The sequence below is a fragment of the Hippopotamus amphibius genome, chromosome 4 (assembly GCF_030028045.1).
Source record: "Hippopotamus amphibius kiboko isolate mHipAmp2 chromosome 4, mHipAmp2.hap2, whole genome shotgun sequence".
Taxonomy (NCBI): Eukaryota; Metazoa; Chordata; class Mammalia; order Artiodactyla; family Hippopotamidae; genus Hippopotamus; species Hippopotamus amphibius.
In genome coordinates, this window is record NC_080189.1 from 177,173,679 (window position 1) to 177,314,144 (window position 140,466).

At 49.3% G+C, this 140,466-nt stretch overlaps 6 protein-coding genes across 21 annotated transcripts in view; 5 read left to right on the forward strand and 1 right to left on the reverse strand.

The window, feature by feature from the left end:
- The first annotated feature begins 12,573 nt into the window (after positions 1-12,573).
- On the forward strand, positions 12,574-25,631 carry CCDC197 (coiled-coil domain containing 197). The gene is given in 7 exon segments (XM_057732640.1): positions 12,574-12,680; positions 13,974-14,060; positions 14,728-14,783; positions 15,512-15,726; positions 17,303-17,413; positions 18,500-18,616; positions 25,428-25,631. Coding segments are annotated over 7 exon segments (897 nt in total).
- A 17,089-nt stretch (positions 25,632-42,720) lies between these two features.
- OTUB2 (OTU deubiquitinase, ubiquitin aldehyde binding 2) lies at positions 42,721-67,265 on the forward strand. The gene is made up of 6 exons (XM_057731219.1): positions 42,721-42,900; positions 55,710-55,805; positions 57,163-57,281; positions 60,807-60,891; positions 61,468-61,662; positions 62,609-67,265. Exons 1-6 carry the CDS (start codon positions 42,898-42,900, stop codon positions 62,813-62,815), a joined length of 705 nt encoding a protein of 234 aa, XP_057587202.1. The 5' UTR covers positions 42,721-42,897; the 3' UTR covers positions 62,816-67,265.
- A 36-nt stretch (positions 67,266-67,301) lies between these two features.
- DDX24 (DEAD-box helicase 24) lies at positions 67,302-88,378 on the reverse strand. Its single transcript, XM_057731218.1, has 9 exons — positions 88,282-88,378; positions 85,972-86,688; positions 77,542-78,087; positions 76,342-76,495; positions 75,549-76,064; positions 73,760-73,835; positions 71,080-71,268; positions 69,559-69,688; positions 67,302-67,856 (listed from the first exon to the last, which is right to left on the reverse strand). The coding sequence occupies exons 2-9, from the start codon at positions 86,681-86,683 to the stop codon at positions 67,558-67,560; spliced, it is 2,622 nt and encodes an 873-aa protein (XP_057587201.1). The 5' UTR covers positions 86,684-86,688; positions 88,282-88,378; the 3' UTR covers positions 67,302-67,557.
- Positions 88,379-93,915: 5,537 nt separating this feature from the next.
- On the forward strand, positions 93,916-102,318 carry LOC130850811 (interferon alpha-inducible protein 27-like protein 2). Of its 3 annotated transcripts, none has more exons than XM_057730175.1 (6): positions 93,916-94,084; positions 94,550-94,675; positions 95,049-95,201; positions 100,217-100,327; positions 101,366-101,527; positions 102,068-102,318. In XM_057730175.1, exons 2-6 carry the CDS (start codon positions 94,603-94,605, stop codon positions 102,295-102,297), a joined length of 729 nt encoding a protein of 242 aa, XP_057586158.1. In that variant the 5' UTR covers positions 93,916-94,084; positions 94,550-94,602; the 3' UTR covers positions 102,298-102,318. The 3 variants fall into 3 exon arrangements, with proteins under 3 accessions (XP_057586158.1, XP_057586160.1, XP_057586161.1); XM_057730177.1 differs by having other exon boundaries at positions 100,298-100,327; XM_057730178.1 differs by having other exon boundaries at positions 100,298-100,327; positions 101,423-101,527.
- A 7,876-nt stretch (positions 102,319-110,194) lies between these two features.
- LOC130852668 (interferon alpha-inducible protein 27-like protein 2) lies at positions 110,195-125,194 on the forward strand. 8 transcript variants are annotated; one of them, XM_057733872.1, is made up of 7 exons: positions 110,210-110,265; positions 111,129-111,278; positions 117,426-117,551; positions 117,925-118,077; positions 123,093-123,203; positions 124,242-124,403; positions 124,944-125,194. In XM_057733872.1, the coding sequence occupies exons 3-7, from the start codon at positions 117,479-117,481 to the stop codon at positions 125,171-125,173; spliced, it is 729 nt and encodes a 242-aa protein (XP_057589855.1). In that variant the 5' UTR covers positions 110,210-110,265; positions 111,129-111,278; positions 117,426-117,478; the 3' UTR covers positions 125,174-125,194. The 8 variants fall into 8 exon arrangements, with proteins under 8 accessions (XP_057589856.1, XP_057589855.1, XP_057589860.1 ...); XM_057733877.1 differs by having other exon boundaries at positions 124,299-124,403; XM_057733874.1 differs by having other exon boundaries at positions 117,430-117,551.
- A 7,863-nt stretch (positions 125,195-133,057) lies between these two features.
- Positions 133,058-140,466, forward strand: part of LOC130852206 (interferon alpha-inducible protein 27-like protein 2) — a 15,068-nt gene continuing 7,659 nt past the window's right edge. For 4 of the 7 annotated variants that reach the window (XM_057733018.1, XM_057733022.1, XM_057733023.1 and 1 more), the window contains exons 1-2: positions 133,058-133,141; positions 140,357-140,466. The exon at positions 140,357-140,466 is cut by the window's right edge and continues 16 nt beyond it. In XM_057733018.1, coding sequence (XP_057589001.1) covers positions 140,410-140,466 — 57 coding nt within the window. In that variant the 5' untranslated portion in view covers positions 133,058-133,141; positions 140,357-140,409. Of the gene's footprint in view, positions 133,142-134,004; positions 134,155-140,356 lie in introns of all 7 variants that reach the window. The other 3 variants (XM_057733019.1, XM_057733021.1, XM_057733020.1) reach the window with 3 other exon arrangements.

Below are 140,466 nucleotides of genomic sequence, written 5' to 3' on the forward strand. Positions count from 1 at the left end.
TTCAGACAGACAGACAGACAGACACACATACACGTGTGCTAATGAAGCTTAGATCACACGCATACTACACACACATAGCTTACATTCTTTCAGTGAAGAAAAGAGGTGAATTTAATTCACCATTTGGCATGGCAGTTGGCAAATGAACTAGTCTTATAAATATATTAGTAACTGTCGATGTCTCTTGTTTCCTAAAAATATAGATCTTCCTCTCTTTCTTGGTGCACTTGTGTGTGTGCATGTGTGGGGTGAGAGGCACCTGGCACCTTGGGAAGAACTCAGGCCTGGCCACCAGAGTGCTTGCCTTGGCCTTTCTGGAAAGTTCTGTGTGACCCTATAAAACTCTTCCCCCACCCCACCCCCCGGAGCCCTGAGAGAAGAAGCAAGGCACTGCCCTGTGAGCTTTTAAGAACACAGGCCCCTCCAGACTCTGAGCGCCTCTGAAGCCAGAATGAGCAGTTATAAGTTGCTGTATCCACATCTCTTAGCTCTCTGAGAATAAAAATTCTGTTAGTCAGTTGGAATTCAAATCCAGCCTGTGTAAATATTTTCAAAACCAGAAATAAAAAATGGGACAACAATGATTGTGGACAAGTCTCTGAACCCTGGGATTCAACCTCCCATTACACAGAATTTCAAAATAACTAGCTGTTGGGCAGGATTCAGTTAACGTGTGTGTTTGCACAGGACACTCTCTCCCACACGCATGCACACACGGGCTTGTCCACGCCCAGTGACCCTGACCCTCCAGGAGGCCCTGGGGACCCTTGGGGTGAGCAGACACTGGAGTGCGGGAAGCGAGAGCTTGAAAAGCACGGGCACTTGTGGCCGGTCTCACACCGTCCTGAGGGGCGGATATGGCCGTCTCCATTTCACAGATAAGGAGATGGAGGCTTTAAGGTACATTTCCAAGCTCACCCAGTTAATACAGGCACCAGATTTAAAATTCTCTGTCTGTCTCTGTTCTTTCCCTTCTTCCCTTCCTTCCCAGTTTTCCTGGGGACACTGAGGCCAGCCAGCATCCCCTCCAAACTGCACTGTCATCGCTCCTGGCCTGGCCGCTGAGGAGCGTGTGACCTGGGTGTACACCGGTGCCGCCAGCAGCCAGGCCGTGCTGGGGGGAGGGACGCCTGCCAGCCCCTGGCTTCCTCTTCTTGTTGATGCACGGCCTGTGGGTGGCCACAGCTGGCCCCCAGGCTTGTCCTTCCCTCAGGGCTTCTGGGTCTCTATTTAGCAGCGATGCCTGTCCCAATGGGATCGGGCATCTGTTGTGCCACATGCCCCGGGGGGGATTAGGGCTGCTGGGGCCTGAAGATACTCTCCAGGCAGCCGTGCCCAGGGGCCTGGTTGCTGACCCACACAGTCTGGTGCCTGTCAGGGTGAGAGCTGCTGCGTCCCCAGGCGGCACGTGGCTCCTGAGAGAATCAAAACAGGCTGCTTCTGACCGCGTGCTGCTCGGGCATCTCGGTGGGATTTCCGTGGCCTGTGCGGTCAGCCCCCCACGCCTTCTGCAGCCTCGTCCTCTCAGCGCCCCACCTCGCTCCTCGGCTCTGCGTGGATGCATTGGGCCCCCTTGGATCGGCAATGCCCCTTCCCTCCACCCTTTGGGCAGGTTCTGCGGAGCGGCTGGTGTGGGGTGGTTAGCGTCGGTGCAGCTTGGGTGGTCTGCTGAGTGTCTTGACCGCCCCCTGCCCCCCAACACCCGGCAGCTGCTGGGAGGCTTACTTGGGGCTCCCGGGGGCCCCAGGTTCTCACCTGTAAGTCAGAGGTCACAACTAGCACCTTCCTCACCGGGCTGGTGTAAGGCTTAAATGAGAAGCTCTAGGGCAGTGGCTGCCTGGAGGCTCAATAACTGTAACTGTTACTATTTTTGTCCTCAAGGCACAAACTAAATGCCATGAGCCTTACTAAGAGCCAGAAGCAGTGTCAGCTGCTGGGATGTAGAGATGTATATCCCAGCCCTGGGGAGGCACAGCCTGGGGGCGAGGGAGCAGGGCCCAGGAAGAGGAGTAGGGGGAGGGAAATTCGAGGGGTGGGAGTCAGGGAGGAAGAGTGGGGGAGGGGAGGGGGGAGGGGTTAGCATGGGGGTTGGGAGACCTTCCAACAAGGGAGGAACTGGCCGCCCTGAGTCTCAGCAGGTGAAGGTTGTCTAGGTGCAGAGGTGGGTGCCGGGTAGGCAGAGGGCACAGTGTGAGCCAAGGACCGTGGCCTTGAAGCCCGTGGCCAGCTGGGCAACCACAGGAGACGGGCCTGGCCGGAGTGCAGGGTGTGAGGAAGGGCAGATGTGAGGCTGGAGGAGTCGGTAGGCGCTGGACCAGGAGCGCTCTGCAGGCTATGCTGTGGGGGAGATGATGGAGAGGTGGTTTGGTTTCCTTTGGGGCCACCAAAGATGGAGCTTTATTCCTCTCCCGCATCAGTCCAAGGTCAACATTCCAGGTGGGTGGGTGGCTTGCTTCTCCGTCAGCAACCCAGGTTCCCACGTTGCACAGACGTCACTTAAAGCCTGGCATCGTCTGTATGTTTGAGGCAGGGTTGCCACAGGTTCCAGAATTCTGGAAGCTGGGAAGACCAAGATCCAGGTGCTGGCAGCCCCCGTGTCTGGTGAGGGCCAGCTTCCTGACTTGTAGGTAAATGGCTGTCTTCTCGTTGTATCCTCTCCTGGCAAAGAACAGCCTGGGGAGTGTTCTTTCATTTCTACAGCCTAGAGAAAGGGGGAGGGAGGAGCGAGGGTGGAGGGATGGAGGGAGTGAGGGAGGAGGAGAGAGACAGAGTGGGAGGGAGGGGTCTTTGTTGGGGAATACTTGGATCAAAGTTTGGAGTGGATGTGACTCCCACCTCACTCTGGGCCTTCAGAGGAGGGGGAGAAGCTCTGCACAGCAGAGAGGGGATTGTGGACCCAGGAAGGAGGCAGTGAGGGAGGGCATTGTGGAGGACCAGCCCTGCACACAGGGGCGGTGGGGGGGGGGGAGGGGTGGCGCCCTCCCACCTGCCTACATTTCGCAGGAAAGTCACTCAGGCTCCTGAATGGTGCTGTAGAAAGTAAGCCTATTGGGGGGGCGGGCACAGATCCAGTCGGAGTGGATATAGCCAGCCTGGAGCAGGGGCCTTGCGGGGGCAGGAGAATAGAGGCCCTGGAACTGGGAAGTCTTGGGACAGGTTTTGGACATAAAGGGCCAGAGACCCTAATGAGCTTGGAGCCAGTTGGAGCCATGCTCTGAGGGGTGAAAGGCCCCTGTGGACATCTGGCCACATCCACTTGGCCTGCACTCAGTGCCTCTTCCTGGAGGACTGGGGGCCTGTGTATAGCATCTGTGACTGTGCCCCATCCCCGCCCAGCCTGCTGGGAACATCCTCTGTAAGTCTCGTCAAGGAGACAGAGCCCAAGGGGGATTAAGAAGCCCTGGTTTCCTTTTCCACACTGTGCTCTGTGCCCCGTTCCTGTCAGATCCCTGCTCTGCCCTTCAGTGCCCGGCAAGTTGAACAGGACATCACCAAGGTCCCTGCCCTCTGGCTTTTGACAGGGTACAGCCAATGGGAGGCCAGGTGGGCGGGACAAGAGAGAGGTCGGGATGTTTATTTCTCCAGCTCCTGCTCTGCTTTGAGCCCAGGTTCCCAGGGACTCCATCCACGGCTCTGGCTCTTCGGACGGCTTCTCACCAGGCTCCACGTCATCATTTCTTCCCTGGGATGGTAACAGCTTCCCGCTGCTCTGGACTCTGGGTGCCTCAGTTTGTCTTGGTACCCTTGGCCCTGCCCACCCCTCGGTCCCTTCATCCACTTCATCAGCGTCTCTTCATTTAACCTTTTGGACGTGCCTGCTGTGTCTTGTAGATAAAATGTAAGCTATCCAGTTAAACTGGACTTTCAGACACATAATAAATACTCCTTCAGTCTAAGTATGTCCCAAATATTTCATGGGATATACTTACACTAAACAATTCCTTGCTGTTTATCTGAAATTCAGATTTAACTGGATGTCTTGTATTTTCCTTTCTAAATCTAGCCATCCCACTTGCAGGGCCCCTGACTGATATGCTAACACGTCCCTCGGGTCATGGGGCATTTCTAGCCACCCTGACTAGAGGAATAGATGGGTTTGAAGCCCTTACCCTCGGCCCTGCAGAGACAGAGCTACAGGTTGCTTCTTTCTCCTGTTGGGGCAGTGGGAGGCTTCCCTGGGGGCAGGAACATAGTCTAAAGATGAGGAGACTGGCTCAGACATCTCCCCAGTTGCAAGGCATCAGCCCCTAAAATGCCCCCAGGGCCATAGGCAGAAACAATTTCGGTCTCTGTTCCCATGAGCAGGTCCTGGTCAAATTCTCAGCCTCACTTTGAGCTCACAGCAGGACCCCGAGGGGGTTGGCATCCGGGACAAGGACATTTGGGGAGAGAGGGCAGGGTGTCAGATGGATTTGGAGTCTCTCAGACTTGCTCCTCTGCCACCAGCTGGAGAAAGCGCTCTGCCTTTCCAGGGCTCCTGTGATTAGATCAGACCCACCTGGCGATCTCCCGCACTCAGTCCACTGGTGCGGAACCTTGATCACACCTGCACAGGTGATGTAATCACAAGTGTGATGGCTCATATTCACGGACCCAGGGACCGTGGAAGCATGGGGCCAGGTTAGAACTTGACCCACCTCCTCCACCCTCCTCCTAGACTTTCAGGACTCCACCCTCTCCTGGCTCTCCTTCCTCACTGCTGCCCCTGTTTGGTTTCCTTCGCCCTGCTCACCCACCACCGCCAGCATTTTTAGGACATCAGGACGCCCAGATCACCTAGGGGGCCAGCAGAAGCCACCCCAGCTGGGGACTCAGCCCCCACTCAAGGCAGCTCGTGGCCTACCATCTGGGGGCCTCGCCTCCAAGCTCAGTGGGTGGAATGACCCCCCCAGGTCAGGTAATCCCCCGGGAGAGTTTGGGAAATGCTGAGACTCCCTCTGGCCCACTGTGAGGGGGCAGCTCTGACAGCTGGGCGTGCAGTGGGTGGGTGACCCAGACAGAACTGGCTCCTTTTCCAGCTTGGCCGCAGAGCATCCAGGGAGGGCCTGGCCTTAACCAGAAATGGCTGTGGCACAAATGCTGGATCTGGGAGCAGACCAGCTCCAGGCAGAGTAATAGTAATAACAGCGGCTTTTTTGGTGTGTTGAGGGCACTTACTATGTGCCAGGCGCTAAGTGTGTGTGTATAGCAGCTAATTTAATCCCCACAACTACGTACGAGGTAGGTACTATGTTAACCCCATTTCACAGAGGAAGAAACTGAGGCTCAGTGAGGTCAGGCAACTTGCCAAGATCAGACAGCTCATGACTAGAGGGGAGTTGCGGAGGGACATCACATCTGCCTTCAGTGTTGAAATGTGATATCAATCTGTGCTCCAACATTTGCAACATGGTTATAATAGCACAAGACTTTCTGCAGGGAAGCAGTTGAACTAGGACTTAATGAGCCATGAGGAGACATACTTGGACTCATTGTAAGGAAAGACAGATATTCTGGCAGTCAGAGTGGCCCAGCGGTGGACACGGCTACCTTGGGAGGGAATGAGGTCCCTGCTGCTGGATATATGCAAGTGAAGAGGCTGTTTCCATTTTTGAGGCCCTGAGACACTGTACTAAAGACCCTACACATGTTGTCTTTAGGTTCTCACAGCTCCATCACATAGGCACTGCTGTCCCCAATCTACAGACAAGGAAACTGAGGCCCAGAGAGATTAAGTGACTCAGTGATGGTTATGCAGATGGTTGGTGGGGGAGCCATGACTCAAACCCAAAGCTGTGTATCTCCAAAGCTGTTCTTGTACCCATACACCTACTGAGCACCAGCTGTGGGTCTGGTACTATTCTTCTAGACACTAAGACTCCAGCAGGGACAATTTAGTCCCAGTCCTTGCCCTGATGGAGATCAAATTCCAGCAGGGAGAGAGACAGCCCAGAGTAATGAGACCAAAATAGACCTCAACGACAATGAGGTGAGAGCAAAGGTAAACTGGCATCGAGGGGGTTTGAGATGGTCAGGGGAGGCCACTCTGAGTGGTGCATCTGAGCTAAGATCAGAAAGGAAAGAAGAAAAAAGCATTATGAAAAGCTGGGAGAACAGTGCTCTGAGCAGGGAGAACCACAGGTGCAAAGGCCCTGGGGTGGGGCAGAGGAAGGCCAATGTGGGAAGAATGGCCAAGGTGGGGGCCAGATCATTTGGGGGCCTGGTCATCCAGGGTTTAAACTTCATTTGTAATTTTTGGAGGGTTTTTAAGCTTATGGGTTGTCGCCAACTCATGCCTGCTTATGAGAACCACCTGTTACCATCATCAGGCTTTTTGCAGGTTGTTAAACTATTAGTAGCTTGAAATCAGCCACGGTGGCAGTATTTACACCATGGAAACTGGCACGTGCCACAAATCATGGCTTTGCCCCCTGGGCAGCAGGTGGTTAAACATTTATCTGCATCACATGGGCTTTAGACAGGGAAGTGGGGAGAGTGGGTCTGCACTCGAAGGTGCACTCTCTGACTGCAGAGGGGGGACTGGCCTGCAGGGGACAGAGAAGCAGGATGCCCAGCACGGAAGGCCATTGCATTGGTCCATATGGAGAGATGGGCGTTTGGACCAGGGTGGGCCAGTGGCTGGATTTGAGTGATTTTGAAGGCAGATTCAGTGGGCCTTGCTGAGACAAACCCATTACTGAAGTTCAGAGCCAGGAGGTGACCTGCCCAGTGTCACACAGCTGGGGGATGGAGGACGTATGATTGAGCCCAGGCCTGCTGGACCCCTAAACCCCTTCTGTTCCCTGTACCTCAGTGTTTGCCCGAGCTGCCATGAGGATTCTTCCTGGGGAAGGCTATGGTCTAGGAGGAAGAGGAAATGATTAACGATGGCCCTGGCTGCCCCTCAGCCCTATCTCCCTGGGGTCAGAGCAGCCCCTTCCCATACCTCCTCTTGGGAGGGCAGTTCCTCTGAGCTGCTGTGGGGGGGTGGGGCGTGGAGGGAGTCAAGACGTCACCATCATAGACGTTGGAAGGCCCAGCCTGCACTGGTGGCCCCAGGGCCATGGTCAGTGCCTCTGTCCTCCCTCCCAGGGGGGCCCAGCCTTGGGAGGGATGCCCCAGAGATGGCCTCGGAGGGTCCCAGGACCTGCTTGGGTGAGTCCCAGCTCTGGGACCTGGCACCTTCCCTGGGGCAGGGCCAGGACAAGGGTTGGAGCCAGAGTGGGGACCACACACACACACACATACACACAGAGGCTGTTTTTACAAAAATGAGATGATGTGACATGTTCTACATATGGATTCTTTCAGTTAATCCTAGGTTGTTATCTCTACTTTGCATTTCAGGAAACTGAGGCTCAGAGAGGTTATATACTTTCCCTAAGGTCATACAGCTGCTAGAACTGCCTGGCTCCACAGCCTCACTCCCTGCATCCTGGGCATCGCCTATGGGTGCAGAAGGCCAGCCTTGTCCCTGTTGGGGGGCATTTGGGGCTGCAGAGCAGGTGGGGCTGGAATTCTGGACAGAGGCCTGATCCGGCCTTCCCTTCTATTGGACTGTGAGACTTAAGCCCTGGGGTCAAATTCTGGCCCTTCTGAGTCCTTGTTAAGGCTTTTTAAAAAGGGGTTCTATTGCCATTTAATTGTGGCTCTGCCCTTGAGGCAGACTCCCAGCTGTCGGTAACAGACAGCTTGGCCTTGGATTTCTCTCTCCCAAAGCCCAGGGGATAGAGGCCGCACTGGGAGGTCTGAGACCTGGGCCGCTCACCAGCTGTGGAATCTAGACAGTTCCTGCCTCTCTTGGCTGGGTCTCCTCTCTTCCAAAGTTCCTTTCAGCCCCAAGGTAAGCCCCTGAGTCCTCCCCTGGTCACTGTAGCCTGTCCTGCCCAAGAGGCGAGGGGGAGGAAGAGGACGAACCAGAGCAGAGAGGAGGGCTCTGGGGCAGCTTAATTGGTTTGAAAGGGGGTAGGAGTTTAAGAACAGGTTCTAGAATCCCTAGACCTGGGTGCAAATCCCAGAGCAGGATTTGCAAGGCCCACACTCAAGATTCCCATTTAGTTTTACGTTCTGCCATCACTGTCTTGAAATTCTTAATTTTCTGAGTAAGGAGTCCAGCAATTTCCTGTTATACTGGGTCCCACAAATTGCACTTCCAGCCCTTTTACCAGTTATGAGCCGTGTGTCCTTGGCAAATGATTTCACCTCATTGATCCTGAGTTTTCTTTTCTTATTTTATTTTATTTTATTTTATTTTTTTGGCTGAGTTGGGTCTTTGTTGCTGTGCACAGGCTTTCTCTAGTTGTGGCGAGCGGGGGCTACTCTTCATTGCAGTGTGCAGGCTTCTCATTACAGTGGCTTCTTTTCTAAAGCCATGGGCTCTTGGCGCATGGGCTTCAGTAGCTGAGGCATGTGGGCTCAATAGTTGTGGCTCGCAGGCTCTAGAGCACAGGCTCAGCAGTTGTGGTGCACGGGCTTAGTTGCTCCGCGGCATGTGGGATCTTCCTGGAGCAAGGCTCGAACCCATGTCCCCTGCGTTGGCAGATGGATTCTTAAACCACTGAGCCACCAGGGAAGCCCCGATCCTGAGTTTTCTTATCTGCAAAGTGGAGCAATGCTTACACCCCCTGGGAGGATTGTGCTGAGAATTGAAAGAGAGACTCCAGGCAGAGAGCCAGGCAGCAGTAAGTCCATAACAGGTGTGAAGCCCTGATAACTACGGCTGTCTTTCTGTAGGGCCTGACAGGGATAAGTATCTCCAGAGCCGCAGTCTGGCTCCCAGCCTTGTCCACGGGTGGGACATTTCAGGCCAAAAATAAAATCCTCACTGGGAAGCGAATGGTCCCACCATCCCCACATCGCCCCCTGCCTGTGGCTATATTGGATCAAGCAGTTTAGGGCCCTAGGCCACTGGGAGATAAAGAACTGGGGGGTTTGAGCCTGGGAAGAGCTGAGGGTCTGGTGAGGCTGCTCCAGCACCTGGTTTCAGCCAGGAGGGGGTCAGTCATGTGCTCTTCATAAATGAAGGCCTGATGCCCAGAGGCGCTGATGGAGTCTTCGCAAGGCCCTCCTCCCTCCCTCCATGTCTTGGCTTGTAGGACCCCCACGTCCCAGCAACTCAACCTCCCAGATGTGTCTAGAGTCTTGACTTCCTGGATTCATAGCTCAGCAATTTCCCAATGGTGAGACCTTGGGCCAGTTACTTAACCTCTCTGGGCCTCAGTGTCCCTATCTGCGAAATAACAGGTTTGACGTGGTGGACGTGTTGTATTAAATTAACCCCCACATGGAAAGTGCTTACAACGTCCGCTGCTGCAACGGCTGGCCCGCCTGCCTCCCCTTCACCCTGAGCCCGACAGCAGGCTCCGAAGTGCCCGTCTGACCATGGCTCTCCTTCAGCTGCTCGTTGCCCTCAGGATGAAAACCAAACTCCTTGTTCTGGCTTCTCTGAGCCTCCGTGCCGTGAGCCCCTGCTCAGGGTCCATTTCCCCTTCTAGAGTCAACAGCCTCAGGATTTGCTCTGGGAGACCTCCAGCCCCCAAGGCAGAGCCTGGGATGTGACTGTCTGTCCAGCCAGGGGCGGGCACGTGACCCAGGCTCAGCCAGTTGGGCACCTTCTCTAAGGACTTCTATTTTTAAGGATGGAGAAGCTTATGGAAAGGGGTTGGAAGGGTTCAAGGGGGGGGTTATTCCCCTGAGTTCCTGCTACCTGGATCTCCAAGGCTGCCTTGGGCCCAAGTCCTCTCTGAACCTGGGTTTCAGCCTTTTTTCTGATTCAGTGCTATCCCTCACCACCCTCCACTGATGCCCTCCTTGTCCAGGGCAGCCCTGTCAGTTTCTGTTGCAGGCATCCAGAGATCCTGGTGTGTACACGCTGCCTCCCGCTGGCAGCTTCTCCAGACACATCCCCAAACCACTCCCACTCCGACCTTCACCTTCTACGTTGAAGGATCTGCCTGCAGTGCGCACAGTCCATGCAGGCTACTTTGTGCCTCTGAACCTTTGTCCCCACCGTTCCTTCTGCCAGGAATGCCCTCTCCACCTTACGTCTCCTCGCTCATTTTTCTTTTTTTTTTTAAATTGAAGTATAGTTGATTTACAGTGTTGTGTTAGTTCCAGGTATACATCAAAGTGATTCCGTTATCCATATATATATTTTTTCAGATTGTCTTCCATTATAGGTCATTAGAAGAATTGGGCATAGTTCCCTGTGCTGTACAGTAGGTCCTTGTTGTTTATTTTACAACAGATATAGTAATGTATATCTGTTAATCCCAAACTCCAAATTTATCCCTGCTCCCCCTTTCCCCTTTGGTAATCATAAGTTTGTTTTCTATGTCTGAGAGTCTGCTTCTGTTTTGTAAATAAGTTCATTTGTATCTTTTTTAAGATTCCACATATAAGTGCTATATGACATTTGTCTTTCTCTGACTTACTTCACTTAGATGATCATCTCTAAGCCTATTCTCACTCATCCTTATCCTCAAGAACCATCTCAGACACTGTCAATCTAGGGGGACTTCCTCCAATCCTCCTCTACACCCTACATCCACCCCCAGGCTGGCCCTGACCCTCTGAGCGGCCCTAGACCATGGGCTTCTCTCCCTCGGCACCAGCACTCCCTCGTCTGAACCCAAGGCCAGGTCCAGGCCCACCCACCTTCATTTCTTGGTGGGTTACAACAAATGTGTTCTGGGCTCCAGAGCCATGGAAGAGCAGAGAGACAGCTCCCTTGGGACCTGCTCAGGGACTTCTCAGCCAGCTGGGACCAAATCCATTGCCCGCTGACAAGGGGTCATGAGGGGAACTGCTGAGCAGTGAGAGCTGGGACTTGTCCCAGAATAACAGAGCCTAATTCCTCGGGGTTGGCCACTGCCCCAGCCCCAGCCCTTGAGCCAGAACCTGTCCGGGCCTTAGTCATAGCCCAGCCCCTGCCCCAGCTCCAGCCGCAGCAGGGACCCGACCTCACCCCCCTGCCCTTGGCCCCAACCCTGTCTCCGCCCCTGCGTAGGCCCCTCCCCACCCCCAGCATTCTTCCCAGCCAGACCTTCTCAGGCTGCCCTCTGCAGAGGCCCTGGCTCTGGTTGAAGGGGCCTCCAATGGGGCAGGCCTGGCCAGATAATTGGGCAGAGAATGGAGCAGGTGTGTAAGAGGTGGGCGCCGTGCCCAGCTCCCCCCGGTGGCACAAGCCCTGCAGGTCCGATACCAGGTAACAGAGCTGAGCCTTAGGCAGGGGCAGGTTTAGGTCCTGAAGGTTCCTTCTGTTCCCCACGTGCCCTGCACTGGGCCAGGCTTAGTCCTGAGCCATGGATGGGGCCGAGCCCTTCATGGTTGCTGACGGCCCCAGCTGGGGAAGTGCCCGAGCTATAGCTACCCAAAATCAGGTAAAAGGAAGAAGAGGGGGGAGTCCCAAGACAAGCCGGTAGGGATTTGGGAAGCTCGCAAGGTGGGGGTATCAGGAAAGACCCCCAACTTGCCTACGGATGACCAGCCTTGAAAGAAAGGCAAAAATAGCCCAAGTCTCACCAGAGGTCACCAACGCCTCTCTACCCCTTCCCCTTGGGAACTGAAGCAGCGAGAGGTTGGGAGGAGCACAGGACCTCAGGCAATCAGGCCCTGCACTCCACCCACAGGTGGATCCTGCAATGGACACATCATGAGGACAGAAGCCAGCACTGTGATGTCACAGCTTGGCTGCGGCTTTGTGCTCCTGGGGCTGTCGAGTGAGTCACCTGGGCCCCTTCCTCCTTCCCACGCTCACGTATACATATCCGATGCTCAGGGCTGGAAAGGTTGACCATGTAGCCCCTCCCCTTCTCTTCTGGCTCCTCGTATAGGCTGGGGCTGGCCCAGCAGGTGGCCAATGAGCGGCATGCTTAGGGAGACTGTCTTCTTGGGGCCATAACTAGCAACCAGACTTAGGGGAGCCGCCCGGGAAACTTTTTGCAAGGCTGTGTTGAAACTACCTGTTAACTAGGCCACCTTCCTAGCCTGACCATGACCTCATTCAACGTGTCTATCCTGGTCCCCACTCTCGCTCTGTAGAAGCTCAGAGTACATGATGTCAGTTAAGTGCATAAATGGCTGGAGGGACGGGTGGGTAGAGGTAGATGAGGAAGGTGCCTCCTCCCTATGTGGGCCACACTCTGACCCGTCCCCAGCTCTGACCCTCGGACTCTTTCCTGAGTGCTCTTGGAAGTCAGCACCTATTGGAAGTCCTAGGCATCTTCGCACCCTGGGACTTGGTGGTGATGGAGCGGTCCAGCTATGGGGTGACACAGGCCATGATGCCACTGCAGAATGGCATATTTGCTCCCTCCAGAGCTGGGGGCACAGCTCAAAGACCCCAGACTTTGAATTTAATGAAACCCTGAGTCCAAATTCAGCCCTGTTGTACATCCTCAAGTGGCTCGCATGGGCCCCCTCTGAAGCTTTGTTTCGTTTTCTATGAAGTGGCAATGTCTCCCAGCTTCTGAGGACTGTCGGGAGGATCAGAAGCGAAAGCTGCTGCCTGACTGTCGCTGTGGCCATCCGTCTTCTTCCTGCCTGGCCCACGTGGCCCTCATCCTCCAGCAGATCCTGAGGTGGAGAGGGGCAATGCCGGCGGCCCTGGACACAGGCCAGGAGGCTGGCCCGAGCAACACCGGCGACAAGGACAGGGACCTGCAGGTGCTGCTCCAGGAACTCTGCCAACTCCAGGCAAAGTACGAGTTGTCCCGAGCCCCAGCCCAAGGGCCACCTGCGGTGGGCTAAGCAGCTGGAACTGAGCAAAAATGCCTGAGGAGGCCAGGCCAGCAAATGGACGGGGGGGGCGGTGATGTGCAGGAGTGAGGCGGGAGGGGCAGCTGATTTGTGAGCGGTGAGGGGGTGGGGGGGGGCTTGGCTCCCGCCCTTTGACCTCAGACCTTGGGCCAGTCCCAGGCCTTGCACAAGCTTAGTCTCCCACCACGAAGGCAGGGCTGTGGATGGCCGTCCCTACGCACCTGTCAGCTCGGCCCCTCCACAATCAACCTGCGAGGTTGCCGCCGTGGCTCCAAGCAGACGCCCTGGGTCCTCGCCCCCAGGCGGCCCTTCAATTTCAGGCTGCCCACGAAAGTCTGAACTAGATGCCAAAGGATGTACGGATATCTGTGAGTGATTTTATGGAGAAAAGATCCAACCGGTCCATCAGATTCTCATAGGGCTTCCCAACCCCCCCCAAAAGGTTTAGCACCGTGGCTCACAGGGCCCCATGTGGTATTTACTGGGGGAAGACAATTTTTTCCTGCATTTTTTGGGACTGTACGGATGAGAAAATGGGGCTTGAGATGCAGAGTGGCTTGCCCTGGGGCACTCAGTGGTCACTCAGAGATACCCACCAGAGCCCTGTCCCACTCTGCCCTCTGCCCTTGACCGCTGACCTTGAATGGGCCCAGGGCGGGCAACCTATTGGAGACTCATCTTGTTTGGTGATGCCTCCCCAACAGTCAAGCACGGCTGGGCAGCAGCACGTGGCCGTCTCCCCTCTGGGGGCTGCTGGGGCCCCGACCTCAGACAGTGCTTACGTTGCGCTGGGCACTCCAGACCCAGTTCCCACCAGCCTGTGAGGGAGGGTCTGGTTACCCCTGTTACGGATGGGCCAGCCAGACACAGAGAGGCGAAGCCCCTGGTGGGATCACTGACTAATGGGGGCTCAGGCCATCTGCCACCAGCTCGGCCTGCAGGAGGGGCTCCATAGACCCCACGCCAGGAAATCCTGGGCTCATTCTCCCTTGGGGCCCCTTCCTCATGGCCTGACCACAGGCATCTATTTGACCTGTTTGTGGCTCAGTTTATTCAGCAATAAAATGGGGGTGCAGAGACTCAAGTCTTTGGCCCACTGATGGGGTCAGTGTCCTGCCCAGCCCAGATCCTCGCAGATCCACAGAGGGTGGCCCTTGCCAGGGGTCACAACCCGGAAGTCTCCAAGCTGCGTTCTCCTGTCTGGCTCTCTTGCCAGCCCTGAAATGTCTCTACAGGCGGAAGAAGCTGAAGAGAGAGGTCGAGAAGCACAAGGTTTTTGAAGACTATCTGATCAAGGTCCTTGAAAAAATCCCCAAGGATATGTACGTAGCTTCCTCATTAGGCCTGTCCTCTCTGCAGCCACCTCCCAGCCTGGGGACCTGGGCACGTGTGACCTCACTGAGCCTCGAGCTCACTTGCAGAATGGAGATCTGCAGGCCGGTGCCACAGGGGTCGAGCCAGCCTGGGCACCAGCTGTGTGACCTGCGGCAAGTTCTCAGCGTCTCTGCACAATGGGAACAGCAGCAGTTCAGTGGATAGGGTCTTCGTTTATGAGCACGTAGCGTGGTGCCTGGCGTTTAGCCAGTACCCTGTGAATGTCACCTATTATTGTTGTCTCGTTTGTCTTTGATTTTGCTATTAGGGACTAAAATTACTCAGGGTTTTTGTGTTTTGTTTTACCATGATTTGCACCAGAATCCACTGTTATCAGTGCTGGAAACTTGACAGGAAAGAGAAGGGGAGACAGACACACAGATTTTTATTATCATTCATTGTTATTATCTTTACATCATCAATAATAAAAATAACTATTACTGTTTATGACGTATTTACTCTGCGCTAAGCTCTTTCGTAAATCTTTTTTACCCCTCCTTAGGAGCTTCTGAGAACTGTGTTACCCAGGCTCAGAGAGGTTAAGGGACTTGCCCAAGGTCGTCCAGCCAGGAAGCGGTGGGGCTGGATCTCAGCCTCTGCTCTATCTGATTTTAGAGTCACTGTGCTAAGTGCTCTGGAGCTGCAAGAGCCCCAGGGAGTCTGCCCTGGAGGTCAGGGAAGGCTTCTTGGAGGAGGGGGCCACTCATGGGGCTCAAATGCGTTCAGCAAAGGGGAACAGCATTGCAGGCAGAGGGAAGAGCACACATGTGGGCCGGAGCCACAGCCCTGCGCCGTGGGTTTGGGGCTGGTGAGTTCCAGGGAGCTGGAGCACTAGGACCTGGCAGGGCTTGTTGGGAGGTGCGATTAGAAGGTTGAGCAGCACCAAAGAGCCTTGAGCACCAAGCCAAGGAGGGGAGCAGGGCTCCAGGGCAAGCACAGGGCTTGACGCCAACCCGGCATCCAGTGCTGCTTCTAGAAGCCTCCTAGTCTGGGGCCTTCCTAATTCAGCAACTCAACCCTGTTCAGCACATCCAGGATGAGCCACCAAGCTGGGGACCAGGTCACTCAGGACAGCAACAACTGTCCTCTCCCTGCAGGCTCCCCCAATCAGCAGTTTCTCTTGGGATTGTGCAGGGGCAAGCCAGGGGCAGGGTGGGGGTGGGAGAGGTCTCCTACCTCACTGGGCGGCCTTGATGCAGAATCCTTATTCTCAGCCTGAGGTGGCCTTTCAAATGCTGATTCTTCTCTTGGAGAGATGGGAGGTCAGTGATGGGGCCCTCTCAACCCTGGGGCTCCAGTGGACAGCAGAAGTCCCACCTACCTCGTTAGCATCACTGCAGGGGGCAGGTGAGGGCCGGCATTCTGTGCTCACCCGGCCTGCCTGGCACTGTCTCCATAGGCTGCAACCGAGAGGAGGAGCCGGAGGAGGCCCCGGTGGAGGCCATGGTGGAGGCCCCAGTGGAGGCCATGGTGGAGGCCATGGTGGAGCACTACGGGAAGCTCTTTGCAGTCAGCCAGGATATCCAGAAGCATCTGGAGGCCTTCTTCAAGATGAGCCAGGCCGTCCACCAGAGACTGGGGTCTCTAGAGGAAGGCCATAGGGCTCTCACCCCGGTAACAGCCGCCTGAAGCCTGGCCCACCCCCCTTGGCCCAGAGAACTGGGATGTAGGCACCCCCTTCCCTCTACACCCTCAGAGAAGGCCTGGAGCAGGGCTGGGCTGCTCAGGGGGTCTGCGTGGGGCTGTCACTCCAGAGCCTGGTTCTGTACCCCTTTCCCTCCCCTTCTGCTGGGTTCCTCCAGAGAAAGACTTCGCTTATACTTAAAATGTGTTCTTCAATGATAGAAAAGTCGGGAGTTCTAGATTCAGACAGACTGGGGTTCAAATTCCAGCTCAGCCTTTGACTAGTGGCTGGACCCTGGGCAGGTTTAGATCCTCTCGGAGCCTCAGTTTCTTCATCTGTGGAGTGGGGGCAATTCAACCTAGCTGGTAGGCTGTTGTGAGACACCAAACACAAACTGTCTCAGAGTAAGTGCCCCAAGAGGTCATCTCTCTCATGTTTGGTTAATCTTCTAATAAATTGAACTTTCACCCCAGGATGGGTATTCCATGCAGAATAAACTGCCCTGGCAAAGGCATGGCATGATGAATTTTTGTGCTACAGCTGTGGCCTGGGGACACGGAGAGGACAGAGGACAGGGACATGGAGAGGAAAGGGACAGGGAAAGGGAGGCTGATGGGTGGGTTGATCCTTGCGAAGGACCGCGGTGTGGCGTTTGCAGCCAGTCTCTGCCCCCTAGTGGTAGCACTGAAAACCTACACCATTTTGTACCTTTTTTTCCTTTGCGGCTGGGCACTGTGAGAAGCACTTAACAAGCTTTATCTCATTTAAATCTCACCCCAGCACCCAGAGGTAGAGCTGAGAGAGAGTGAGGTGAGCGTGCAAGTGCAAGGTTGGAGCCCAACTTAAATGAAAATTTTAATATTTTGTTCATCATGGATTTTTTTTTTTGCGTTAATTTTGACTTTTTAAAAACACTGCATTTGGGAATTCCCTGGCACTCCATTGGTTAGGACTCCATGCTTCCACTGCAGGGGGCACAGGTTCAATCCCCAGTCAGGGAACTAAGATCCCGCAAGCTGTGCGGTGTGGCCAAAAACAAAAACATTGCATTAAAATATTATTTATATTAATTTTGAGTTAAATGTTGCACCCGAGTCCCAGTCATGCTATTTTTCCCATTTTCAAAGTAGGGAAACAAGGACTCAGAGAAATGAGGACACATGTATATCCTGTGTACTCCAAACACACCTCCACGGGCCTGGCAGGGGGAGTGCACCCAGCACTTCCTGGGCCCCGCAGGCCTCGGACGCAGAGGTCGTTATAGCCTGGCCCCCTGGTGTCCTCCCAGCAGCCTCTGCGGCCAAAAGGGCCCAGACAGGTGGTTCTGCTTACGGTGAGGAAAACAGGGCTCCCGGAGCTGAGTTGGGATTCACCCCCAGCTGGCCTAGACACACCATTTCCTACATCTCCTGGTGCCTTAAATGGCCCCGATCACCCAGAACTTTCCCCTCCTCTACCCCGGTCATTGCTCAGACACTCCTGGGCAGTGAGCTCCTCGGGACCAGGCCCAGGGCAGATGCCCTGAGGGTTTGCTGCACCGAAGTGACCCAGCCACCCTCACTGCAGAGCCTCAAGATCCGGCTGTGCCAGCTGCAGAAGAAGTGCCACCGCAAGCAGGAGCTGTGGTGGCAGCTGGAACACGGTGTCACCTACCAGAAAGACACGGACAGCTGTGATGTGAGTCCAGTCCGCTGGCTGGGGGGTGGGGGTGGGGCAGGGGCTGGGGGCTGCTGTCTCCTCAATAATCATTAGCCTCCAACACACACACACACACACACACACACACACACACACACACCACTTACCCACTTACCTCTCCTTGGTGGCTGTTAGCTTTCAAAGGGCTTCTCTAAGATGAGGTAGATAAGTTGCAGAAAGGAGAACTGTGACCAGATAGTTAAGGACCAGCTCTACCAAGAACCATCTGGGATGTCCCTGTACAGTGCCAGGGCCTGGCATGTGCACTCCTAAATATCAGTTGTTTCTTACTCATACCTATGTGATGAGTGATGCCCAGAAAGTACAAGTCAGGGCTGGAGTCAGGGGCCAGGATTTCCGGGTTTGATATCTTGAGCTGCTCCTTCCTGTCCTGGAGAATGGGAACTAGTTATTCTCTGGACCCCCAGGTCCTCCCTGTACCAGAGCCGGTGCCCTTCTGGCCTCGGGGGCCGCCAGGAGGACACAGGGAACGAGGCTGGGGCACAGGGCTGTCCCAGGTACACTCCACCTGGGCAAGGTGTAGTCAGCAAATGTGGGACCATCTCAGGCCCTGTGGGATTCTAGTTTGGAGGACATGAGGGTTGGGGTCTGTGGGCTGCTGACTTCCAACCAAGGAGCTTTGAGGGGGAGCTGGATTGGCCGCAGTTCATGGAGTCGGTTCTGCGTCTTTCTCTTTAAGGTGGAAAGAGAGGTTGCTGATCACAGCCCTGAAGGCCTGACGTCCATGACTCTGGAGCTGCCGAGAGTGAGGAGCCCTGGGTTCCCCCACATCCCCTCCTGGCCCCTCCCCTGGGTTTGGACCACAGATGTCCCCAGCTGGGAGGACACTCTGGGAAGTTGGTCCAATGTCCCACTTTGCAGGAGAGGATGCTCTGGCCCCGAGGTGGGGAGGGACTCATCCAAGCCCCTTTGGGTGTGGAGCAGAGACCAGACCAGGAGGAGAAGGTGGCTCCTGACTCCGGGACGCTTCTCTGGCCTGAGTGAGCCGCGGACAGGACGCGGGGGGTTCTGGGAGGGGGCCCGAGCCTGCTCCCCCTCCTGCAGAGCCAACTGCTCAACTACGTGCGAATGGCCATCGATGACATGGCCCAGCAGTGCTGCTCCTCTGCCCGCGGCATGCCCAAGGGCATGGGCCTCTTCTCCAAGCTCGACCTGATCCAGGTGAAGACTCACGCGGCCCAGGCTGGCCTCCGACCTGATCCTATCCTGGGCCTCGGCTCATGGGGCATCGGTGGTGAGCTGCCCTGTCGGCCCCTCCCTCTATGGCTGCATGGCTCCTGCATGGGTGCGGTAGGGTCTCAGGGTCTCTTTTTAGGCTCTCAACAAACTTATAATGAACACGCATTGGTGCAGGGTCAGAGGGTTGTAAAGGAACTCCTGCCCTGCCTGGTCTTAATGTGTAGCCCTACCCCAGCACATCACACACACACACACACTCACAGGGTACACACTCATACAGACACTCATAAGGACTCTCCGTACACCCTGCAATACACACGAAACATACACTGACACACCTGCAAACAAACACACCAAGATGCACACCAAGCGGTATTATTCATAATAGCCCCCAAATGAAAACAACCCAAATGTCCATCAGTTGATGAATGGGCAAACAAAATGTGGTCTATCCATACAGCAGAATATTATTCAGTCATAAACAGAAATGATTTATGGTACCATGCGGATGAAACTTGAAGACGTTATGCAAAGAGTTAACACCGCGATGAACATTCCTGTCCAGGTTCTTGTGTGGACATATCGTTTCATATCTTTTCAATTATCTTGGGTATATACTTAGGAGTGGAATTTCTCTCTCTTTTTTTTTAAGCTCTTTATTGGAGTATAATTGCTTTACACTGTTGTGCCAGTTTCTGCTGTACAACAAAGTGAATCAGCTGTATTTATACATATATCTGCATATCCCCTCCCTCCTGCAACTCCTTTCACCCTCCCTATCCCAGCCCTCTAAGTCATCACCAATCAAGTTGATCTCCCTGTGTTATGCAGCAGCTTCCCACTAGCTCTCATATTTGACATTTGGTAGTATATATATGTCAATGCTACTCTCTCACTTTGTCCCAGCTCCCCCTTCGCCCTGTCCATGCCACCACCACCCCCATCCCGTGTCCTCGAATCCGTTCTCTACATCTGCATCTTCATTCTTGCCCTGTCACTAGGTTCATCAGTACCATTTTTTTAGATTCTATGTATATGCATTAGCATACAGTATTTTTCTCTTTCTGGCTTACTTCACTCTGTATGAAAGACTCTAGGTGCATCCATCTCACTACAAATAACTTAATTTCATTACTTTTTATGGCTGAGGAATATTCCATTGTATATATGTGCCACATCTTCTTCATCCATTCATCTGTTGATGGGTATTTAGGTTGCTTCCATGTCCTGGCTATTGTAAATAGTGCTGCAATGAACATTGTGGTACATGTATCTTTTTGGATTATGGTTTTCTCAGAGTATATGCCCAGTAGTGGGATTGCTGGGTCATATGGTAGTTCTATTTTTAGTTTTTTAAAGAACCTCCATACTATTTTCCATAGTGGCTGTACCAATTTACATTCATACTAACAGTGCAGCAGGGCTTCCTTTTCTCTGCACCCTCTCCAGCATTTATTGTTTCTATATTTTTTGATGATGGCCATTCTGACTGGTGTGAGGTGATACCTCATTGTGGCTTTGACTTGCATTTCTCTAATGATTAGTGAAGTTGAGCATCTTTTCATGTGTTTGTTAGCCATCTGAGATGGCTTATTTGGAGAAATGTCTATTTAGGTCTTCCTCCCATTTCTGAGTTGTTTGCTTTTTTGATATTGAGCTGCATGAGCTGCCTGTATATTTTGGAGATTAATCCTTTGTCAGTTGCTTCATTGGCAAATATTTTCTCCCATTCTGAGGGTTTTCTTGTCTTATTTATGGTTTCTTTTGCTGTGCAAAAGCTTTTATGTTTCATTGGTCCCATTTGTTTATTTTTGTTTTTATTTCCATTATTCTAGGAGGTGGGTCAAAAAGGATCTTGCTCTGATGTATGTCATAGAGTGTTCTGCCTATGTTTTCTTCTAGGAGTTTTATAGTGTCTGGCCTTACATTTAGCTCTTTAATTCATTCTGAGTTTATTGTTGTGTATGGTGTTAGGAAGTGTTCTCATTTCATTCTTTTACGTGTAGCTGTCCAGTTGTCCCAGCACCACTTATTGAAGAGGCTGTCTTTTCGCCATTGTATATTCTTGCCTCCTTTGTCAAAGGTAAAGTGCCCATATCTGTGTGGGTTTATCTCTGGGCTCTCTATTCTGTTCCATTGATCTATATTTCTGGTTTTGTGCCGGTACCATCCTATCTTGATCACTGTAGCCCTGTAGCATAGTTTGAAGTCAGGGAGCCTGATTCTTCCAGCTCTGTCTTTCCTTCTCAAGATTGCTTTGGCTACTTGGGGTCTTTTGCGTTTACATACAAATTGTAAGATTTCTTGTTCTAGTTCTGTGAAAAATGCCATTGGTAATTTGATAGGGATTGTGTTGAATCTGTTAATTGCTTTGGGTAGGACAGTCATTTTCACAATGTTGATTCTTCCAATCCAAGAACCTGGTATGTCTCTCCATCTCTTTGTATCGTCTTTGATTTCTTTCATCAGTGTCTTATAGTTTTCTGCATACAAGTCTTTTGCCTCCTTAGGCAGGTTTATTCCTAGGTATTTTATTCTTTTTGTTGCAATGGTAAATGGGAGAGTTTCCTTAATTTCTCTTTCTGCTCTTTCGTTGTTCGTGTATAGGAATGCAAGAAATTTCTGTGCATTAATTTTGTATCCTGCTAGTTTGCTAAATTCATCGATTAGTGCTAGCTGTTTTCTGGCATATAATTAGGGTTTTCTATGTATGATATCATGTTATCTGCACAGAGTGACAATTTTACTTCTTCATTTCCAATTTGGATTCCTTTTATTTCATTTCCTTCTCTGACTGCTGTGACTAACACTTCCAAAACTATGTTGAATAATAGTGGTGAGAGAGTCTTGTTCCTGTTCTTAGAGGGAATGCTTTCAGTTTTTCACCATTTAGAATGATGTTGGCTGTTGGTTTGTCATATATGGCTTTTATTATGTTGAGATAATTTCCTTCTATGCCCACCCTCTGGAGAGTTTTTTTTTTTATCATGGGTGTTGAATTTTGTCAAAAGCTTTTTCTGCATCTCTTGAGATTATCATATGGTTTTTATCCTTCAGTACGTTAACATGGTGTATCACATTGATTGGTTTGCATATATTGAAGAATCCTTGCATTCCAGAGATGAACCCCACTTGATCATGGTGTGTGATCTTTTCAATGTGCTGTTGGATTCTGTTTGCTAGTATTTTGTTGAGGATTTTTGCATCTATATTCATCAGTGAGATTGGCCTGTAATGTTCTTTTTGTGTGACATCTTTGCCTGGTTTTGGTATCAGGGTGATGGCAGCCTTGTAGAATGAGTTTGGGAGTATTCCTCCTTCTGCTATATTTTGGAAGAGTTTGAGAAGGATAGGTGTTAGCTCTTCTCGAAATGTTTGATAGAATTCGCCTGTGCCAAGAGGCATATGAAAAGCTGCTCAACATCACTAATTATTAGAGAAATGCAAATCAAAACGACAATGAGTTATCACCTCACACCGGTTAGAATGGACATCATCAGAAAATCTACAAACAGTAAATGCTGGAGAGGGTGTGGAGAAAAAGGAACGCTCTTGCATTGCTGGTGGGAATGTAAATTGATACAGCCACTATGGAGAACAGTACGGAGGTTCCTTGCAAAACTAAAAATAGAACTACCATATGACCCAGCAATCCCACTACTGGGCATATACTCTGAGAAAACCATAATCCAAAAAGATACATGTACCACAATATTCATTGCAGCACTATTTACAATAGCCAGGACATGGAAGCAACCTAAATGCCTATCAACAGATGAATGGATAAAGAAGATGTGGTACATACATACAAAGGAATATTACTCAGCTGTAAAAAGCAATGAAACTGGGACATTTTTAGAGACATGGATGGACCTAGAGACTGTCATACAGAGTGAAGTGAGTCAGAAAGAGAAAAACAAATATTGTATATTAACACATATATGTGGACTACAGAAAAATGGTACAAATCAACCAGTTTGCAAGGCAGAAATAGAGACACAGATGTAGAGAACAAACACATGGACACCAAGTGGGGAAAGCAAGGAGGGTTAGGGGGGGAATGAATTGGGAGATTGGGATACGAAACTGTACACTCTAAATATATGCAGTTTATTGTAAAAAATAAAGAAATAAAAAGTTAAAAAAAAAAAAAAAAAGAATTCACCTGTGAAGCCACCTGGCCCTGGGCTTTTGTTTGTTGGGAGATTTTTAATCAGTCTCAATTTCAGTGCTTGTGTTTGGTCTTTGCATATTTTCTATTTCTTCCTGGTTCAGTCTTGGAAGATTGTACTTTTCTAAGAATTTATCCATTTCTTCCAGGTTATCCAGTTTATTGGCATATAGTTGCTTGTAGTAGTCTCTCATGATCTTTGTATTTCTGTGGTGTCAGTTGTTACTTCTCCTTTTTCATTTAATTCTGTTGATTTGCGTCTTCTCTCTTTTTTTCCTAAGTCTGGCTAATGGTTTATCAATTTTGTTTATCTTCTCAAAGTACCAGCTTTTACTTTTATTGATCTTTGCTATTGTTTCCTTCATTTCTTTTTCATTTATTTCTGATCTGATCTTTATGATTTCTTTCCTTCTGCTAACTTTGGAGTTTTTTGTTCTTTCTCTAATTGTTTTAGGTGTAAGGTTAGGTTGTTTATTCGAGATTTTTCTTGTTTCTTGATGTAGCATTGTATTGCTATAAACTTCCCTCTTAAAACTGCTTTTTCTGTGTCCCATAGGTTTTGGGTTGTCGTGTTTTCATTGTCATTTGTTTCTAGGTATTTTTTTATTTCCTCTTTAATTTCTTCAGTGATTTCTTGGTTGTTTAATAGTATATTGTTTAGCCTAGGAGTGGAATTTCTGAGTCATGTGGTAACTCATGAGCTAACTCAGTGAGGAAATGCCAAACTGTTCTCCAAAGTGGATGCGTAATTTTACAATCCTATGACTAAAGTATGAGGGTTCCAGTTTCTCCATATCCTTGTTGACACTTGGTGGTCTGTCTTTTATAATTTACCCATCCTGGTGGGTGTGAAGTGGTATCTCATTGTGGTTTTGATTTGCATTTCCCTGATGATTAATAATGTTGAGCATACTTTCATGTGTTTATTGGCCATTTGTGTATCTTCTTTGGATAAATGTCTATCCAGATCCTTTGCCCACTTTTTAACTGAATTGTTTGTCTTTTTATTGTTGAGTTATAAATATTCTTTGTATATTTTGGATACAAGTTCCTTATCAAATATATGATTTGAAAATATTTTCTCTCATCCTGTGGGTTGTCTTTTCACTTTGATGGTGTCCTTTAAAGCACAAAGATTTCAATTTTGATGAAAGCCAATTCATATATTTTTATTTTAGTTACTTGTGCTTTAGGCATCATATCTAAGAAACTATTGCCTAATTCAGGGTTATGAAAATTTATACCTAAGTTTTCTTGTAAGAAATTTATAGTTTTAGCTCCAGTATTTAGGTTTAAGATGCATTTTTAGTTAGTTTTTGTCTATGGTATGAGATAGGGGTCCAATGCCATTATTTTGCATAGGAATATTCAGTTGTCTGGATACCATTTGCCGAAAAAACTACTCACTCCTCATTGAATTGTATCCTCATCCTGGTCAAAAATCAATTGGCTGTAAATGTGAAGGTTTATTTCTGGACTCTCAATCCTATTCCATTGGTCCTCACATCTGTCCTTAGCCAATACTGCACTATTTGGATCACTGCAGCTTTGTAGAAAGTTTTGTAATTGGGAAGTGAGTCCTCCAGCCTTGTTCTTCCTTTTTGAGGTTGTTTGACTCTTGGAGCAGCATGTCTTGCATTGTGCATGGAAGTTCGAAGTCTGGGTAGGTTTCAGGCCCAGCATGACCCAAGGCTCGGTGGCACCACAAGGATCTGTTCTTTCCAGCTTCTCCTGTCTGTCAGCTTCAGCATTGGTTTCATCCTAAGTCATAACTTGCTTTCCTTGTTCAAGGCAGGTTCAGTGGAGTTGTTTGAACTCAGGATTCTTAGCACCTCTGGGACACCAGGCACAAGTATCGCGTCCACTGCTGTCCAGCAGCGATGGTCCACAGTGAGCGAGGCTGCGTCCTAGTTGAGAAGAACTCAGGAGAATTTCACAGGCAGTACTGGGGCCACTGCACTCCAGGGCACAGCTCCAGGGCACAGCTCCTGGGCACCATTCACACGGAAGGCCACATAATTGGCATCCCCTGGGTGTAGCTCCTTTGTGTTGTGATGGGAATGAACATTTGAGTAAGGGCACATTTGCCCTTCCAGTCACAGTGTATTAATTTCTTCTTCCCAAGAAAAAGGAAGAAATTACCCAGTGATATTAGGGGGCCCCAAAGATCTCCCTCAGCAATCACTCAGTCAAGATTTAGAGTCACCCACGTGCGCTAGGCATGGTGCTAGGGAAAGAGTTAGAGGTGGAGGGAGAAAAAGGTCACCTGGCCCTTAAGAAATGAGTGCCTCTCACAGAGGGAGGCTGGGGGAAGTCAGGGGGGCTTCTTGGAGGAAGCAGTGAGCAGAGGCAGGCAACCACATTCAGGAAGCCACTCAAGGACCTGGACTTGGAGCCATCCGGCTCTGCCACTGCTGGATTGTGTTGCTTCAGGCAAGTCAGTTAACCTCTCTGAGCCCCAGTTTGCTCATTTGCCAATTGGCATTGATACCACATCTTTGGCAGGGCCCTTGTGAAGGCTAAAGGAGATGCAGGTCAACCTTGACGGTGCTTTGGTCCCTGGGAAGTGGTGTCCAGGGGCCAGAGCACAGTGAGGTGAGAGAGATTTCTTTTTCCTCCCAGGAATTTATGTTGGACAAAATGGAGACTGTGCAATTCATCTCACGGCTCACGGGACCCAGAGTGTGCTGAACAGCAGACAACCCCAAGGACAGGGGTCTCAGGAGGTACCCCAGACCCTTCAGGAAACAGTCAAAGAGTCAAGATTCCATCCCCAGGACCCCCTTTCCCAGCAGGCTGACTTCAGAGTGCTCTAGCCTGCACTGACCCAGCCCAGGGCCTCCAGCCCTGCCAGCATCATGACCATCTCCTTACCTGCTTGGCCTCCTGTTTTTACCACCAGCCCTCCCAAGGGTGGGAGCCAGCCCTGGGGTGGGGGGTAGGGGGCGGGGAGTGAGAGGACAGGCAGGACCCTGGGGCCTGGTGGGGTTGAGGGGCTGCTCTTCCCCACATGAGGGGATTGGCAGGCATCCAGGTGAGGCCTGCTGGGGACTGTGGGTGAGAGAGAGGGAGGTTCCTGAGTCGGAGGCAGCAGCCAGGTGGGATGTCCCAGGTGGGAGACCTGTACTGGAAGCAGGGGATGCATTTCTCACTGTCCTGGGTGGACCCATCTGAGACCAAGGAGCTTTGGATAAATGCCTGACTATTGGGAATGTCGGAGTCACAGGAACCCTTACAAAGAGCCACCCAGAGCCATAGGATGCATGGGGGCTGGCCTGGCCCACAGCAGACTGAGGGTACTCGGTTGGTAGGAGGACATCTCGTCACTGGCTCCCAGAAGCTGGATACAGTTTGGTGCCTTCTGCCCAGCCGAGGTTCCCAGAGCTGCCTGGAATAAGTGCTACTCTCAGGGAGACCAGCAAGGCAAAGCCCCTTCTCTCTAGGCTAGTTTTCCTACCTGTGAAATTGGGTGCGAGGATGTCTAAGGGAGTCCCTGCTCCAGCCTGGCATTCTTAGGTCAAGGTTGGAAAGGCCTCTGCGTGCACAGCACTGGCCTGGCTTATTGAGCCATAGGGGTAGAATCATCCTAGCAACCACTGCAGCCCTGAAAAAGATTCACTTCTGGGGGTCTGCTAATGTTAACTGATTCAGATAAATGTTGAAAGTTCAGAGCAACTGATTTGCAGCAGCTGGTGGTGCATCAGCAAATTACCTTTCAAAGGGGATTTTCAGAAAAGACGCTGCCATTCCTTCAACAAGTAGCACGGGGCTGCTGTTTTCCAGGTGCTCTTGGGAGAGGGGACAGGAGGCTTGGAGCCGGGTGGGGTGGGAGGCTGAGTAGACCTGGCCACTGAATTAATTAGGGAAGCTAAATATAAGAAAGAAGGTTATGTCAGGTCAGGTCTTAAGAGCAGTTTAAACTAAAAGGAGGTGGGGTGCTGCAGAGAGAGCATCATTTCGAGTTTCTGACTCTCAGGCCTTTGGAGCCAAGAGAGCATCCCAGGTAGGCTTGAGTCAGATTTCAGAAGGGAGCGGTTGGGGGAGGACTGAAGAAAGTGAAGGAAACACAGGGTAGGGCTTCCAGTTTGTCTGGAGCACAAAGAACCCAACGGGCAGCCTGAGACGGTGGGCTGGGGGAGCCGCCGTGGGGCTCCAAAGGCCAGGCTACAAGGTTTGGGCTCCAGTCTGGAGGCCATACATGGGGGTGTCTCAGTCCATTCTCACTGCTATAAAATACCATACACCAGGTAGCTTAAACAGCAGGTGTTTATTTCTCATAGTTCTGGAGGCTGGAAGTTGAAGATGAAGGCACCGCAGGTTTGGTGTCTGGTGAGAACCCACTTCCTGGTTCAGGTTGTAGAAGGCATGATGGAGCCCCCTGGGGCTCCTTTCACAAGGACACTAATCCCATTCATGAGGGCTCCACCCTCATGGCCTAATCACCTCCCAAAGGCCCCACCTCCTAACACCATCACCCTGGGGTTAGGATTTCAACATAGGCATTTAGGGGGCAGGAACATTCAGTCCATTGCAGGAAGCCTCTCACATCCGTACCTCTCTGGGTCTTTCTCCCCACAACATCCACTTTCCAAAGAGATCTGAAGTATCTCATTAATCTCCCTGTAACATGTGCACATGTTAGGCCAATGATTCGTAGATCTGAACATTCCTCAGGAAGGCTTGTTACGATAGTGTGTGAGTCCACCCCCAGAGCTTCTGATCCAGCAGGCCTGGGGTGGCCAGGCCTTAGGATCTGCCTTTCTGACAAATTCCCAGGTGATGCTGCTGCTGCTGCTGGTCCCAGGACCACACTTTGAGAACTGCTGCTTTGGTGTAACGGCAAATCCCATATGCCTAAGCTGAGCTCTGCTCCACCTGGGACATCAAACTCCCCCCACCCCCGGAGTGCTGTCCCCATATGCACAATGGGGCAAGCACGATGGGGGCCTAGCATTCTGGGAGGGCCATCCCCACCCTGTCTGACCTCCTGGGAGGTGCTGGACATAACACTCCATTAGGGACCCAGGGCACAGTCCTCTGGCTTTGCCCACTGGGGCACTGTGAAGAACTGCTGTCCTTCTGTCCCCTGCCACCTGCCTGCTGTGCATGTGTGTGTGTGTTTGTAGGTCTAGTTCAGATGTCTGGCACACTTCTTGGGGAGGAGGGCCATCAGAACAGATGCCTGGTGTGGCAGTGACCTGGCCATTAGTCTAAGTTTGCAGTGGGCATCCGAGTCTTTTAGGCACTGCCAGCCTCCCCTGGGCAGAGCTTGGGTCATGAAATTGCAGAGCTTGGGTCATGAAATTGACAGTTGGGCGTGGTGCTTAGGGGACCTGCTCTCTCAGGCTGCTGGCATGTGTTAGAACACCGGGGTTTATCCTTGCTGGGCATTTTTGTCAAACAGAAAGCTCTCTCAGTCTTAACCCTGCACCTTTAGAGCACTTTTCTCCTGGGTTCCACATTAGCTAGAGGAAGGCCTTCGAGGGCATTTGGAGAAAAAAGCAGTGGTTCAGGTACCTTATGAAATGTCATTTTATCTGACTGCCCATCTAGACCCTAAGACCCCAAGACACCAGGAGGCCCAGGGCTTGGGTGTTTTCTGAGACCGAGAGCTCATTACCTGACATCGAATTCCAGCTTTAATTTTCTTTAAACGTGGGAACATTCTTTCTACAGACCATCCAGGAAGAGTGGGACTATTAGCTAATGGCTGGTGCTGAGAAAACCGGCTATTTGGCAGGAAGATCAAATTATGTCCTTTTTCCACACCATATACTGTAGTATATTCCAGTTCCTTTGAGTGGTGGTTTTCCAACTTTAATGTTCATTAAAACCACCTGTGACACTTGCTAAACAGGGCTTATTCTCAGAAATTCTGATTCTGGCACGAGGTACCCCAAATTCGGATTTTTAACAAGCATCCCAGATGGTTCCAATCCGGGCTGGTCTCTAATCACAGGGCAAGAAACATTGTATCTCAATGTCAAAAAGAGAAAATCTGCTCCACATTTAGCTGATCTTTAGTCAGGAAGAACTCTGGAAGCATGAAAGCAACAGAAGTGACACCTGAGGACTTCCCAGGTGGCGCAGTGGCTAAGAATCCGCCTGCCAGTGCAGGGGACATGGGTTTGATCCCTGCCCCAGGAAGATACCACATGCCGCGGAGCAACGAAGCCCATGTGCCGCAACTATTGAGCCTGCGTTCTAGAACCCGTGAGCCACAACTATTGAGCCTATGTGCCGCAACTACTGAAGCCCATGCGCTTGGAGCCCGTGCTCTGCAACAAGAGAGGCCACTGCAATGAGAAGCCCGCGCACCACAATGAAGAGTAGCCCCCGCTCTCCGCAACTAGAGAAAGCCCATGTGCAGCAACGAAGACCCAACACAGCCAGTAAAATCAATCAATCAATCAATCCATCAATCAATAAAAGAAGTGACACCTGAAAATAATTTGACCACATAAAAATGAAAAATGCATCTACCTCAGAACACAGAAAAATATCGAAAGTCAATAAACTTGGGGGAAATGGTGAGAAATTTGAAAAAGGATCAATGTTTTTGATATTTAAAGAACTCTTACAAAGTAAAAAAAATAACATCAGTTATTCATTTCAGCAAATCATGAAATAAATAAAAATGGCCTACAAACATGAAAGGTATTTCACTTCACTAAAAGTAAAATTACACCTTATAACTTCTGCCCATCAAAAAAAAATTTAGTTAATACACTAATGCATGTGAGATAGGCTCTCCAGCACTGCAATACTGTTTGCATAAACTCTCTGGAAAGCAATTCGAAAAGAGGTCTTAACAGGCTTACAAAATGTTTAGGTTTTTGGCTCAGCAATTCTAGGTCAAGAGATTTAAGTTAGTAAAACCAGAGCTATTTGGTTCAAAATGACAGAAAGCCCAACTCAACTTGGCTTAAGACAAAAAAGAGAATGTATTGGCTTATAAAAGGAGAAGACTGGGGATTCTAGAGCTTCAGGAACAGTTTGATCAGGAGCTCAATGGCAACAGGATCCAGTCTGTCTGTGGGCTCTGTTTTCCTACAGTTGGGGTTCATTCTCAGGCTCAGCATAAACAAGGCAGCTGCCAACAGCTGCCAACAACCTCGGCCCTGCATCCTTTAAAGCTGAGGTCAGAGGAAAAGAGAGAATGTCTTTCCCCGGTAAACCCTGGCAACTCCCAGGATTTACTCTGATTGGATCATCTTGGGTCAGGTGTCGCTCTTTAAACAAATCCCTGTTTGGCCAGGCAAGGCCTAGGCTCCCTGTCCATCCTGAATGAATTTCTATAATTAGGGGAGATTCCATGCTCTGATTTCCAGGCCTGAGTCAAATTTTTGTTTAGAGCTTTAGTGATGTGGGGTATCTTCCATGGCTGGAGACCAACCATATGAACTGAAAGAAGGGGACAGATGGTTCCCCATAGAGAACTCAGGCAATTTTTATCACAGGGAGGTGAGGCCTGGCTCTGGGCAAGCCCGGGCCAGAAATGCCCGTTACAATATAGAAACAGAGTCCGTACCAAGATGTCCACCACATTGGTACTTATAGTAGCCAAGCTGTTTACAACCTCAGTATCTCAGAGGAAGAGTTCAATCAATGATGCAAGACTTTATGATTTTATAATTCTGTAGCCATCAAATTCCATGTTTTCAAAAATACTTAATGTAAGGAAAATTATCTGTAGGGTGTAAAGTTAAGTGAAAAAATAGCAAGCATTTTTTAAAAAGTTGAATATAAACTCAATTAGTACAAATTATGTATGTAAATGAAGGAAAGAGACTAAAGTAGTGCTTCTAAGTGCGAGGACCCTGTGCCTGGGGAGGAGTGGGAAGTATTAGACCCACCAGGTGCAGTAGGTTGAGTAAGTGGTCCCTAGTCTCCACCCCATTGTGGTGGCATCTACATCCACGCTCTTGCCAGAGGCTCAGTATGCATCTCTACCGCTTGACTTTCGGTTGGCCGTGTGACTTGCTTGGGCCAATGAGATGTTAGTGGATTGTGACACAAGCAGAGGCTTAAAATTTATTGTGCAGTGGGGCTTGTGTGCCTCTGGGAGCCTCCTGGTTGCAGGAGGATGAGAGCCACGTGGAGCCGACCTAGACCAACCTGCAGCTTGAATCCACCGATACCATTCAATCCTGTGAACCCACAGACCTGAGTGTGAAATAAATGCTTATGATTGTAAGCCAGTGAAGCTGGAGGTTGTTACACAGTATTACAGCAATAGCTGTCAGGTAAACCCGCACACTTCTTCAAATTCCATGCTCTCGCAACCCAAGGATCATCAGGGTGTGGCGAGCCAACCTACCTGCTGGGCAGGAATTGGGTCCCTGAGGAACGCTGAGCTGTTGAAAAGCGATTAGGAACTCTGTTCTGCCATGTCAGTCCATCCTCTGGATTGGGGGATTCTAATTTTAAATTTTCTTCTTTATACTTTTGTATATTTTCCAAAGTTTCTGCAATAAACACGGTTAACTTTTTTTATATATATAAATTTATTTATTTATTTTATTGACTGTGTTGGGTCTTCGTTGCTGCACATGGGCTTTCTCTAGTTGCGGTGAGCGGGGGCTACTCTTCATTGTGGTGCATGGGCTTCTCATTGCAGTGGCCTCTCTTGTTGTGGAACATGGACTCTAGGCACGTGGGCTTCAGTAGTTGTGGCACATGGGCTCAGTAGTTGTGGCTCATGGGTTCTAGAGCACAGGCTCAGTAGTTGTGGAGCACGGGCTTAGTTGCTCCATGGCATGTGGTATCTTCCTGGGGCAGGGATCGAACCCATGTCCCCTGCATTGGCAGGTGGATTCTTACCCACTAAGCCACCTAGGAAGTCCACAGTTAACTTTTATAACCAGAGCGGGGAAGAAAACTTTATTCAAAAATTAGAAGAATTAATTGGAAACCAATTCTTCTTGGCATCTCACTGATCCTAACCTTTGGCATCTCCAAGAACAAAGCTAATTGTCAAGTCCTTCACCCACAGGACTTTCTTCAAGTCTCTGAAGACAGGGTTCTTGGCCCCTGTACATCGTCTTTTTCCCATGTTCAGCAATTCTGGTTTTTTTTTTTTTTCTTCTTTTTTAAAAAATTTATTTTATTTTTTTATTTATTGGCTCCATTGGGTCTTTGTCACTGCACACAGGCTTTCTCTAGTTGCGGAGAACAGAGGCTACTCTTCGTTGCCATGTGTGAGCTTCTTATTGCAGTGGCTTCTCTTCTTGTGGAGCACAGGTTCTACACATATGGGCTTTAGTAGTTGAGGCAAGTGGGCTCAGCAGTTGTGGCTCACAGGCTCTAGAGCACAGGCTCAGTAGTTGTGGTGCACGGGCTTAGTTGCTCCGGGGTATGTGGGATCTTCCCGGACCAGGGCTCGAACTCGTGTCCCCTGCATTGGCAGGCGGATTCGTAAACACTGTGCCACCAGGGAAGCCCCAGCAATTCTGGTTTCTTGAATGTGGCTCCGCTCTCTAATGGATCCCACTGGTTTCTAGCCTTAAAATGTGGTGTCCCAGTCTGAGTGCCATTCTCCAGGTAAGGAAAGTGGCCAGACAGGGATAACAGGAAACACCTGGAAGAGGCTTCCTTGCCATGGCCCCAGCTGAAAAGGCTTTGGGCATTCCTGCCTTCCCTCCCAGTGCATCACCCAGGGGCATCAGGCTCTGCCCAGCCCTCTTCTTGGACCAGGAACAGCTGGGCTATTTTGAGGCTTGTGCCCAAGACTGTAAGTGCCGGACAGTCCACGAGAACATTTCAAACATCTTCAAACCCGAGTTCACCTGGCATCAGTATGTTCCTGCTTCTTACCAGGCATCTTCAGAAGATGCTGCTCCGTTTCCCTCTCATTTGATGCCAAAACTCACTCTCCCTGGCTGCCAGCTGCCTGGATGCCCAGCCATGGGTCCGCAAGCTGCTCTCCGGCACATTGCAAGGGGAGATGTGAGGCCCAGAGCTGCGTCTCCCTCACCCCTAAATCTCTGTGCCTAGTTGGGACCTGGCACAGAGCAGGTGTTCAGTATTGGACAAACGGGGATGTGTGAGTAAATCAAGAGAGCTATGCTCCTGATGGCTCTCCCCATGGTGAGAACGTCCTTATGTGGTACCAGGATGCTGCTTATGGGCCACTGTACCTCACCGGGTCCTACCCACAACCCCTGAGCTAGAAGGCAGCAGTTTCCCAGTTCCATTCTACAGGAGGGCAGCTGCAGCTCAGTGCGGTGATGTGGCTTGTCCAAGGTCGCGCAGCCGGTCAGTGGCTGAGCTGGGACATTAACTCAAGTCCATTGGGCTCCAAATGGAACAATGTAACTGGAAACAGTTTGGTAGCAAAAAAAACTTAAGAACAAGCACTGACATGCATTGGGCGCTTACTGTGTGCCACACACTTTGCTAAGCTTGTCATTGCTCATGCAGCCTTCACACCCACCCTGTGAGAATGACTATCCCATTTTGAAGAAGAGGAAATGGCTCAGAGAGGTTGAAGGCTTGCCCAAGGTCACACAGCCCAGGGGGCAGGCCCCACACCTGTCTCCTTTCAGAGTTGATGTTATGGGATGAAGGGTGTGAATCATGAACTAGAGACAGGAGTCAATGGCTTGAGTTCAAATCCAGGTGGAATCAAGTTACCAGGTGGAATCAAGGGAGAGTGTGATACTATAGATCCCTGCTGCTCAAAGTGTGGTCCGGGAACCCGTGTCATGGGCATCACCCTTGAGTTTGTGAGAAAGGAAGAACCTGCACTTTAACAAGACCCTCTGGGGATCCATGTGCATGGTAAAGCACTGGTCTAATTTGCTCTGAGGCAATCCTGGAATTCATTACCCTCAGGTGAAGGTGTGATGCCTGAGGACCAGCTCTCATCATCAGGGTTCTGCTGGGGTCTGGGAGGGGCGACTATGACCTGGGAGGAGCGGTGTCTCTAGCCAACCAATCAGCCATTCAGGCTCCCACTGAAAGCTGCTTCGAGGGAGGTTCCTTCTGCCCTGACTTTCTTTCCCTCCCCCTCCTTTCCCCATCTACTTCTAGCCTCACGTCCTCCATGAAGTCTCTCCAGCTGCCCCTGCCCCAGGCAGAGCGAGTAGAGCCCACCTCTGGCTGCCAGCCCCTTGCACAAGGCTCTCAAGAGCATTTACCTCCTTATAGGTATCACTTAATTGTTTACATTTTATCTCCCTCACTGGAAGGAGAAGTTCTCAAGAAGAAAATCTATTGTCTTAGCCACATATTCCAGCACCCAGTGTGGAGCCTAACACAGAATAGGCCCGGTAAATATGTGTTGAATGAATATACCCTTATATACTCTGAGTAAATGAAGAAGGAAGGAAGGAAGGAAGGAAGGAAGGAAGGAAGGAAGGAAGGAAAGGCTTAAGCAAAGGAGTGAATCTCTAAGTGAAAAAATTTTAAGGACCATGTAGGAGCCCAAAGTGAGGGATATTTTGGGGGACAGAAAAATCTTGGCTACCATTTGGCCCTCAAGGTCATTCATGTGCCATGCATTGGTGCCAATGGATACCCGGGGCCATGCTACCTTCTAGGATGCGCTGTCTCCCCAGCAGTCACCCAGGGTGAGCCTTGCTAAACCAGGCAAGTGTTTATGAGTTCTCCAAGGGAATTATTATGGGAAGAGCTCCACAACATCATAAATCATAGGAATGCTGTAGCCAGTCACCCTGGGCTATTCCAAGGAATGAGGAAGGAGGGCCTCAGGACAGCCAGTACCCCCACTTGAGCCAGTAACAGACAGTGTCCACCTCTTTGGAACGAGCAGAGACTTGCTCTGGGGTGAGTGAAGCCACAGAGGCCCATGGGGCCCTTTCAGTCCTCACTGGTCTTTAACATGTGGAGTTAGGATGAATGAGATGGGAAGGGAATAGAAAAACATGATGGGCCCGTGTGTGTGTGTATTTTGGTCTGTTATTAGCTTATTCACAATGGCTAGACAGATTATCACCAGCTCTGGAGGATGGATCTGGGAAGTTCTGACTAAAAATAAGATCACGTGATATCTATAAGAATGGCTAATTGGGAGGTTGGGAACTTTCAAATTTTGTTTTTTTCTTTCATACTGAATAGTGTAGCATACCAGTTTAAAAGATCTCAAAAAGTTGATCTAAGACTTTTATACAGTTTGGATTTTACTATCCAGTCTTGCATAGGATATGGTGGGGGGGAGTGGGAATACCTACAGTTGTTTATTCCTGCAGTGATTGACTTCATTTTTCTATTTCCTGTGATCTCATATAAGAAATTATTCTAGGCAAAATGCAGCCACTTATAAGATAAACGAATTTTAATTCTCCTTTAGCAAGTAGCAAAAGGTAAGAATTATGAGAATTGGAAAGCCAGTCTGAGAAGAACAACTGCTTGAAGTCTGGGCATGGCAGGGTCTTTCGAGGGCAACTGAAACTGATACTTGGGCTCAGAGAGGTGTAGTAACTCACTCAATGTCACACAGCAATCAGGTGGCAGAGCCCAAGTCTGGCTGACCTCATAGTTAGAGCACTTTTCCTAATCAAAGCCTAGAACTTCCCCCCAAATATCTCTAGTGGCAGAGAAGAATTTACTCAGCCTCTCAGGGCCTGGTACTCAGATCCGAGGGAAACCAAATATTTTTGCACTTGTGCATTTTCATCTGAAAATGTTGTGAGTCAATTTGCTTGCTATTTCATAATACTTTGTTTTTATACAAAAAGTCATGTTTTTTCCCCTGTAAAACTCTTTGAGGAAAACAAATGATCCAGGAATCGGCTCCGTGTTTATGCTGCATTTCAAGCTCTACCTGGTGGAGCTGGGGCCCCCCGGGACCGGGGCCGAGGAGCCAGCACTTACCCCACACAACCTCCATCATCTGTAAACACTGGCTCCAGTTTCAAGAAGATTTTACCAAACCCTCCAAGGCGAGGCTTTTCTGAGCTTTGCTCTCCAGAGGGCTAGAGAGATTCTAGGGATCACAGAGCCCTGAACTTCTCCATTTTTCATGTTCTGGGAGGTGGTAGTTGGGCGATTCACTCAGGCTCTGAGCTCTGCTCAGTCTAATGGAGGCTGCGCTATCGTGGCATCATCCCAGACCTTCTCTCTCCTGCCGCCCTGCCCACGTGCAGCCAGCACAGGTCCTGTCCATGTCACCTTCTGCCCTGGGGTACTGTCCACTTCCCCTACTTCTGTGCCTCACCCTAGCCCTCTCATCTCTGGCCTCAGGTCTTCTGCTTCCACCCCTGCCCTCTCGAAACCCGTTTTCCTCATAGCAGCCACAGCGATCTCTCAAGAAAGCACATCGGATTGTGTCCAGCCTCCCTTCTGCCCCTTCCAAGGCTCCCTATTGCCCTTAAGACAAACCCCTTCCTGAGGCCTTAAGGCCTGCATGACCTGGTCCTGACCCCCTTTCCAGGCTGACCTGAACCACTCTCCCATCCTTGCCTTGCACCAGCCTGATGGGCCTCGCCCAGCACCTAGAGTTCACCAGCTCCTCTCCCAGGATCATCACCTATGCCGTTCCCTCTCTCTAGTGCTCTGTCCCTTGGTCTTTGCTTGTGCCTACTCATTCGTTCAGTGCAGTTTCCTGGAGCACCTACCACGTGTCAGGCACTGTACCACGTACTCGGTGTGCTGTGGTGACCTGGTCCCCACCCTCTCGGAGCTTACCCAAGGCAGAGACGCATGACTGGTTGTGAATTGTGATAAATACTAGGACAGGAAACCACAAAGTGATAAGAAAGAGACGAATAGGCTGGGGACAGGGAAGAGAAGGACAAATGAACCCTCCTCCAACTCAGTTTTCAGACCTCAGTCAAAATTCACCTCCTCTAGACTTCCTAGGTGGTGCAGTGGTTAAGAATCTGCCTGCCAATGCAGGGGACACGGGTTCAATCCCTGCTCCAGGAAGATCCCCTATGCCACAGAGCAACCAAGCCTGTGTGCCACAACAATTGAGCCTGCGCTCTAGAGCCCATGAGCCACAACTATTGAGCCTTTGTCCATAGCTACTGAAGTCCGTGCACCTAGAGCCCATGCTCCGCAACACGAGAAGCCACTGCACTGAGGAGCCCACATACTGCAATGCAGAGGAGCCCTCACTCGCCACAACTAGCAAAAGCCCATCTGCAGCAACAAAGACCCAACGCAGCCAATAAATAAAGAAATAAATGTATTTAAAAAAAATTCACTTCCTCTGAGAAGCCTTCCCTCTCCCAGACCAGGTCAGGGCCCCAGTTACTGCTCCCACAACACCCTGTTCTCTTCCTTCCCAGCACTTGCATAATTTGCAATTAGACATGGATTTATGTGACTAAAGCAGCAGTGAGGAATGGTGCCACAGAACATCCACTCTGCCTCCAGTGGGGGCTTGAGGAAGTGACCCCCACCGCTGGGTTCACCCACACAATTACTCAGAGATGTGAGCATCATTAACCCCACTTCCTAGAGGAGCAGACTGAGGCTGAGAGCAAGAGAGGCTGTAATTAGTCATCTAATGCTGTGTAACAGATCACCCCAAAACTTAGCTTAAAACAATGAACGTTTACTACCTCGTTATTCTTGAGGGTCAGGAATCTGGGCATGGCTTAGCTGGGTCCTCTGGCTCAGCATCTCTCCACAAGGCTTCAGTGAAGCTGTCAGCCAGGACTGTGGTTCCAGCTGAAGGCTCAACCGGAGGAGAATCGGTTTCCAAGCTCACTTATGTGGCTATTGGCAGATGAAGTTCCCATAGTCTGTTGGACTGAGGCCTTCCATTTTTCATTGGCTGTTGGCTGAAGGCCTCCCTCAGCTCCTTGCCCTGTGGACCTCCCCACAGGGCAGTGTACAACATGGCAAGTAAGAGAGAGGAGAGAGTGAGCTGGACAGAAGCCACTGTCTTTGGGTAACCTAGTCTCAGAAATGACACTCCATCACTCTTGTACTCTGTTTGTCACAAGCAAGTCACTAGGTCCAGCCCATGCTCCAGGGGAGGGAATTACACAAGGGCATGAACCCAGGAGCTGGGGTTGTTGGGAGCCATTAGAGGCTGCCCATCACAGAGGTCACGTACCTGCCCCAGATCTTGTAGCTCGGACATGTTCCAGCCTCCTTCAGGAGCCAGGCTCTCTGCCCCGCCCCAGGGAGGTGAGGATGGGACGGGGACAAGGAGCTCTTGCCAAGCCCAGGACCCCCCAGTGGCCTCAACTTTCTGTCAACCATACCCGATACCTTCTTCTCCCATGGAAGCTGGGAATGTTCCCTGCCCGGCTCAGGAGGCTGTGTGGGGTACAAGCATTTGCTTCCAAACTGCAAAGATATTAGTCTTCAAAACCAAGGCCTGGAAGGAAACCACAAATGGGCAGTTGGCTGGAAAACTGGCCTATTAGCCTCCTAGGGTTGTGGGTTACGTTTAAACTGAAAAGTGAGCTGTGATGTGGTATAACTGAGCCTTGTAAAGTTATCTTTCAGCTTTTCTTGCCGCTCATTTGAAAAGCCGGAGCAGCCTGGCGGGTGCAAGAAGTACCACATTCCTTTTGCTTTTTCCCCCCTAAAATTAACTCTCACCGTGTCTCCTGGGCTGGTGGAAAATTAAATTTCAGTCATCCGAGGGGCTCCCTCCTGTCCTCCCCTCACCCTATAGGGGTTGTGTGGTCTGGGAGACAGATTCAGTGCAGAACCGGAGGTCACCACCCCACTGGAGCGAGGGCTGAATGAGGCCAGCGACTTCTGTCGGTTTTGTGCACACAAGTGCACTGTCGGTGCCCAGCACACAGTAGATACACAATAAATCTTTGTTGAATGTTGAGTGAAAGGTCTTTGGTTCTGTGGCCACTGTCTTTGCTCAAACATACATGGCACCTTGAAGGGAGGGACAAAAGGGGTCTTGGCCAGCCAGGCCAGGGTCTGGCATTCCCCTGGGGAACACAGGCCTTTCCTCTCAGGGAGGAGTGCTAGGTTTCCTTTTGTTCTGGGACACCTGCTTCCACCTCTTCCCCAATTCCAGAAAGTTCTCCCTATTTGGTCAGGCCCAACTCTTCATTTCCTAATCTGCCAAGTTCCATTGTTTTTTCTGGAAAGGCGTTCTCTTAAAAATAAAAGCCTTGGGACTTCCCTGGTGGAGCAGTGGTTAAGAATCTGCCTGCCAATGCATGGGACACAGGTTAGATCTCTGGTCTGGGAAGATCCCACATGCCCCGGAGTAGCTAAGCCCATGCACCACAACTACTAAACATGTGTTCTAGAATCCATGTGCCGCAACTACTGAGCCTGCACTCTAGAGCCTGAGAGCCACAACTATTGAGCCTGTGTGCTGCAACTACTGAAGCCTGCACGCCTAGAGCCCGTGCTATGCAACAAGAGAAGCCGCCGCAGTGAGGAGCCCACACACCGAAACAAAGGGTATCCCCTGCTCACCACAACTAGAGAAATCCCGCATGCAGCAACGGAGACCCAATGCCACCAATAAATAAGTAAATAAATTAATTTTTTTACAAAGTACTGAAACAAATAATTAAAAATAAAAATAAAAACCAATAAAACCCTCTTTCTCAATGTTGCCCCTGGGAGTGGGAGCCAGGGTAGCCCACTGACTCCAGGGCTGGCCCACAGCTCTGCTCCCAGGGGATGAGGGAGGGGGAGGGGGAATCTTTCTCATCTTCTCCAGTAGTGAAACAACACACACATTTGTATCTCAACAAATTTTCCAGCTCAAAGTTGCGGGCTGTGATGCAAGGGGTGGGGGCAGGGGGGCAGCCAGGAGGATGGTGTTGGCATCCTGCAAGGAGGTGAACCGCTTCACAACCTGGGGTTCCCGGCCCGCCTGCACAGCACCCTGCCTGCAGCTCGCAGAGCAGAGAAGGTCAAGTGTGTGAAACAGCACAAACTAAAGAGCAGTAGAAAGTGGGTCTGCACTAAAACAGCTCCTGCCAACAAGGGTACGGCTGCCTGAGATCCCTCCATCATAGTCTCCCGACACTGATTTGGGAGAGGGCAGACCACACCCCCTTTCCGGCAAAGACACAGACCTCCTTGGGGCTCTGTCCTGCTACCTGCAAATCCCTCAGATCCCTGCCTGTCCCTTCTAGGCTTAGCTACACAAGGATGAACAAGATTCAGGCCCCAATAAGTATCAGGCAAAGCCCACATATATTGGGCACTTCCTGAATACCAAGTACAGTGTCAAGTGCTTTTCGTGCTCATTTCATTTAGGCCTCCCAACTGCCCTTTGAGATGGGTGTGAATACCCTCACTTTACAGATGAGGAAACAGAGAGGTATGCCTTTCTCAAGGTGCAATGCCATGGCAATCACGACACAAATATGTACCTGCTGTCACTGCTCACACTTGTAATTACCATGTTCTACCGCCCCCTCCAAATCACAGGTGTAAAGGATCAGCACCACAGAAAGACAGAGACGATGCAATGGAAATTCAGAGGAATTCATGACCAGCCTGGCAATCTGGGACGGCTTCATGGAGGAGGAGCCAGAATTTGAAGGATGGGGTGGCTGTGACAAGTGGAGCCTGTAAAAAGGACATTCCAGGAGAAGCGGAGGTTTAGAGGTGGGAAAAATGTGAAAGGTTCTGGGTGCTTAAGCTCATGTATTGGGGAAGTGGGGAAGTGAGAGTGAAAGGGGATGACAAAGCTGGGCACATCGTAGAGAGTAAAGTGGGGTCCGCCTGGGAGAGCTCTCTGGGTCTGGCCAGACTGAGAAAGGCCAGGCCATGAGTCATAGGGGCCACCAAGCCCAGCTCCAAAGTTTGGGGGTGTCCAGCACCAGATGCCCAGGTCTTTTCCTGGAGGAAAAGACACCCCTCTTCAAACCTATGAAGCCACGACAGTCATCCCCTGACCCCCCCACCCAGACACCTGGACACCAGGCAGAAGTGGAGCAGGAAGAAGAGAGCAGATTCATTCCAGAAAGGACACGTTTACACCCAGACAGGGGGCGGCCCCGAAAAAGACTGTTCACATTTCAGCCCATCTCAGCTTGAAAACCGGCTGAACTCTGTGGAAGCTTTTCTTCTCTTCTAACCAGACTTTAGGGAGCTCAGGAAGATGTCTGATTAGTTACAGACTAAAGAGATGACATTTTCCCTGCTCATTGGAGCCCCCAGTTGAGGAAAGTTTCCGTTACACATATACTGAGATTCTGGGTAAGACTGTGCTGTGTTTTTGGTTTTGTTTAAAAGCTTCACCATTAAAAATATATTTTTAAATCTTTTTTTAATGGCCTACATTGTCCAACCCTTTCACTGAGTGAGGAATCAGTGGTCTAGAGCGGGCCTGGACATCACCTGAGGCCACACAGCAGTGAGCGGCAGAGTCTACAGCCAGCCTGGGGCCCAGGGTTACCTGTGAACTCCAGCCCAGTGCTCCTTCCACATCCCAGTGCCAGCTTGGTTCATTGCCGCTGTGGCCTGGGGAGAGAAGAAGATGGGCTGAGGGCTCAGAGCCCAGCATGAGGGCTCCTAGAAGCCCTCCTTCTAGAAGCCCCGAACTCCTCTGATGTGGGCTTGACCAGCGTTAAGACTGAAACCAGGCTGCAGGCAACGCCCTCATAGGCCCTTCCCTGTTCTCTGCAGCAAAGACTCCTCACCCACACCCCAAGGGTCCATACCTGGCCCAGTCATTCCACCACCGAGTGAAGCCTACCCAACATGGTCTGGACGGAGCACTGGATGAGGAGTCAGGAGTCTGGGATCCATCTCAGCTGAGCCTCTTCCTAGCTGAGCAGCACTGCGCTGTGCCTGTCACCCTTCTGGCTTCCTTGGCTGTGAAAAAATAGAGCAGAAACTCTCCAAGTGCAAAACGAGGCACCAGAGTACACAGCCCCTGCAAGCACGTGCATTGCCCCTCAGCAGAGCTAATTCAAACCCAGCTCCGGAGTCAGGCTGCCTGGGACTGAATCCCACCGTGTGCTGGGTGAATTTGCGCAAGTAGCTTAAATTCCCTGTGCCTCAGTTTCCTTATCTGTAAAACAAGGAGAGTAGGACCTACCGCCATAAACTAGTTGTGAGAAAATTAAGACAATATAGGTTGAGAGTTTAGGACGATGCTGGATACATAGTAAGTACTCAGTAAAAATCAGCTTTTATTATTATTGCTCTTTGAGCCTTGATTGACCCCAAACTCCCCAACTAGTAAATGACATGCACTTGGAAGATGCAAATATTTGTCTACTCAAGAGCTTAGCCTGGTGTCTGGGGCAGGGGAATAAGAGTGGGGTGGGGAATTACTTAATACATGCTCCAGGAAGTATTACTACTTATAAAAGGGGCCCATACAGTTCACTGGAGCCCCCTTCCCCCACCCAAAGCACCGTCTTCCAGCGGTCAAGGGCTGGTGAATGAATTTCTGAATGATACATATTCCTCTGTTTGATGTTTAGCAGTAATGAGCTTGTGCGCAGGGTGCGTCGCCAAGCCTGGTTCACCGTCTGTGCGTCCTATGCAGCCATACAATTCCAGAGTCACAGATTCAACTATCCTGGAAATTCATTCATTCAACAAACATTAATTGGGTGCCTGGCAACCTACTGATTCATGAGTTGGAAGGGTATAAAATATTGTTTAGAAGCTACACGTGCAGGCAAGTAACAATGTTATTGGACACTTGTTCTCTAAGCGCCTGTCCTCTGATCTTGAGCAAACTGTACTTATATGACCTTGTTTATGAATTAATGAGGGCTAGCTAATCTTTCAGAAGACTTCAATTTGCGGTTTTGGTCAAAAGCCCTTCAGCCTTAACAACCTGTCTTTCTGGGTTGGGCTAATCCCTTTGCTAGTTAAAAGGTTTCTGTGTCTTTAAAAGGAGGCGGTACCCTGTCAAATGGGCCCTCAAGCATAGGCTGAAGGCGCATGAAGTCCCACCCACTTTCTGTGACGTCCTGTAGTCCCGCTTCTGATTGCTCGTTTCAGACGTCAATCGCAGGGCGTGTGTCTTGCTGGGACACAGTGGAGGGCTAACCTGGTTTGCGGAGCGGTCGGGTGTATTCTCCGCTCGCCCCCACGCCCTCGAGGCCCCCGCCGCCTAACCCAACGGCGGAGCCAGCCAGTGGCTCCCGCGGCGCCCTCCCGCACCGGATCGCTCCTCGCTGGGGCGGGACCTGGCCCGACGGCTCCGGTCACTATGGTCAGTGGTCTTAGGGGGGAAGCCGGGAAAGAGGGGTGGGAAGGGGGGCGCGGTAGGCGGGGTCGCCGCCGGGGCTCATGTGCACTCGCGGGACAGGGGGTCGGGCGCGAGGCTCAGCCCCCAGCGTCAGACCCGCCGCGTTCAGAACCCCCGGGAATACTAGGAGCCCTGTCCTTCCTTGGAAGGCCCCCGTGGACGGCCGGCGACGGGACCCAGCCTGGCTCCCAGGGCCCCGCCCCCGGCGCGTTCGTCCTGGGTGTTCCTGACTGTCGCCCCGACGGCGGGGACAGGGAGGCTCCAGGGCAAAGGGTCGCCCCCTTTTTGTTAAGTAGCCCCCGCCAGTCGGCAGCTCACGGCCCCACCCACCCGAGGGCTCAGCCATGAGGGACCTCCGCACTCCCAAGCCCCACGAGTGCACCTGGGGGGGTGCAGCGGTGCCCGGACACCCTCTCCGTCCTGCACGCCAACAGAAGGTCTTTGCAGTTAGGAGCCAGGGGGAGAGGCCGTCTCAAGTTGTGAGGACCCAGCCAAGCAAAGACTAGAGGAACCCCTGATTCAGAAAGCAGAAAGGGCCCCAGAGATCCTCTGAGCCAGGCCAAACCCGGGGCTTGGCAGCTGGGGACACTGAGGCCCAGAAAGAGAGGGGGCTTTGGACTTGGACCTGAACCCAAGCCTCTGGACTCCCAGTCCAGTGCTTTTTGTATTACTACATCAGTCCATCTTGGGGGTGACGGGAGGCAGGGGGACAGGCAATCTGCAGAGGACTGGTGTGATGAACGCCTAAAACTCTTCAACTGTGAGCTCCCCCTGCTCCAGGGAGCCTATAGAGTGTAAGGACTGGTGGCCTGGCTTGTGGTCACACAGCCCTGAGTTCAAATCTCACCTCCACCCCTTGGAAAGCCAAGAGGCTGGTTGGTCACTTCCCATCCCCAGCACTATTTTGTGCATCTGTATAATGGGCTGCTGTGAGGACCACGTGAGGTGATGTGCATGGAGCTCTTGGTTCAGATAAATGGGCATGGCTTTCCCTGTGACAACAGAGCCCTGGAAATGGGCATGCATGGGTGCCTGGTTCTTCGTGCTCGGCCTCTGCCCTCCCATGTCTGGGCAGGGAAACGGGTCACCACTGCGGGCTGCTGCTGCCTTGGGGCACAGGTCAAAGCCTGGTCATGGCCTGACACGTTCCGAGTGTGGCGTGGGCAGCCAGGTCATCTGACCCCGCCTGTCCTGGACAAACCAGCCTGCTGCAGGGTGTGGCTGAGGGCTTGTGGGGCATCTGGAAGCACCAGCTTCCTGCTTCCACCCAGTGCCTAAGGGTTTACCTGACTCTGCTGCTCCTGGAAGGGGACCCAGGTGTTTCTGCATCACCCACAAGGGAGTGGCAGGAGCTGGGGTAATAATGGGGTTAGCATAGTGGAGCCGAGGCTGGCATGCCTTCCAGCCACCACTAGGTAGCTGAGAGCCTGGTAAGGGTGGTGGGGGCTGGGACCCGAACTTCTGGCCTTCGTGCTGCACAGTGAGGCGTCTGACTCCATCCTCATGTCTGCCCTGGACTCACAAGATCACAAGTTAGAGGGCAGATGGAGTCACAGCACCAGCCCACCCCCTGTGAGGGGCAGCATGGGTGCCTTGGAGAGGGATGAAGTGGTAAACTCACGAAATAGGATGTCTGCTTGGGAATCACGGGAGGGTGGTAGGGGCAGAGGCAGTGCAGGGTGTGTTCTCTTCTGTTCACTCAGCATTTATCGAGCATTTAATGTTTGCCAGGTACCATGCTGGGCCCTTTGGTGGTTTTTTGAGTATGTGGTGTGGATGGTGGTGTGTGTGTGGTGGGCAGAGGAGAATGTCTTTGGAAAATATAGTGTTTTCTTTCTGTATCCATTTCAAAGTCACTGGGCTAAGCTTGAGGAAGGGTCCCAGGTAGAAGACACAGAACCTCTTGGGAAGGCGGGGGCCAGGGTGAGGACAAGGCCTGGGGCTGCCACTGGCAGAGGTTATAGGTAGTGAGGGGTTTCGTGTTCACTCAAAGGGCATTTAACATTCAGTGAAGAATGAGGGTCAGATGTGAATAGCAAAACCACAAAGCCCTTCTGTGCTTTGTTCTTTGGTTTGTCAAACAAGCCCCCAGGAAGTACCTTAGTCCAGCCCCAGGCTGGGCATTGATGAGAAAGACAAAGGACCTGCCCTCTCTCAGGAGCTCGCTGCCTGTTGGACAAGACAAAGCTGGACACAGCAATTCCTGAGCTACCTGGTCATGACCTAAGAGGCCTGACCAAGGGCTTGGGGAGCACAGCAGGAAGCCGTATACTCTGGGGGAGCAGGGAGTGTCAAGGAAGGCTTCACATAGGGGTCTTTTGAATGAGGTTTTGAAGGATGTATAAGAGTTTTCAGGAAGGATTTGGGGAAGAGCGTATGCCAGTCAGTGTGGGACCATGTGCTTACCGGCCTGGAAACATGGTTAAGAGTAGGATATTCTGGGAAAGGTGAGTGGTCTGTATGGATGCAGGGAGCTCAGGGGAGGGAGGAGAGATGAGTCTAGAAAAGCAAGTGGGATCAGAATGTGCTGGAAAGGGCTTTGCATGCTGCACCATGGGGGCTGGGTTTTATTCTGCAAATGTGGCTGGGGAGGAAGGACCATAACATATTTTTGACAAATAAGAGATGGTTGATCTGGATGATCTCTCTGGCAATGGAGTGAACAGAGGGTTGCAAGTGGCCAGGCTAGAGTCGGAGACCAGCTCACCCAACTGTTCACTCATCTGCTCGTTACGTGTGTTGGGGGCATTATGGTGTGGCAGGCACAGGGGAATCTGGTCATGACAGGCAGGCAAAGTCCCTGCCCTCATGGAGTTGACATTCTCATGGAGGGAGACAGACAATGCAAATAAACGAGCGAACCTACATGAGAACGCTTGGGAGACATAAAACAAGTCCCAGGCAGTGGGGGCAGGGAGGGGCAACTTTAGACAGGGTGGTCGGGGAAGGAGGTTGCATCACCTGAGTCATGTGAAGAAGCAGAGTCATTCCACACACAGGAACAGCATGTGCAAAGGCCATGAGGTAGGAATGGGTGTGTCTTGGAGGAGCACAAGGAGGGTCACTGTGGCTGTAGTTCAGGAGAATGAGGGGAGCAAGGCCAGATGGTGTAGGACCTGGGCAGTTGTCATCCAAAGGTTCAGTCTTTTCCCAAGTGAAGGAAGCCACTGGAGGGAACTGGGCAGGGGCGTGCCCTTATCTGGTTTGCATGGTAGGAGCCTGTGCTGCTGCTGTGGAGGACAGTGGGGATGAGGGGGTGGGAGTGGGAGCCAGGAGGTCAGTTGGGCAGACGCCGGTGCAGCCTCCTTGGGGGCAGATGTTGGCGGATCCAGCCGGACACAGGAGCAGAGCCGATGGGGGAAGAGAGGAGTGAAAAAGGTGTCTGGGTCTTTGGCGTGTGCTCTGTCTGGATGGAGGGGCTTTTGAGGATCTGGTGACACCTGGAGGGGATGCAGGGGTGGAAAGAGAAAGCAGTTAGTGGCAAAGTACGTGGATCTTGGTCAGCCATCCCGGTGGCATTTGAGGCGGGAGCTCTCGGCAGAAGTCAGGGCGGGAGATGAAGATCTGACGGTCCGTTAGGAGGATGCTATGAGTCCAGACGTCAAATGAGACAGGGCCAGCATCTGAATTCTTTGTCTCTGCAAGGCCAGCCAATAACTGTGACCCAAGGCAGGGAGGGGCTCAGATGCAGTGTCTTCTCTATTTCCTTAACCAAACAGCAGAGCTGGGGAATGTGGGTGGTAGGCTGAGTAATAGCGCCCTGAAAACACCCACATCCTAACCCCAGGACCCATGAATAGGGTACCTCACATGGCGGCAGGGGCTTTGCAGGTGTAATGAATTAAGGGTCCTGAAATGGGGCGCGTACCCTGGGTTACCCAGGTGGGCCCAATGATGTGATCACAAGGGTTCTTATAAGGAAGAGGCAGGAGGCACAGAGTGAGGAGGAGACAGTGAAAGGAAGGGATCAGGAAGAAACTCAGGCAGCTTCTAGAAACTGAGAAAGGTAAGGAAGTGGGTTCTCCCCGCGAGCCTCCAGAAATGTAAGATAATAAATCTTGTTGTTTCAAATCGCTGAGTTTGTACTGATTGGTTACAACAGCAATAGGAAGCCAATTTAGGGCACTAGGGCTCCCCTGAATCTTTGGCCTCCAAACGTTTTTGATCATTCATCAATAAGAATGTTTGATTATTCCAAATGTTGCTGTATTATACACAATAACCCTAAAGCAGACATTTAAAAAGCCATTTCCTAGGCTTCCATCGTGGCGCAGTGGTTAAGAATCTGCCTGCCAATGCAGGAGACACGGGTTCAAGCCCTGGTCTGGGAAGATCCCACATGCCGTGGAGCAACTAAGCCCATGTGCCACAGCTACTGAGCCTCTAGAGCCCATGAGCCACAACTATTAAGCCCACGTGCCACAAGTATTGAAGCCTTTGTGCTTGGAGCCCATGCTTTGCAGCAAGAGAAGCCACTGCAATGAGAAGCCTGTGCACCTACAGTGAAGAGTAGCCCCCACTCACTGCAAGGGAAAGCCTGTGCGTAGTAATGAAGACTCAATGCAGCCAATAAATAAATAAATTAATTAATTATTTAAAAAGGCATTTCCTTCCAGCCCCTGCAAACAGCCCCATGTGGAGACCCCAGTCCCAGGCAGGCAAGGCCAGGTTTGGAGCCACAGGGAGCCTCTAGAAGTGACAGGGACCTTCTGAGGGGCGTGATTGGCTGCGTTCTGGGTCCTGCCTGGCTGGTGGTGAGCCTGCAGGCTCTGGCCTCTGCCGTGGAGGAGTTGGTAGCTTGAGGTCAGGCCACGCGGTGAGTTGTGGCTTCTGGGGGGCTGGGCCTGGTTCGCGAGGCTGACTCATGGCCCAGGGCCAGCCCCACCAGCAGAGCAGCAGAGGGAGGTCCGGTAGGCCAACAGCCAGCTATGCCCGTCGGGGCCCAGGGTGCGCCCAGGAGAGGCCCACCAGCACCTCAGAGCCTTGGCTGGGGGTGCACACAGAGGCACCAAAGGGTACGTTATGGAGGGTTTGTAGGCAGAGGTGTGAGCCTGAGGCCAGGCTGTTGAGGAGACATCAGGAAGTGATGACAGGGCACACGAGGGCCAGGTGGGTTCGCTTCGTGGAGAGTGAGAGGGGGCAGAAAGGCACCAAGGCTGCTGAATACCCATGATGTCCTAGGGGACCAGGATCCGAGTTTCTCTCTGGATTGCCTTACTGTGTGACCTCGGGCAAACAGCTTGACCTCTCTGGGCTTCAGTTTCCATTTGTAAATCAGAGCTACTGTGAGGCTTAAATGAGATTATACCTAGCGCCTGGCATACGGTGACCTCCCAATAAAGGTAACTTAACTCATTCAAGAAGTGGTCACTTAGTGCCTGCAGGGGGCCAGCTGCTGTTCCAGTCACTTGGAGTCCTGTGATAAAAGCGCCAAGGGACCCTGTCCTTGTGGAGCTTCGTTCGCCTATTATTTCACCTCTCAGAGAGGCTGGATTCAAACCCTGAACTGTATCTGTTCCAAGAGGGGCCCACAGAGAGCTCACAGGAGGAGCAGGGGTTTGGCTTGGGTCACACATCATATTATGGGTCAGACCTTTAAGGCCTGCGAGACTGAGCTGCCAGAGCTCAGTCCTTTCAGCTTGGCCTCTCCCTGCCCTTACAGCTCCCTGTCACCCCACCATCTCCTGGGGTCCCTGGAGGTGCCCGCACAGCGCTGGGCACATGGGGTTCCCATGGGCAGAGGGCCCAGCAGCTTGTGGGAAGGGAGCTCCCTCATTGCCCTGGCAGTGGGGGCCTCTTTCTGGCTCTGCTTGGGCACTTCCTTACCAGAAGATTCCAGGGCTTCAGATGCCACACCAGTGGGGCGGGATCCATGGATTGGGAAAGAGGTGGAGGGCTGGGGTGAACCTGGCTTTTCGCTGGTCTCAGGCTGGTTGAGGAATTCTTGGGGCTATGTGGACCGGGGCTAGATACGTAGAGAGGCTTTGGAGAGAAAACAGTGAAACATGGGGGAATCCAGCTTTCTCTACATTTGGAGATGGGGGGTGTATGGATGAGGGATGGGGTCAGGTACAGGGTCAGCAGCACCACTGTAGGTGGTTATGTGCCAGCTCTGTAGTCTCCGAGGCTGTAGGAGGAACGAGGACCCCCACAAGGACTCAGACCTGGTCTGAACACCAAGCCCACGTTCTAGTGCATCAGGCTAGTTCCCAGGGTTACTGGGGAGGAGCCAGTGATTAGAGAAACAGCCTCCTCTCACTTTGAAATATATTCCTCGATTCAACAGCTCAAAGCTGTTTCCAAGCAGAGGTGCTGTTTGCCCGACTTAATTAATTAGCATCTATTTGCAAACCGCCAGTTAAAGGCTAAAATCCTTTTAGGTGGCCTGATTAGGTCTGGCAGGACATTATCAGGAGAAGCCTGTCCTTTTCCTATAACATCGTGGACATTTTCAGCCATGATTTAAAAGACCACCAATTACAGTCAGCCAAGGTCAAACCCAGAGGATCGTACCTGATTTATGGTCCAGTGAACTGAGGCTGTTCTTCCAGGGGTGTGACCAGAGCCGTGCTGATGGGGAGGGGGGCGGGGACCACCCAGGCTGGCTTGGGTCCCTCTGGACATGCCAGGCAGGAACTCAAGGTGCCAAAGTAGAAACTCACTCATCCCTGCCAGGGGCCCCAGTAAACACACCTGGGACCACGAGGGGGCGCTGGAGCTAGCACGAGGCTCCATCACAGGGCAGGACAACCAACCTGGGAGGCGTTTGTCACCAGGGGTGAATCTTAAAAAGAATCGAGTGAAGGAAAAAAAGCCACACTGTCTATAGAATAATTTGTATGCACGTTGAAAACATATGCATGCCTAAGACAACTCTGTCCTTTAAAAAGGACGTACATTCCACTTACATGAGGTCCCTAGGGATAGGCACATTCATAGAGACAAAAAGTAGAATGGTGGTTGCCAGGGGCTTGGGCGGTGGGGGTGGGGGAGGGAAATGGGGAGTTACTGCTTAATGGGTAGAGTTTCCGTTGTGGATGATGAAAAAGTCATGGAAAGGATGGTGGTGATGGTTGCACAACAATATGAATGTACTTAATGCCACTGAACTGCACACTTGAAAGTGGTTATGGTGCTATATTTTGTGTTATGTATGTTTCACCTCAATTTTAAAAAGACAGCTATGTAGTGAAAGATATACCATAGGGAATACCTATAGAGGGTGGGGGGATGGCAGGATGGGAACAGGGGTCAGGGATGAAGGGGAAAAAGTTGACAAGATACCTTGCAGAGGCCAGTGCTGATGGTGGGTCTGTGGAACCCTGAGTGTGATGAGCTTGGCTCTTAGTGGCCGAGAGCACCCCCCCCCAAAAAAAAAAACTGCTGTTTAATATTTTTCCTTTAAATTAACTGTTTTAGATAGCCTAAGTAAATTTGCTATTTACTTTGCAAAAATGATACTATTATGGCAAGTGGAAATTCTAGGTAGGCTTCCCTGGCGTGAGGCCCATTTCCCCTTCCTGACCCACCTTTCACATTCTCATTTTGACTGGTGATGGCGGGTTTTCTACCATCTTAAATACTTATCGCTACATATTTAAGATTAATTCCTTATACTCCTTTCCACTCTCCCAGCGATATCTTCTCAGAAACTGCCCATCAAATAGAACTGACCTCATGCCTCCCCCCTCACCATTTTGTTGGTTTTTATTTGGTGCAGTCCAAATGCGAGCAGCGTTCAATGCCGCTGCGTTACTTTTTAATCATCCATTTGTTTAAAAAGAACCACGCCATCATTTTAAGTCAGTTCTGGGTAAAAACAAGACTTTTTGTTAGTGAGGTAGGTAAATAACAGGATTTTAGAATGAAATGAGATGGCGGGGTGAGTGAGAGAGAAGGGCCTTGTCGAGTGGGGACACGTGCTGCTTCTGAATAGTACCTGTTTGTCAACCTGCCTTCCCCTCAAGTCAGCAGAGGTGGATGTTTAAATTCTGAAACTCGTGGGGTCCTGTGGATATTTGCTTTATGAGTGTGCCTTCTGGGTGCAAAATTAACTGTACACCAGCCATTGGTATTTATTGTGCCAATAATGGAAGTCTTCCATGATTTAGAATAGGTCAAAACATGTTCACTTTTTATAAATATGCCAGTGAAGTTAATAAGTTAATAAGTTTTGGACTTCCCTGGCAGTCCAGTGGTTAAGACTCCACGCTTCCACTGCAGGGGGCACAGGTTCAGTCCCTGGTCGGGGAGATATTGTGCATGCCAGGAGGTGCGGCCAAAAAATTAAAAAAAAAAAAGTTTTAAGTTAAAAACAATTGCAAATGAAAATGGAATGCTTTTAGACTCCAAGTCAGAGGACTTCTCACCCTGCAAAAGAGAATAGCAAAGTGGAAAGGAGTTAAAAGTACACTGGAAGCTGGCTTTCTCCTTGGTGCGATTAGAAAGTTTGAAGAAAGTTGAAAAGAGATTAATTTTCACTCCCGACGTCGCTGATGTCTTTTAACCCCATGTCCAGACGTCACCTATAAGTGATCTCTCGCTCCACGTGTGGTGAGCAGCAGTCAGACTAGGGGGCGCTGCCGTGGGCACGGAGGTCCTGAGCTGGGCTGTCTGCCTGGATTGGGGGTGGGGAGCTGCAGGGGCCCCACCTGATGGTGAGAAGGCCCCAGAATGCCCTGCACGCAGTGTTCCTTTGAGGCCTAGCAGCCTTGGTCCCTCGAGAGCGCCTGGACTCTGAGCTCTGTCTGCCTAGTAGTTTGACTTGGCAGAATTTCCACAGGCTTCAGAGTCAGACAGATCTGTAGCAAATCTCTTCCTGGCACAAGGGACCCGACCTTGTCAACAGAGTGGGTTTAATAATTGTCACTGGGGATTAAATGAGGTAACAGGAATATGTAAGCCTCTGTCCCAGAGCTTGGCCACATAGCTGGTGTACAATAATGGCACCATCTTGGGCTTAGGGTAGCAGCAGATCATCCAACCATCCTCCATATGTTGGCCTGCAACCTCATGGTCACAGGATGGCTGCTGAAATGTAGACATTGCATCTGCATTAAAGTCAGGAAGAAGGAGGAGGAGGAGGACGTGCTGTCTCTGTTCTTTGTATCCAAAACCAAAAGCCTTCCCCAAAGCCCCCAGCACATTTTTTGTGAGTCCAGTTGGGCAGCCCCAGTCACTTGGCTACCCATAGCTGCAGGGGAGGCTAGGAAAATCAGTGAGGAGGAGTTTAGGGTTGTCATGACTTAGCCCAGGCATTTTCACATTGCCCAGGGTAAAACAAGAATCCTGTCCATAGGGAAGAAACAGGTAGTGGCTGATGGGAAAGCAGCCCACAGCATCTGCTCAAAATGGTTATCTGATTCCTCCTGATGGTTCTTCCTGCCCTGCCAGCCTGCCACTGTGGTGTCAGAGCAGAAGTGAGGAAGGAGCCTGAGTCTGACAATTTTGCAGAGAAGGGTGATTACAGGATAGAAGCTTCCAGAAACAAAACCTAGAATCCCTTCGCCCACCCACAAGCATTTGCACACTCTCTTTCCTTCTCTTCTTTGGGACAGCATTTATTTTCTCACTATTTAGCTTTCCTCTGGGAAGATGCCCAGACCCTCCCCCGCATCTCAGGAGGGCATGTTTGGGGCCACCAGAAAGGGAGAAAAGGGAACAAAATGTGAGTTCAAGGGAGGGCCCAAGCCTGATTCAGATGGGGTGGGGCCACCAGGGAGGCTTCACGGGGGAGATGGCTTTTATTCATTCCTGCAAGAAACATCTCATCCCCTACTCTGGTCCAGGCCCTGTGAGGGGCCCTGGGGAATCAAGTGAATGGAAGGTCTCAGGTGGTTTGACAGCTGCCCGCTGGCAAGGGCGGCCCGCGTGGCTTTGGAGACTTTGATGGGTGGGAGCTTCCAGGCCCCCCAGAAATGCCCCTTCCCAGCCGCAGAGCCTCTTCTGCTGAGGACAGGAGTCAGAGCCAGAGAAGCTCATTGTCAGACAAGTTTAGAGTCTGTCCAGTGTGGAGACCGGGTAACCCTAGAAGTCACTTACGCCTCGTTGTATGATCCTGTGGCCAGCTCTCTGCTTCCCGTGGTGAGCTCTGGAGAATATCATTATCAAAAGTCCAACACATTTCTCCAGGTGGGAAGGGGCTTGAAACACCCAAGGCACCTCTGTGGGCCCCATGGTATTGGGTTGAGGCCATTGTCTAATCAGTAAGGAGGCTGAGAGGCCGCCTGATGACAGCTGTCAAAAATGATGGCAATATGTTGATGGAAAACTGGATTTCCATTTACAGAAACCCCAATTAACGTCAACCTGTCAGCTGTGCACTGTCACCTAAGAACTGTCTTCCTGGTTTGTCCGCAGGCACCCGGGCCACTTATTATTTTAAACTACAAACTACAAGCGGCTTTAACACCAATTCCTCTGACATTATTTTCCTGCTAAAATCAGAGCCATTCCCAGGGCGGGTTGGAGGCAGGGCCGCATCTCCCACTTCTCTGAGCCCTCATCTGGGCAGGAAGCTTAGGCAGAGAGGAGCCTGCAGGGCATTGGCTGCTAGAACAGACATCTCCTGCCCCTTCCCTGGCCCTGGGGCTTCCTTCTGCCCTTACCCGCTTCCTGCCGGAGGACTTCTTCTCAGCCCTCAAGAGGCCCCGACTTCTCTCTCTGGGTCAGAGTTGACCTCCACTCAGAGCTGGGCTGCGATATGGGTGGTGTCGGGTGGTCTAACCTCTGTGTTCCTCGCTTGTAGCACAGTGCTTGGTGCAGACTGAATGTTCAGGAATTGTTGGATGAATAAGAGAAGGAATGAATGAGTGAGACAGGAAGGTCAGAAGGAGACAAAGGGACATATCCTATTCCAGCACAGAGGCTCACTAGGTTTGAGGTATTATATTCCTTTTTTCTTCCAGCGTTGTTGACGTTCAGCACTGTGTAAGTTTAAGGTGATTTCACTTACAATCATGAAATTATTATGCGTTTACTGAGCACCCATCATCTCACATAGATACAAAATTTTAAAAACGGAAAACTTTTTCCTTGTGTTGAGAACCCAGGATTTGCTCTCCTAACAACTTTCATATATAACTGTTAATTGTGTTTATCGTGTTGTACCTTACATCCCTGGTACTTATTTATCTTATAGCTGGAAGTTTGTACCTTTTGACCACCTTCCTCCGATTCCCCCTCCCTCCACCCCTGCCTCTGGGAACTGCAAATCTGATCTCTTTTCCTATGAGTCTGTTTTTGAAGTGTAATTGACCTACAACACTGTTAGTTCCTGTTACACAACATAGTGACTCAGTAGTTCTGTACACTTCAAAAGGATCACCACAGTAAGTTTAGTTACTGTCGCCAAAGATAGTAGGTAATTACTGACTATATTCCCCACGCTGTACATTTCATACCCGCGTGACTTTAATTTTGTCTTGTACCTCTTAATCTCCCTTACCTATTTCTCTCCTGCCCCCAAGCCCCTCCCCTCCTGGCAACCACCTGTTTGTTCTCTGTATCTGTGACCCTGTTTCTGTTTTGTTATATTTGTTCATTTGTCTTTTTTAGATTCCACATGTAATATCATGTAATATTTGTCTTTCTCTGTTTTCACTTCACTCAGTATGATAATCTCTAGGTCCATCCATGTTGCTGCAAATGGCAGTATTTCATTCTTTTTTCATGGCTGAATAATTTTCCATTGCATATATATATATACCACATCTTCTTTATCCATTCATCTATTGATGGGCAGTTAGGTTGCTTCTGTATCTTGGCTATTGTAAATAATGCTGCGGTGAACATAGAGGTGCATCTATCTTTTCTAATTAGTGCTTTTGTTTTCTTTGGTTAAATACCCAGAGGTGGAATTCCTGGGTCATATGGTAGTTCTGTGTTTAGTTTTTTTGAGGAATCTCCATATTGTTTTCCATAACGGCTACACCAGTTTACATTCTCACCAACAGTGCACGAGGAGGGTTCACTTTTCTCCACATCCTCACCGATACTTCTTTGTTGTCTTTTGGATAATGGCCATTGTGACAGGTGTGAGGGGGATATCCCACTGTGGTTTTGATTCGCATTTCCCTGATGATTAGTGATGCTTAAAATCCTTTCATGCGTCTGTGGGTCATCTGCATGTCTTCTTTGGAAAAGTGTCTACTCAGATCCTCTGCCCATTTTTTTAATTGGGTTGTTTGTATTTTTGATGTTGAGTTGTATATCTTCTTTATATATTTTGGATATTAACCTCATATTCAGATATATTATTTGCAAATATCTTCTCCCATTCAGTAGATGGCCTTTTCCTTTTGTTGAAAGTTTCCTTTGCTGTGCAAAACCTTTTTAGTTTGATGTACTCTCATTTGTTTGTTTCTACTTGTGTTTTCCCTGCCTGAAGAGACATATCCAAAAAAATATTACTAAGACCAGTGTCAAACAGTGTACTGCCTATGTTTTCTTCTAGAGAAGTTTAGTGGTTTCAGGCCTTATGTTTAAATCTTTAAACCATTTTGAATTTATTTCTGTGCATTGAGGTATTATGTTCTATAAAACGAATCAGTTTGGAAATTACAAGTTGATACCCCACGTGGTGGGGCCGACCCTGACTCCCCGCTGGGGACCATGGCGTCTGGCATACTAGTCACACACCCACAGGTGCTTCTGTCGGGAGAAGGTAACATTCACTGTGTCCTGCAACCAGCAGTTCAGAGGCTTTCTATCGGTGAGTGTCCCACAGCTGCTTTTGAGATTGTCACAGCTTCACTCCTCTCTCTGTCTTTCAGAGTGAACCATCTTTCAACCTAATATCAGAAAAATGTGACATTCTTTCAATTCTTCGGGATCATCCTGAAAACAGGATTTACCAGAGGAAAATCCAGGTAAGGCAGAGGGTCAGGAGGAGGGGAGACTAGATGGAATGGGCTGGTGTTGGGAGCAGAGAAAAAGGTGCCACTTTGAAGGTAAGAAGGCTTCTTCACATTTGGACCAGATTCCTGGGCAACTTAAAGAACTCCCAGAATACTGTGTTGTTGGGCATTTGCCTTACTGAGAAATCCTTTAGTTGCAAAAAAAAAAAAAGGCAATATTTTTAAAAAACCAGGCACTTTCCTAAGTGTTTCCTTTGTCCAAGACCTCATTACAACATTCCAAGGTTAGGACTTTTATTAACCACAGTTTACAGCTGAAGGAACTGAAGCACAGAAGTAAAATGGCAGGCACACGGTCCGTCTGCTCTGCGTGGAAGAGCTGGCATTTGGACCAGGCAGCCTGACCTCATAAAAGTCATCTGCATAACCACCCTATGAGGGCGTCTCTGAGGAGGGAAAGGCCACTCCAGTCAGGCTATAAAAAAAGCTGGGGCGGGGGGTGGGGAGGTGGCTGTTGCTGGAAGGATGCAGGGATAGTCACAGAACGAGGAGGAGCCTGGGCGCCCCCGTTGCCCCCTCTCCACCTCTCGGCCACTGCTGGGAGCACTTCCTGGGGCAGGAGCAAGGGCTGGGCAGCACACTGACGCTGTCCCCTGGAGCCCCCTCGGGAGATGAGATGGGGTTTGCAAGGAGCACATCGTTCCCTATGGCCTGCCTCTGGTGGGCCCCGTCAGCTCCACTTGGACTCCCCGACCCCTTGAAACCATGCTCTGCTGTCAGAACCCTGACCGAAGGCAGGCCCAGGAGGCAGCCACCGGGACTCTGGGCCTTTTCAGAGGGAAGCTGATGGCTAGGAGCAGGGCTGGCAGGGGTGGCATGGGGAGGCCACACCTCCTGAGAAACCTTTTGAAGGACTGGCCAGACCGCTTGGTGAAGTCTGAGGAGGCCCTTCCTACCGACTCTGCAGCCTCCCGGCCCACCTCACAGCCATGCCCACCCTCCCTGCCCCCTGCCACACTTCTCCTCTCGGCGCCATTCCTCCAGGAAGCCTTCCTGGACTGCTGAAGTCTAGTGTAGGTGCCACTGCTCCGTGGCACCCCAGGGCTTCCCCTGTCCTCCTGTCACGATCATCTGTCCATCTTCCCCCTAGACTGCAGGCTCTCGAGGGCGGGGCTGTGACCCCCATTCGTGCTCAGTGCCTGACACAGGACGCACTCCTCGTAGTTTTATTTCTGTGGGATGCAAGTTGGGACACCGTGAAGGGCAGCCAGTCTGAGAGGAGGGAGCAGTGTTACGTCGGGGAGGTGGGGCCCTGGCCCTGACCGGGTGCTGCTGTGCGGACGGCACACATTTCCTCTGTCCCCCACAGGAACTCAGCAAACGATTCACCGCGATCCGCAAGACCAAGGGGGATGGGAACTGCTTCTACCGGGCCTTGGGCTACTCCTATCTGGAATCTTTGCTGGGGAAGAGCAGGGAGATCCTCAAGTGAGTGGGGCACGAGGGATGCCGGGTGGGCTTCCTGGCTCCAAGGCAGTGTTTTCTGCTACATCGGCCCTGAGCCTCCCTGAGGGTTCTTCCTCGATGCAGCCTGCTTAACCCAGGGAGTGAGCTGGAGCCTGGCGGTGGTGCTGACGTTGGAAGACGCCCGGCTGCCCAGCTGCCTTCCGTGGTGGAGGTGGGGGCAGCCAATGGGCCGGCTGGGGAGAGACAATGACCTAGCGGGCGCTTTCAGCCCTCTGGGCTGAGTGTGCCTGGGTGAGTTGCATTGGGTGCGTTCTCGAAGACTCACTCCAAGGATAAAACAAAGAAGCATTGCCCTATTGTGCTGCATAATTTCAGCTGACCTTGGATTTGAGTGTATGAGTAACCCAAGGTGTCCACCTGGTCTGCCTGGATCTGGAGTTGGTGCTGTCCAAGGTCCCTTTGTCCCGCAGCTGCTCCCCATAGCGATCCTGTCTTAGACCCTCAGGTTTTGGCTTAGTTCTGGGTTTCTCATACTTCATCATGTGTGCAAACCACCTGGGATCTTCTTCAGATGCAGATTCCAGTTCAGTAGGTCTAGGGCAGGGGATTCCGTGTTTCTCACAAGCTCCCCGGGGAAGCTGCTGCCGCCGCTGGGCCTCAGACCACACTGAGTAGCAAGGAGCTGAGACCTGCTGCTTAACCTTGGAGGTCTCACAGCCCTTAGAGGATTTGATGAAGACCCCGGGCTTCCTCGTCAGACACCCTCCCCCACATACACTGGGGAAGAGTGCAGAGCGGCTGCGGGTCACAGAGCACCTGTGGTTGATCCGTGGACCCTGGAGCCAGGACTCCTTGGCTGAGGCAGGTTTCTACCCTGCCCTCCTTCCCGGGCACCCTTGCTCCTGCAGCCATCACCCAACTGGGTGCCACACGCAGACTGTGTTGTGGGCCCTGGAGATGCAGCAGCAAACGAGAGACAAAACACTCTGCCTGAGGAGCTGGCATCCTAACCGGAAAAGAGGGACGTGGATGCAAACAGTAGTTGATGTGTCAGACAGTGATAAGTATTGTGGGAAAAAATCAGGCAGGAAAGGAGGCCAGGTTGTGCAGGGTAGAGCCTGCAGTTTTAAGTAGGGGTGGGAGAGGTGATGGGGGCAGGTGGGCTAGGGCCTCATGGGCCTTTATGAGGGCCTTGAATGTCAGCCTGAATGAAATGGAGCCACAGAAGGTTTAACATAGCAAAGGGCCTGACCTGCGGGCAGCTGTGTGCAGGAAAAACCTGGTGCACAGCCAGGGAGCAGCAGGGGACATGGGCCAGGAGAGCCCAGAGTAGAGGTGGCCTGAGCAGGTGGAGGTTGACCCCAGGGTCCTGTGGAGGTGGTGCTGACAGTATTCACTCGAGGGTGGGGCGGGGAGTGTGCGCAGAAAGAGGAGTCGGGGATGAGTGCCTGGTGTTTGGCCTGAGTTATCAGGATGGAGAAGCTGCTTATTGCCCACGGAGCCTGGGGAAGATCAGGAGATCCATGTTGCTAAGTCTGAAATGCCTGTGAGCTATCCAAGCAAGGTCCAGTGGGAAGAACCAGGCGGGTGTTACCCCATTTTACAGATGAGTAAACCGAGCCTCGGAAAGGTTAAATGACTTGCCCAAGGTCACGCTAAAGCTGGTTTGGGGCCAAGAGGGCCCGCGCTCCAAGTCCTGATACCGTCTTTCTTCCCCTCCCTCACCTCATCAGGGCAGAAGTCCTGCCCTGGGTGTTTGTCCCCTCACTGGACTGGGTCTGTGTGTCTGTCGTCTCTGTGTCCCCAGGGCTGGCGCAGTGGGGCCAGCAGTTATTGGTGAGGAATGAACGTGGGGATGCGGCAGGGGTTCAGGGGCATGTGGCCGGGGTGGGGAAGGGTGTAAGGGCCGGAGAGCCGGGAGCAGAGCTGTGCATGTCACGGTCTCAGAGACAGTGGCCAGAGAGGCCCTCACAGCATCCCTCGTGGAGGGCTGTTACCATCACCCACACTGCGGGAGCCTATGGCCCAAAGCAGGAAAGCAACTTAGCAGCAGGGCTGCGGCTCCCAGCACAGTGCTCCCTCCCACACCTGCCCCGGCCAAACCGGGCTCAGATACGCCGGCCCAGCCTTTGCAGTTTGCCTTTCGGTGCCTCACCTTCCAGGTTGGGAAATGATTCCACATCACACACACCACCCTCTCCTCACCTCCCCACTCCCACAAGGCACCGGAGCCTCCCAGGTCTTTCTCATTGTACCTTTAGTCCCTCGTGAAAACCCCTCCCGTGTCCTCCTTGGAGTCTGGCCTCCCCTCTCAGGGAACAGGCTGCAGTTATGCCCATGCCAGCTGGCCCCTCGAGCCTCTCCACTTGGTCCTTCTTATAGGGGATGCATCCCTCCTTCCGTGGACCAGTCACTTGGACCGTATCTCGTCTCCACTGTTAAACTCTATGTCCTGGGGCAGCTCCTTGCCATCTCCAAGGGTACCAGGACAGGTCCCAGATGGGGCCGTGCCAGTGGGGGCCTGCAGTGGGAGCACTGACAAAGCAGGGGTCACTGAACCAGGTCTTGAGGGATGGTCAGTGCTGGCAGAAGTTTAATGGCTATTTGGCCAGGAGGCCTGATTTGTGGTGTTCGTTGATTTCTGTAGTATAAATACTCTTGTCACTTTTTTTTTTCAAGCTACTATCATGGGGTCACTGAACAGGGAGTTGGGAAGAGATATGTAATACATGCTGTAGTCCAAATTGTATTTCCACCATCCACACACAATAGGCAGATAGCCTCAAGGCATAGATTAAAATTTGGTTTTTAAATTTATTTAAGTTCACATAACTTGCTTCTTAAATAATGACTGTTTAACACCTGGATGGCAAAATGCCTAAATGTAACAATTAGCTCTTGTGAGTGGGTACAAACCAGCGCTAGTACACCTCCGAGAAGAGCATCCCTGGCCAAGGGGATGGGATGCTAAGGGGTGAAGATGAGAATGGGGAGTGGCTATGGGGTGCAACAGAGGCTGTGGGACGGAACCAGAGATGAGGCTGCGGAGCTTGGCTGGTGCCCTTCCAGGACACCTGTGCTAAGGAGCTGTATCCTGAGGGAGAAGGCTGTGGCAGGTCACTCTAAGGTCCCTGTGGAGAAGGGACCAGGAGTGAGGGAAGGCTGGGCGTGGCCTAGGCCAGAGATGGTGTTGACACACCAGGAACCATGGGGACAGGAAGGAAGGAGGGACAGAGTCAACAGACCTTCAAAGGGTAGAATCAATGTATCTGGGAGTGGGTGGTGATTACCTCAATTTCCTCATCTGTGAAATGGGTGTACTACCCACCTCCTGTGACCATACAGGCAAGGACAGAACAAATCAGTGTGTGGTCCATGTGGAAGTGCTTTGAAAAATAGACAAGTCCTACTAGAAAAAAGGTCCTAGTAGAAGAGTGACATGCACCCTCTCAGGTGTGTGGGCAGTGGTGGGTCTGTGGGATGACAGTTGATGGTCACAGCAGCACCCCCTACATTTCCCTATAAGCACCAGCCTTCCCCCTTCAGGTTCAAAGAGCGTGTACTGCAGACCCCAAATGACCTTCTGGCTGCTGGCTTCGAGGAGCACAAGTTCCAGAACTTCTTTAATGCTGTGAGTTAACCTGGGCACGGCAGCTGAGGGAGCAGGTTCTTCCTCGCTGGCAGAGCAGCCAGGAGCGGGCACTGGCTGGAGTCCCCTCACTGCCCAGGGCTCTGTGGCTGTGCCCCTCTTGCCCCTCCCAGCTGGAGAAGGACTGAAGGTTGCTTCCTGTTTGTGGGGACATGGAGGGAACAGGGAGCCCAGGGCCCTGCCCTCTCTGGGAGAGGCACCTCCTTTGGGGCAGTAGCTCTCAGGTGGGAAATTTCCCCCAGCTTCCTTCAGCCCATTCCCTCTCCACCCCACTCCTCTGACCCCACTAGTGAAGGCGGTGGGGTTGGAGGACTCTCATTTCTGAACGTATAACCACGGCAGTGAGGGGGGAGACTAACCGCTGTTCCTTAGATGTGACTCCAGGCTAAGGGACTCTACAGAATAGCTCTAACCCTGTTTACTCAGCTTTGGCAGGATCTCTGATTGATTTTGGTGCCTCAACTTGAGGATCTAAAGATGGAAGTGCCCCTGGAGGGAGGCCCATGGAGTGAGGGGCGGGGCTGGCCTGTCCCCTGGCTGAGGGCCCGCGGGGTGCAGTTTTACAGCGTGATAGAGCTCGTGGAGAAGGACAGCTCCGTGTCCAGCCTGTTGAAGGTGTTCAATGACCAGAGCTCCTCGGACCGAATCGTGCAGTTCCTGCGCCTGCTCACCTCAGCCTTCATCAGGAACCGTGCAGACTTCTTCCGACATTTCATCGATGAGGAAATGGACATCAAAGACTTCTGCACTCATGTAGGTCCTTGGGGCCCAGGCTTTGGGGACTCAGTCTCCAGCCCTGGGCTCTGCTCTCACCCCTCTCTCCTTAGGAGACCTGAGCACCAACATTCCCTAACCAGGGGACCCGGGTGTCATGTCTACACTGCAATTCAAAGAGCACTAGATTAGCAAGCTGGAACAGATCCTCCGTGAGCTGCCCAAACTGTGTGGCTTTGGGCAAGTCCTTCTCTGGGCCTCCGATTTCTCACCTGAGAAATAAGGGCTTTGGACTGAACTGTTTACAAAATTAGAGTAGCAACCACAGTCACGTTTGCCCAAGACGTGTTCTGTTTATGATGTATGGTATTTACCCGAAAGAGCTGCCGACATTTAAACATTGGGCAATTTTCGTATGACTGTCTGGATTTCTCTGGAAAAATCAGAAGATGCAGCTCCCCAGGCCTTATTCTTGCCCAGCAACAATCAGCTGGAGCTAAGTGGCGGCTGCCCTAGTTATTGGCACTCCCTAGCCAGCTTGCCACCGTCTCTGCCTCGCTCCACTGACTCACTCACTCACCTCGCCCTCTGTAAGCACATAAGCTTGAATCTCTTTATGATAAAGTCCCTTTCTGCTGAAATTCTTTGACTCTGTGCATTAGGAAGTTCAAGCTGAAAAAGTTCTGCCGCCCTTTCTGGCTTCTTCAAAGTAGTGTCCTCTTCTCACCACTAGGGGGTCCAGAATCAAAAAGATCTAAATTCAAGCCTTGCAATTGTGGCGATTTTTGTTACCTCCTCACTGAACCTGTGTTTCCTCCTCTGGAAAATGCAGATGTCAACATCTGCCCCATGGGTGGTTGTGGAGATTATTTCCCAGCACAGAGGTTTTGGCCTAGGACCACGAAAGCCAGGGTTGGACCTCTCACTTGTCCTCTGCTAGGCCTCCATCCTCAACTGAGTTGTTTTTTCATTGTGGCCTTTGCAGGAAGTGGAGCCCATGGCCATGGAGTGTGACCACATCCAGATCACGGCCCTGTCCCAGGCACTGAACATTGCCCTGCAGGTGGAGTATGTGGATGAAATGGACACGGCCCTGAACCACCACGTGTTCCCCGAGGCTGCCATCCCTTCCGTTTACCTGCTCTATAAAACATCCCACTACAACATCCTTTATGCAGCTGATAAACGTTGATTAATTTTAGGCCATGCAGTGGAGCCTGTCACCTAACGGGACTGTATTCTGAATGGAACGTTACGGCTTTGCAATTTTTTAAGCAATTTAGACTATAGTTAGAAAATGTGCAGCCTTTTGGGCAAAGTCACTGAGAATAAGGCCTACTCACTATGGACTGTTGGTAACTTGGTGATATTTTTAATATTTATCTTCATGGAGGATCAAATGTTTTCTAACTCTGGGCTAGGAACCTAGATCCCCTGACTCTACCCCAGTTCCGAGACCTTGCATAGGTCACCTCCTCTCTCTGGGCCCAATTCTTCATCTGGAGGAGGTTCCTTGCCTGTGTTGACATCCTATTGTATAAAAATGGGGTCCTCTGGTTTCTTTTCACCAGGGGTAGTGCCTCTCTGTAGGGGAGGAAAAGCTCCAGATCAGCTGTCTTAAATGACTTACCGGTTCTATAAAAAATCAAGTCCAATCAGCTGCTGGACTGGACTTCAGTACACAGTGAATTGAGGCCAACTTGAATGAGAGGGCTTCAGTGTACTTCCAAACATTCATGATAGAGGGTTTTCTTACCCCTAACTTGGAAAAAGAGACTTTTATGCCAAAGTCTAGAAAGGGGCCTGTAGCCGTCCACATGAAGCTCAAGTTGTTGGGTCCCTCTACCTCCCTCAGGGCCAGGACTGCCTGCCTTCTGGTGGGCAGCCCAGCAGGGTTCTGCCACCAGCCCCACCTGGACAGACACTGAGAAAGACTAGGATCTGGGGCCAAGAAGATGTCTCATCATCCCCAACACATCCTGGAAGTAGAATCTTCTCAGCCAGGTGGAAACATCAAGCAGCACATGCCGCCACAGAGTCCGGCTGAGCAGAGCAGACAAGTTTTTGGAGGCTGTCTTTGGCTTCTTTCCCCTCTTCTGTTTGGCTTACGGCCTGGCTGGAGGTCAGGTGCGAAAGAAGAGCGGTGCGCTGAGGAGACTGGCAGTGGGGGAGCTCGCCCCTGTGGAAACTACGTGGGAGCCAGAGGCCTGGCTCTTGCCCATCTCCTCGCTCACCCACCTGGACACGCCCGTTCATAACCTCCTCGCCTTGCTGCCTCAGGATCTTGGGGAGCCCTGGCTGGGTGCGAGCTCAAGCTCTCTTCCTCTGGGAAGAAATGGAGAATGCAGGGGTGTGGAAGTGCCTTCCTTAATTGAAGGCCTCACAGGTTCCATTCTGCAGGGATTTATTAGAATCTCTTGGTGCTGCAGTGCCAGACTGTGGTGTCTGCCGACAGCCAGTACATGCACCAGGAGGACCGGCTAACAGACTGTTCCCAGTTCTTGTATACAAATGTCAGATTTGTATCAGTCTTCTGCCTTTGTGAAAACTGATGTCAGGGTGCTTATAATCCCAGGCAGGTATCCGGTTCCCATACTGCCCTTGGCTGGAATTTGGACGCAAGGTCTCAATCTAAGTGATTGTCACTTTTTCACAGGAATGTAAACCTGACCCTGATCTCTGAATTGGTTCAGTGGTCCCACTTTGTTCTGGGTAAGAGTGCTGTGACAAGTACACTGTAAGAGTGGGGTAACATGTCACATGATTTATAAATATCATAATCCCTGTTTCTAAACTGAAGGACATTGGGGTGAATCTTAGCTGCTCTGAGCAGTTGTGAGATGGGTCCTGGGCCTCCAATTGGGCTCTCAAGCACAGTATAATCAGCACTGGTTGCCACTTAACTGCATTTGTAGCTTGTGTAGCATTCACAAAAGCAAGGCTTTCTCTTTGGCAGACAGGCTGGAGAAATGCTCTCTGAGTTGTGTCTGCTGTGTTTCCAGGCCTGAGAGCCTGCCAGTGCTCATATGGGACCCTCTTCCTGGCAGAGATCCTATCCGTTTAGAATCAGAATGCCAAAGAGAAGCAGGCTGTTTTCATGACCTTGCCCTCTCCTCTCCCATTTTTCACAAAACTATTGGCCAAATCCAAACCACTGCTCTCTTCCTTTCACATCTGCCCTCAGATCTTGCCTCTGAAGGGAAAGCACTATGGAAGAAAGGAGTGGCAGGATTCAGAGAAACTTTAAGTAACAAAGTTAAAATGCAGTCATCCGTGGCCAGTCATACCAGCAATCACACTTCCTGGGTAATTCTTCACTCACCCCACAAAGCCTTCTCTTTGCAGACCAAAAGCTGGAAGGAAAGTTACTTTCAGAGTTTGTCTTTACAACTGCACATGTGTTACTTTCCTTCCAAAGGGCACTTTATAAATCAATATGAATATTTAGCAACAAAGAGAACTCTCCTTGCTTTTGGTTCCTACCTTAAGCACAAAGTGGCTCTGGAGCCAGACTGCCTGGGTTCAAATCTCAGTTTTGTCACTAACTAGTTATATGACCTTGGCCAAGTCATTTCACCTCCAAGTTCCCATTCGCACATTAGTGAAATGAAGACAATACCAACACATCATAGAATTACTGGTTCGAGTGGAACAAGATTATACGTGAAAACAATTGCAAGACCTGACACATAGTAAGTGCCCTACAAATGGGATGCTTCCCCCACTGACCCTTCCCAGTGGGATGCAGCAGAACACTGCAACATGGGGAAACACGCCACCTTGGCAGTGGCACTGTGGCTTCCCAAGCAGAGGGAAGAAGTCTAAGGACCAAATATATTCCCACACTGAGCAGAAATAGGGGCAGGGGCTGTGGCTCAGTAAGTGGCTCCCCAGGGGCCCCCTTGTCCTGTGGAATGTAGGCCAGGCCATATAGCTTCCTTGAGCAATTGGTAAAAACATTTTCCTAGCATTAAAGTGGTTTCCATAACAACTTTTTTGTCCTGGCTCCTTAACAGTTGGTACCTAGCATGCACCGAAGATCAACACTGCTATCCTATGGGGCTTGTTATGCGTGAGTGGATTAGCGGGGGTAGGAGTGTCCTTATTTAGTGAAAGGTCTAGACATTCAGGAAATTCTGTCCTTGGGCTGGGCTGGAGGTGCCAAAGGAACCACAGGCCTCACCAAAGCTTCACCTCATCAGGTCAGAGAGCAAAACTGCCTGGGAGACTGGACCTATCTTTTAAAACCTACCTCTTTAATGTTACCCCACAGAAAAGAATTTGCTGTTAGAGGGTAAGGACAGGATGTCACAGGACATTAGTGGATCTGTTTGGCCTGTGACAAGTGTCCTCAGGCCTCTCATGGCTCAGGGGCTGCTTATACTTCCACTGTATCATTTGGAAAATGGAGAGCCCCCCTGCCATCCTCTAATGCTGTCACTAAGGAGCTGACTTCACAGACTAGGGCTGTTTCCTTCTGCATCCTCCTCCTCCAGGTCACTGGTGACACTGGGGAGACATTCTTTGGCAACACTGCTGACTTTTAAAACCAAAGCAGTTTTCTGAACTTGCCTTGAGCCTACAAGGAAACACCCAAGGTTCTAATGCCAGCTCTGCCACTTGGCTGCTGTGTGACCCTGAGCAAGTCTTAACCACTCAGCGTGAGCTTTCTCAGCTACACAAAAGGGTACTAAGACTTACGTCCCAGGGCCTTGACAGAAAACTAAATGACAAAGTAGATAAAAGTACCTACCACTCAGTGATACCTGAATCTGAGTTTAGGCCAACTACCCTGTTGCAGTTACCCACAGGGACTGAGGGAATACAGCTGCCAACCGTGAGGCCAAGGGAACACCTGTGTAGAAGCCCTGACTTAGCTGTGCAGAAATCTGTGCCTCTCCCGTGACTGGCTACTCACCCAGGCTGAGCCAGAGAAAGCTGTGGTTGCACCAGGAGGTCATGTGTTCCTTCAGCACATATTTACACCAGACCCTGATCTAAGCGCAAGGGCTGCAAGGGGTAATAAAGCAACTTCTGCTCTCAGGAGGCTCAGCAAGGTACCAGATACCAGTGCGGCAAGTGTTGTAAAGAGGGTGATCCTGGGTACTGTGGGAGCCCACAGCAGGAACACCTCACCTCCCGGGGCTCAGGGGCCAGCAGTGCTCAGGGACAGGAAAAGGCAAACAGGCCAAGGGAAAAGCTTGGACAAAGGCTCAGGGCCAAGAGAATGGGGGCGTGAGACCGCAGGCAGCCACCAGTTCTGTCACACAGAGGAAGGAAGCAGAGAGACGAGGCTAGAGAGACTGGCCAGGGCCAGATCCCACGCGCCTCTCAGCCATACGTGGCATACTGCTCCTGGCTTCCCCACAAGTGGCTCTGTGATGTTACAGAAGCTGTGTTTTCCTGGAACCCGAGAATGGCCATCTCTTCCCTGCCCACCTCCCAGGGAGGCTTAGACAATACAAGAGCTAAGGAGCTGTTGGGATACTGCTTTGGAGAAAAGCAGGAACACACACTGGGGTCCAGGCAGAAATGACTTTACAGTGATCTGTGAAACTCACCGGGCTCCTGCTCCATCCACACTGTGCAGTGAAGTGAGACGCACCCCTTGTGCATCCTGCAGCAAGAGGACTATGCCAGTGTCCCCCATATGCTGGCTAAAAACTCAAGACAATGCGCTGGTTCTGACCATTGTTTTGAATTGAGGAAATCAAGTTAAACATACAAGAAGCCTGTAAACACTGGAATGCAGAAATATATAAGCTGCTACATACAGTTCTTACTCGGAAACAACACAAATCTGCATGAGGTCTCTCCTGCTATGGAGGGTGGTGTGGAAGAGAGGGAGAGTTTTGTAACTGGGGCTGACCGTGAAGTGAAATCAAAGGTGGGACGGTTTTCCACACAACCAGAAGACACAGACACTCGGTGTGGTCACCACAGACTCTGACCTGGGGGCAGTCCGTTTGCACTTGTGCTTGGCTGCGCCTGTTCCTGCTGCTGCTCTTTTCGCTGCTTCTTTTTCTTCTTCTTCTGTTTGGAGAGGCAGCTGAGCGCGGACTCACTGTTTCCTGGGGCAGACACGAGCACAGGCGGCTGGCCAGACTGTGTGGGGTACCTGGTTTTCAGGTCATCTTTAAACAACGGCTGGGAGAGTAAATGGCGCAGCTCCTTCTTCAGGACCTTCACCTGCTTTTGTCTCCGACGCTCTTCTTGCTGGTCAACTTTCCCTCCTTGAAACACAATTCAAAATAGACCATATTTACTGTGACTTGTAGGGGCATTTTGTTTCCCTTGATGGATAACCCTTGTGATGAAAAATGCTTGGGACTCTTGGGGAGGCAGGGCTCAAAAGTTCTCTGCAGAAACTAGTGTTGGCTAAGTGCCAACACAGTTTAGGAGAACCACGCAGGGCCACTCTGCCTATTCCTCAAAAAAACCCTCTAAGACAGGAATTATCTTTATCTTATAGTTGAGGAAACCCAGGTCACCTGCTGAAGGTCACAGAACTAGCTGCCAAATTGAGATTAGTACCCCAGTCTCCTCACCTGAAGAGCAGTTTTCTTGCTATGACCCACCCATTTGTTGCCTAGAATTTGGTGCCTGGACAGCTACAAACCCCTCAGGAGACAGTGAAAGCCACCTAGGCAGTCCAGCTCCCCGGCATCTCCCCACCAGCACTGTGACCGCACCTGCAGAAGCGGACACGGCCAAAGGGCTCAAAGCCAGCCAGTCCTCAGGAAGGGAAGCCAGGACCTCAGCATCACAGCCCTGAATCCTTAGTCTCTGGCCTAGGTTCAGAGCAGGGGCTCAGTCAATGCTTGGTGCTAGAGCTGCTTCCCTGAACAAATCACTTCTGTGAGCCTCTAGTTCCAAAATGTAATAACAATTCCTGCTCTGTTTATATCATGAGACTGGAGAAGATCAAATGAGATGATGACAGAAGTGCTTTGTTAGCTTGGAAGACAGGTGACAATAACTTGAAATGTGTCCAATACTTTGTATTTGCCAGGCATGGTTATAAGCACTTTACACTCATTAACTCAAGCCATCTTCACAATCCCATGAGGTAGGAACTTTATGACCTGCGTATTATTTATTTAATTTTTAAATTTTTACAATAAACTGCATATATTTAGAGTGTACAATTTGGTATCCCAATCTCCCAATTCATTCCCCCCCCAACCCTCCCCACTTTCCCCACTCGGTGTCCATATGTTTGTTCTCTACATCTGTGTCTCTATTTCTGCCTTGCAAACCGGTTGATTTGTACCATTTTTCTATAGTCCACATATGTGTGTAAATATACGATGTTTGTTTTTCTCTTTCTGACTCACTTCACTCTGTATGACAGTCTCTAGGTCCATCCATGTCTCTAAAAATGTCCCAGTTTCATTGCTTTTTACAGCTGAGTAATATTCCATTGTATGTATGTACCACATCTTCTTTATCCATTCATCTATTGATGGACATTTAGGTTGCTTCCATGTCCTGGCTATTGTAAGTAGTGCTGCAGTGAACATTGGGGTGCATGTGTCTTTTTGAATTATGGTGTATGACCTGCGTTTTATAAACGAGGACAGCCTAGGTACAACCGAGAGTGAAGTAACTTGACCTGGTCACATAGCTAGTTAAGGGAACACGCAGGAGTCAAACACATGCAGCCTGGCCACAGAGCCTGCCCTGATGTCACTGTACTCCACTGCCTCTCTACACGAGGGATGGAACCATAGGCTCCAGATGAATGACAACAGAAGAGCACAAAGGCTGAGGGCTTTACGCTCATCTGAGATTAGGGCCTGTCACAAAGAAGGAAAAGGCATCTTGCTGATTTTAATAGGCCCATGGTGGTGCGGAGGTTCCAACAGACAGCAACTGAAAGGAAAAATGAAAGACAAAAGCTGAATGATCCCTTAAGTCGATCTGGCCCCTTACCCTTATACATTTCTTCTTCCAGCTCAATCTCAAGGGCAGCTGCTGCCTGCTCAATCCAAGAGTTGTGCAGACAAGCCTGGAAGTTCCGATACTCAGCTTTTTCAATCTGTCGAGCTAAACGGATTCGCTCCTAGGAGAAAGGAACAGAAAGTAATCATCTGACAGAGGGTTCAGGGCTCTGGGAAGAAAAGTCTCATTTAAGTTGTGTTTTTAAAAAAGCTCGTGAGATCAGTGCTCAGTGAGATGCACCTCAGCTCCCATAAAAATGCATTTGCTTTGGTTCCCGATTTTTTTTTTTTTTTTTTTTGCTTTGGTTCCTGATTGAAGCACAGAAGGCAGTCACTACTCCTGAGCGGGTACACAAGAATCACAAGAGCCCGCTTTCCAGACCAACTTGAACAGCCCCCTTCTTGGCAGCCCACCTCGGTCAGACTCCCAATCTACACGTGTCCAAAGGGAACTGTTTTCCCCAGACAGCACAGCTGGCTTCCATAGCTGAGCTGAGACCTGGAAACACCCCAACAGCCCTGAGTTAGGGCCCAGCTCTCACTCACAGGGACAACACAGAACTGTCATAGAACTGCCCTCCCCCTCTTCCACGTTGTCCTTTGCTAAACACTTTGATTCTCCTTCTCGTTGGGTACTGGGTTCAGACCGCAGTGACAGGATACACAAAAAATGGGAAAGATCCTGTGATGTGGGGGAAAAGAGCCATGGGAAGCCGAGGTGGCTCCTAATCCTCTCTGCAGTCTCCTCCTTCCCTTCGCATCGCCCACCGTATTTCCCCACACAGCTAACGTGCCTTTCGAGCGAGAGGAGCCAGCAGAACTTGAACCATTCCTTGCTTTTTGCTCCCCCAATTCCTGGAATTCCATCCCTTCTTCACCTCTTCACATCTCTACCTGCAGGAGGCTTGGAGGAAACTAAATCTACCAATGTTACCATATACCCACCAGTCCACAGTGCTCCATTTGTACCTGAACTCAGCCTGGTCTCAACCTGCCTCATGAGCCAGTGGATTTCTATGGAAGAGAACCCACCCTATTTTGGTGCCTGACACGCCGCAGCCCATAATAAGCAGCACCCACTCAGTGAATGTTTGAGTTAAAAATAAAACCCTGAAGGTAGGAATTACAGGCATCTGCTTCAGGGATGTGACAAACCTTTAGTTTCTGCTTCAGCGAGACACACTGACCTTACTTCCCTACAACCAACGGATGTCCAGAGAGCCATGCTCACTGCCTTGTCCATTTGGGGTGGGGGGGGCGTGATGGTGGAGGTTTCAGGGGCACAGTGAAGGAAGGGTTCATGAAGAAAACTCCTCACACTTTGGTGGCTCACCCCATCCTCCCTTCTGCCAGGCACGGTGTCCCCCATTTCTTTCCTCACAAATCTCCCTACTTAGCTATTGGCAGAACTAATCAGTTTCCAAGGGAGTTACTGCAAGACTCTCACAGCAAAGTGAGGGAGCAGCACAATCCCTTCCCTCATTAGCACTGGGCTTCTAATTTTTCTTTTTACCTTGACCGCATCCATGTACTTTGTCTGCACAGGGAACAGTGGGATGTCCTCATCTTTCTTAAGGGTTTTGTAAATCTTCTTAAAGTTGATCACGTCCTCAGGCCCAACCAGCATCAGGCTGAGGCCTTCATTGGTGGCACGAGCAGTTCGACCACTTCTGTGAACATAAATTTCCGAGGTGCGAGGGACCTGCCAAAGGAGGAACTGGGAGGTCAACACGTGGCTGTCACCAAACACTGCTCTTCCCCTCAAGGCCAACAACCCAAGACTGGACCCTCCTCCCTCCCAGCCAGGCAGCTAGAAACCTCTCCAGCACTGTGGACAGATCCAGCCCTTCTCCCAGTGTCCCACATCCAAACTGTCCACAGGTTCAGCCTGTTCATTGTGCAGGCTCTGCCCTCCCATGCCCCTTGCCTTGGTTCAGGTCCTCATGACCACTCAACTGGACAATGGCAGTCACTTCTTATTTGGTCTCCAGTCCTCCCACCGCCGTGACTCAACCCAAAGCTGCCAGTGTCATCTTCCTGAGTCAAAGCTCTGACCATAATAAAATAACCCCTCTACCTAAAGAATCTCTAATGGTTCTTCACTAACTCTGCATGGATGACTGACGATGGCAATCATAACCAACATTTATTAAATAATTACAATGTGCCAGGCAATTCTTAACACTCTGCATGTATTACCCCATTTATTCCTCACAACAATACCATGGAACAGATGCTTTCAGGATTATCTATATTATGGACCAGGAAACTGAAATACACAGAGGTTAAGCAATTTCCCCTAAGTTACCCAACTAAATGGCGGAGCCAGGATTCAAAATGAAGCAGTCCAGCTCCAAAGACTGTGCTAACCCCTGGGCTATGCCGTCTCCACTCCAATAAAAACTAGACATATTATCCACAGATAACGTGGCATGGGAGCTGACAATGCCTCCCTCCCCACACCCACGGCACACACCACTCATCAAGGACAGCCTTTGCCACTGAGCCCAGATAACGCTCGTTATCTTTTTCAATGCAGTGCTCTAAGCACCATTATCAGTGGTTCATAATGGTGCCGGCAATGATGCCATTCCTCACTTTCCTCTTCTAACATGCACCCCTTCTTCTCTGTCAACTGCCCACTTCCACATGTTTTTTCCTCCTTCCTTCCCTACCTCTACATGCCCAAATCCTCTCCATCCTAAGTGCCAAGCATCTTTTAGAAAGTACTTTCCAACCTCCTAAACCAGAAGTTACCTCTCTCTCCGATTTTATTTTGCAAACTTCTAATATCTTCTGCCTTGAAGTATAGCTGTGGTCATCTCACCTCCTCTAGTGGATCTGATACTTCTCAGGGGCTGGAACTGTATTTTGTCCACCTGGCTATTGCCCACAGACTGACCGAGACTCTTTCCCAAAAAGAGGGAGAATAAAGATTTGCTAAAATGAATTAGCATCCTCGAAGATTGTTAAAAACATGAAGGATTTTAGGCGAGAAACAATCATGCCAGAATAGCTACCATTTATTATTTACACTATGCTAGGTGATCCATCAGCATTAACTCATTTAAGTCTGTGATAACCCTATGGGGTAGGTGGCATCATTACTCCCAATTTACAGACAATGACACTGAAACCAGAGATACTAAGTAACAAGCTGAAAGCTAACCCTCTAAGAAACCACCAACAAGTAGTCAAATGCCAACAAGTATTCAAACGCTTGAAGTGTGGTTCTGGAGCCCATACTCCTAACCACCACTCTATGCTAATCTTTACTAAGTACGTGCGCTAATATTAATGTCAGTATCAACAGCAGCTAACATTTAGGAAGTGTCACCTGGCTTTCTAAACTCCTCACACATAATAACTTATTTCACCTTAATAAGAACTTAAGAAGTTGATACTAGAGACTTCCCTGGTGGTCCAGTGGTTAACAATCCGCCTTCCAATTCAGGGGACGTGGGTTTGATCCCTGGTCGGGGAACTAAGACTCCACATGCTGCAGGGCAACTAAGCCCACGCGCCACAATTAGAGAGCCCGTGTACCACAACTAGAGAGCCCTGCCTGCCACAACTACTGAACCCACACGCTCTGGAGCCCACATACCACAACTAGAAAGAAGCCCGTGCACCACAACTAGAGAGAAGCCCGTGCCACAACCAGAGAGAAGCCTGCGCAACTAAGACCCTATGCAGGCATAAATAAATAAATAAATATTAAAAAAAAAGAAGTCAATACTATAATAACTGCCATTTAACAAATGAAAAAACTGAGGCACAAAGAGACTAACTCGCTCAAGGTTACACGGCTGGGAGTTAAGCCCAGGCAGGACTTAACTACCACACTCTATTTATTTCTCTACAGCAGGGTAATCACGCTAAACTTATGATGCCCATTTCATGGAAGAAACTAAGACTCTAACCTGCCAATATTAAGTTGCCTGCCCAAGTCAAAAAGAAAGGGGCTATCTGACATCAGACAATGTCAAGAGGTTTTGGAGAATAAATCTCACCACAGTGTTGCAAAAGTGGCAGCAGCCAGTTTGTCACTAGATGCCAGTGGTATTCTCTGTTGCGTGAGGCCTTGGGACCAACAACTCCTCCTCCCTCTCCTTCCTCCCTCCCTCAAACTTTGCTTTAAAAATTCCCCACTCAATGGTGGGAGATGCCTACAAATTCCCTGATGTCCCTACCTGGTAATGGATGACATGCTGGACTTTAGGAATATCCAGGCCCCGAGCTGCCACATCTGTTGCCAGGAGAACACAACTGTGGTGGAGAGAGAAAGCTCATTAATAATAACTAATGGCTATCATTAAGCAAATTCTTACCAATTGATTACTCTAAACACTATGATCCTTAAAAACACTCTATGAGACAATACTATTATGTATCTCCCGTTGACAGATGAAGAAACTGAGGCTCAGAGAGATTAACTTCCCAAGGTACATATATGGCTCTTCAGTTGTGAAGCCAGGATCCAAACCCAGGTTTCACGGGGCACAATCAACAAGCCACACTCCGCAATAATGAAGACTACCTCAAGTGAATTAAATGGGGCCATGTTCTAGGTCTGTGACCTTATCTCCTATCACCCTCCCAGCTAATTCCCTCCAGTCACACAGACGTCCTTGCTCTTCCTCAAACGTGCCAAACCTGCTCTTGCCTCCAAGCCTTTGCACTTAGTGCACCTTAGGCCATAAAAGATCTTCCTCAGATACTCACATTTCCTTACTTTCTTCCACTCTCTGCTCAAATCTCACCTTATGAGAAAAGCCTCCCAAACCATATACCCACAGTCTACACAATTCTCTATACAACCTTACTTCTTAGCACTTAGCACCACTTGACACACTATATACTTACTTTTCAATTACCTCTCTCCCCTGGGATGTAAACTCTATGAGAGCAGGGACTTTGCGTTACTCACTATTCTATTACCAGCCCCTAGAACAGTGCTGGGTTTCACAGCAAGTACTCTATGATAAGTATCGCATGATGTTTCTTAATGTATGTGTAGTTTGAAGAGAGTCAATAAAACTTTACTTATAAAAACAGGCAACGAGCCACATATGGACCATGGGCTATAGTTTGCCAACTCCTGATGCAATAAACCACTAACTCTACCCACTAACATTCAAAGGGAGGTAAACCACTTGTTCTCCAAACTAATCTGTAACCTCACAAAACAATGTGGGCACAAGCCAATTTAGAGTTTGACTTTCCAAGCCCTCATTTTGACCATCTTCACCCTACTGCCTGCCTGACCATCAGTCTGGCCCAAAAGCAAATGGACAAGATAGCATGAGCTCCAGAGTCTGCTAGACTTGGCTGAGGCCCAGCTCTACCACTTCCAAGCTGAGAAACCTTGGGCAAGCTTATGTGCTTTTCTAAACCTTACTTATTTTATCTATAAAATAAGAATAATGACAAGTGGTAAGTATGAAAGCTAACATTTAGCAAGTACATACCATGTGCCAAGCATCCTTCCAAACACTTCATATGCGTAAATTCACTTACTCCTCCTAACAGCTCTGAGATCGCTTCTATTATTATACTAATTATGAGAAAACTGAAACACAAAGAAGTACTTTGACCAGCTAGAAGTGACACAGCCAGGATCTGATCTCAGGCAGTCTGCTTCCTGTCTGTGCTCTTAACCATGACTCTATTCTTCCTCTTCTCCAGGATGTTAGAAGTGAATGAATGTAGTAATGTATCTAAAACGCAAGCACAATACTTAATCCATTGTTAAGTGTTCAATAATAACAGGTATTATTGTCACCATTACTCATTATTAAAGAAGCTTCTGCTGGGCGTTACCAGCAACCAAACGCACTAGGTGAGAGTGAGCCCACCACACGCTGCACAAAAAAAAAAAAAGGCGACCTTCCACCAATAAGGCTGCCATGAGAGAAGGTAGCTTCCCACCATCCTGGCAACCCTGACCCAATGGCCAGTCTGTGCACAGGCCTGACTTACTCCTCCAGATGGGCAAACTGCTCCAGGTTTCTGAGCCTCTGCTTCTGGTGCATGCAGGCATGTAGGGTCAGTGGCATGATATCCAGGACTTTGAGGAGCCCAGAAAGGCGTTTAATGCAGGAGATACTGTTGGCAAACACTAAGGTGCGGCCTGGATACTGCATCAGGAAGTAGTACAGATAGAAGTCTTTCTCATCAGTCTCACAATGGATCTTGGTCTCTGTCAGTGTCTCTACCGTGGCCTCCTTTCTTGTAAGGTCAATAACCTTGGGCTTGCCCCTCATGCCAATCTTCTGCATGAGGAGGTCAAGTTTGGCAGTTTTGTCGATTTTCTTAGCATGCTTCTTGTGAAGGATTCGAGCAGGAGCTTGATGTACCAGGGTCAGTGTGGCAGAAAAAACAAGTGTCTGTCTCTTTGGGTTGTACTGGGAATCATTGAGCATCTCTAGCAGCTGTGAGAGCTCGGCATAGTGCCCTTTCTCAACCATCCGGTCAGCCTCATCGACCACCAAGCACCTATAGATCCAGACAGACCCATATCACCTGGTTAGTAGTAGGTAAGGAGTCATCCACAGCATATTCTACTACCCCCACCCCCCAACACAAACATCACCACCACCAGGGCCCTCAACTAATCTCCCTCACACATGCCTGGTTTTCTAAAGGCCAAAGTCTGGCTAGTACCACACGATGGGACTCTGTAACAGGAAGAAGACACTGCACACTATACCATGTCACCTCAGGTCCACTTCAGAACAGGGGGTGGGGGAAAAGGGGAGGTACTGTCTCTCACCTGAGCTGCCGAAGGTTGCTCAAATGGGGGTGCTTTTCTTTAACTAGCTCCCACAGCCGGCCTGGAGTGGCGATCACAATCTCAGGCTGGCGGTTCAGCATCCTCTGCTGCTTCTGCGTGGACATTCCACCAACCAAAATAGCAGTTTTAATGCCTATGGTACACGAAACATAAAGGACACTGTTATTCAGTCTGATTGCTTATTTCTTCCACCGCTGACACAGGTGCCCCCAGATTAGTAAAGGCTGCCAGTCACCAGCACAGCTCCCCTCTCCAGGGGACAGCTAAGAGCTGGCCTGGCCTGTTGATGCCATTGCTAGAGGGATTACCAGGTCTTCTATGTTCTAGGCCCTGACTATTGCCCCAACCTCCGTTTTTTCTACTCTTTCCCCTCCAACTACAACAGCAGGGCTGGATTTGAACCCATGGTGACATCCAAAGCTCTGGAAAAACTGAGCAGTGGTGCACCACAATGCTGGGAAAGATGTAGCTTGCAGCTGTGACATACCTCCCCTAGGAATTCCTGCCCATTCCCCTCAATTAAAATTAATCTGAATCTCCTCTAATGCCTAGTGTTCTCCTCTCTAGTGGAGGACTTCTCAAGGTAACCAGTGTGGAAGGAACACAAAATATCACGCAGGCACAGTGCTTAGTAAGGTGCCTTGTAATACACAGTAAGAGCTTGGTAAGTGACTGTTCCCTTTAATAGAAAAGTGAAACCCCCACTGTGCAGCCTTTCCCAAAGAATCCTGAGAAAATTAAGTTCTAATGCCCTATGGCAGCAGTCAGCAAACTTTTTCAACAGTAAACATTTTTGGCCCTGTGGGCTGAACGGTCTCTCTCACAACGACTACCTCTACTCCACTCTGCGCTGCTGGTGCAAAAGTGGCCAGACACATGTAAGTAAATGGGTGCGGCAGCACTTTATTTACAAAAAACAAAACTACAAACAGTGGTTTGCCAAACCCTGCCCCAAGTATCCACTATATCCAATAAGTTAACTAATTTCCCACATAGCATTAACTATGTGTTATGCTTGGGAGAATAAAGAATGTGCCACTCAATTTTCTATCGGGCTTAATTTTCTGACAGATGAGAAAGGTTCCCTCTAGAGGGCAAGAGCCACAGCTCGTTCATCTCTGCCACCCCAGCTACTGGGATCCTTTCAAGAAACATTTATTAAATGGAGTTAAACCTCACTTGTAAACTTGGCCACGGCATCAACGTGTTGTTTGACTTGAACGGCTAGCTCTCGAGTGGGAGTCAGGACCAGTCCAAGCAGAGGACGCTTCGGATGTGCCATTTTACCGCCCAATTCTTGTTTTAACTTTCCAGTCTGCTCTTCATCAAGCTTTTCCTCCTTGTTTTCATCCTGTTTGGGGATGGGCTTCTCCCTCCTGATCAGGGAAGAAGGTCCTTCACCGGCATCATCATCATCACCACAGGAAGGCAGCACCTGGTCTGAGCCAGTAGCTCCAGCCTTGGCTCCTGCCTGGCTGGGTGGTGCCCTAGGCTTTGCTCCAGCCTCACTGGTGAGTGCTTCACCCTCAACTCCAATATCATCAGGCAAAGCTCCAGACTCAGTTCCAGCCCTGCCTGGTGATCCTGTCTCAGCTCCAGCCTCATCACTGGTCTCCCCAGGTGGTGCTCCTGTGTTACTCAGAGCTGGGGTAGGCTTCTTCTTCACCTGCCACTGCAGCACTGCATGAATCATTGGAATGGCAAAGGCAAGAGTTTTCCCACTTCCTTAGAAGCAGAACAAAAAACAAACAAACAAAAACAATGTAAATCAACAGATGTCCATACTTTTTTGCCTTAAGTTCTATTCTTTACACGGAATAAGGGACCCTGAAATAGACAAGTGCCACCCTGACCAATCCAAAGCTCCTTCCACCCTACACAGGTACCCCTACAGCACTTCCAACTAGAGGGCACTTGTAATTAGGAGTCTGAGGGAAAGTCTGACGGACGGGCATTGAGGGCTGAGGTCACCGATAAACTACAGACAAATGTCCAAACAATTAAATCCTAAAAAGATGGGCAAGTTGTGTGTGTGTGTTTTGTTGCTGTTGTGAAGGAATACCAAGTTGAAGGGTAAGGAATGGAAATCTGTATAATACTTTCCCGAAACCTTTCTTTGGTGGAGAAGGAGAGAGTAAAAGAAAATTTTGCCAGTTTTTGAGAAAACTTTAAAACTTTTGTCTAGGGACTTCCCTGGTGGCACAGTGGTTAAGAATCCGCCTGCCAAAGCAGGGGACATGGGTTTGATCCCTGGTCCAGGAAGATTCCACATGCAGTGGAGCAGCTAAGCCCGTGTGCCACAACTACTGAGCCTGAGCTCTAGAGTCCATGAGCCACAACTATCGAGCCTGTGTGCCACAACTACTAAAGCTCATGCACCTAGAGCCCCTGCTCCACGATAAGAGAAGCCACCGCAATGAGAAGCCCGTGCACTGCAATGAAGAGTAGCCCCCACTCGCTGCAACTAGAGAAAGCCCATGCACAGCAATGAACACCCAACACAGCCAATAAATAAATTAAAAAAAAAATTTTTGTTTATGTTTCAACATTTTCAAACTAGCCTTTGTATATGGAGCCCAAATATTCCATCTGTGTGGACAAAAGCAAACAAACAAACAAACACTTCAAGTTGAGAGTTTAAAGTGGTTCCAAAATTATAATGCCCCAAGAAGCAAATAAGCCATCTCTTTATGAAGAAACTTTTATCATAGGCCTCAAAGAACTCAGATAATTTACAGAGGAAAATGAGCAGCTCTCAGGAACACAGTGCTATAAGCAAGACCTATATAACAAAAAAAGAGCACAAAAACAAACTCATGAAACTTCAGATAAGAAAAACAGCACTTTTCATCAGAAACAACAAATGCTACACAAAACAGTGCAATGACACCTTTATCTGAAGACCTAGAAAAAAATCTGAGAGTCTAAAACTCTACTCTTAGCAAAAAACTCTTTCAAAACGAATGCAAAATAAAGACTTTCAAAGGCATACAAAAGTTGAAAGAATTTATCATCAGCAGACCTGGTATACAAAAAACATTAAAGGAAGTCTTTCATGTAGAAGAAAAGATGATACTGGCTGAAAATCTGGATCAGTATGAAGGTACGAAGAGCACCAGAAATGGTAACATGGATAAATATAAAATATGTCTTTCTCTTATTAAAACTTTAAAAAATAATTGACTATTTAAAGCAAAAATAATAAAAATGTGTTTAGGGATTTCTAACATACAAAGTATAAATCAAAAAGCACAAAGCAAAGAAGAAATAGAAATACACTCTTATAAAGTTCTTGTACTACATATTAAGTAGTACTTTATCACTTGAAGGTAGACTATGATATACTAAAGATATCATCTGTGAACCCAAAAGCAACCTCTAAAAGGACATAAAACAGAGTTACAGCTAATAAGACAATAAATAAAATGATATCACAAATATTCAATCCAAAAGAAGGTAGAAGAAGAACAAAGGAATAAAGAATAGCTGGGAGAAATAGAAAACAAATAGCAAAATAACAGATTAAAGGCCAAGCATCATCCATAATCACAATAAATGTAAATGACCTCAACACAACTAAAAGACATAGGTTGTTGGATTAAATGGCAAGACCCAGTTACATGCTGCCAATAAGAAACCTACTTTGAACATAAAGATATAAATAGGAGAAAAGTATAAGTATGGAAAAAGACACACCATGCTAACATTAATCCAAACAAAGCTGGAAAAGCTATATTAACACCAGATAAAGGAAATTTTAGAACACAGACTACTTTAGGGTAAAAGAGGGCCATTTCACATAGAAAAAAAGTAAATTCACTTAAAGAATATGACAGCCCTAAACATTTATGCATCTAATAACAGGGTGTGAAATTACACAAAAGAAAAACTAACTGAACTGCAAGTAGAAAACTATCACTCAAAAAAATAAAAATACTTCTAATATATTAAAGCAATTAAGTTCACAATTAAAAACTACCCTACAAAGAAAAGCACAAGCAAAGATGAATTCTACCAAATATTTAAGGAAGAAAAATGCCAATTCTATACACATTCTTTCAGAAAACTGAAGAGAATACTTCAAGTCACTCTGAGGCCTGCATTACTCTGATTCCAAAACCAGTCAAAGACATTACCAGAAAAGAAAACTACAAACCAATATCCCATTAACAGAAATTCAAAACTCATCAACAAAATTTTAGCAAATCAAATCAACAATGTATAAATGAATAATAAACAGACTAAGTTCAGTTTATCAACATTATCAACAAACTGAAAATGAAAAACACATATATCCCAATAGATGCAGAAAAGGCGTTTAAAAAAAATACAGCAACCATTTCTGACATAAATCTTCCCGCAAACTAGAAACAGAAGAGAATCTTGTCAACCTGATGGAGAACAAATAGGAAAAACCTACTGCTAACATGATACTTAATGATGAAACACTGGTTATTTTTCCCCAAAGATCAGGAACAAAGCAATGATGCCCACTATACCATTTCAATTCAAATTGTGCTGGAGTTTTAGCCAGTGCAATAAGACAAAAATAAACAAAAGGTATCCAGACTGTATGATATAATCATCTTTGTAGAAAATCCTATGTAATTTTCAGGAAATCAGTTGATGGTACCAAGTTGCAGGATACAAGATCAATGTAGAAATACGTATATTTCTATTTATTAGCAACAATCAGAAATAGGAAATCTTAAACTACCATTTACAAGAGCATCAAAAATATGAAATACTTAAGGATAAATCTAATAGATGTGCCATACACTGAAAACTACAAAACGCTGCTACGAAAAACTGAAGACCTAAAAAAAGTGGAGCAATATACCACATTCATGGACTGGAAGATTCTCTATTGTCCAGATGTCATGTCTTCAGTTGGCTCTATAACCAATGCAATCCCAATCCAAATACCAGCCGGCATTTTTGTAGAAACTGAAAAACTGACTTTAAAATTCACATTGAAATGCAAAGGGCCTAGAATAGCCAAAATAACTTTTTAAAAGAACAAAGTTGGAAGACTTATATTACCTGATTTTAAGACTTATTCTAAAGCTACTGTATCCAACATAGTGAGGTATTGGGAAAACAGTCAAGACAGACAAACAGATCAATGGAAAAGAAAAGACCCCAGAAATAGACCCATAACCTAGATGGTCACTGATTTTCAAAAAAAAATACAAAGGAAATTCAGTGGAGAAAGAGTAGTTTTTCAACAAAAGGTGATGGAATAATTAGATAGCCATATGCAAAACAAAACAAAACCTTTGATCTATATTTCTCACCATAAACGTTAACACAGGAAGCATCAGACTGAAACATAGAACCTAAAACTAATAACACTTCTAGAGGAAAACAGAGGAGAAAATCTCTGTGATCTTGTGTTAGGCAAAGGATTCTTAGGTAAGCACATCTGTAGGTAAGCACATCTGTAAAAGAAAAAGTGATCATTTAAACTTCGTTAAAATAACTTCTGATCTTCAAAAGACACTGTAAAGAGGATGAAAAAACAAGCCACAGACTGGGAGAAAAAAAAAACACATCACATATCTGATAAAGGAGGTGAATGTATGAGGGTGAGTCAAAAATTATCCCCACTCTGGTTATATTAAAACTTCTGTTGGCTGCATTGTCTTATCAGCGCTTTCCGTTCAAGGCTACTGTCTCCCCAGTCACACTGCTGTGCAGGTGTGAACATGTTACATCAGTTCATTTGTAACTGCAGTGCAAACAAAAATGGATGCCCCACTTGTGATATGCACAGAAGAAGAGCAGCAAGCAGTGATTCGTTTTTTGTGGTCTGAGGGTGTACCTGGTGCCGCTATTTATCGAAGACTTTGTGCACAGTATGGAGAAAGTGTTTTGTTGCGAAGAAGTGTATGTAAATGGATAGAGAAGTTCAAGGAAGGTGGCACAAGTGTTAGCCATCAAGGAGCCGGATGCCCATGCACATCCACAGCTGATGACAAATTGAGCGTACACGTGAAATGATTCCATCGAATTGATGAGTGACAGTGGATTATGTGGCAAATCATTTGCCAATCAGCCATGGCTCAAAGCATCAACAATCAACAGTGCTCATTACAGTGAGATGCTTACAGAAGAGCTGAAGCCTAAACTTCAGATTAAACACAGAGGACTGCTATCCAAGGGCGTTGTGATCTTGCATGACAATGTACGTCTGCACACTTCTGCCCACACTGTCAACACTCTGCAAAAACTTTGTTTTGAGGTGTTAAAGCATCCTCCCTGTTGTCCTGATCTTGCTCCATTGGACTTTCACCTGTTTTGTCCCCTGAAAGCAGTCCTACAAGGATGAAGATTCACTTCTGATAAAGAGGTGAAGACAGCAGTGCATTCATGGCTTAGCCTAAATTTTTTAATGAGGGAATATGAAAGCTTGTTGACGGATGGACAAAGTGTATTGAAAAGCAAGGAGATTATGTCAAAAAATGATGCACTTGTCTTTTCTAAAACTTCAGATAAATTTCACAGCCAGAGTCTGGATAATTTTTGACTCACCCTCGTAGAACACATTATGAACTCAATAATAGGAAAACTACAACTCAATTAAAACATGGGCAAAAGAACTAAACAGACACCACCAAAGAAGATAATATGGATGACAATTAGGCACTTGAAAAGATGCTGCTCGACTAGTCACTAGGGAAATACCAATTAAAGCCACAAGGAAATAACACTAAAATTTTTCAAGTCCAAATCAAATTAAAAACTGACCATACCAAGTATTGGCAAGGACACGGACCAATCTGAACTCTCATAACCTGCTGATTATGTAAAATGATACAATCACTTTGGAAAACTCCTAAAAAGTTGCATTTACCATAAGACCCAGCTATTCCACACCTAGATATTCACCCAACAGAAATCAAAGCATATATCCATACAAAGACTGATATGCCAATATTTATGACAGTTTTACTTGCAAATGCCAAAAACTAGAAAAGAACAGAACTATACATCAACAGCTAAACAAACCGCACTATATATCCATACAGTGGAATACCACTCCTCAATAAAAAGAAATGAACCACTGGTATATGCAATAACATGGCTGAATCTCAAAGTATGCTGAGTTAAAGAGCAGACACTCTCTGTCCCCAAACTACATATTGTATGGTTCCATTTTAAAATACTGCGTTCTGGAAAATGCAAACTAATCTATAGTGATAGAAAGACTATCAGAGCTTACCTGGATATGAACAAGGGAGGGGAGCGGGGCAAGGAAGGAGGGATTATTAAGGGGCCCAAACATCTTTTGGGGGTGATGGATATACTCATTATCTGTATTGGCAGCAGTCTGTCCACAGCCCCAAAAGTCTGAGACTTGGACCTGTGGATTCACAGCATTCCACAGAAATAGCCTGCTAGGAGATGTGGTATAAATCCAAATGTCAGTATCGAGCCACAGTGGCTCACACCTTGCCTCTGTCTTCCAGAAACTGACTTCCAGGCCTCTCTGCACATACCAATGTAGTGTAGCAGAATGCTTTGACAGCACATAGACCTAGTCTAGAATCCAAGCACTACAACTTTCAGTAGGGCAGTTTTAGGGACACTATCCTCAGTGAGGCTGAATTTCCTCTTCAGTAAGATGGGAATAATAATGGAACCTACCTCAGGGTGGTTGTGAGAACTGAGTTCATCAATGTAATGCATTTAACACAGTGTGTGTTGTATTTTAAACGTTAAATAAGTGTTCTAAGTTATTACTATTACTTCCATTCCCCCTTCCTGGGGTGTCCTCCCTCTTCCATCTTTATGACTCTTACACCGGACCTCACCTCAAGCTTCCTGACCACTCTTCCAGAAATCCAAGGCACAAAGTGTCTAGATGATCTAGTTCTGAAATGGAGCAGGACTCTATGGTCCTTCCCCTGTGTCCTCTGCCTGCCTTTTGTCTGTGGAAAAACTTCAGCCAAAGAATAAGTTTAATCAGAGAAGTGAGAAAATGAAGAAGCAAAGCAAAGCTGTCCAACAGACTAAATAATAATAGTTTAGTCAATAAGCATAGTTAAGGACCTTTAGTTCCTTCTCAAGGGCTATAGATAATATTCAGAGCCTTATCCTGTGAGCTGTCTTATAGATGTTAAAACCCCCACCAGGTGGAAAAAGTTAACTACATAATGGCCAGACTGCAGTCATGACATAAGCTGCCATTCCAAGAACTGGCCTCAAAATGGAAACAAACCAACCCTGGAACTGAAGACTAACTGTGCTTAAAACAATGAGGATGACGCCGGTCAGACCACCACATATGACCAATTTCAAGATGGCTGTCAGAGCTGACTGTGCTGTTTCTGCATGTAGCCCCCCTCCTCCATTTATAAAAGCTCTCGCCTACTGGTTGGGGAGAAGGGGTCAGCCTTTGGACAGGAGCACCCCCCCGCCCCCACTGCCCCTCTGGTTGCCGGCATCCAAAATAAAGCAAACTTCCCTTTCCGCCAGCCTGGCCTCTTTATTGGCTTCTGAGCAGCCAGACCCCACTTTCGGTTACAGTTCTATGCCATACAAGATAGTAGCCACTAGCCACAAAGACCTATCAAGCACTTAAAATGTGATTACTCTACACTGAGATGGGTGATAAGTTCAAAATACACATCAGATTGTGAAAATAATATAAAAATAGGAATGTAAAATACCTCATTAATAATATTACATTAACTGCATACTGAAATATGTTATCTAATTGGTTAAATACATTGTTAAAATTAATTTTCACTTTTTAGAAATGTTTTTTAATATGGCTCCTAGGAAATTTTAAATTACATATGTGGCTCACAATGCATATATATTTCTATTGGTTATTGCTGGTCAAGGCAGGCTCATAGTCCCAGGCTTGTACTGCTCCTTCCTTCCATCAGTAGTTTAGTCTCCCCATGGTGAGTCAACCTGTCACTGCTTCACAGTCTTAGATGGCTCAGGCAGTGAGGGATCTTTACACAACGCCTAGTCCCAACAGTCACTTCTTGTCCAAATCTGCCTACAAAATCTGCCCAATGGTTATCACACACTCAAATCCTTCCAATGCCAATAAACCCACCAACTCCCAACACAGCGCTTCTTATCTTTGGACAACTCTTGAGAATGAGACGCTTCTTCCTTATACTAACGAAGATCTACCTCTCCAGAGGGCTGATCTTAGCCCTACTTTACCCCTCAGAGCCATTCAAAAAAACCTCAATAACTGAGAAAAAACAAAAAAAACTACCATTTACAGATGACTTACAATGTATTGTGTAAATTTTAGTTTACTATTGTTTTCTGTTACTAGTCTACTACTGTGTAAGTGTATAAATTTAGTAGGCATTTATAACACAGCAAAAGAAGCACTGCAGTTATCTATCTCCATTTTATAAGGTCTACAGCGCTCAGAGAAATAAGGTGATCTGCCTAGTGCACCAATCAGGAAGTGGCCTATTTAACCCAGAGCTAGCTGACTTCTAAGAACCTTCATTCAAGAGTGCTTTTGTGGTCATGTTCCCAACATTCCCATTTCCCAGCCATCTAGCCTGTTAGCTGCCACAAGCTCAATCCAGAAACAATCTTGGCCTGGCCAGATAAGAATGCCCTTACCTGTCTCAGCAGCCCCAAGAATGTCCAGTCTGTCACGAATGGCAGGTGCCAAGGTCAGAGCTTGGATTGGTGTGGGGGCAGAGAAGCCTAGAAAGCTGAGTGCTCGGAGAACCGGCCTGGGTACAAACAGATCCTTCCAAGCTGATACATCTGCCTTGTGATCATGCATTTCAGGCATCCAAGTCTTCGCTTTTTTGGGCACCTTTGCAGTAGTACCCTGGGAAGGCTCTGATTTTTTTTTCCCTTTCTTTTTCTTCTTTTTTGCAACAGCGTGGGCTGGGCTTTCTGATGCCACCTCCCCTACCTCTGGATCTGAACAAACTGTGCCACCTCCCTGGGGCTCTGACTCAGTATCTTTGACCTCAAGCACTTTCTGGGCACTGGTTCCTTCAGTGTCCACATCTTTACTCTTCTTCAACTTCATCCTTTTCTTTGAGGAGCTAGACTCTCCTTCCTCTCCTTCTGAAACAGCTTGTGCCTTTCTCTTCTTGGGCTCCTCCTTTGAGAAGAGACCGGAGGAACTCTTGACAGAGGAGACCAATTGATAATCTGTCAGTTCCTCGAAGCACACCAAGTCATCCATCTGTCCATCTGCAAACATATTTGGGTCAATCTTCACTTCCTTCCATTTTCCCACAACTTTGATTCCCTTCCTCTGAAATTTGCCATAGTTTGGTGGCTTTGACATTGACTTTTTCTCTTTCAACTTCATGGTTGCTGAAAAGGAGAGAAATGTTCCATTAGATTGGCAACTGAGAAGCACAAGGTTCAGAGACAACAAATATTTTCTAAGCAGCCTATAGAGTATCAGGCCCTGCAAAGAAGTGAGAACACAAAGATGTCTGTAACGCTGATACAGCCAGCTAGAGAAGACCTAAGAAGGAAAGAAATGTACCCACAGAGCAGGCAGCTTGGCCTGCAACAGAGGGGACACAGGAGGTGTAGCAAAGACACATGAGCTAGATCTGGTTTGGATTCCAGATCCAATACTTAACTGCTTGTGTGCCCTTGGCAGATCCTGCTTAATCTTCTCTGAACCTCAGTGTTCTCATATTTTAAAAAAGGGGGGAGGGGTTTACTAGCTAAGTCACAAAATGTTCTATGCAATAAATAAAATTATGTAAAGCATGGAGGGTGAAGCCTGCCACACCCAAGCCATTCTGAAGGTAGAATAAGAATGGGGGGGGCGGGGGAAGCTGGGTCGAAGCGAGAGAGTAGCATTGACATATTTACACTACCAAAAGCAAAACAGATGGCTAGTGGGAAGCTGCTGCGTAACAGGGAGATCAACTGGATGAATGGTGATGACCTAGAGGGGTGCGACAGGGTGGGAGGGAGCCTCAAGAGGGAGGGGATATGGGGATATATGTATAAATACAGCTGATACATGTATAAATACAGCTGATACACTTTGCTGTACAGCGGAAACTGGCAAAACATTGTAAAGCAATTATACTCCAATAAAGGTCTGAAGAAAAATAAAGATATATTTTAAAAATTAAGAAAAAAAAAAGTGCACAGAGCTTTCTTCCCTCCCAAGCCTTGCCCCAAGAAGGCAAATGCCTGTGCCACCACTCTGGCCTTTGCCAAATGGCTTAAAACCCAACCAGCTTTTTCATTACATGTTAAGCGACTTAACAGCAAGTGATTTACGCACCAGTCGTTTGACTGGCACTCGATCCACGTTCTCCCTTCTCAGAAAGGCCGAAGAACACAATAGGTCCAGAGGAAAGGACAAAGGGAAACCTTGGTACCAATCTGGAGCCGCCACTGGCCAGCTCTGGGTCTGGGGTGGACGTGTGAGTCACCGTGAGCCTCAGTTCCTCGTCTGGAAAATGGGGACGAGGAGGGTCTGTGTCTCCTTGGACCGTCACGCGAGGACAAAAAAAGGTGACGCACGTCCCAGCCGCTGAGCATGGCGCCCCGCGGGCAAAGCACGCCGGCGCGCAACGAGGGGGACCCTCCGCATCGGCCACGCGGCGGTCACACACAAACCGGATCAACCGGGGCGAGGACGCGGAGTGCCACCCGCAGAGCAAGCGGGGGGCCCTCCTCCTGCGCCCGGCGCTAGCGCCTCGCCTCGGGCACGAAGCGGCTCAGGCAGCGGAAAGGCCGAGGCAGCCGAGCCCTGACGCCCCCTTCTCCGGGGGCCCCCGGCGCAGCGTCGGCCAGGCAGCTTCACGAGGCCGGCGGCCGCCCCCTCTGGTCCCGAGAACCCAATGGCCTGACAGAGGCCCACGCTGGAAGCCCTCCCCCAGCTCCTCTCGGCAGCAGGCCCCGCTCCGGGCCCGCTCCGGCCCCGCGACTCACCTCGTGGAGACGCCGCCTTGGCTCCTTCAGACGCCGACCAACCACCTCAAAAACCGACGCGCCAAGCCCTCCGCGGCAGCGTCCGCCGCAGTTCCGGGGGCGGGGCTTGCGCTCACGCACGCGTGCGCGCTGAGGAGGAAGTCCCGCCCCCATGCTAGTCCCCGAACCTCATTCGCTGCGGTGCAGCGGGCTTCCGCATAGAGGTCGGCCGAGAGCGCGGGTGGCTGGAGTGCGAGGCTGCGTCAGTATACGATCCTCTCGGGCTTAGGGAGCGGGAGCAGCAGGTGGAGTCCTTCGTGCTTCCTCCAGAGGGGCTCTGTGCTGGGTCGTGCTTCGGCACGCATGTGTTCTTGTATTCTTGTGTGGGCTTTAGCGCAGTGGCTGTTTACGTGTCAGCTGTGTGCTTGGAGCCTCGCAAACGTTTCCGCATTTAATTTGCAACTCAACCAGCCTGTGTTGGAGGTGCTGTTTTCCTCAGGTTTTCATGGCTCACCTGGTGCTGGCTCATGGTTGGGGAAGGTCGGCCTGCCTCCAGCCGTCAAGCTACACTGGGTCCTTTGTTATATGCTGAGAAACCGGCTTCGCAGTAGTTCATTTCTTTCTTTCTTTTTTTTTTTTTTTTTGACGTGGGGATCACCAGACGATCTGGGACGCCTTTGCCATGCTCTGTCTTATGTCTGGTGAACTCGGGAAGTCCTGGAAGACAACGGGGGCATTCACCAAGCTTACGTCAAGTGAGCCTCTCTGTTGCCAGATTTTACAGAGTGAAGCAAGACACCTACTTTTTTTGTGCCAGTACAGGCTCAGCAGATTCGTATCCAAAGGCTGAGCCCCAAACACAGCAGGGCAGTTTCTTTTATCCGTTTCCTTTGGCTGCTATACATGAGGCGTTCTTTGTCTCCCAAATAAAGTGACAAGGAAGGTAGCATGTGATTTGATTGGATACTCTTCTTTTTTCATGGCCTCTGGGCCCTGTTTAGAGTTACAAGGACTACATAGTAACAGAGGTAGGCAGGAGACACGCCAGAGGAGTTGCAGAGTAAGCAGGCACATATAGATACCAACTGGGCCCAGCTACATTTCTCTCCGGTTGAGTTATGGCCTCTGGGTCCTAAAGCTCCTAATGTTCCCACCACGTCTCCACCACCACTGAGCCACCATGGGACACGGCTTAACTCATTTCTTGGGGGGAACTTGTCAGTGTGTCCCCAAGAGTCTGGGTGGCATAGTCGGTGCCCAAGTGGTGGCTGAGGATGTGATGTCAAGGGACTGGAGGTGTCGCTGATGGTAGAGTGAGGAGAAAGGGCTGCGTGTCCCTTGGTAGGACAAAGGTTCTTACCTCCTCTGGGCCGGTTACACACCTTGGAGGGGTGCAGGGTTGTTTTAACAGAACCTTGTCTTGACAGAACCTTGACAAACCTTGTCTGTTTGTTGGGAAAAGGGACCTCACCAGAGAGAGGTTAGAAGTAGGGTCGGGGAGGTGGGACTTGGGGGCTGTCTTTGAGAAGTCCAAAAGGTACATGCTGGAGATTCTCCGTGGAGGCCTCCAAAAAACTGACGAAAGCATCTGTATTAGTCAGGGTTGTCCATATAGAGAGAGAGATTTATTTTAAGGAGTTGACACACAGTGATTGTGGACATTGGGCAAATCCAAAATCTGAGGTAGTTCAGCAGTCTGGAGACTCAGGGAAGAGTCCAAAAGCAGTCAGCTGGCAGAATCCCTTCTTGCTCAGGAGAAGTCATGTTTTGTTCTATTAAGACCTTCAACTGGGACTTCCTAGGTGGCACAGTGGTTAAGAATCTGCCTGCCAATGCAGGGGACACAGGTTCGAGCCCTGCTCTGGGAAGATTCCACATACCATGGAGCAACTAAGCCCGTGCGCCACAACTATTGAGCCTGTGCTCTAGAGCCCATGAGCCACAACTATTGAGCCTATGTGCTGCAACTGTTGAAGCCCACGCACCTAGGGCCCATGCTGCACAACAAGAGAAGCCACTACAGTGAGGAGCCCGTGCACCACAATGAAGAGTAGCCCCTACTCGCAGCAACTAGAGAAAGCCCATGTGCAGCAACGAAGACCCAATGCAGCCAATAAATAAATAAAATAAATAAATAAATTTAAAAAAAGAGAGAGAGAGACCTTCAACTGTTTAGATGGGGCCCACCCACACTGCAGAGGGGAATCTACTTTGCTCGAAATCCACAGATTTCTATGCTGCTCTCATCTAAAAACACCTTCACAAAAACCTCTAGAATAATGTTTAGCAAAATACCTAGGCACAATGGTCCAGCTAAATTGATGCATAAAATTAACCATTAAGAATCTCCCCTAGTGCTCCAGTGGTTAAGACACCATGCTTCTACTGAATGGGGCACGGGTTCAATCCCCGGTTGGGGAACTAAGATCCCACGTGCCATGCCATGAAGCCAAAAGTTAAAAAACCCAAAACAAACCAAAAACCATCAAAACACACCAGAAGAGAAAAAGGCAGCTTTCGTTTGGGTGTCTTCTATGACGGAGAGAGACAGCTCTATTGGACAGCCAAGATAGATCTGCAAGCAGTACCACCTAAATTAAAATAGCTTTTTGCACTTTCATCTCTCATGGCTCCATTCAGTTGACCCTGAAGGTGCCAAAAGCAGCCATTTGGGGAGGAAGTAGAGAAAAGAGAGAGGAGGAGCAGATTATGTCTCCCTTCTCCTTCTGAAACCTCTGGATTTGGGAGCCTGAATCAGGTCTAAGCTGGGGAAATGGGAGAAGTTACAAATTGCACATGAGATGGAAATTTTGACATCAGATTCGATGTTTTTATTTATGCACTATTTTTCATAATAAAACTGTTTTTTTCCCTGATTGTTATGAATATGATGTTAAAATAGCATTCTGTCTTAGTTGGTTTTAGACTGAGAAGAAAACAATATATGTCCAGTTTCTTCAGTCTGCAAAGTAGGTTGCTTGGAGAGCCTTAGGTCTGGCAAGGAAATTGTCTCAAAAACAGTTTTGTGACCCAATACCTGTTCAAAATGTGAAAGCATTGAGGTTGAAGTGGCTTGAAATTGGAAAGAATTTCCTTGCAGAGTGTTTGAAATTTGTAACCAAGGTTGAATAAAGTATAATTCAGGCTCAGAATTTATTTCAATGAATATCTCCTTCAGGATTCCCAGAGCTTTCACTGTTGTTGAATAGCATTTCCAGCTCTGCATTAGATTAAGAGATTTACTTTTCTTGTCTTTATCTCTCCTCCTAGATTGCAAGCTCCTCAGGAAATCCCCTCAGATTCATCTTAGCATCCCCCCCAAAATGCCTAATCAGTGCCCGGCTGATGTAGTGGGTCATAGATATTTGTTGAAAGTATGAATGAATGAATGAATGAATGAATGAGTAAGCAGTTGACCTTAGCTGAAGAATAGGCTCCCCACCATAGAACTATACACACACTTTCCACCAATATCAATTTCCTGGCTTTTAACTTATACTGTCATTACATAATATGCAATCAATGGAGTTGACATGGTGAAGGGTCTCCAGGACCTGTGTGGACAAACTTTGCAATTTCCTGTAAATCGAAGTTTAACAGTTAAAGAAAAAAACTACACCATCCACATTGTATTCTTATCACAAAATATTGAAACTGCATCTAATTACAATTAATAAAATAATTCTAATAGTAAAAAATTAATTGAATAGTAAGACAATTAATTTGCTATGCTTTCCTTTTTTTTTTGGGCCACATCCCCTGGCTTGTGGGAGTTTAGTTCCCTGGCCAGGGATCAAACCCGGGCCCTTGGCAGCAAGAGCAGAGTCATAGCCACAGGACCACCAGGGAATTCCCTGCTATTCTTTCTCCCTTCTCTCTCTTTCTTTCTTCCCCTCTTTTTCTTCCTTCCTTTCTCTTCCTTCCTTCCTTCCTTCCTTCCTTCCTTTCTTTCTTTCTTTCTTTCTTTCTTTCTTTCTTTCTTTCTTTCTTTCTTTCTTTCTTTTTCTTTTTCTTTCTTTCTTTCTTTCTTTCTTTTTCTTTTTCTTTCTTTCTTTCTTTCTTTCTTTCTTTCTTTCTTTCTTTCTCTCTTTCTTTTTCTTTCTTTCTTTCTCTTTCTCTTCCTTCCTTCCTTCCTTCCTTCCTTCCTTCCTTCCTTCCTTCTTTCCTTTCTCTCTCTGTCTCTCTTTCCTTCCTTCCTCCCTCCCTCCCTTCCTTCCTTCCTTCATTGGGTTTTCGTTGCTGTGAGTGGGCTTCTCAGTGGAGTGGCTTCTCTTGCTGCGGAGCACAGGCTCTAGAGGGTGCTTGGGCTTCAGTAGTTGTGGCTAGCAGGCTTAATTGCTCCATAGCATGTGGGGTCTTCCCAGCCCAGGGATCGAACCCACATCTCCTGCATTGACAGGCAGATTCTTAACCACTAAGCCACCAGGGAAATCCCCCCTCCTATTGTTTTTTTTTTTTAATAAATTTATTTATTTATTTATTTATTTTATTGGCTGTGTTGGGTCTTCGTTGCTGCACACGGGCTTTCTCTAGTTGTGGCGAGCGGGGGCTACTCTTCATTGTGGTGCGCAGGCTTCTCATTGCCGTGGCTTCTCTTGTTGTAGAGCACGGGCTCTAGGCACGTGGGCTTCAGTAGTTGCAGCACATGGGCTCAATAGTTGTGGCTCATGGGCTCTAGAGCACAGGCTCAATAGTTGTGGCACACGGGCTTAGTTGCTCCGCAGCATGTGGTATCTTCCTGGGGCAGGGATCGAACCCATGTCCCCTGCATTGGCAGGCAGATTCTTACCCACTGCGCCACCTAGGAAGTCCCCTCCTGTTGTTTCTTAATGCTAAATAAGTTTGGCATTTTTTTATCAGATGATGTGAAATAATAAGATAGATAGATAGATAGATAGATAGATGGATGATAGATAGATCGATGGGTCAGTCTTTACCCCAGTTCCTAACATAGAACTAAAACCTTTGTAGTTTCCTAAGTGATAGGTGCAGCTTACACAGAGCTCCTAAATTCCTTCGAGTTCCTGGGTGACGGGACATTCTTTGTTCTAATGGAGTGATTCTCGGTGGGCTGCTGGATGGGGGCTGGTCACCAGAAAGACCAAGCCATGATGAGCCCCATCCTCCAATCCTGCAGGGCTAGGAGGGGGACAAAGATGAAGGGAACATTGGATCCTACCTACATGATGGAGCCTCCAGAAATGTCCCTCAAATATGGAGTTCTGAGAACTCCCCATTTGGGAAGCAGGAGCACATGCACACTCTGGGAGGGTGGTGCACCCCAGATGCACCCACGGGGACTGCGATTCCTGTGCTCAGGACCTCATCGTCGGTACTTTTCCATCAGGCTGTTCATTTGTATCCCTTAGGATCCTTTGTAATAAATCAGTAATAGTAAAGTGCTTTCCTGAGTTCTGTGAGCCTTTTGGCTAATTATCAAGCCCAAGGGAGAGGTCATGTTACTAAACACAAGTCTGTGTGCCTGACAAACAGTGAGGGCAAACAATACCAAGACGTCGGAGTTTGGAGCAGAGAAAGGTTTATGGCAGGGCCCTGCAAGCAGACTGCCGGCTGGCTAATGCCTTAAAAACCTGGAACTCTGGAAGCTTTCAGCAAAGCCCTTTTGTAGGAAAGGTTAGTGAGGCCATGGTTAGTGGTTGCAAGCTTCTTGGTGTCAGATCCTTTGTTCTTGAGGTCCTCCTTGGACTTCTGTGGTTAGACGTCATCCAGGGTGGGACTATTTAGCCGGCTGGAGTCCTCAGCAGCCTCACAACGTGCAGGACTTCTGACACTGCTCTTCCCACCAAAGCAAGGACCTCCCAGGGTAGGCAGGGGCCTGGGAGGTGGGGGAGGGAAGGGAGCAATGGTACTCCACTCACTGTATCCCTCGCTGCCTCCATCCAGGGCTGCTGTCTCTGAGCAGAGGTGAGTGTGCTGGGAAGGGGCATGAGCCCACCTTTACCAGACACTTTGGGAGCCTCTGGCCTTGTATCAACCCAGGTCACTCCGAAGCCCCAAGACTGAGGCTGGGTGGGCAGTGGGCAGGGGCAGAGATGGAGTATTAGAGGTGGACAGGACTCTGGAGCTCAGGGAGCCAAGCAAAGTCACTATTCCCTTTCAAAGCTGTGGTCTTTGCAGATTTGCTGTGTGGGCTGGAAGTGGGCTCACAGGCTGCTGTAGGACAGAGGGCAAGTCTGGGGCAACAGAGAGGTTCCCCTATGGCCTGCTCCCCTCCACTTCCAACATAAATCAGACAGGGCACTTCTGATTTTCACACTTTGTTTCTCAGAAAGATAGTGGTGTCCTTGGCTCTGCAACTAGTGGTCCCACACTGCTTCTAAGATGTCAGCTAAAGCCATAGAGAGTGGGGAAGGACCTGCCACTGACCTCTTCCTGCCAGAATCTCCGTCAGATGGTGAGTGCCCAGGGAATTGCCAGAGGGGGAGGTGGCCCAGCAGTGGGGTGCCTGGACCAGGGCAGAGGGGGTCTGGGTTCTGGCCTGGTGCACTGTGCCCCTTCAAGTCTCTTCCCTCCTGGGCCTCAGCCTCCTGCTCTGTGAAGTCAGGAACCCGCCAGCTCTGCGTTGGTGCTGGGTCTCCCTCCCTCTGTCTTCTCCTTGGGTTCACCTCCAAGCGTCCTTGTCACCTGTCCATGCAGCTGCCACTGAGGTCCCCTCCTGACATCAGAGTTCTTGGGAGCTTCAGGAAGTGGTGGAGGGTGCTGTGTGGGACCTCTGGTCCCACAGCCGCCCACCCCTCTGTGTGTTCCCCCTTTGCTTTTTGTTCCAGAGGAGGATGAACCTTCCCTGCCATCCGACCAGGCCTCTGATGGTTCTACTCCTGGGAAACCACCACAGGGACCACAACAGGGGCCAGATGGATCTGGCCTTGACCACAGAGACCCACCCACGTCCGGAGACAGCAATTTCTCCCATTATGCAGGTAACTGATCCCTGAGCACCAGTCCCCGGGGCCTCACCCCACCCCCACCGCTCAGCTCAACCTTCTAGGTTGTCAGTATTAGGCCCACGCTCCTGATAGAATCTGTGTGACACTCACATTGTCAGAAAAATGGCACCGTGTACATAGGAGATGAAATAAATGATGCTCTAGAGTCAGAGGGACTACACTTCAGGACTTAGCTCTGCCGCTGATTTGCTGAGTGCCCCAGAGCCAGTCACTTGCCCTCTCTGGGCCTTGATTGGTTTGTTTAAGCACAGGGGTAGGAGGAGGTCACTCTTCGGGGTCTCCCAGAGCCAGGTCACATCCTATCGGGTGAGACAGGTGCTGCTTAGGCTGCTGGTCAGCCAGCGGCACAGATGCAGGCACGGCTCTTTGCCAGTTAAAGTCCACTGCCCGTGCCCGACCTTTGGACCCAATGGCGCCCAAGGCAGGTAAGTTTCATTTCTCCATTTGTGCTCCTCCCTTGATGCCCCAGGGCCTGGTCACTCATGTCAACCCAGGACACACCCTCACAGAGCAGGGTCACCTCTAAGGTGGGGTGAGCCCAGGGCCAGGGCAGCAAAAGGCACATGCTTTTTTTTTTTAAAGTCATGGCAGAATACACATAGCATTAAATTTACCGATATATCCATTTGTCAGTGTACAGTTCTGTAGTGTTAATGTTACCAAGTCCAATCTCCCTCTGCTCACTGCACAACAGGCCAGTGAGTCGGAGAGGAGGTGCTGAGACAAGGAATACAACTTTATTTGGAAAGCCAGCCGTCCGAGAAGATGTCAGACTAGTGTCTCCAAAAAACCATCTTATCAGGTTCTGGACGTCAATTTCTTTTATAGAATGGGAGAGGGAGAGGTGATAAGGAAGTAGAGTAACAAGGCAGAATAGAGGGGGAGAGGTGATGCAGAAGTAAAGTACAAGGGCCTTCAGTCTTGCAAAACATCTCCTGCAATGACCAGCCTCCATTAGAGGATGTGTTAGTTTCTTCTTTCTTGCAGCTATTCACAGGGGGCAGGGTCGGATTTTCTCTGTGTGAGCTGAACAGCATACACTTTAGTTTAACATTCAGGCAGAGGGGCAGGGTTCCCTGAGGCAGGCATTATCTATGATTACAATAACAAAAGCAACAGAAAGCAATCTTTAAAGTCACAGAAACAGATGGAACATGGAGTCCCCCGATTTAGCGCTTCCCTGTTTTATTAAGGATATCTGCATTATCGTGTAACCAAGCTTCAGAACTCTTTTCATCTCCCCAGACTGAAACTCTACACATTCAACATAAACTGTCCACGTGCTCCTGCCCCAGCTCCTGACAACCACAGTTCTTTCTGTCTCTATGAATTTGACTAACCTAAGGACCTCATGTGAATGGAATCAGAGAGTATTTGTCTTTTTCTGATTGGCTTATTTTACTTAGCACGAGGTTCCCAAGGTTCACCGGATGCCAGAACTTCCTCGGTGAGGCTGAATGCTTTGCTGTTGGGTGTACGTACCACACGGTGACGATGCATTCATCCACTGAGGGGCACTTGGGTGCTTCCAGCTCTTGGCAAGTGTGATGAATGCTGCTCTGAAGATGCGGGTGCAAATATCTCTTCCAGACCCAGTTTTCAATTCCTTTGGACTGGAATGGGACTGCTAGGTCATATGGTTTTCTATTTGTAATTCTCGCAGGCACTGCCATACCGTTTTCCATAGCTGCTGCACCACTTTACATTCCTACCAACAGTGCACACAAGTGTTCCAGTTTCTCACATCCTAGCCAACGCTTGTTATTTTGTTTGTTTTTTTAATAGTAGCCATCCTAATGGGTGTGAAGTGATATCTCCTTGTGGTTTTGATTTGCATTTCCCTAATCATTACTGATGTTGAGCATCTTTTCGTATGCTTGTTGGCCATTTGTATATCTCTAGGGAAATGTCTATTTGAATTCTTTGCCCATTTTTCAATCATGTTCTTTGGGTTTTCTGTCGTTGTAGGAAGTTATACATCCTGAATATTAATCCCTTACCAGATATTTGATGTGCAAGTATCTTCTTCCATTCTGTAGGTTGCCTTTCCACTCTGTAGATTGTGTCCTGTCTTAGTCAGTTAGGGCTGCTATGAAAAAACATGCCATAAACTGGGTGGCTTTTTAAAGAACAGAAATTTATTTCTCACGATTCTGGAGGCTGGGAAGTCTGAGATCAAGGTGCCACCCGACTCTGTGTGTGGTGAGAGCCCACTTCCTAGACAGCCCTCTTTACACTGTAACCTCCCCTGGTGGAAGGAACACAGAAACTCTCTGGGGTCTCATTTATAAGGAAATTAATCTCACTCATGAGGGCTCTGCCCTCAAGACCTAATCACCTCCCAGAGGCCCACCTCCTAATACCATCACACTGGATATTAGGTTTCCATATATGAGTTTGTGGGACACTACATTCAGACCATAGCATGACCTTTGAGGCACAGAGGTGCACTCTTGATTCATACTTCTTTCTCTGAAACACTCCTTCAGGGCCTCCTTGTTCCCAAGCCTGTACCTGGTATGGGGGAGGTGGCAGTGAATGAGCCTTGAGCTTTAACCTTCAAGAGCTCAAAATCCAGCAGAGATAATGGAGAACCATACAGCCTTGTGGGAAGTTCTGTGGCAGAGGAGCATAGCAGAGTCACACTTGAGTCCACAGGTGGAGGTGACTGACGAAAATTGGGACCATGTGGTCAGGGCAGTTCCTGGAAGATGTGTCACATAGCAGAGTCCTGAAAAATGCCTGTATTTGGCATGCAAGAGATTAGACCTCAGGGGGCAGAGGATGGCTTCTCTTCATTCCCCAGGATAGAAACAGAAGCCTGATCATGGAGGGCTCCCTCATCCTCATTAAAGAGGTAGAGTCTCACCTGCGGGCCACAGGGCACAAGGAGGGATTTCAACACCTTCGCTGTGCCCTGTACCCGGCAGCCAACAGATATGTCTCATTCTGTGTGTGGTCCCCTTCCCTGATCCTGCACAACGAGGGGTGATGGTGACTGGGGTGACAGTGGTGGAGCCAGAGACAGAGTGGAGTGATGCAGCCACAAGCCAGGGATTGTCGGCAACAGCTAGGCAATGATGCTAGAAAGAGGCAAGGGAGGACCCTCCACTAGAGCCTTCAGGGAGCGCCTGGCCCTGCCCACACCTTGCTTTTCAACTTGTGATCTCAGAAATGTGAGGGAACATGAGAGCATAAACAGTTTGTGGTAATTGGTTACAGCAGCCTCAGGAAACTCATACGGGCAGACCTCATTTTATTGCACTTTGCAGATATTGCCTTTTTTACAGCGTGGGCAGAAGTTGGTTCACATTGTCTTTCTTAACATCAGGCTGTTGCACACTGAGTAGACTCAATATGGTATAAACATAACTTTTATATGCACTGGAAACCAAAGCGTTCATGTGATATTGGCTTTCTTGTGGTGGTCTGGAACTGAACCCTTGGGATCTCTGAGGCGTGCCTGGACAGAGATTGAAAATCCCATTGAGGTAGAGGAACGGTTGAAGGCTGTATTAGAGTCAGAATGTGTATAAGGAGGAGGTGGGAGTCTCTAGGGGGATGCTGGATGTTGATATAGGGAGGGGGCGGTTCTTGTTAGTGACGAGGTCTAGGGCAGCGCTGTTCCAGCAGAGCTTTCTGCGTTGATGAGCACACTCACCACGTGATCCAGTATGGTAGCCACCAGCCACACGTGCCTATTGAGTCCTTGAGATGCAGGCTCTACGTGTGAAGAACTGAGTTTTAAATTTTTTAAAAATATTTTTTAAAACAGTTTTTAAAACTAAATTTATTTATTTGTTTGTTTATTTATTGGCTGTTGGGTCTTCGTTGCTGTGTGCAGGCTTTCTCTAGCTGGGGCAAGTTGGGGCTACTCTTCATTGCGGTGCTCAGGCTTCTCTTTGCAGTTGGCTTCTCTTGTTGCAGAGCACAGGCTGTAGAGCGCAGGCTCAGTAGTTGTGGCGCACGGGCTTAGTTGCTCTGAGGCACGTGGGATCTTTCCAGACCAGGGATTGAACCTGTGTCCCCTGCATTGGCAGGCAGATTCTTAACCACTGCGCCACCAGGGAAGCTCTGCATTTTTAATTTTATTTCATTTTAAAAGAGAATTAAATAGCACACATGGCTAGCGGTTCCCACAGTGGGCAGCACGGGCCTGGGTGTGACCTTGGATGTGTGTGGCATAGAGGTCAAGGTCTGTGGAAGTGAGAACTGCAGGACCAGTTTGTTGGAAATATCACCTGTGCTGAAATGGAAACCCTCAAGACAGGCCAGGGGTCCTGATGGAGAGAGAGGTGATGCCCAGGCATGAGCTACATCCTTCCAGAGTGACTGGAGGCCTAAGGCTGATTTGCATCTTCTCTCCCTTGCCTGGGACCAAGGCTCCTCTTCATGGGGAGCTGGCTGAACTCACTGCCGATCCTCCTGAAATCACTGGAACTCCTGGTCCCAGCTGTCCATCATCAGAGTCCCTGCCCCTGTCCCATGTCCCTGCCAGGCCCCAAGAGCTCTCAGCAATTCAACATGGTCCAGGCATGCTCCGTCCAGCGGTGCCCGGGGCTCTGGCCACAAGGCAGGACACACAGAAGAAGCAGGGTGACTTCTGATGGGGGAATTAGGGGTGCTTCCTGCAGTACGTGACAAGTAGGCTGAGCCCTGGAGAATGGGGTGCTTTCAATCCAACTGTAGCCTGATATGGGGATAGTGTGTCTGGAAGAGGGAAAGACGAGAACAGTCAAACTTATTCCACTGCAAATAAAAATAGCATGCTTTTCTTGATTTTTTGATTTTTGAGAGAATGACACCAAATGTATTCACTTCAAATAACAGCATGAAACCTTCTCAAGGCAGGTGCCCGTCCCATCTGGGGCATCACAGAGCCCTGGACCCTTGTCCATCCACCTCTGCATTCTCAGAAAATCAGACTTCTCTGGAAAAGTAGGAAGAGGCCAGGCAGGAGCTCCTGTCTCCTCTGATTCCATCTCCAGGGAACCCCTCCCACTGTGGCGGCAGGGGGACACAGCGGGAGGCCAGTGTCGTGCACTCACAGGGGTTCTTTCTGTCTCCAGGCAAGGCTGCCGCAGCCGTGATCGGAGGAGGTGAGTCTCTTTGGGAAGAAGCTCCAGCCCCCATCTGCCCCTGGCTCTGGGCCCTCAAGAGCACCTGGCATAGATTCCCTTGAGCCCCAAGACATGGGTGGGTAAGGGTGGAGTGGGAGGGGACAGAGGTGGAATTCTCGAGGTGACGTGAACCTTGCCAAGAAAGAACCAAAGCAAAGCCATTCACCATTCATAGCACCCACGTCCAATCTCCGTTTCTCTCAGGTGCAAACCGTGCGATCCAGGTGAGTTGTGAGATCTGTCTGAACCCGTGATTCCTTCCCAGAAAGCAGGGCCAGGGCCAGGGGAACCTCCAAAGGGTAGTAGGGGATGTGTAAGCTGAGCTGTGTGGATTCCTCAGAACTGCTTTACAAACCCTATAGCTCATCCAGGGAGCCCAGAGGTTTCCAGTTGTGCCCTTGGCCAGCGTCTTCCCACACGTGGCCAGAATTCAAGAAAACGAAAACACTTCTCTCACAGCAGCCACAGTCTCAAGTGCTCAGTGGTGACATGCGGACACTGTGTGGGACGGTGCAGATACACAACGTTTCCGGGTTGCAGAAAGTTCTATGAGTGTACTCTCTGGAGATGTAGGGGACCCCTGAGGGGATGCTCACAGGTGGGTGCAGGGCAGAGGGCAGAAGCCCTCACCCCAGCACCCCTTCAGCAGAGCAGCTCTGTCCTTATTTCGTGGGTCCTGTGCTTGGGGGAAAGACACTCTTTTCCCTGCCAAGAGGGGGTGCTTGAAGACCGCTCCTCCTTTCATTTTTTTCACACGAGGGCATTTGAGGCCCAGGGAGGAAAGGCGAAGCTTCCAGGGCCACAGCCAAACAGGGGAATGAACAGGCCTGGGATCCAGGTTCTTTGGGGGGCTCCGTCCCTCACTTGTGTCCACATCTACAGCCTTCCTTTGCCTTGGTCCCTCTGGCTCTCAGGAGAGCAAAGAGGACCCCTCACCTCATCCCCGCAAGAAGGTGTCAGGGAGATCTGGGGAGTCTGTCCCATGGGGCCAACCCTAAAGCTCCTCTCCCCCTACAGCCTTGGCCGTGGGGGCTGTGCCCCTGGTGCTGGGCGCCATGGGCTTCACTGGGACAGGAATCGCAGCCTCCTCCTTAGCAGCCAAGATGATGTCAGCAGCCGCCATCGCCAGTGGGGGTGGAGTTGCCGCCGGCAGCCTGGTGGCCACTCTCCAGTCCGTGGGTAAGTGTCCGGGCAGGGGGAGCGCAGAGGGTGTGACAGACGAGCCCAGGATTCAGGCCAGAGGCTCAGCCTGGTGGAGGGCCTGTTCACCTCCTCCACTTTCGTGGCCATCAGTGTCCCTGGTCCTTTGTGTCTCCCTCACTGTCCCCTCTTCTGGTTGTTGGTGGGGTTGGGACTGGGGGTGCAGCCCAGCAGGTCTGCATTCCCCATCAACCCTACAAAACCTGGACAGGTCCCCTCTCCTCTCTGGGCCCAGCCTCGTGCTATGAAGGGAGGGGCAGCCTGCCATTTCTCAGAGGGTCTGCCCTGTATTTGGTGGAGGCACAACCAGAGTGCATGTCGCCTCTTTGGGCAGCCATGTGCAGCAGCCCCTCCCCAAAGCAGACATTCTGGGGTTTCAGGACGTAGAGGAGGGAACAGGGCTGGGATATTTGGGTCGTGGGCCTCCTGAATGTCCCAGGGTCTCTGACCCCCACAGCCTTGCCAGGAGCTGCTGGGGCTGCCTGTCCCCTTCTGCTGTAACCCCGTCCTTTCTTCCAGGGGCAGCCGGCCTTTCCATGTCATCTAACATCCTCCTGGGCTCTGCCGGGTCAGCTATTGGGGCCTGGCTGTGGAGGTCAAAAAAGAAAGAGCCTTCCTCTCCTCCACCAGGACCCAGTACTGAAGCAGAGAAGGGCTCTGGAGATGACCCTCCGGGACCTCAAGATGTCCGTTCCCCAAATGACAAGTCCTCTGCCCCCCCCAATTCTTCAAAGAATCATAAGAAATAAAGACAGGATGCTGTGACCTTCCACGAGTGTCCACGCTGCATTCATCTTTACCAGGCAGGGCCCAGGGCATCTGCAGGGCTGTGGGGGGGACAGGAGCTCTGTAAGAATAGGCACCCTCGGTATCCATGACAGGAAGCCAGGTCTGCTCCAGTCCTGCCACCCAGTTGTGACCCTGGGAAGGTCATGTCTCCGCTTTCAGCCTCCATTTGTTGCTCTTCGGATGGAGACTTGGACCCGTGTCATCAAAGATCTTAGCCAGAGGCAGGGTTATAGGATGGTTTGGGTGTGGGGTCAGTTTCAGCCATTGACCCTCAGTTACCAAGCCCTCTATCCTCAGGCATTATTGACTCCTCCCCTCCCCACCCAAGATTCCGAGTCTGGCTGCATCATGACTCCAGAAACTCAGCAACACTGTGTGCCTGGCCTGGTGGCCTTTGGAGCTCTTCAGGTAGGTAGAGAACTTGCATTTCTCCAGAGAGCTCTGTCCCTGTTGGTCCAGATCTCAGGGTCCTGAGGCCCCAAGTGAGAGCAGCCAGAAGCTTCAAGGACAGACAGGTCTCCCCGCCCTGGTGGGACTTCCGCGAGGCCGGTCCATGCAGAACACTCCTCTCCTAAGGCCCACTGGCTGCCTGGGCCTGGATCAGATGGCAGGCATTCGATGTGTGTTGACCTGGCCTCTGCCACCTGCCTGCCCGTGCAAAGAACCCACAGCCAGCTTCTGGAAGCCCTGCTTCCACTTTAGACTTGAGTCTCAGATCTCAACCTATTGGCTCCAGGACCCCAGCCCAGGTGCCCACTCTGGCCTTCACCCCTGATTCCTTTACTACCCCTCCTGCACCAGCTCTGTCCCTCGTACACTGCCTCAGCTACTCCTGCAGCTCCCAGCTGGCATCAAGGCCTCCATCCCAGGCTCTGTGGCTACAGTGGATCTGAGGGTCCCCTCTCTGCGCAGGGTGTGTAACAGAGAAGAACAAACCTGACTCCATTTTGAATCTCACCTTTGTTCTCTGTCACCTGTGCTTGGTTAGTCACGTTTCCTTTGCACCTTTTATAAAAGAATGTTGCCTGTAACCTGAAATATATAGAGGACAGCCCATTCTCAAGGCTCTGACCCTTAAGGGTATAACACTTCTCCATCCACAAGTTGCAGATCAGAGAGTAACATTTGTCTTGTTGGAGGTTTATAGGAACATTGTGAGCAGACCTACAGGGACAGCTGCAAGAACAAAGGCACCAAGAAGCTTGCCACAACCAGCCTCATCCCCTCCCCTTTCAGCATTAAAGAAGCCTGAATTCTAACTTGGGGAGGGTGGTCTCTGGGAAACTTTAGGCCACCATCTTCTCGCTCTGCTGGCTTTCTGAATAAATTCTCTATTCATTGCCCTAACAACTTGTCTCCAGTTTATTGGCCTGTCGTGTGGCAAGAGTAGGAGCTTAGACTCGGTAGCAGGTATAGTGTTGGGGGGAGGAGGGGCATGGGAGACAAGCACACAGATAATGGCGTGAAGGGACTTGTGGTCAATTACAATAATGACCGCATTCTCCAAGCCCTTTTCATGTATCTTTACAGCTCCTCTCACCAAGGGCTGGAATTTATTGTCGCTCCCTAAATCTGGGCTGGTCTGCTGGAGGACAATAAACACAGGGACAGAACAGAACCCAGGACTCATCCCATTTATTCCTGATGAGATCCAGACACAAGAATGAGCCCGGCTAAGATCTACAAAGCCAGCCCACAGCTGACTGCTGATATATGGGGAGCCCAGCTGAGACCAGAAGAAACACCTGTCTAAATTGCTTGACTCACTGAATCATGAGATATATATATATAGATATAAAAATAGATACAGATACAGATATAGATATACAGATACAGATATAGATGTATGGATATATATATGTATATATATACACACATATATATGCAGATACATATGCATTAAATTTGTTGGGCATTTGTTACACACCAATAGCTAACTGATAACACGACACAATGTGTACAATCCACTGAGAGATACAAGCTGTATGACAAGGAGGACAAAGAAGGCAGACATTAATTGTAATTGTAGCTATCTGGAAAGACTGCCTGGAGGAGATGTCGCTTTATTTAAGGCTTATGTAGTTATACGTAACAGTACCTTGATTACAACTGGCTCAGAGTTCAAAGGACTTTATTGGTTTGCTGACGTAAACAACAGAAAGGTCATTTGGTTTCAGCAAAGTGTGATTCAGCAGCTCAACACTGATGCCAAGGATGTGGTTTTTTTCTATCCCTCCTCGCTGTGTTCCCCAACACAAGTTTGTGTGCCTGAGGCACAGGGAGGCCACACAACCCGACATGTCGGAGTTTGGGGTTTATTGCAGGGCCATGCAAGGAGAACGGGTGGCTCGTGCCCAAGAAATGCCCAAGCTCCCCAAAGGGTTTCAGCAAAGCACTTTTAAAGGCCAGGGGAGGGAGGGGCGTCCAAGGGCATGTGATCAGCTCGTGCACAATCCTCTGATTGGTTCATGTGGTGGTAACAGGGCTGTTCACATTATCAATCCCTAGGAGCCAGTAGGTCTGAGGGCTATATGCTCCTGCACACCAGGTAGTTACCCTCTTCCACTGGGTGGTGGTTTTCAGCATCTGAAAACCTCAGGAAACATGCATGAGATGCTGTTTTCGGGCTACTTCAGAGAGGAGCTACAGAGGAGCATATTGGGGAGGGTTCTGTCCCTGGAAGGCCCTATAGGGTCCTGCTTGGTTATATCTGCTTTCTGAGGTATCAGCTTCACCCGACGGCTGCTGACTTTCATGGTAACAGGAGGGCTGTTAGCACACCCTGGAGGCTCCCTGCTTCTATTTCACATCTCCCCCCAAAGAGCATATCTTCATGAAACTTCTGCTGAAAAGCAAGGAAACTTCCTTCTCTAATATCTCTGGCAAATGTTCCTGTATCTTAAACAGAGTTCTATCTATTCTTAAACCAGTTACTTTGGCCCAACGGATGGATGTGATGACTGGTTTCACTCATTCTGGGCTCACCTTTGGAGGCTGGGAGGAGAGCCCAGGCCTCTGACAAGCCTAGGGTCAGGGCAGGGGCTCCAGTACCTGAAAGAGAAGTAAGTTCCTATTTCTAAGAGGACAGGAACATGGGACCCTGTGTGACCAAAGACAGTGACTGTCCCCCACAAACAGCACAAGGTTTTTCCCCTGACAGAAGCCTGGCCCTTGAGGGGGAAACCAGAATAGCCCCGCAGTCAGGCTTGCTGTGTCTTTCTCTGTCTTTTCAAAATCTTCCTAGTGCTTCAGCGATGCAGGAGGAACATGATGGGTCTGAAGGCAGACCATCCGCAGGTTTTTGTCTTTTTTTATCTTTAATTTTACAAAATGGGGTTGTATTACTTGCTAATGAAAACCAATATTTTACTGTATTTAAATAACCTAGGAGGGGCATGTTGATAATGGGGCAGGCTGTAGACGTGGGGGCACAGGGGATGTTATAGGGGAAATCTCTGTTATGAGCCTTGATTTTGATTGGAACCTAAAACTGCTCAAAAAATAAAGTCTGTTAAAAAATTAGCTAGTAAGGGGGACTTCCCTGGTGGTTCAGTGATTAAGAATCTGCAGGGAACACAGGTTCAATCCCTGGTCCAGGAAAATTCCACATGCCGCCGAGCAACTAAGCTCATGCACCACAACTACTGAGCCCACGTGTCACAACTGCTGAAGCCTGAGGGCCTAGAGCCTGTGCTCTGCAACAAGGGCAGCCACCGCAATGAGAAGCCGGTGCAACTCTCGAAGTGTAGCCCCCACTCTCTACAACTAGAGAAAGCCCGTGCACAGCAACAAAGGCCCAACACAGAAAATAAATAAATACATAAATAAATTTATTTAAAGAAAATTAGCTAGTCAGGGAATTCTCTGGCAGTCTAGTGGTTAGGACTCTGTGCTTCCACTGCAGGGGGCACGGGTTCCATCCCTGGGTAGGGAAGTAAGATCCGGAATACCGTGGCACAGCCAAAAAAAAAATTTGTCAGTAAAAATTTACCTAATAAATATTCATTCTAATAGTAAACGCACACTGAGAAATATTATTCAGTAATAAGTGCATTCTGCTCTTAACAACCTAAGTGACTACAGATGAGGCTAAAGCTGAATTAGGGTGACATCCATCCTCTCCCGTCATCACAGTCCCTCACTCCCACTCCCAGAAGTAAGTACTGCTACAATTTGATATGTACTTTCCATGCCCCGCCATTTTTCCTTAATATTTATTTATTGGCTATGCGTGGTCTTAGATGCAGCACGGGGGATCTTCGTTGTGGCACATGGAGACTTCAAGTTGAGACACTCGTGAACTTTTAGTTGCAGCACGTGGGATCTTTTAGTTGAGGCATGCAGTCTCTTAGTTGCAGCATGCATGCGGGATCTAGCTCCCTGACCAGGGATCGAACCAGGGCCCCCTGCGTTGGGAGCACAGAGTCTTAATTGCTGGACCACCCTTCCCATGGAGTGAAGTCCCTCCATGCTTTTTTTTTTAATTTATGTATTTATGTATTTATTTATTGGCTGCGGTGGGTCTTCGCTGCAGCGCACAGCCTTTCATTCGTTGCGGTGAGTGGAGGCTACTCTTCGTTTCAGTGCACAGGCTTCTCACTGCAGGGGCTTCTCTTGCTGTGGAGCATGGGCCTTACGCACGCATGCTTCAGTAGTTGTGGCATGTGGACTCCATAGTTGTGGCTCAAGGGCTCTAGAACAGGCTCAGTAGTTGTGGCACACAGGCTTAATTGCTCCTCGGCATGTGGGATCTTCCTGGACCGGGGCTCGAACCCGTGTCCCCTGCATTGGCGGGCGGATTCTTAACCACTGCACCACTAGGGAACCCCCTCCATGCCCCTTTAAACTGACTTCTGGGACTTCCCCGGGGGTCTCGTGGTTAAGACTCTGCACTTCCAAAGCAAGGGGCACAGTTTCCATCCTTGGTTGGGGAACAGATTCCACATACCATGTAGCAGGGCCAAAAAATAAATAAATAAAGTAAGTAAAAAAATACATGAATAATACAAAGTGACTTCTGGTGATAGACAATAGATAGATAGGTGGGTAGACAGATGTGAGATAGAGATATGTACGCAACTTCAGAGAATACATTTAATGTAGAGCTGTTATATGCCTTTTTATTCATATAGCTTTGCTTTAACTCATACATATTATGAGCTGACCTTTTTCTAGTCTACAGGTCTTTGCTATTATTTTTAACCACTGCTTGGCATCCATGGTAATCATACCCTATAGTTTATTTAGCCTTTTATTTATCTTACTAATACTTGTGTAGCTGGATGTTAAAAGGAATTCTCCTCTTTTGCAGACATCTCAACTTCAACTTCAAAGCTGAGAACACTAGGGACAAGGACCCCCACTTCCAAAGAGCACTGCTGGCCATGCCCTTAACAATTCTGTGACTCTCAGCCCCTAGCACCCATATCCAGTCTGTATACGGGACGGTTTGAGATTCATAGAAAAAGATGCTTTAAAAGGAATTCGTTAACCAATATTCGCTGAGTGCCCACTCGTGCTCTGAGTGCTGTGACACATGGGTTAACGAGACCGAAACCTCTGTCCTCATGAAGCATCGACGGGGGCCTGGAGGATGCTTTAGCTTCTCTTGTTCCAGAGCTCGGAGCCCGCCGTGTGAGATCTTTGAGACCTGGGACTGTTGTTTGCATCCAGGGCTGTCTGCCCACAGCGGGTGGGCCGTGGAGGAGAGGCTGGGCTGTGGGAGCTTGGTGGTGAGGGGAAGCTGTGTTCCTGAAGGGCACACGGAGGCTGGAGAGATGATGGGGCTTGAGCCATCTTGAAAAGACTCAGCCTGCCTGGTGTGGGGAGACCCGGGAAGAGACGGATGCAGCAGGGGCAGGGGACAGGGAAAGAAAAAGGGTCCGGAGAACTCAGGTAAAGAGCAAAATGGGAGGGCGCCACGTGGAGTCGGCAAAGAACCCCCTGCGTGACTCTTTAGCTCATCTGTGAAATGGGATAATAGTACCTCTTCATGGGGTTGTTGTGAGGATTAAAATACTCCACACATGCAAGCACAGTGCTTGGCCCAGAGCAAGAGTCTGGCCTAGAAGTGTCCCTTTGCAGGACGGCGCCGCTGATGCGGTGGCAACCTGTCTTTGGCGCCCTCTGGTGGGGAAGAGTCAAACTGCCAACTCTTTGTGGGCTCTGGGACCCTCCTGTCAGCAGGATTCACTCACCCACAGCGTCCTTGCCAAGGGGAAGCCTCCCCTGGCCGGGCACCTCCAGTTCAGTTCTCCACCACTGGTCTCCGTCAGTCCACCCATCCTAGGCTCCCCTCGACCTCCTGGGCAGTGCTTGTGTCCGCGTTCTCAGCTCTTCCAGCTCTGCCTACCTGGTTCCACATGTGGTCCATGGGGCACAGGAGCCCTAAAGGAGCAGCTCCCCCACAGAGTGGTCCCTTGCCCTCCTTTCTGAGGAAGGCCTGCCAGCCACAGTCTCCTACCTTTAGCCTTTATAGGCCCAACTCTGACACCTGTCCTTGTTGCCCTCAAAGTCCAAGGGATCCACATCTAGCTTTCCAAGGGGAGCCATTGAGATCAAGCTGGCTAAGCAAGCACTTTCCCTCTTGTCACCCATGGGACCTGAAGGAGAGCACCGGCCACCAATGCTCTCTCGACCTCTCTTCCTCCTTCTCCCTTTCCTTTCCTCTCCAATCTCAACTCCCTAATTCATCCTCTACCTCATTTAAAACTAGTTCCCCAGTTTCTTAGCAGAGTCTTCCAGCAGAGGTCAGAAGGTCGAGGTTTTTGCCCCATGATTGAGCCGTTCCTTGTCTGTGAACCGCAGTTGAAATAGCAATGGAGGTTCAAGAGTTCCAAGAAAGTTCTGTCTTTAATATTCTTATGTGATAAAAGTATCAAACCATCCTGGGAATAATCCTCCCTAAATTCTGGAGGGTGAGTCCCTGTGGGGAAGAGGGCAGAGAAAGGAGGGAGATTAGAAGAGATTCTCAGGTTATATAAATTGTATCTGGACTGTTTGAAGTCCTGAGCTGAGGGATTGGTGAAGGAGTGTTTGTTTTATTTTTATCTGTAGCTTTTTGGATGCCTGAAAATATTTCCTGTTCTATGCAGATAATATAACAATATTTCACGTTATATACTCATATTTTAAGAGTCAGGTGAAAAAGAGGAGAGCAGCTCTTTCAACAATTTGCAATGAAGGCAGCAGAGAAATGAAATGACCCTTGCTAAGATCTTGGGATCAGGAAGTGGTAGGAAAATTGATCTCTGTAATAACTAAACTTTTCCTTTGGGGAAGATGTTACCAAACACAAGTTCATGTGCCCCAGGCATAGGGAAGCCAAACAAACCCAAGCATTGCAGTTTGGAGTAGAGAAAGTTTTATTGCAGAGCCGAGGAAGCAGAATGAGCTTGTGCCCCCAAAACCCCCAACCTCCCAAAAGGGTTTCAGCAAAGCATGTTTCAAGGCCAGGCAGGTGAGGGAGGGGCATCCCAGGGTAGGCAGTCAGCTCCTGCACAGTTCTCTGATTGGTTAATGGCGGTCAGTCCTTAAGTACCAGAAGCTCTGGGGGCTATGGGCTCAGAATCAGCCAGTAGTTAATTCGTTTGATAGTGGTTTTAGCATCTGGAAAACTCAGGAAATATACATCAGCTACAACTGTCTTGGTACTTCAGAAAAGAGCTAAAGCAGGGCACATGGGGGAGGAGGGTCCAGGGAAGCCCCATTTTCCTGCTGGGCTACTAGCAGAGGAGAAAAGTGGGTATCGTTTTCCTTTTCCTGAGAAAACGAGGAGAAAAGTGGGTGTCGTTTTCTTTTTCCTGAGAAAACGAAATCTATCTCACTGGCTGCCTGCATCCATGGGGCTGTGCTTCAGTTGGGGTGGAGCTTTTATAAACATCCTGCATCAGGCCTTCCCAGAACACAGCCAAGCTCAAGACCAGCAGGTCAGTTCCACATCTTCATAAAATCTTCTCCTCTGGGTCAGACAGGCAGGGGTGGGCAGGGGCTGCTCCTTCCTGCCGCCCTCACCCTTGGGTGGTTGGTGGGCTTAGCGGGTGGAGGGGAGACCCGGTGGATCCACTGGATGAATTGTGTCATGTTTCTCATCTGGGTGGCTGCAGTCAGAGAAGCTGGGTTTCGGGAGGGAAGGAACTTAAGCCCTCATTGTCCCTGGGCTCTGGGACTCTGGAAACCATGAGCCTCGTCCGTGCCTGGGTAGGGGTGAGATGAGCAGGAGAAAGAGAGAAGCATTAGGAGGAACCAAATCAGAGCATTCCAAGCCCATGCTTTGGAAGCAGCTGGACCTGGATCGGGTCCCACTTTGCCAAGCAAAGCTGTGTGAGCTTGGATGATTCACTAACCCTCTCCGTACCAGAGTTTCCTTATCATAAAATGGGAGGAGAAATCTCATGCTTCTCATTGAGTTAGTGAGGAGAGTGCATAAGAATAGGAACCCAGAACAAACTGATCGTGTCATATGCCTTAAAAATGTAATTGGTTCTGATTTCCTAATTCTGGCACCTTTTAAATTACTCGGTACAGATTTAAGGGAGTTCTAGAAACCTGTGTTTCAGGAGAGGGAAGCAGCCCACCTTGGGAAGAAAAATCTCCCTCCACCCCCTGCTTCCCACCTGCCCCTCACACAGGTCCTTCTGAAACCCCAACACCATATCTTGGACCATCTTCAGGCCTGTATCCTTCACAAGCTCAAAGCAGCCCCTCCACCCCCTGGAGCCCCTTGAGATTTTTAGGGTAGGACATGTGATGGTGTCCTCATCTCCCCATCAACACTTCACTCTTTTGGTAGGTTTCGTGTTGATCCGTTTCAGTGCCATGGAATTTACCAGCACTGTCCTTTTAGCCTCTAAACTGACTTCCAAGATACTGTCTGCAGGGACCCTGGCCAAAGTGGGTGGGGCAGCCTCTGGCAGTATCTTGGCAGGACTTCCTTCCATGGGTGAGTATTCCTGGCAGGGACTTGGGGGGGGAGGGGCTAGGGAGGGCACAGGGTCCTGCCCAGGGACCCATGGGAGGTGTCAGTGGCATCACCTGCAGCCTCTCTCTTTCTCCCCTGTCCTTGCCCTTGTGTGTCTGCCCTGGCTCTCTCTCTGAGAAGGGTCGGCCGAGAGCGCGGGTGGCTGGAGTGCGAGGCTGCGTGAGAATGCGATCCTCTCGGGCTTAGGGAGCGGGAGCAGCAGGTGGAGTCCTTCGTGCTTCCTCCAGAGGGGCTCTGTGCTGGGTCGTGCTTCGGCACGCATGTGTTCTTGTATTCTTGCGTGGGCTTTAGCGCAGTGGCTGTTTACGTGTCAGCTGTGTGCTTGGAGCCTCGCAAACGTTTCCGCATTTAATTTGCAACTCAACCAGCCTGTGTTGGAGGTGCTGTTTGCCTCAGGTTTTCATGCCTCACCTGGTGCTGACTCATGGTTGGGGAAGGTCGGCCTGCCTCCAGCCGTCAAGCTACACTGGGTCCTTTGTTATATGCTGAGAAACCGGCTTCGCAGTAGTTCATTTCCTGCTTTCTTTCTTTTTTTTTTTTTTTGACGTGGGGATCACCAGACCATCTGGGACGCCTTTGCCATGCTCTGTCTTATGTCTGGTGAACTCGGGAAGTCCTGGAAGACAACGGGGGCATTCACCAAGCTTACGTCAAGTGAGCCTCTCTGTTGCCAGATTTTACAGAGTGAAGCAAGACACCTACTTTTTTTGTGCCAGTACAGGCTCAGCAGATTCGTATCCAAAGGCTGAGCCCCAAACACAGCAGGGCAGTTTCTTTTATCCGTTTCCTTTGGCTGCTATACATGAGGCGTTCTTTGTCTCCCAAATAAAGTGACAAGGAAGGTAGCATGTGATTTGATTGGATACTCTTCTTTTTTCATGGCCTCTGGGCCCTGTTTAGAGTTACAAGGACTACATAGTAACAGAGGTAGGCAGGAGACATGCCAGAGGAGTTGCAGAGTAAGCAGGCACATATAGATACCAACTGGGCCCAGCTACATTTCTCTCTGGTTGAGTTATGGCCTCTGGGTCCTAAAGCTCCTAATGTTCCCACCACGTCTCCACCACCACTGAGCCACCATGGGACACGGCTTAACTCATTTCTTGGGGGGAACTTGCCAGTGTGTCCCCAAGAGTCTGGGTGGCATAGTCGGTGCCCAAGTGGTGGCTGAGGATGTGATGTCAAGGGACTGGAGGTGTCGCTGATGGTAGAGTGAGGAGAAAGGGCTGCGTGTCCCTTGGTAGGACAAAGGTTCTTACCTCCTCTGGGCCGGTTACACACCTTGGAGGGGTGCAGGGTTGTTTTAACAGAACCTTGTCTTGACAGAACCTTGACAAACCTTGTCTGTTTGTTGGGAAAAGGGACCTCACCAGAGAGAGGTTAGAAGTAGGGTCGGGGAGGTGGGACTTGGGGGCTGTCTTTGAGAAGTCCAAAAGGTACATGCTGGAGATTCTCCGTGGAGGCCTCCAAAAAACTGACGAAAGCATCTGTATTAGTCAGGGTTGTCCATATAGAGAGAGAGATTTATTTTAAGGAGTTGACACACAGTGATTGTGGACATTGGGCAAATCCAAAATCTGAGGTAGTTCAGCAGTCTGGAGACTCAGGGAAGAGTCCAAAAGCAGTCAGCTGGCAGAATCCCTTCTTGCTCAGGAGAAGTCATGTTTTGTTCTATTAAGACCTTCAACTGGGACTTCCTAGGTGGCACAGTGGTTAAGAATCTGCCTGCCAATGCAGGGGACACAGGTTCGAGCCCTGCTCTGGGAAGATTCCACATACCATGGAGCAACTAAGCCCGTGCGCCACAACTATTGAGCCTGTGCTCTAGAGCCCATGAGCCACAACTATTGAGCCTATGTGCTGCAACTGTTGAAGCCCACGCACCTAGGGCCCATGCTGCACAACAAGAGAAGCCACTACAGTGAGGAGCCCGTGCACCACAATGAAGAGTAGCCCCTACTCGCAGCAACTAGAGAAAGCCCATGTGCAGCAACGAAGACCCAATGCAGCCAATAAATAAATAAAATAAATAAATAAATTTAAAAAAAGAGAGAGAGAGACCTTCAACTGTTTAGATGGGGCCCACCCACACTGCAGAGGGGAATCTACTTTGCTCGAAATCCACAGATTTCTATGCTGCTCTCATCTAAAAACACCTTCACAAAAACCTCTAGAATAATGTTTAGCAAAATACCTAGGCACAATGGTCCAGCTAAATTGATGCATAAAATTAACCATTAAGAATCTCCCCTAGTGCTCCAGTGGTTAAGACACCATGCTTCTACTGAATGGGGCACGGGTTCAATCCCCGGTTGGGGAACTAAGATCCCACGTGCCATGCCATGAAGCCAAAAGTTAAAAAACCCAAAACAAACCAAAAACCATCAAAACACACCAGAAGAGAAAAAGGCAGCTTTCGTTTGGGTGTCTTCTATGACGGAGAGAGACAGCTCTATTGGACAGCCAAGATAGATCTGCAAGCAGTACCACCTAAATTAAAATAGCTTTTTGCACTTTCATCTCTCATGGCTCCATTCAGTTGACCCTGAAGGTGCCAAAAGCAGCCATTTGGGGAGGAAGTAGAGAAAAGAGAGAGGAGGAGCAGATTATGTCTCCCTTCTCCTTCTGAAACCTCTGGATTTGGGAGCCTGAATCAGGTCTAAGCTGGGGAAATGGGAGAAGTTACAAATTGCACATGAGATGGAAATTTTGACATCAGATTCGATGTTTTTATTTATGCACTATTTTTCATAATAAAACTGTTTTTTTCCCTGATTGTTATGAATATGATGTTAAAATAGCATTCTGTCTTAGTTGGTTTTAGACTGAGAAGAAAACAATATATGTCCAGTTTCTTCAGTCTGCAAAGTAGGTTGCTTGGAGAGCCTTAGGTCTGGCAAGGAAATTGTCTCAAAAACAGTTTTGTGACCCAATACCTGTTCAAAATGTGAAAGCATTGAGGTTGAAGTGGCTTGAAATTGGAAAGAATTTCCTTGCAGAGTGTTTGAAATTTGTAACCAAGGTTGAATAAAGTATAATTCAGGCTCAGAATTTATTTCAATGAATATCTCCTTCAGGATTCCCAGAGCTTTCACTGTTGTTGAATAGCATTTCCAGCTCTGCATTAGATTAAGAGATTTACTTTTCTTGTCTTTATCTCTCCTCCTAGATTGCAAGCTCCTCAGGAAATCCCCTCAGATTCATCTTAGCATCCCCCCCAAAATGCCTAATCAGTGCCCGGCTGATGTAGTGGGTCATAGATATTTGTTGAAAGTATGAATGAATGAATGAATGAATGAATGAGTAAGCAGTTGACCTTAGCTGAAGAATAGGCTCCCCACCATAGAACTATACACACACTTTCCACCAATATCAATTTCCTGGCTTTTAACTTATACTGTCATTACATAATATGCAATCAATGGAGTTGACATGGTGAAGGGTCTCCAGGACCTGTGTGGACAAACTTTGCAATTTCCTGTAAATCGAAGTTTAACAGTTAAAGAAAAAAACTACACCATCCACATTGTATTCTTATCACAAAATATTGAAACTGCATCTAATTACAATTAATAAAATAATTCTAATAGTAAAAAATTAATTGAATAGTAAGACAATTAATTTGCTATGCTTTCCTTTTTTTTTTGGGCCACATCCCCTGGCTTGTGGGAGTTTAGTTCCCTGGCCAGGGATCAAACCCGGGCCCTTGGCAGCAAGAGCAGAGTCATAGCCACAGGACCACCAGGGAATTCCCTGCTATTCTTTCTCCCTTCTCTCTCTTTCTTTCTTCCCCTCTTTTTCTTCCTTCCTTTCTCTTCCTTCCTTCCTTCCTTCCTTCCTTCCTTTCTTTCTTTCTTTCTTTCTTTCTTTCTTTCTTTCTTTCTTTCTTTCTTTCTTTCTTTCTTTCTCTCTTTCTTTTTCTTTCTTTCTTTCTCTTTCTCTTCCTTCCTTCCTTCCTTCCTTCCTTCCTTCCTTCCTTCTTTCCTTTCTCTCTCTGTCTCTCTTTCCTTCCTTCCTCCCTCCCTCCCTTCCTTCCTTCCTTCATTGGGTTTTCGTTGCTGTGAGTGGGCTTCTCAGTGGAGTGGCTTCTCTTGCTGCGGAGCACAGGCTCTAGAGGGTGCTTGGGCTTCAGTAGTTGTGGCTAGCAGGCTTAATTGCTCCATAGCATGTGGGGTCTTCCCAGCCCAGGGATCGAACCCACATCTCCTGCATTGACAGGCAGATTCTTAACCACTAAGCCACCAGGGAAATCCCCCCTCCTATTGTTTTTTTTTTTTAATAAATTTATTTATTTATTTATTTATTTTATTGGCTGTGTTGGGTCTTCGTTGCTGCACACGGGCTTTCTCTAGTTGTGGCGAGCGGGGGCTACTCTTCATTGTGGTGCGCAGGCTTCTCATTGCCGTGGCTTCTCTTGTTGTAGAGCACGGGCTCTAGGCACGTGGGCTTCAGTAGTTGCAGCACATGGGCTCAATAGTTGTGGCTCATGGGCTCTAGAGCACAGGCTCAATAGTTGTGGCACACGGGCTTAGTTGCTCCGCAGCATGTGGTATCTTCCTGGGGCAGGGATCGAACCCATGTCCCCTGCATTGGCAGGCAGATTCTTACCCACTGCGCCACCTAGGAAGTCCCCTCCTGTTGTTTCTTAATGCTAAATAAGTTTGGCATTTTTTTATCAGATGATGTGAAATAATAAGATAGATAGATAGATAGATAGATAGATGGATGATAGATAGATCGATGGGTCAGTCTTTACCCCAGTTCCTAACATAGAACTAAAACCTTTGTAGTTTCCTAAGTGATAGGTGCAGCTTACACAGAGCTCCTAAATTCCTTCGAGTTCCTGGGTGACGGGACATTCTTTGTTCTAATGGAGTGATTCTCGGTGGGCTGCTGGATGGGGGCTGGTCACCAGAAAGACCAAGCCATGATGAGCCCCATCCTCCAATCCTGCAGGGCTAGGAGGGGGACAAAGATGAAGGGAACATTGGATCCTACCTACATGATGGAGCCTCCAGAAATGTCCCTCAAATATGGAGTTCTGAGAACTCCCCATTTGGGAAGCAGGAGCACATGCACACTCTGGGAGGGTGGTGCACCCCAGATGCACCCACGGGGACTGCGATTCCTGTGCTCAGGACCTCATCGTCGGTACTTTTCCATCAGGCTGTTCATTTGTATCCCTTAGGATCCTTTGTAATAAATCAGTAATAGTAAAGTGCTTTCCTGAGTTCTGTGAGCCTTTTGGCTAATTATCAAGCCCAAGGGAGAGGTCATGTTACTAAACACAAGTCTGTGTGCCTGACAAACAGTGAGGGCAAACAATACCAAGACGTCGGAGTTTGGAGCAGAGAAAGGTTTATGGCAGGGCCCTGCAAGCAGACTGCCGGCTGGCTAATGCCTTAAAAACCTGGAACTCTGGAAGCTTTCAGCAAAGCCCTTTTGTAGGAAAGGTTAGTGAGGCCATGGTTAGTGGTTGCAAGCTTCTTGGTGTCAGATCCTTTGTTCTTGAGGTCCTCCTTGGACTTCTGTGGTTAGACGTCATCCAGGGTGGGACTATTTAGCCGGCTGGAGTCCTCAGCAGCCTCACAACGTGCAGGACTTCTGACACTGCTCTTCCCACCAAAGCAAGGACCTCCCAGGGTAGGCAGGGGCCTGGGAGGTGGGGGAGGGAAGGGAGCAATGGTACTCCACTCACTGTATCCCTCGCTGCCTCCATCCAGGGCTGCTGTCTCTGAGCAGAGGTGAGTGTGCTGGGAAGGGGCATGAGCCCACCTTTACCAGACACTTTGGGAGCCTCTGGCCTTGTATCAACCCAGGTCACTCCGAAGCCCCAAGACTGAGGCTGGGTGGGCAGTGGGCAGGGGCAGAGATGGAGTATTAGAGGTGGACAGGACTCTGGAGCTCAGGGAGCCAAGCAAAGTCACTATTCCCTTTCAAAGCTGTGGTCTTTGCAGATTTGCTGTGTGGGCTGGAAGTGGGCTCACAGGCTGCTGTAGGACAGAGGGCAAGTCTGGGGCAACAGAGAGGTTCCCCTATGGCCTGCTCCCCTCCACTTCCAACATAAATCAGACAGGGCACTTCTGATTTTCACACTTTGTTTCTCAGAAAGATAGTGGTGTCCTTGGCTCTGCAACTAGTGGTCCCACACTGCTTCTAAGATGTCAGCTAAAGCCATAGAGAGTGGGGAAGGACCTGCCACTGACCTCTTCCTGCCAGAATCTCCGTCAGATGGTGAGTGCCCAGGGAATTGCCAGAGGGGGAGGTGGCCCAGCAGTGGGGTGCCTGGACCAGGGCAGAGGGGGTCTGGGTTCTGGCCTGGTGCACTGTGCCCCTTCAAGTCTCTTCCCTCCTGGGCCTCAGCCTCCTGCTCTGTGAAGTCAGGAACCCGCCAGCTCTGCGTTGGTGCTGGGTCTCCCTCCCTCTGTCTTCTCCTTGGGTTCACCTCCAAGCGTCCTTGTCACCTGTCCATGCAGCTGCCACTGAGGTCCCCTCCTGACATCAGAGTTCTTGGGAGCTTCAGGAAGTGGTGGAGGGTGCTGTGTGGGACCTCTGGTCCCACAGCCGCCCACCCCTCTGTGTGTTCCCCCTTTGCTTTTTGTTCCAGAGGAGGATGAACCTTCCCTGCCATCCGACCAGGCCTCTGATGGTTCTACTCCTGGGAAACCACCACAGGGACCACAACAGGGGCCAGATGGATCTGGCCTTGACCACAGAGACCCACCCACGTCCGGAGACAGCAATTTCTCCCATTATGCAGGTAACTGATCCCTGAGCACCAGTCCCCGGGGCCTCACCCCACCCCCACCGCTCAGCTCAACCTTCTAGGTTGTCAGTATTAGGCCCACGCTCCTGATAGAATCTGTGTGACACTCACATTGTCAGAAAAATGGCACCGTGTACATAGGAGATGAAATAAATGATGCTCTAGAGTCAGAGGGACTACACTTCAGGACTTAGCTCTGCCGCTGATTTGCTGAGTGCCCCAGAGCCAGTCACTTGCCCTCTCTGGGCCTTGATTGGTTTGTTTAAGCACAGGGGTAGGAGGAGGTCACTCTTCGGGGTCTCCCAGAGCCAGGTCACATCCTATCGGGTGAGACAGGTGCTGCTTAGGCTGCTGGTCAGCCAGCGGCACAGATGCAGGCACGGCTCTTTGCCAGTTAAAGTCCACTGCCCGTGCCCGACCTTTGGACCCAATGGCGCCCAAGGCAGGTAAGTTTCATTTCTCCATTTGTGCTCCTCCCTTGATGCCCCAGGGCCTGGTCACTCATGTCAACCCAGGACACACCCTCACAGAGCAGGGTCACCTCTAAGGTGGGGTGAGCCCAGGGCCAGGGCAGCAAAAGGCACATGCTTTTTTTTTTTAAAGTCATGGCAGAATACACATAGCATTAAATTTACCGATATATCCATTTGTCAGTGTACAGTTCTGTAGTGTTAATGTTACCAAGTCCAATCTCCCTCTGCTCACTGCACAACAGGCCAGTGAGTCGGAGAGGAGGTGCTGAGACAAGGAATACAACTTTATTTGGAAAGCCAGCCGTCCGAGAAGATGTCAGACTAGTGTCTCCAAAAAACCATCTTATCAGGTTCTGGACGTCAATTTCTTTTATAGAATGGGAGAGGGAGAGGTGATAAGGAAGTAGAGTAACAAGGCAGAATAGAGGGGGAGAGGTGATGCAGAAGTAAAGTACAAGGGCCTTCAGTCTTGCAAAACATCTCCTGCAATGACCAGCCTCCATTAGAGGATGTGTTAGTTTCTTCTTTCTTGCAGCTATTCACAGGGGGCAGGGTCGGATTTTCTCTGTGTGAGCTGAACAGCATACACTTTAGTTTAACATTCAGGCAGAGGGGCAGGGTTCCCTGAGGCAGGCATTATCTATGATTACAATAACAAAAGCAACAGAAAGCAATCTTTAAAGTCACAGAAACAGATGGAACATGGAGTCCCCCGATTTAGCGCTTCCCTGTTTTATTAAGGATATCTGCATTATCGTGTAACCAAGCTTCAGAACTCTTTTCATCTCCCCAGACTGAAACTCTACACATTCAACATAAACTGTCCACGTGCTCCTGCCCCAGCTCCTGACAACCACAGTTCTTTCTGTCTCTATGAATTTGACTAACCTAAGGACCTCATGTGAATGGAATCAGAGAGTATTTGTCTTTTTCTGATTGGCTTATTTTACTTAGCACGAGGTTCCCAAGGTTCACCGGATGCCAGAACTTCCTCGGTGAGGCTGAATGCTTTGCTGTTGGGTGTACGTACCACACGGTGACGATGCATTCATCCACTGAGGGGCACTTGGGTGCTTCCAGCTCTTGGCAAGTGTGATGAATGCTGCTCTGAAGATGCGGGTGCAAATATCTCTTCCAGACCCAGTTTTCAATTCCTTTGGACTGGAATGGGACTGCTAGGTCATATGGTTTTCTATTTGTAATTCTCGCAGGCACTGCCATACCGTTTTCCATAGCTGCTGCACCACTTTACATTCCTACCAACAGTGCACACAAGTGTTCCAGTTTCTCACATCCTAGCCAACGCTTGTTATTTTGTTTGTTTTTTTAATAGTAGCCATCCTAATGGGTGTGAAGTGATATCTCCTTGTGGTTTTGATTTGCATTTCCCTAATCATTACTGATGTTGAGCATCTTTTCGTATGCTTGTTGGCCATTTGTATATCTCTAGGGAAATGTCTATTTGAATTCTTTGCCCATTTTTCAATCATGTTCTTTGGGTTTTCTGTCGTTGTAGGAAGTTATACATCCTGAATATTAATCCCTTACCAGATATTTGATGTGCAAGTATCTTCTTCCATTCTGTAGGTTGCCTTTCCACTCTGTAGATTGTGTCCTGTCTTAGTCAGTTAGGGCTGCTATGAAAAAACATGCCATAAACTGGGTGGCTTTTTAAAGAACAGAAATTTATTTCTCACGATTCTGGAGGCTGGGAAGTCTGAGATCAAGGTGCCACCCGACTCTGTGTGTGGTGAGAGCCCACTTCCTAGACAGCCCTCTTTACACTGTAACCTCCCCTGGTGGAAGGAACACAGAAACTCTCTGGGGTCTCATTTATAAGGAAATTAATCTCACTCATGAGGGCTCTGCCCTCAAGACCTAATCACCTCCCAGAGGCCCACCTCCTAATACCATCACACTGGATATTAGGTTTCCATATATGAGTTTGTGGGACACTACATTCAGACCATAGCATGACCTTTGAGGCACAGAGGTGCACTCTTGATTCATACTTCTTTCTCTGAAACACTCCTTCAGGGCCTCCTTGTTCCCAAGCCTGTACCTGGTATGGGGGAGGTGGCAGTGAATGAGCCTTGAGCTTTAACCTTCAAGAGCTCAAAATCCAGCAGAGATAATGGAGAACCATACAGCCTTGTGGGAAGTTCTGTGGCAGAGGAGCATAGCAGAGTCACACTTGAGTCCACAGGTGGAGGTGACTGACGAAAATTGGGACCATGTGGTCAGGGCAGTTCCTGGAAGATGTGTCACATAGCAGAGTCCTGAAAAATGCCTGTATTTGGCATGCAAGAGATTAGACCTCAGGGGGCAGAGGATGGCTTCTCTTCATTCCCCAGGATAGAAACAGAAGCCTGATCATGGAGGGCTCCCTCATCCTCATTAAAGAGGTAGAGTCTCACCTGCGGGCCACAGGGCACAAGGAGGGATTTCAACACCTTCGCTGTGCCCTGTACCCGGCAGCCAACAGATATGTCTCATTCTGTGTGTGGTCCCCTTCCCTGATCCTGCACAACGAGGGGTGATGGTGACTGGGGTGACAGTGGTGGAGCCAGAGACAGAGTGGAGTGATGCAGCCACAAGCCAGGGATTGTCGGCAACAGCTAGGCAATGATGCTAGAAAGAGGCAAGGGAGGACCCTCCACTAGAGCCTTCAGGGAGCGCCTGGCCCTGCCCACACCTTGCTTTTCAACTTGTGATCTCAGAAATGTGAGGGAACATGAGAGCATAAACAGTTTGTGGTAATTGGTTACAGCAGCCTCAGGAAACTCATACGGGCAGACCTCATTTTATTGCACTTTGCAGATATTGCCTTTTTTACAGCGTGGGCAGAAGTTGGTTCACATTGTCTTTCTTAACATCAGGCTGTTGCACACTGAGTAGACTCAATATGGTATAAACATAACTTTTATATGCACTGGAAACCAAAGCGTTCATGTGATATTGGCTTTCTTGTGGTGGTCTGGAACTGAACCCTTGGGATCTCTGAGGCGTGCCTGGACAGAGATTGAAAATCCCATTGAGGTAGAGGAACGGTTGAAGGCTGTATTAGAGTCAGAATGTGTATAAGGAGGAGGTGGGAGTCTCTAGGGGGATGCTGGATGTTGATATAGGGAGGGGGCGGTTCTTGTTAGTGACGAGGTCTAGGGCAGCGCTGTTCCAGCAGAGCTTTCTGCGTTGATGAGCACACTCACCACGTGATCCAGTATGGTAGCCACCAGCCACACGTGCCTATTGAGTCCTTGAGATGCAGGCTCTACGTGTGAAGAACTGAGTTTTAAATTTTTTAAAAATATTTTTTAAAACAGTTTTTAAAACTAAATTTATTTATTTGTTTGTTTATTTATTGGCTGTTGGGTCTTCGTTGCTGTGTGCAGGCTTTCTCTAGCTGGGGCAAGTTGGGGCTACTCTTCATTGCGGTGCTCAGGCTTCTCTTTGCAGTTGGCTTCTCTTGTTGCAGAGCACAGGCTGTAGAGCGCAGGCTCAGTAGTTGTGGCGCACGGGCTTAGTTGCTCTGAGGCACGTGGGATCTTTCCAGACCAGGGATTGAACCTGTGTCCCCTGCATTGGCAGGCAGATTCTTAACCACTGCGCCACCAGGGAAGCTCTGCATTTTTAATTTTATTTCATTTTAAAAGAGAATTAAATAGCACACATGGCTAGCGGTTCCCACAGTGGGCAGCACGGGCCTGGGTGTGACCTTGGATGTGTGTGGCATAGAGGTCAAGGTCTGTGGAAGTGAGAACTGCAGGACCAGTTTGTTGGAAATATCACCTGTGCTGAAATGGAAACCCTCAAGACAGGCCAGGGGTCCTGATGGAGAGAGAGGTGATGCCCAGGCATGAGCTACATCCTTCCAGAGTGACTGGAGGCCTAAGGCTGATTTGCATCTTCTCTCCCTTGCCTGGGACCAAGGCTCCTCTTCATGGGGAGCTGGCTGAACTCACTGCCGATCCTCCTGAAATCACTGGAACTCCTGGTCCCAGCTGTCCATCATCAGAGTCCCTGCCCCTGTCCCATGTCCCTGCCAGGCCCCAAGAGCTCTCAGCAATTCAACATGGTCCAGGCATGCTCCGTCCAGCGGTGCCCGGGGCTCTGGCCACAAGGCAGGACACACAGAAGAAGCAGGGTGACTTCTGATGGGGGAATTAGGGGTGCTTCCTGCAGTACGTGACAAGTAGGCTGAGCCCTGGAGAATGGGGTGCTTTCAATCCAACTGTAGCCTGATATGGGGATAGTGTGTCTGGAAGAGGGAAAGACGAGAACAGTCAAACTTATTCCACTGCAAATAAAAATAGCATGCTTTTCTTGATTTTTTGATTTTTGAGAGAATGACACCAAATGTATTCACTTCAAATAACAGCATGAAACCTTCTCAAGGCAGGTGCCCGTCCCATCTGGGGCATCACAGAGCCCTGGACCCTTGTCCATCCACCTCTGCATTCTCAGAAAATCAGACTTCTCTGGAAAAGTAGGAAGAGGCCAGGCAGGAGCTCCTGTCTCCTCTGATTCCATCTCCAGGGAACCCCTCCCACTGTGGCGGCAGGGGGACACAGCGGGAGGCCAGTGTCGTGCACTCACAGGGGTTCTTTCTGTCTCCAGGCAAGGCTGCCGCAGCCGTGATCGGAGGAGGTGAGTCTCTTTGGGAAGAAGCTCCAGCCCCCATCTGCCCCTGGCTCTGGGCCCTCAAGAGCACCTGGCATAGATTCCCTTGAGCCCCAAGACATGGGTGGGTAAGGGTGGAGTGGGAGGGGACAGAGGTGGAATTCTCGAGGTGACGTGAACCTTGCCAAGAAAGAACCAAAGCAAAGCCATTCACCATTCATAGCACCCACGTCCAATCTCCGTTTCTCTCAGGTGCAAACCGTGCGATCCAGGTGAGTTGTGAGATCTGTCTGAACCCGTGATTCCTTCCCAGAAAGCAGGGCCAGGGCCAGGGGAACCTCCAAAGGGTAGTAGGGGATGTGTAAGCTGAGCTGTGTGGATTCCTCAGAACTGCTTTACAAACCCTATAGCTCATCCAGGGAGCCCAGAGGTTTCCAGTTGTGCCCTTGGCCAGCGTCTTCCCACACGTGGCCAGAATTCAAGAAAACGAAAACACTTCTCTCACAGCAGCCACAGTCTCAAGTGCTCAGTGGTGACATGCGGACACTGTGTGGGACGGTGCAGATACACAACGTTTCCGGGTTGCAGAAAGTTCTATGAGTGTACTCTCTGGAGATGTAGGGGACCCCTGAGGGGATGCTCACAGGTGGGTGCAGGGCAGAGGGCAGAAGCCCTCACCCCAGCACCCCTTCAGCAGAGCAGCTCTGTCCTTATTTCGTGGGTCCTGTGCTTGGGGGAAAGACACTCTTTTCCCTGCCAAGAGGGGGTGCTTGAAGACCGCTCCTCCTTTCATTTTTTTCACACGAGGGCATTTGAGGCCCAGGGAGGAAAGGCGAAGCTTCCAGGGCCACAGCCAAACAGGGGAATGAACAGGCCTGGGATCCAGGTTCTTTGGGGGGCTCCGTCCCTCACTTGTGTCCACATCTACAGCCTTCCTTTGCCTTGGTCCCTCTGGCTCTCAGGAGAGCAAAGAGGACCCCTCACCTCATCCCCGCAAGAAGGTGTCAGGGAGATCTGGGGAGTCTGTCCCATGGGGCCAACCCTAAAGCTCCTCTCCCCCTACAGCCTTGGCCGTGGGGGCTGTGCCCCTGGTGCTGGGCGCCATGGGCTTCACTGGGACAGGAATCGCAGCCTCCTCCTTAGCAGCCAAGATGATGTCAGCAGCCGCCATCGCCAGTGGGGGTGGAGTTGCCGCCGGCAGCCTGGTGGCCACTCTCCAGTCCGTGGGTAAGTGTCCGGGCAGGGGGAGCGCAGAGGGTGTGACAGACGAGCCCAGGATTCAGGCCAGAGGCTCAGCCTGGTGGAGGGCCTGTTCACCTCCTCCACTTTCGTGGCCATCAGTGTCCCTGGTCCTTTGTGTCTCCCTCACTGTCCCCTCTTCTGGTTGTTGGTGGGGTTGGGACTGGGGGTGCAGCCCAGCAGGTCTGCATTCCCCATCAACCCTACAAAACCTGGACAGGTCCCCTCTCCTCTCTGGGCCCAGCCTCGTGCTATGAAGGGAGGGGCAGCCTGCCATTTCTCAGAGGGTCTGCCCTGTATTTGGTGGAGGCACAACCAGAGTGCATGTCGCCTCTTTGGGCAGCCATGTGCAGCAGCCCCTCCCCAAAGCAGACATTCTGGGGTTTCAGGACGTAGAGGAGGGAACAGGGCTGGGATATTTGGGTCGTGGGCCTCCTGAATGTCCCAGGGTCTCTGACCCCCACAGCCTTGCCAGGAGCTGCTGGGGCTGCCTGTCCCCTTCTGCTGTAACCCCGTCCTTTCTTCCAGGGGCAGCCGGCCTTTCCATGTCATCTAACATCCTCCTGGGCTCTGCCGGGTCAGCTATTGGGGCCTGGCTGTGGAGGTCAAAAAAGAAAGAGCCTTCCTCTCCTCCACCAGGACCCAGTACTGAAGCAGAGAAGGGCTCTGGAGATGACCCTCCGGGACCTCAAGATGTCCGTTCCCCAAATGACAAGTCCTCTGCCCCCCCCAATTCTTCAAAGAATCATAAGAAATAAAGACAGGATGCTGTGACCTTCCACGAGTGTCCACGCTGCATTCATCTTTACCAGGCAGGGCCCAGGGCATCTGCAGGGCTGTGGGGGGGACAGGAGCTCTGTAAGAATAGGCACCCTCGGTATCCATGACAGGAAGCCAGGTCTGCTCCAGTCCTGCCACCCAGTTGTGACCCTGGGAAGGTCATGTCTCCGCTTTCAGCCTCCATTTGTTGCTCTTCGGATGGAGACTTGGACCCGTGTCATCAAAGATCTTAGCCAGAGGCAGGGTTATAGGATGGTTTGGGTGTGGGGTCAGTTTCAGCCATTGACCCTCAGTTACCAAGCCCTCTATCCTCAGGCATTATTGACTCCTCCCCTCCCCACCCAAGATTCCGAGTCTGGCTGCATCATGACTCCAGAAACTCAGCAACACTGTGTGCCTGGCCTGGTGGCCTTTGGAGCTCTTCAGGTAGGTAGAGAACTTGCATTTCTCCAGAGAGCTCTGTCCCTGTTGGTCCAGATCTCAGGGTCCTGAGGCCCCAAGTGAGAGCAGCCAGAAGCTTCAAGGACAGACAGGTCTCCCCGCCCTGGTGGGACTTCCGCGAGGCCGGTCCATGCAGAACACTCCTCTCCTAAGGCCCACTGGCTGCCTGGGCCTGGATCAGATGGCAGGCATTCGATGTGTGTTGACCTGGCCTCTGCCACCTGCCTGCCCGTGCAAAGAACCCACAGCCAGCTTCTGGAAGCCCTGCTTCCACTTTAGACTTGAGTCTCAGATCTCAACCTATTGGCTCCAGGACCCCAGCCCAGGTGCCCACTCTGGCCTTCACCCCTGATTCCTTTACTACCCCTCCTGCACCAGCTCTGTCCCTCGTACACTGCCTCAGCTACTCCTGCAGCTCCCAGCTGGCATCAAGGCCTCCATCCCAGGCTCTGTGGCTACAGTGGATCTGAGGGTCCCCTCTCTGCGCAGGGTGTGTAACAGAGAAGAACAAACCTGACTCCATTTTGAATCTCACCTTTGTTCTCTGTCACCTGTGCTTGGTTAGTCACGTTTCCTTTGCACCTTTTATAAAAGAATGTTGCCTGTAACCTGAAATATATAGAGGACAGCCCATTCTCAAGGCTCTGACCCTTAAGGGTATAACACTTCTCCATCCACAAGTTGCAGATCAGAGAGTAACATTTGTCTTGTTGGAGGTTTATAGGAACATTGTGAGCAGACCTACAGGGACAGCTGCAAGAACAAAGGCACCAAGAAGCTTGCCACAACCAGCCTCATCCCCTCCCCTTTCAGCATTAAAGAAGCCTGAATTCTAACTTGGGGAGGGTGGTCTCTGGGAAACTTTAGGCCACCATCTTCTCGCTCTGCTGGCTTTCTGAATAAATTCTCTATTCATTGCCCTAACAACTTGTCTCCAGTTTATTGGCCTGTCGTGTGGCAAGAGTAGGAGCTTAGACTCGGTAGCAGGTATAGTGTTGGGGGGAGGAGGGGCATGGGAGACAAGCACACAGATAATGGCGTGAAGGGACTTGTGGTCAATTACAATAATGACCGCATTCTCCAAGCCCTTTTCATGTATCTTTACAGCTCCTCTCACCAAGGGCTGGAATTTATTGTCGCTCCCTAAATCTGGGCTGGTCTGCTGGAGGACAATAAACACAGGGACAGAACAGAACCCAGGACTCATCCCATTTATTCCTGATGAGATCCAGACACAAGAATGAGCCCGGCTAAGATCTACAAAGCCAGCCCACAGCTGACTGCTGATATATGGGGAGCCCAGCTGAGACCAGAAGAAACACCTGTCTAAATTGCTTGACTCACTGAATCATGAGATATATATATATAGATATAAAAATAGATACAGATACAGATATAGATATACAGATACAGATATAGATGTATGGATATATATATGTATATATATACACACATATATATGCAGATACATATGCATTAAATTTGTTGGGCATTTGTTACACACCAATAGCTAACTGATAACACGACACAATGTGTACAATCCACTGAGAGATACAAGCTGTATGACAAGGAGGACAAAGAAGGCAGACATTAATTGTAATTGTAGCTATCTGGAAAGACTGCCTGGAGGAGATGTCGCTTTATTTAAGGCTTATGTAGTTATACGTAACAGTACCTTGATTACAACTGGCTCAGAGTTCAAAGGACTTTATTGGTTTGCTGACGTAAACAACAGAAAGGTCATTTGGTTTCAGCAAAGTGTGATTCAGCAGCTCAACACTGATGCCAAGGATGTGGTTTTTTTCTATCCCTCCTCGCTGTGTTCCCCAACACAAGTTTGTGTGCCTGAGGCACAGGGAGGCCACACAACCCGACATGTCGGAGTTTGGGGTTTATTGCAGGGCCATGCAAGGAGAACGGGTGGCTCGTGCCCAAGAAATGCCCAAGCTCCCCAAAGGGTTTCAGCAAAGCACTTTTAAAGGCCAGGGGAGGGAGGGGCGTCCAAGGGCATGTGATCAGCTCGTGCACAATCCTCTGATTGGTTCATGTGGTGGTAACAGGGCTGTTCACATTATCAATCCCTAGGAGCCAGTAGGTCTGAGGGCTATATGCTCCTGCACACCAGGTAGTTACCCTCTTCCACTGGGTGGTGGTTTTCAGCATCTGAAAACCTCAGGAAACATGCATGAGATGCTGTTTTCGGGCTACTTCAGAGAGGAGCTACAGAGGAGCATATTGGGGAGGGTTCTGTCCCTGGAAGGCCCTATAGGGTCCTGCTTGGTTATATCTGCTTTCTGAGGTATCAGCTTCACCCGACGGCTGCTGACTTTCATGGTAACAGGAGGGCTGTTAGCACACCCTGGAGGCTCCCTGCTTCTATTTCACATCTCCCCCCAAAGAGCATATCTTCATGAAACTTCTGCTGAAAAGCAAGGAAACTTCCTTCTCTAATATCTCTGGCAAATGTTCCTGTATCTTAAACAGAGTTCTATCTATTCTTAAACCAGTTACTTTGGCCCAACGGATGGATGTGATGACTGGTTTCACTCATTCTGGGCTCACCTTTGGAGGCTGGGAGGAGAGCCCAGGCCTCTGACAAGCCTAGGGTCAGGGCAGGGGCTCCAGTACCTGAAAGAGAAGTAAGTTCCTATTTCTAAGAGGACAGGAACATGGGACCCTGTGTGACCAAAGACAGTGACTGTCCCCCACAAACAGCACAAGGTTTTTCCCCTGACAGAAGCCTGGCCCTTGAGGGGGAAACCAGAATAGCCCCGCAGTCAGGCTTGCTGTGTCTTTCTCTGTCTTTTCAAAATCTTCCTAGTGCTTCAGCGATGCAGGAGGAACATGATGGGTCTGAAGGCAGACCATCCGCAGGTTTTTGTCTTTTTTTATCTTTAATTTTACAAAATGGGGTTGTATTACTTGCTAATGAAAACCAATATTTTACTGTATTTAAATAACCTAGGAGGGGCATGTTGATAATGGGGCAGGCTGTACACGTGGGGGCACAGGGGATGTTATAGGGGAAATCTCTGTTATGAGCCTTGATTTTGATTGGAACCTAAAACTGCTCAAAAAATCAAGTCTGTTAAAAAATTAGCTAGTAAGGGGGACTTCCCTGGTGGTTCAGTGATTAAGAATCTGCAGGGAACACAGGTTCAATCCCTGGTCCAGGAAAATTCCACATGCCGCCGAGCAACTAAGCTCATGCACCACAACTACTGAGCCCACGTGTCACAACTGCTGAAGCCTGAGGGCCTAGAGCCTGTGCTCTGCAACAAGGGCAGCCACCGCAATGAGAAGCCGGTGCAACTCTCGAAGTGTAGCCCCCACTCTCTACAACTAGAGAAAGCCCGTGCACAGCAACAAAGGCCCAACACAGAAAATAAATAAATACATAAATAAATTTATTTAAAGAAAATTAGCTAGTCAGGGAATTCTCTGGCAGTCTAGTGGTTAGGACTCTGTGCTTCCACTGCAGGGGGCACGGGTTCCATCCCTGGGTAGGGAAGTAAGATCCGGAATACCGTGGCACAGCCAAAAAAAAAATTTGTCAGTAAAAATTTACCTAATAAATATTCATTCTAATAGTAAACGCACACTGAGAAATATTATTCAGTAATAAGTGCATTCTGCTCTTAACAACCTAAGTGACTACAGATGAGGCTAAAGCTGAATTAGGGTGACATCCATCCTCTCCCGTCATCACAGTCCCTCACTCCCACTCCCAGAAGTAAGTACTGCTACAATTTGATATGTACTTTCCATGCCCCGCCATTTTTCCTTAATATTTATTTATTGGCTATGCGTGGTCTTAGATGCAGCACGGGGGATCTTCGTTGTGGCACATGGAGACTTCAAGTTGAGACACTCGTGAACTTTTAGTTGCAGCACGTGGGATCTTTTAGTTGAGGCATGCAGTCTCTTAGTTGCAGCATGCATGCGGGATCTAGCTCCCTGACCAGGGATCGAACCAGGGCCCCCTGCGTTGGGAGCACAGAGTCTTAATTGCTGGACCACCCTTCCCATGGAGTGAAGTCCCTCCATGCTTTTTTTTTTAATTTATGTATTTATGTATTTATTTATTGGCTGCGGTGGGTCTTCGCTGCAGCGCACAGCCTTTCATTCGTTGCGGTGAGTGGAGGCTACTCTTCGTTTCAGTGCACAGGCTTCTCACTGCAGGGGCTTCTCTTGCTGTGGAGCATGGGCCTTACGCACGCATGCTTCAGTAGTTGTGGCATGTGGACTCCATAGTTGTGGCTCAAGGGCTCTAGAACAGGCTCAGTAGTTGTGGCACACAGGCTTAATTGCTCCTCGGCATGTGGGATCTTCCTGGACCGGGGCTCGAACCCGTGTCCCCTGCATTGGCGGGCGGATTCTTAACCACTGCACCACTAGGGAACCCCCTCCATGCCCCTTTAAACTGACTTCTGGGACTTCCCCGGGGGTCTCGTGGTTAAGACTCTGCACTTCCAAAGCAAGGGGCACAGTTTCCATCCTTGGTTGGGGAACAGATTCCACATACCATGTAGCAGGGCCAAAAAATAAATAAATAAAGTAAGTAAAAAAATACATGAATAATACAAAGTGACTTCTGGTGATAGACAATAGATAGATAGGTGGGTAGACAGATGTGAGATAGAGATATGTACGCAACTTCAGAGAATACATTTAATGTAGAGCTGTTATATGCCTTTTTATTCATATAGCTTTGCTTTAACTCATACATATTATGAGCTGACCTTTTTCTAGTCTACAGGTCTTTGCTATTATTTTTAACCACTGCTTGGCATCCATGGTAATCATACCCTATAGTTTATTTAGCCTTTTATTTATCTTACTAATACTTGTGTAGCTGGATGTTAAAAGGAATTCTCCTCTTTTGCAGACATCTCAACTTCAACTTCAAAGCTGAGAACACTAGGGACAAGGACCCCCACTTCCAAAGAGCACTGCTGGCCATGCCCTTAACAATTCTGTGACTCTCAGCCCCTAGCACCCATATCCAGTCTGTATACGGGACGGTTTGAGATTCATAGAAAAAGATGCTTTAAAAGGAATTCGTTAACCAATATTCGCTGAGTGCCCACTCGTGCTCTGAGTGCTGTGACACATGGGTTAACGAGACCGAAACCTCTGTCCTCATGAAGCATCGACGGGGGCCTGGAGGATGCTTTAGCTTCTCTTGTTCCAGAGCTCGGAGCCCGCCGTGTGAGATCTTTGAGACCTGGGACTGTTGTTTGCATCCAGGGCTGTCTGCCCACAGCGGGTGGGCCGTGGAGGAGAGGCTGGGCTGTGGGAGCTTGGTGGTGAGGGGAAGCTGTGTTCCTGAAGGGCACACGGAGGCTGGAGAGATGATGGGGCTTGAGCCATCTTGAAAAGACTCAGCCTGCCTGGTGTGGGGAGACCCGGGAAGAGACGGATGCAGCAGGGGCAGGGGACAGGGAAAGAAAAAGGGTCCGGAGAACTCAGGTAAAGAGCAAAATGGGAGGGCGCCACGTGGAGTCGGCAAAGAACCCCCTGCGTGACTCTTTAGCTCATCTGTGAAATGGGATAATAGTACCTCTTCATGGGGTTGTTGTGAGGATTAAAATACTCCACACATGCAAGCACAGTGCTTGGCCCAGAGCAAGAGTCTGGCCTAGAAGTGTCCCTTTGCAGGACGGCGCCGCTGATGCGGTGGCAACCTGTCTTTGGCGCCCTCTGGTGGGGAAGAGTCAAACTGCCAACTCTTTGTGGGCTCTGGGACCCTCCTGTCAGCAGGATTCACTCACCCACAGCGTCCTTGCCAAGGGGAAGCCTCCCCTGGCCGGGCACCTCCAGTTCAGTTCTCCACCACTGGTCTCCGTCAGTCCACCCATCCTAGGCTCCCCTCGACCTCCTGGGCAGTGCTTGTGTCCGCGTTCTCAGCTCTTCCAGCTCTGCCTACCTGGTTCCACATGTGGTCCATGGGGCACAGGAGCCCTAAAGGAGCAGCTCCCCCACAGAGTGGTCCCTTGCCCTCCTTTCTGAGGAAGGCCTGCCAGCCACAGTCTCCTACCTTTAGCCTTTATAGGCCCAACTCTGACACCTGTCCTTGTTGCCCTCAAAGTCCAAGGGATCCACATCTAGCTTTCCAAGGGGAGCCATTGAGATCAAGCTGGCTAAGCAAGCACTTTCCCTCTTGTCACCCATGGGACCTGAAGGAGAGCACCGGCCACCAATGCTCTCTCGACCTCTCTTCCTCCTTCTCCCTTTCCTTTCCTCTCCAATCTCAACTCCCTAATTCATCCTCTACCTCATTTAAAACTAGTTCCCCAGTTTCTTAGCAGAGTCTTCCAGCAGAGGTCAGAAGGTCGAGGTTTTTGCCCCATGATTGAGCCGTTCCTTGTCTGTGAACCGCAGTTGAAATAGCAATGGAGGTTCAAGAGTTCCAAGAAAGTTCTGTCTTTAATATTCTTATGTGATAAAAGTATCAAACCATCCTGGGAATAATCCTCCCTAAATTCTGGAGGGTGAGTCCCTGTGGGGAAGAGGGCAGAGAAAGGAGGGAGATTAGAAGAGATTCTCAGGTTATATAAATTGTATCTGGACTGTTTGAAGTCCTGAGCTGAGGGATTGGTGAAGGAGTGTTTGTTTTATTTTTATCTGTAGCTTTTTGGATGCCTGAAAATATTTCCTGTTCTATGCAGATAATATAACAATATTTCACGTTATATACTCATATTTTAAGAGTCAGGTGAAAAAGAGGAGAGCAGCTCTTTCAACAATTTGCAATGAAGGCAGCAGAGAAATGAAATGACCCTTGCTAAGATCTTGGGATCAGGAAGTGGTAGGAAAATTGATCTCTGTAATAACTAAACTTTTCCTTTGGGGAAGATGTTACCAAACACAAGTTCATGTGCCCCAGGCATAGGGAAGCCAAACAAACCCAAGCATTGCAGTTTGGAGTAGAGAAAGTTTTATTGCAGAGCCGAGGAAGCAGAATGAGCTTGTGCCCCCAAAACCCCCAACCTCCCAAAAGGGTTTCAGCAAAGCATGTTTCAAGGCCAGGCAGGTGAGGGAGGGGCATCCCAGGGTAGGCAGTCAGCTCCTGCACAGTTCTCTGATTGGTTAATGGCGGTCAGTCCTTAAGTACCAGAAGCTCTGGGGGCTATGGGCTCAGAATCAGCCAGTAGTTAATTCGTTTGATAGTGGTTTTAGCATCTGGAAAACTCAGGAAATATACATCAGCTACAACTGTCTTGGTACTTCAGAAAAGAGCTAAAGCAGGGCACATGGGGGAGGAGGGTCCAGGGAAGCCCCATTTTCCTGCTGGGCTACTAGCAGAGGAGAAAAGTGGGTATCGTTTTCCTTTTCCTGAGAAAACGAGGAGAAAAGTGGGTGTCGTTTTCTTTTTCCTGAGAAAACGAAATCTATCTCACTGGCTGCCTGCATCCATGGGGCTGTGCTTCAGTTGGGGTGGAGCTTTTATAAACATCCTGCATCAGGCCTTCCCAGAACACAGCCAAGCTCAAGACCAGCAGGTCAGTTCCACATCTTCATAAAATCTTCTCCTCTGGGTCAGACAGGCAGGGGTGGGCAGGGGCTGCTCCTTCCTGCCGCCCTCACCCTTGGGTGGTTGGTGGGCTTAGCGGGTGGAGGGGAGACCCGGTGGATCCACTGGATGAATTGTGTCATGTTTCTCATCTGGGTGGCTGCAGTCAGAGAAGCTGGGTTTCGGGAGGGAAGGAACTTAAGCCCTCATTGTCCCTGGGCTCTGGGACTCTGGAAACCATGAGCCTCGTCCGTGCCTGGGTAGGGGTGAGATGAGCAGGAGAAAGAGAGAAGCATTAGGAGGAACCAAATCAGAGCATTCCAAGCCCATGCTTTGGAAGCAGCTGGACCTGGATCGGGTCCCACTTTGCCAAGCAAAGCTGTGTGAGCTTGGATGATTCACTAACCCTCTCCGTACCAGAGTTTCCTTATCATAAAATGGGAGGAGAAATCTCATGCTTCTCATTGAGTTAGTGAGGAGAGTGCATAAGAATAGGAACCCAGAACAAACTGATCGTGTCATATGCCTTAAAAATGTAATTGGTTCTGATTTCCTAATTCTGGCACCTTTTAAATTACTCGGTACAGATTTAAGGGAGTTCTAGAAACCTGTGTTTCAGGAGAGGGAAGCAGCCCACCTTGGGAAGAAAAATCTCCCTCCACCCCCTGCTTCCCACCTGCCCCTCACACAGGTCCTTCTGAAACCCCAACACCATATCTTGGACCATCTTCAGGCCTGTATCCTTCACAAGCTCAAAGCAGCCCCTCCACCCCCTGGAGCCCCTTGAGATTTTTAGGGTAGGACATGTGATGGTGTCCTCATCTCCCCATCAACACTTCACTCTTTTGGTAGGTTTCGTGTTGATCCGTTTCAGTGCCATGGAATTTACCAGCACTGTCCTTTTAGCCTCTAAACTGACTTCCAAGATACTGTCTGCAGGGACCCTGGCCAAAGTGGGTGGGGCAGCCTCTGGCAGTATCTTGGCAGGACTTCCTTCCATGGGTGAGTATTCCTGGCAGGGACTTGGGGGGGGAGGGGCTAGGGAGGGCACAGGGTCCTGCCCAGGGACCCATGGGAGGTGTCAGTGGCATCACCTGCAGCCTCTCTCTTTCTCCCCTGTCCTTGCCCTTGTGTGTCTGCCCTGGCTCTCTCTCTGAGAAGGGTCGGCCGAGAGCGCGGGTGGCTGGAGTGCGAGGCTGCGTGAGAATGCGATCCTCTCGGGCTTAGGGAGCGGGAGCAGCAGGTGGAGTCCTTCGTGCTTCCTCCAGAGGGGCTCTGTGCTGGGTCGTGCTTCGGCACGCATGTGTTCTTGTATTCTTGCGTGGGCTTTAGCGCAGTGGCTGTTTACGTGTCAGCTGTGTGCTTGGAGCCTCGCAAACGTTTCCGCATTTAATTTGCAACTCAACCAGCCTGTGTTGGAGGTGCTGTTTGCCTCAGGTTTTCATGCCTCACCTGGTGCTGACTCATGGTTGGGGAAGGTCGGCCTGCCTCCAGCCGTCAAGCTACACTGGGTCCTTTGTTATATGCTGAGAAACCGGCTTCGCAGTAGTTCATTTCCTGCTTTCTTTCTTTTTTTTTTTTTTTGACGTGGGGATCACCAGACCATCTGGGACGCCTTTGCCATGCTCTGTCTTATGTCTGGTGAACTCGGGAAGTCCTGGAAGACAACGGGGGCATTCACCAAGCTTACGTCAAGTGAGCCTCTCTGTTGCCAGATTTTACAGAGTGAAGCAAGACACCTACTTTTTTTGTGCCAGTACAGGCTCAGCAGATTCGTATCCAAAGGCTGAGCCCCAAACACAGCAGGGCAGTTTCTTTTATCCGTTTCCTTTGGCTGCTATACATGAGGCGTTCTTTGTCTCCCAAATAAAGTGACAAGGAAGGTAGCATGTGATTTGATTGGATACTCTTCTTTTTTCATGGCCTCTGGGCCCTGTTTAGAGTTACAAGGACTACATAGTAACAGAGGTAGGCAGGAGACATGCCAGAGGAGTTGCAGAGTAAGCAGGCACATATAGATACCAACTGGGCCCAGCTACATTTCTCTCTGGTTGAGTTATGGCCTCTGGGTCCTAAAGCTCCTAATGTTCCCACCACGTCTCCACCACCACTGAGCCACCATGGGACACGGCTTAACTCATTTCTTGGGGGGAACTTGCCAGTGTGTCCCCAAGAGTCTGGGTGGCATAGTCGGTGCCCAAGTGGTGGCTGAGGATGTGATGTCAAGGGACTGGAGGTGTCGCTGATGGTAGAGTGAGGAGAAAGGGCTGCGTGTCCCTTGGTAGGACAAAGGTTCTTACCTCCTCTGGGCCGGTTACACACCTTGGAGGGGTGCAGGGTTGTTTTAACAGAACCTTGTCTTGACAGAACCTTGACAAACCTTGTCTGTTTGTTGGGAAAAGGGACCTCACCAGAGAGAGGTTAGAAGTAGGGTCGGGGAGGTGGGACTTGGGGGCTGTCTTTGAGAAGTCCAAAAGGTACATGCTGGAGATTCTCCGTGGAGGCCTCCAAAAAACTGACGAAAGCATCTGTATTAGTCAGGGTTGTCCATATAGAGAGAGAGATTTATTTTAAGGAGTTGACACACAGTGATTGTGGACATTGGGCAAATCCAAAATCTGAGGTAGTTCAGCAGTCTGGAGACTCAGGGAAGAGTCCAAAAGCAGTCAGCTGGCAGAATCCCTTCTTGCTCAGGGGAAGTCATGTTTTGTTCTATTAAGACCTTCAACTGGGACTTCCTAGGTGGCACAGTGGTTAAGAATCTGCCTGCCAATGCAGGGGACACAGGTTCGAGCCCTGCTCTGGGAAGATTCCACATACCATGGAGCAACTAAGCCCGTGCGCCACAACTATTGAGCCTGTGCTCTAGAGCCCATGAGCCACAACTATTGAGCCCATGTGCTGCAACTGTTGAAGCCCACGCACCTAGGGCCCATGCTCCACAACAAGAGAAGCCACTACAGTGAGGAGCCCGCGCACCACAATGAAGAGTAGCCCCTACTCGCAGCAACTAGAGAAAGCCCATGTGCAGCAACGAAGACCCAATGCAGCCAATAAATAAATAAAATAAATAAATAAATTTAAAAAAAGGGAGAGAGAGACCTTCAACTGTTTAGATGGGGCCCACCCACACTGCAGAGGGGAATCTACTTTGCTCGAAATCCACAGATTTCTATGCTGCTCTCATCTAAAAACACCTTCACAAAAACCTCTAGAATAATGTTTGACAAAATACCTAGGCACAATGGTCCAGCTAAATTGATGCATAAAATTAACCATTAAGAATCTCCCCTAGTGCTCCAGTGGTTAAGACACCATGCTTCTACTGAATGGGGCACGGGTTCAATCCCCGGTTGGGGAACTAAGATCCCACGTGCCATGCCATGAAGCCAAAAGTTAAAAAACCCAAAACAAACCAAAAACCATCAAAACACACCAGAAGAGAAAAAGGCAGCTTTCGTTTGGGTGTCTTCTATGACGGAGAGAGACAGCTCTATTGGACAGCCAAGATAGATCTGCAAGCAGTACCACCTAAATTAAAATAGCTTTTTGCACTTTCATCTCTCATGGCTCCATTCAGTTGACCCTGAAGGTGCCAAAAGCAGCCATTTGGGGAGGAAGTAGAGAAAAGAGAGATGAGGAGCAGATTATGTCTCCCTTCTCCTTCTGAAACCTCTGGATTTGGGAGCCTGAATCAGGTCTAAGCTGGGGAAATGGGAGAAGTTACAAATTGCACATGAGATGGAAATTTTGACATCAGATTCGATGTTTTTATTTATGCACTATTTTTCATAATAAAACTGTTTTTTTCCCTGATTGTTATGAATATGATGTTAAAATAGCATTCTGTCTTAGTTGGTTTTAGACTGAGAAGGGAACAATATATGTCCAGTTTCTTCAGTCTGCAAAGTAGGTTGCTTGGAGAGCCTTAGGTCTGGCAAGGAAATTGTCTCAAAAACAGTTTTGTGACCCAATACCTGTTCAAAATGTGAAAGCATTGAGGTTGAAGTGGCTTGAAATTGGAAAGAATTTCCTTGCAGAGTGTTTGAAATTTGTAACCAAGGTTGAATAAAGTATAGTTCAGGCTCAGAATTTATTTCAATGAATATCTCCTTCAGGATTCCCAGAGCTTTCACTGTTGTTGAATAGCATTTCCAGCTCTGCATTAGATTAAGAGATTTACTTTTCTTGTCTTTATCTCTCCTCCTAGATTGCAAGCTCCTCAGGAAATCCCCTCAGATTCATCTTAGCATCCCCCCCAAAATGCCTAATCAGTGCCCGGCTGATGTAGTGGGTCATAGATATTTGTTGAAAGTATGAATGAATGAATGAATGAATGAATGAGTAAGCAGTTGACCTTAGCTGAAGAATAGGCTCCCAACCATAGAGCTATACACACACTTTCCACCAATATCAATTTCCTGGCTTTTAACTTATACTGTCATTACATAATATGCAATCAATGGAGTTGACATGGTGAAGGGTCTCCAGGACCTGTGTGGACAAACTTTGCAATTTCCTGTAAATCGAAGTTTAACAGTTAAAGAAAAAAACTACACCATCCACATTGTATTCTTATCACAAAATATTGAAACTGCATCTAATTACAATTAATAAAATAATTAATTCTAATAGTAAAAAATTAATTGAATAGTAAGACAATTAATTTGCTATGCTTTCCTTTTTTTTTTGGGCCACATCCCCTGGCTTGTGGGAGTTTAGTTCCCTGGCCAGGGATCAAACCCGGGCCCTTGGCAGCAAGAGCAGAGTCATAGCCACAGGACCACCAGAGAATTCTCTGCTATTCTTTCTCCCTTCTCTCTCTTTCTTTCTTCCCCTCTTTTTCTTCCTTCCTTTCTCTTCCTTCCTTCCTTCCTTCCTTCCTTCCTTCCTTCCTTTCTTTCTTTCTTTCTTTCTTTCTTTCTTTTTTTCTTTTTTTCTTTTTCTTTTTCTTTCTTTCTTTCTTTCTTTCTTTCTTTCTTTCTTTCTTTCTTTCTTTTTCTTTTTCTTTCTTTCTTTCTTTCTTTCTTTCTTTCTTTCTTTCTTTCTTTCTTTCTTTCTTTCTTTCTTTCTTTCTTTTTCTTTCTTTCTCTTTCTCTTCCTTCCTTTCTTCCTTCCTTCCTTCCTTCCTTCATTGGGTTTTCGTTGCTGTGAGTGGGCTTCTCAGTGGAGTGGCTTCTCTTGCTGCGGAGCACAGGCTCTAGAGGGTGCTTGGGCTTCAGTAGTTGTGGCTAGCAGGCTTAATTGCTCCATAGCATGTGGGGTCTTCCCAGCCCAGGGATCGAACCCACATCTCCTGCATTGACAGGCAGATTCTTAACCACTAAGCCACCAGGGAAATCCCCCCTCCTATTGTTTTTTTTTTTTTTTTTTAATTTATTTATTTATTTATTTATTTTATTGGCTGTGTTGGGTCTTCGTTGCTGCACACGGGCTTTCTCTAGTTGTGGCGAGCGGGGGCTACTCTTCATTGTGGTGCGCAGGCTTCTCATTGCCGTGGCTTCTCTTGTTGTAGAGCACGGGCTCTAGGCACGTGGGCTTCAGTAGTTGCAGCACATGGGCTCAATAGTTGTGGCTCATGGGCTCTAGAGCACAGGCTCAATAGTTGTGGCACACGGGCTTAGTTGCTCCACAGCATGTGGTATCTTCCTGGGGCAGGGATCGAACCCATGTCCCCTGCATTGGCAGGCAGATTCTTACCCACTGCGCCACCTAGGAAGTCCCCTCCTGTTGTTTCTTAATGCTAAATAAGTTTGGCATTTTTTTATCAGATGATGTGAAATAATAAGATAGATAGATAGATAGATAGATAGATAGATGGATGATAGATAGATCGATGGGTCAGTCTTTACCCCAGTTCCTAACATAGAACTAAAACCTTTGTAGTTTCCTAAGTGATAGGTGCAGCTTACACAGAGCTCCAAAATTCCTTCGAGTTCCTGGGTGACGGGACATTCTTTGTTCTAATGGAGTGATTCTCGGTGGGCTCCTGGATGGGGGCTGGTCACCAGAAAGACCAAGCCATGATGAGCCCCATCCTCCAATCCTGCAGGGCTAGGAGGGGGACAAAGATGAAGGGAACATTGGATCCTACCTACATGATGGAGCCTCCAGAAATGTCCCTCAAATATGGAGTTCTGAGAACTCCCCATTTGGGAAGCAGGAGCACATGCACACTCTGGGAGGGTGGTGCACCCCAGATGCACCCACGGGGACTGCGATTCCTGTGCTCAGGACCTCATCGTCGGTACTTTTCCATCAGGCTGTTCATTTGTATCCCTTAGGATCCTTTGTAATAAATCAGTAATAGTAAAGTGCTTTCCTGAGTTCTGTGAGCCTTTTGGCTAATTATCAAGCCCAAGGGAGAGGTCATGTTACTAAACACAAGTCTGTGTGCCTGACGAACAGTGAGGGCAAACAATACCAAGGCGTCGGAGTTTGGAGCAGAGAAAGGTTTATGGCAGGGCCCTGCAAGCAGACTGCCGGCTGGCTAATGCCTTAAAAACCTGGAACTCTGGAAGCTTTCAGCAAAGCCCTTTTGTAGGAAAGGTTAGTGAGGCCATGGTTAGTGGTTGCAAGCTTCTTGGTGTCAGATCCTTTGTTCTTGAGGTCCTCCTTGGACTTCTGTGGTTAGACGTCATCCAGGGTGGGACTATTTAGCCGGCTGGAGTCCTCAGCAGCCTCACAACGTGCAGGACTTCTGACACTGCTCTTCCCACCAAAGCAAGGACCTCCCAGGGTAGGCAGGGGCCTGGGAGGTGGGGGAGGGAAGGGAGCAATGGTACTCCACTCACTGTATCCCTCGCTGCCTCCATCCAGGGCTGCTGTCTCTGAGCAGAGGTGAGTGTGCTGGGAAGGGGCATGAGCCCACCTTTACCAGACACTTTGGGAGCCTCTGGCCTTGTATCAACCCAGGTCACTCCGAAGCCCCAAGACTGAGGCTGGGTGGGCAGCGGGCAGGGGCAGAGATGGAGTATTAGAGGTGGACAGGACTCTGGAGCTCAGGGAGCCAAGCAAAGTCACTATTCCCTTTCAAAGCTGTGGTCTTTGCAGATTTGCTGTGTGGGCTGGAAGTGGGCTCACAGGCTGCTGTAGGACAGAGGGCAAGTCTGGGGCAACAGAGAGGTTCCCCTATGGCCTGCTCCCCTCCACTTCCAACATAAATCAGACAGGGCACTTCTGATTTTCACACTTTGTTTCTCAGAAAGATAGTGGTGTCCTTGGCTCTGCAACTAGTGGTCCCACACTGCTTCTAAGATGTCAGCTAAAGCCATAGAGAGTGGGGAAGGACCTGCCACTGACCTCTTCCTGCCA

Coding starts and splice junctions, on each gene's coding strand:
- OTUB2 (XM_057731219.1), top strand. Junction 55,806..57,162: donor TTTACCAGAGGAAAATCCAG/GTAAGGCAGAGG, acceptor TGTCCCCCACAG/GAACTCAGCAAACGATTCAC. Junction 57,282..60,806: donor AAGAGCAGGGAGATCCTCAA/GTGAGTGGGGCA, acceptor TTCCCCCTTCAG/GTTCAAAGAGCGTGTACTGC.
- DDX24 (XM_057731218.1), bottom strand. CDS start 86,683: ATGAAGTTGAAAGAGAAAAAGTCAATGTCAAAGCCACCAAACTATGGC. Junction 71,269..73,759: donor AGCATGTCATCCATTACCAG/GTAGGGACATCA, acceptor CTCCTTTGGCAG/GTCCCTCGCACCTCGGAAAT. Junction 69,689..71,079: donor AGTACATGGATGCGGTCAAG/GTAAAAAGAAAA, acceptor CCTTTCTCCTAG/GAGCGAATCCGTTTAGCTCG.
- LOC130850811 (XM_057730175.1), top strand. CDS start 94,603: ATGTCAGCTAAAGCCATAGAGAGTGGGGAAGGACCTGCCACTGACCTC. Junction 95,202..100,216: donor CAATTTCTCCCATTATGCAG/GTAACTGATCCC, acceptor TTCCATCTCCAG/GGAACCCCTCCCACTGTGGC. Junction 100,328..101,365: donor CGCAGCCGTGATCGGAGGAG/GTGAGTCTCTTT, acceptor CTCCCCCTACAG/CCTTGGCCGTGGGGGCTGTG.
- LOC130852668 (XM_057733873.1), top strand. CDS start 117,479: ATGTCAGCTAAAGCCATAGAGAGTGGGGAAGGACCTGCCACTGACCTC. Junction 117,552..117,924: donor GCCAGAATCTCCGTCAGATG/GTGAGTGCCCAG, acceptor TTTTTGTTCCAG/AGGAGGATGAACCTTCCCTG. Junction 123,204..124,241: donor CGCAGCCGTGATCGGAGGAG/GTGAGTCTCTTT, acceptor CTCCCCCTACAG/CCTTGGCCGTGGGGGCTGTG.